Source organism: Anas acuta, chromosome 7, assembly GCF_963932015.1.
Source record: "Anas acuta chromosome 7, bAnaAcu1.1, whole genome shotgun sequence".
Classification (NCBI taxonomy): domain Eukaryota; kingdom Metazoa; phylum Chordata; class Aves; order Anseriformes; family Anatidae; genus Anas; species Anas acuta.
This window is the reverse complement of record NC_088985.1, coordinates 21,422,100-21,556,530: the sequence shown is the minus strand read 5'-3', so window position 1 is coordinate 21,556,530 and position 134,431 is coordinate 21,422,100. Positions and strand designations below refer to the sequence as shown.

General features: G+C 40.2%; 3 protein-coding genes and 2 long non-coding RNA genes across 5 annotated transcripts; 2 read left to right on the top strand and 3 right to left on the bottom strand.

Moving 5' to 3' along the window:
* Positions 1 to 4,564: 4,564 nt before the first annotated feature.
* Positions 4,565 to 18,956, bottom strand: LOC137859570 (uncharacterized). The gene is made up of 3 exons (XR_011098387.1): positions 18,778 to 18,956; positions 7,450 to 7,536; positions 4,565 to 7,119 (listed from the first exon to the last, which is right to left on the bottom strand). It is a non-coding gene; the product is annotated as an uncharacterized lncRNA (long non-coding RNA).
* FGFBP3 (fibroblast growth factor binding protein 3) lies at positions 14,857 to 15,973 on the top strand. Its single transcript, XM_068688266.1, has 2 exons — positions 14,857 to 15,211; positions 15,326 to 15,973. The coding sequence occupies exon 2, from the start codon at positions 15,358 to 15,360 to the stop codon at positions 15,883 to 15,885; it is 528 nt and encodes a 175-aa protein (XP_068544367.1). The 5' UTR covers positions 14,857 to 15,211; positions 15,326 to 15,357; the 3' UTR covers positions 15,886 to 15,973.
* Positions 18,957 to 33,185: 14,229 nt separating the features above from the next.
* TNKS2 (tankyrase 2) lies at positions 33,186 to 61,834 on the bottom strand. The gene is made up of 27 exons (XM_068687992.1): positions 61,408 to 61,834; positions 55,948 to 56,172; positions 54,892 to 54,987; positions 54,535 to 54,571; positions 54,140 to 54,215; positions 52,858 to 52,952; positions 51,617 to 51,683; positions 49,944 to 50,130; positions 48,681 to 48,802; positions 48,089 to 48,180; positions 47,926 to 48,004; positions 46,721 to 46,892; positions 45,933 to 46,012; positions 45,372 to 45,517; positions 44,765 to 44,930; positions 44,263 to 44,482; positions 43,772 to 43,881; positions 42,874 to 43,062; positions 41,841 to 42,093; positions 41,144 to 41,226; positions 40,439 to 40,559; positions 39,388 to 39,485; positions 38,847 to 38,921; positions 37,722 to 37,827; positions 36,684 to 36,870; positions 35,700 to 35,856; positions 33,186 to 35,413 (listed from the first exon to the last, which is right to left on the bottom strand). Exons 1-27 carry the CDS (start codon positions 61,610 to 61,612, stop codon positions 35,351 to 35,353), a joined length of 3,507 nt encoding a protein of 1,168 aa, XP_068544093.1. The 5' UTR covers positions 61,613 to 61,834; the 3' UTR covers positions 33,186 to 35,350.
* A 1,622-nt stretch (positions 61,835 to 63,456) lies between these two features.
* Positions 63,457 to 101,701, bottom strand: LOC137859750 (uncharacterized). The gene is made up of 2 exons (XR_011098511.1): positions 99,224 to 101,701; positions 63,457 to 64,200 (listed from the first exon to the last, which is right to left on the bottom strand). It is a non-coding gene; the product is annotated as an uncharacterized lncRNA (long non-coding RNA).
* On the top strand, positions 89,699 to 94,078 carry PPP1R3C (protein phosphatase 1 regulatory subunit 3C). Its single transcript, XM_068688459.1, has 2 exons — positions 89,699 to 89,855; positions 91,522 to 94,078. The coding sequence occupies exons 1-2, from the start codon at positions 89,842 to 89,844 to the stop codon at positions 92,465 to 92,467; spliced, it is 960 nt and encodes a 319-aa protein (XP_068544560.1). The 5' UTR covers positions 89,699 to 89,841; the 3' UTR covers positions 92,468 to 94,078.
* Positions 101,702 to 134,431: the final 32,730 nt, after the last annotated feature.

Genomic DNA, 134,431 nt, shown 5'->3' with positions numbered 1-134,431 from the left:
TTTTTTGCACCTACTCCCTAAGTTTACCTACTCACAAGGTTTGCCCTGGATATGGGGCCTGTCTGGCTTAGGAAGTACTCTTGCACTTAATACGTATACTGATGAAAATTTAACATTTAAATATTTAAAATTAAAATATATTAATGAAGTTTAACCAAATGGGCTGCAGAAAATGAGCAGTGAATATATTTGAGTAACTTTCTCTTAAGATTAATCAGAAATGCACCGTTAGCTTTGAATCATGAAACTATATTTGTGTTTAGAATGGAAAAAAATTGTATCAGTTCTTGTGGCTATATTTTAAAGTTTACCAGGAGGTCAGATTGTACTTGAAAATGAATGGATATTGACTTAGGAAAAATCTGGCCTTAGAGAAGCTTTTTAAAAGGAAAACTTAAAATCACTCTTTGTAAGTGATGCTGGAAAGATTTCATAGAATCACAGAATTGTCTAGGTTGGAAGAGACCTCAAGATCATCGAGTCCAACCTCTGACCTAACACTAACAAGTCCTCCACTAAACCATATCACTAAAGTTCAACATCTAAACATCTTTTAAAGACTTCCAGGGATGGTGACTCCACCACTTCCCTGGGCAGCCTGTTCCAGTGTCTAACAACCCTCTCGGTAAAGAAGTTCTTCCTAACATCTAACCTAAAACTCCCCTGGCGCAACTTTAGCCCGTTCTCCCTCGTCCTGTCACCAGGCACGTGAGAGAACAGACGAACCCCCACTTCACTACAGCCTCCTTTAATGTACTTATAAGGAGTGATAAGGTCGCCCCTGAGCCTTCTTTTCTCCAGGCTGAACAAGCCCAGCTCCCTCAGCTGCTCCTCGTAGGACTTGTTCTCCAGACCCCCCACCAGCTTCGTCATCCTTCTCTGGACGCTTTCAAGCACCTCAATGCCCTTCTTGTAGCGACAGGCGCAAAACTGAACACAGTACTCGAGGTGCGGCCTCACCAGAGCCGAGTACAGGGGGACAATCACTTCCCTAGCCCTGCTGGCCACACTGCTTCTTATACAAGCCAGGATGCTATTGGCCTTCTTGGCCACCTGAGCATACTTCTGGCTCATATTCAGCCAACTATCCACCAATACTCCCAGGTCCTTCTCCACCTGGCAGCTTTCCAACCACTCATCTCCCAGCCTGGAGCTCTGCTTGGGGTTATTGCACCCCAGGTGCAGGACCCGGCACTTGGCCTTGTTGAACTTCATACAGTTGGCCTCAGCCCATCGGTGCAGCCTATCCAGATCCTCCTGCAGAGCCTTCCTACCCTCCAGCAGATCAACACACACACCTAACTTGGTGTCATCTGTGAACTTACTAAGGGTGCCCTCAATCCCCTGATCCAGACCATCGATAAAGATATTAAAGAGGACCGGCCCCAGTACCGAGCCCTGGGGAACGCCAGCAGTGACCGGCCTCCAACTGCATTTGACTCAATTCACCACAACTCTTTGGGCCCAGCTATCCAGCCAGTTTTTAACCCAATGAAGCGTACACCAGTCCAAGCCATGAGCAGACAGTTTCTTGAGGAGAATGCTGTGGGAAACAGTGTCAAAAGCCTTGCTGAAGTCAAGGTAGACCACATCCACAGCCTTTCCCTCATCCACCAAGCACATCACTTTGTCATAGAAGGAGATCAGGTTCGTCAAGCAGGACCCGCCTTTCATAAATTCATGCTGACTGGGCCTGACTGAGATTTCCCTTAGTCCTCCGTTTTGCATTGATGTATTTGTAAAAACAATTTTTGTTGTCTTTGACAGCAGTACCCAGATTGAGCTCCAGATGAGCTTTGGCCCTTCTAATTTTGTCCCTGCACTGCCTCACAACATCCTTATAGTCCTCCCGAGTGGCCTTCCCTCTTTTCCAAAGATTGTAAACCCTCTTTTTTCTCCTAAGCTCAAGCCACAATTCTCTGTTCAGCCAGGACATTCCTCTTCCCCTTGCTTGTCTTTGGGCATGTGGGAACAGACCACTCCCACGCCATTAAGATTTCCTTCTTGAAGAGCTCCCAGCCTTCCTGGACTCCTCTGCCCTTCAGAACCGCCTCCCAAGGGACTCTGCCAACCAGTGTCCTGAACAGTTCAAAGTCAGCCCTCCAGAAATCCAATACAGCGGTTTTACTGGTCCCCTTCCTGGCTTCTCCAAGAATGGAGAACTCTACCGTTTCATGGTCACTCTGCCCAAGACAGTTTCCAACCACTACATCTCCCACCAGTCCTTCTCTGTTTGTGAAGAGAAGGTCTAGTGGGGCACCTGCCCTGGTAGGCTCACTAACCAGCTGCATCAGGAAGCTATCTTCCACGCTCTCCAGAAACCTCCTAGACTGCTTTCTCTGGGCTGTGTTGTTCTCGTGGGGGACTTCAACTTCCCAGATATATCCTGGAAGCACAAGTCCTGACGATTTCACAACTTTTGTCAGCTGCCTGTAGAATTCCTCATCAGTCTCCTCATCCTGGTTTGGTGATCTATGACAGACCCCCACCAGGATGCTTCCCTTGTTGGCCTTCCCGCTGATCCTAATCCATAGGGACTCCACCTTATCATTCCCAGCCTCAAGTTCCACGACATCAAAACTCCCTCTGATACAGAGAGCCACACCACCACCCCTTCCATGCTGCCTGTCCCTTCTGAAGAGCCCCCCATCTGGGGGGGTCTCACCCCGGTACCTGTCCTTCAGGCCGCTCAGGGAGTTGCTCCACAAGTCTATCTCCTGCTCACACTCCCTGATGTGGGCAGTCGGTCTGGGTGTGTACAGACTTCCTGGAGAGCGCACTGTGCCTGGTGTACACCGCTGCAGCTGAGCTAGCGGCAGACCGCCGTTAGAGGAGGTGTTCGTATGGGCGGGGGGAATGTTCTGCCCTCCCTGCTCGCCCTGCCTGCCCTAACTGCCGCGCCACGCCCTGACTGCCCTCCTGGTCACTCCTATTCCCTCGGGGCAGCTTTTCAACGGCGAGGGTGGGGGCGCTGCTGGCTCCGCCTACGCCTCGTTCTCTCCTCGTTCTCCTCCCTCGCGAAGGCTGCCGGTCCTGGCGGCTCCCTCGAGTGGGCTCGGTGCTGGAAAAATTAGCTGTGCCTGTCCGATCCCCCACTCCGCTGCAGAACGCATCTGCCCCGGAGCCGATCGCCTCGGCAACTACATTTGTTTGTACTCAATTTGTAATGGTCAGTATTGATGTACAGATATACATTACAACATCATACTACTGGAAGAACTGTTGTAGTAAACGCAGTGTAACTCTCAAGGCTGTAATAAATTTCAGATATTGCATATTATCAACTGTTCATAGTCATTTTAAGTAGCATATTACTGCAGGTACTTCTTAAGAAAGCTACACCACGTAGCCCTTCAGGCTGCATCTTCTGTTATTGAATTAATAGCATGTGAATATTGATATTGTGTGCATTTTTTCCTAAACTGGGAAGGCTCCTGAATGTTAACATTACTACAGACCAAGTAGCTCTATGAACAGTAAGTTAGCTAGACTTGCGTTCCTAGGATTTTGTTTTAGTGATGGATTGCGAGTTCTAATTGACGGTTTTTCTCATGACAAAACAAGCTGCTAAGTTAGGTTGGGCAAGATTCAATTAATATTGTTAGGCTCAAGTCTGATGAAGTGTATTAAAATTATTATAAAATGCCAAAGGTTTACTTCAGCAGAAATAAAGAAACAGAATTACTTCCTACTTACATCACTGCAGTCCCTCCAAAGAAACACTTTCTGAAGCAAAACTTCGGCAGGACTTTGCTGTCTATTGCCAGGCCACAACTTCCTTGGTTTAGCAGGACAAAGTGAATCACAAATAGCAAAAGTGATATTGTAGGGGCATCTGCACAGAGCTATTCCTCAAGCACATCTTTTTGTAACTCAGATCGATACATCCTCCTTTATGTGCTTACTGTAATACGAGTGATTTTCCTGACTGAAAGCAGTTCAGTTCCCTGCCTTGCAGTTCCACATTTACAATACCATTAATATCTCAATGACCTAAAAAATAGCTTTTAAATATCCTTGGTGTTAAAACAGTCCAACCTGACAAATACCCTATCTAAACACTCTTATTAGCCAATGTCTAAACATAGTTATCAAAACATGTTCCAGTTCAGCAAAGTATACATTGCGGGGCTTTAACCCACACCACCTCCTGGGAGCTCCTACTTCTTTGTCACCCAGCTGAGATGAATACTAACTCCTTAGGGTCAATTAAACACCTACCCTGCAGCCCTCCATCACTGCCACATTGCACATATGAGATAATATCTGCGTACCCCACTTTGGTGGCTGTAGATATGTGTATTCAGCTGAGATCTTCTCTCTGCCGTCAAATTTCTCTGAACTGCTTATTGAGTTTAAGAGGTAAAGACAGGGGTAAACAGAGGCAGAGTCTTTGAAACCAGGCTAAAAAGGAAACCATGATCTTCAAGGAACAGGAAACTTAAGCCCCAAGGCTCAAGATAAGAGCAGGGAGATAAGCGCAGAGAGATGAAGAGGACTCTTCTGAGGGAAGACCAAGGCTGGTTCCCACACCATGGGAACCAGCATGGCAGAGGCTCCAGGTGATGGGCTTCAGTAAGCAGCCATCAGGTTGCTGCTCCTAAAACCAAGCCAGTGCCTCCACAGTTACACCCAGCACCTCTGCAGTGTTACCAGGAGGTCACAGGAAAGATGCACTTGAACACCATGTTGAGACAAAGTTTATTCCTGTTTTCAAAGCAATGCTTTGAAATGATTAACTACAACACATGCACACACTTGACATTATGCTTACATTTGTGTTGTTTTTATAGCTTATCTTTTGTCTGTCATCTCATTTTTGTAGCACTATTTTGCTTTATGCATGAACTTTGAGATTATCATTGACTAAGAAGCACATTCCAGCTGCAGCACTGCCTCTATGCACACCAGCTCCAGGAGCTAGAAGGGACTAAAACCCACGCCCATCACCTTTTTCCTTCCCAAATACACACAGAAGCACAGATATTGTAGGTGTCCAGCTCTAACTCTTCCCACAGCACATTGCTACATTGTTGTATAACAAGCAAAGCAGGACAACAGAAAATCAAAAGGAAACCACCACCAAAATAAGACATGATTTCACAATCTAAAGTCTAAGCAGCTACTTCATACAGCAAAAAACTGTAGAGTCACATATTCAGATTGACATTTACATGAGCTTTTCAATTTTTCCACTTGGATGTTTTCATGAAGGGTGCTCCACAGAAGGCTGTGACAGTTATATTAGCCTTAACATATTGCAAGAAGTATTTCCAAGCTATTGGAGGAGCTGTTTTTCCAAAATTAGTCTTCCCTCCCCCTCCTCCTTTTATTTCTTCCTTAATTGCAGTTGTTTTGCTGAGTTGAATACAGAATAAATATTGCACCTGTCTTTAGAATGTTCCCCTAAATATATGTACAATTAAAAAAAATTAAATAGCTCTGATTTAGTAGCTATTATATACAGTTGGTGTAAGTAAAACAATTATTGTCCACAAGGTTATAATTAGCTGTAACTTTAACAAATGCTGAATTCAGTGAAAATATCAATGTAAAGGAAGCCAAGATCATACCTCAACTGCATATGAATATATATTTTATCTAATACTAACCATTTCAGTTAAACTCAATCTTGGTGAAAAACAGCTGACCTAGGTTGCAAGAGAAATCTGTTATACAACCTGCTTGTCACAAGCATCTGTTGTTTTGCTTTTGCCAAAATCATGCCTCCTGTGTTGGATTTCAGATGCTGCACCTACACACACCATATTAAGTACAATTCAATCAGTTGAGTATTTCTCAGTTAAAAGAAAAGTGAAAAAAAAAATCTGTATTTTTCATAAACTGCTGTTTCCTCAATTGGGGGGGGGGGGGGGGGGGGGGGGGCATTCTGAAGTAGCTTTTCAGGTCTTAAGCACCATCTGCCCGGACTCTGATGTGTACTGGATGACTCCGGTTTCATCGCCACAGTTACATGAGTCCCTCCACAAAGCTCCCAACTCCATCAACCCCACTGTTATAATTTGACTCAATTTTCTGAATCCTCTCACTTTTCGTTTTGCTAACAGACATGCAGCAGGACATAGCCCCTGGGTAGTGGCTACCCCTCAAGATTGTATTTCTTTTAAATTTACACCAAAGAAATAGCAGGTTACAAAGACATTAAAAGACATTAAAAGGTGTTTTTCCTAACTACTATCATTCAAGACATTACAGAAAACCCAGTGAATCTGGCCTATACCCAGATTTCACATCTTCTCCGCTAATTATCTATATAAAATATTAAATGAAATGTGGACAGGTCTGCAGGATCTTTATAAGTGCATAGTGTAAAGTGAATAAAGAGACTGGAGAAAACGTGTTATTGTAAAAAATCACATTTCTCCACATGAATAGCTCCACTGAAGCCAGCAGGTTTATCTTCAACTAGAAAAAAAAAGATCCATCTTGGGCCAGTTTTATTTTAATTTAGGTAGTGAGAAGGCATTTCATTTTTAAAATCTGCAGAAGCTGTTGCTAGGTTCCCCTTTCCCTTTAAAGATAATTTTCAGAGATTTCTATTGCAGTTCGAATTTTCATATATTTTTAAATCAGTTCAGTTTATCTTTGTGCCTGCCCTCAGCGAGAACACAAAATGATCTTACTCCTTTTATATTTAGATCTGAACTAACTGAACATAGTTTTATGTGCATTGTTTTATGGCTCAAATCTTGTGATGACTTTCCCATGAACAGTAACTAAACTCATTTGAATTTGCTCAGATGTCAAACTACCACAATGTAAAGGAAGCTATATTCCTAATGACTTCTGTGATTAACAAAAGGTATATCTAGCTTTCTGGGGTAAAATTACTGCTAGATGGTGAAAAAACAATAGACATTCTGATCCATAGCCCAAGAAGAATTCAAAGAAGGGCTTGCATCGCCTTTCATGAGTGATAGCTCCTAGTAATGTTTTGGTGGATTTGTTTTCTTGCTTTTCTCACAGCTTCTCCCCAAAAGGTATGCTGTAACAGTTTTGTGCCAGTTCTTGAATGAAAGTTACCCTGACATCTTTTTTTACAGATATTCCACTAAAATTTGAATCCTCTGGCTGCAACACAACTCCTCCATCCAAAACCTGTGAATAAGAATTGTATTTAAGCAGGTGCTGAAAGAAAAAAAGCATCACACTGTTTAAATGCTGTCAACAAAGATATGCTAATGTACTACATACAAGCAAATGGATCCCTAGCAATTTCCCCATGAAGATGCTCCCTAATGCTCATCACGATGGTTTCAGCAACCAATCACACAACTGAAGAACAAACTGAAGAACACTGGTAACATCCTGGTGGCCAGTCTCCTTGACACACAAGTCACATGCCACATGTATGTCAGAGCTGAGAAGAAAAGCTGTGGAAGAGTTCACACGCAGGACATGAGCACCCTCCTGCAGAACAAGACTGACCTTGCTGCAGCATGGGGCACATCACTCGCAGCCATACTTGCTGATTCGCTTCCGCAGCCAGCAGTGATCCTGGCTCTCCAGCAAAGCCTGTGCAAGAAAAGGTCTGCTATCAGTCCCAAGACAGGAACTGTATTTGGGGTATGTGAGAGCTGCACACCTGGAAGCTCAGGGCTGACACCCAAGAAGTGGCATTTCATACGTATCACCAGTCTTCATGCTAAAACAGCCTTTAATCATAAGTGACTTTTAATGCTCCATAACAAAAAGACTGCACAAAGAATAAAGCCACAACCAGAAGAAAATAACATTCACCAAATAAATATTTAGGACATTGCAAGTTTGCGGAGCTACAGCTGGAAGCTTTATATTGCTGCAGCAAAAAGTCCCTTCCTACTCTATTACCTCCCTAGAAAGAGATCCAATTCTAAAGTGTCTCATTTCTCACTGCTATCTATTCTTCCAGATGATCAGCAAAGGCGAGACGATTTGGGTGGGACTGGAGGTGTCACAGTATGTGCACTATTTTCCAATGGCATTGAAATATCCTGACAGTGTGAGTTCTAAAGACCAGGCTCAAGATTAGGTAAGCACTTTCAGATTAGCAAGTTTCAAATCAACAAAGGTCACTGGTGGACGATGTGTTTGTGCTCTGGCACTGTTTCAAAATTATTTGAGGAAGAACAATGACAGATTTCATCCCCACAGACAGCATTTTATCCTTCTGTACAGCTTTGTTTGTGACATATCTTTAGAAGATATGTCACATTATTGCACAAGGCAATAAAATCTATTTGTGTGCCTATAATACACCAGACCCCATTGTTACAAAGATATTGCAATATACAGAGGTAGAGCTTTCACAACAGGGAAGCTTAAATTATATATATGATTAAATCATTTTGCTTTGGTATAAGCGAAGGCAATTAAGTGAAAACATTGTAATAAAAGATAAAAATCTGAAGAGTACAGAAAATTTGCTTCAGCTCTGTCTATTCCACATTAATAGCTTTTGATGAGTCTTCTGGATAGGGAAATTGCAGAAACGCTCACAGTGCAGGCAAAGAATATTAACTGGTTCTTCATCCTTCACCCTTTTCTTGTTCCATTCTGCTGTTTGCCATTTCTCAAAAATAATTTTCCAAAATATTTTTAAATTAATGTTTTTAAATGCATCTGCCTTGGTGCTGCAGCCAGACTACCTCAGACCAGTAACTGCTCGTACTCCTGAGCTGGTAGATGGGACTGGTACAGCAGCTGGGGCTGGGATGTGCCCATGGATCTGACAAGCACTTCTGTGTCCTGACTGGTGTCTGCAGGCAGGGAAAGAATGGCTTCCGCAGTTTCAAGCAGCTTATTTCTGCCATTTGGCACAGATGGAAAGACTTCCAGAGCTTTCCTAATAGACATTAAATTTTCTTCTAAACATATGTTTTATAGAAAGATCCAGATTTACTTTTATATCTTCTCTTCCACAAAAAAAAAATAACTTTCATAATGATTCAAGCAAGGGATAACGAATGAAAGTACACCATCTGAATGATTAATGAGGTGATTATCTAGCATTCAAGCAAGATGCCTTTGACTACCATTATCTAATTTTAAATCATACAGGTGCCATGGTGGATCACTTGACTTCATTTTTACCAGAACATAGGCACTCCTAGGCTCGGCTCTGGCATTTTCTTCAACTTTGTTTTCACTGGATGTTAATCATATTTAATATCATCTCTTCACTCTAAGAAAGGTGACAGCTGCACTTTGATTTTGTTTCTGTCTTTAGCTTGGAAAATATGGTGAGAATTGAAAAGTCAGTCTGGCTTAAGAAACACTAAAGGGTTTGCAACATTTCTGTTCCCAAAGGGCCTTTCCACAGCAGGGATAAAAAATGTCAGTACTATTTAGTAAAGTTTTTCTTTAAAGGAAAAGAAGCTTGATTTTACCACTGAAATATTTGACTTGCCCATTGGCAGTTGCAGTACCACATTACTTGTGAGAGAATGACATGCTACCTGTGAATAAGTTTGCTTCTTGAACAGTTTTTCCCTTTTTGTATTCTTTTTCCCAGGACATCCAAGCTTTACTTACACAAACACTTGGAGAAGGCATTTCATACTCACCTTCTGTTTGAAAACCAACTATAAAAGTGTTATTTTTTATGCTGGGACTTGCATGTCATCCAGTCAGCAGACAAGTTATACTTGAAAATCTTTAAAAAGAATAACAAATCACCTAGCCTTTTCAAATGGCACTTTAAGGACTCGCCATTTTCTTCCAGCATGAACCATATTCTCAGCTGCTACCAGCTGAGTAGCTGAGTTGGCTGACAGTCTCAGCCAACATCACTGAAGCACTACTAGTTTAAATGCAGTACTCAGAGATGAAGCTCTCACACACCTGAGAAATTGCTCTCGTGGTATCCTAGGCTTCTGGCAAAGTAGGTAACTCCCAGGATTTTACTTCATTCCAAGTGTGACCAGTCTGAGGACTAACTAGGGGGTGCATACATTGATTCCTAGTGGTGCATCAGGAATTTTATAGTTCTCACTAGAAGCCACATCAGATTAAAGGCATAGTTATTTGCAGAAATGGGAAACCCAGAAGTGACACTATCCATTAGCCAGGTAGCATCTTGACACAGATTGAGTCATGCCAAACTGAATTCACCTTTACGAGATCTAAGCAACACACATACGACACTGAAGGGTTTGATACAAAGACTTTGGAGATCACTAAGAGAAGGATTCATCTTGATTTGTGTTCTACATCTATAATAAAGAGGTATTTACTTGTAGGTCAGTTGTCAGGAGAGATCTAGGACAAGCAATCAAATGGTGTCTAGAGCAATTTATTGAATGAAGCGAAGATACCTACTTCAGGATGAGAAACTCCCAAGACTGACTACCTGAAGGGAAAAACAGTGATGCAGGTTAGAAACATGGGACAATGTAATCCAGTTTTGCACACCTATTGACATTTTTGCTGTTGATAAAGCTGAATTAATCAGTTAGAAATCATACTGAAAAAATATGACAAGGTAATTACTACCTATGCACAGCTGGATTTATCCTTTATTTGATGATCAATCTTAAAAGTCTCTCTAATATTACATGTAGATTTTGGGAAATAAAAATCAAAGTGCAAAGAACTATCAGTTTTACAAAGTAATTTGAATAAATGCATAAAATAAGAAAGCACAGGGAGTTTACTAATGACTGAATCAGTAATATAGTCACCAGAGGCGTTATCATGGAAAATGTTCTTGGTATGCATTTGTTAACGGAGGGAGGCAGATAGCTAACAGAGCTGGGGTTCAAGACAGCAAACCAGTAATTAGATATTTGTCTCTTATATTTCAGATTAATAGTAGAATATTAGTGCTGTCAAGCTCAATTGTGCTAATAAATTGATAATGGTAATTAATAACCATATTTTCACTCTAAGCAAGCACATCATGTAGTCCATTACCCTGTGCTTCCAAGCTACAAATTACAGTAGTATCAGACTGATAATGTCTCCTTGGTGTGCTGCCAGCCTTCAGTCTAAAGCTTTTTACGAGCTTAAAAGAGAGAACAGCTGTGCTATCATAACCCAGAAAGTCCTCCATTACAACAGTTCCCACTATTAAGCCTTTTACACCCACAGCAATAGTTCAAAAAAAAATATTCTGCATAGCTAGGTGGACCTCCAAAAAAATATAGGCATTTCAGGAAATGCTCATTGTAGCAGGGCTTCAGCAAAACAGTTTTTCCTCACCAGCATTGCATTCTGGCTTAGGCTACAAGATTTCAGAGCCAGAAGGCACACTCTGGGCAAGGGATACCAGGTGTCATAATGAAGAAAAAGACTTTGTGGCATATTACTCCAGAATCAAGGAAAAATATTTTATAAACTATTCTTAAAGCAAACACTTAGTAAACAGGACGCACATTTGTATCAAACTGGAATATACCTTTTCAGAAACAGTGGCCAATATAGCATCAAGGCAAATACACCAGCAAGAACATATAAAAACAGCTGAGCAGTGTGCAGTGGGTTCTTCTCCTTTTAAGCACGTCTTTCCTTGATGTTTCCTTGTTAGTGTCTTTTTTTTTTTAATTCTTATTCATATTATAGTTCTATTAAACTCTATAGAACTGTTTTAATTTTGTAATACAAGAGCAGTTGACATGGACTTCTATAGCCTGTGTATTCCTGCTCCATAAAAATCACTAATTTATAGTACAGGGCCAACTCCATTTTTTGCTAGTGCATAATATACCAGCATTCTCCCACTGCTTCAGTTCTTTGGGTAAAACCACACTATAAACACACCATTCTACAGTCGAGGTGGTTGGGTGTTTGTTTTTTGTTTGTTTGTTTTTTTGAGGTGAGAAAGGCAGAAGTCATGTATCTAGAAGATGTTTTTTTTTTTCATAATTATCTCTTAATGTTTACTCTTCCTTGTAATAGCCTTCAAATCAGCTCACATCATGGAAAACCAGTCTCCAGCCTTCAGGTTGTTGGCAGTTCAGTAAAAGGATTAAGCTCTGAATAAACCAAAAGTCTTACTCCAGTTTCAGCTGTTGTACTCTACTGTGATGACAGAGAACGTTGTCCATGATGTCCTGCATCATTTTAGCTCTTCGCCCCCCCCTTTTATTCTTGAATTCTTCTAATTTAAATGATGAAAATAATTATTTTTTTTCATAGCACATCTCCGACATACTGTGAAAGATGCCAAAGAAACGGTCTCCAGATGTATTTAAGATAGAAAAGCCACTTGATATTTCTAGAAACATTCAGATTTTTTTTTTCCCCAAAATAAACTGCTAAATTTAAGAAGGCAACTAATTTTTATTCTATAGCACTTGTATGGGTTCTTGACTTACAGTGTCTATCTGTATGTTGCTACAACGAGTGCATTTTCTGCTTCTTTAAATGAATACAAGAATGACCAGATATAAATTCTTTGAAAAAAATGCATTTTTGGCATTCTAATGAAGCCCTCTGTTAAGCAGTACTAGAAATCAATTATTTCTGTGACTTCCTTCACTATTAGAGGGCAGAATGATTTACTTTGAACCAACTTAAATAATGGAGAAGGCAAAGCTGAAGCTCACCCTTTCACGACTTCAATTTTTGATCAGCTGAAAGCCTGGAGCAGTAGAGGTATTTTAGCAGATCTCATATTGAGCTCAACAAGGGGCGTTGCCAATGCATGTGTCAGTCCGCTAACTGTGGAATGAAGAATGAAGGTAGGACACATACATTTAAAAAACAAGCAAAAAGACTTCACTTTTTTTGGAGAGGAAGGCTTACAGTAAGCATGATAACCTTCACTTTCATATAACCGAAAAAGAAGCATCCTCAAAGGCAGATTAAAAAAATGAAATGGGTAAGGCTATAATGAGAAAAATCACATGCTTTGAAAAACTGCAATGTAGTTATCTCTCTTATCAAAAGTACAACAAAGTCTGAGGAGAATGTCAAAGCAAGGAGGGAACATATAGGATGCAGAGAACAAACCAACTGCTCTGCAGCAATGGAAGCACTACGAAGAACAAGAAACCACAAATATTTCCTGAACTGTTTGAAAAAACAAAGCATTGGAAAACTCCAGATGAATGACTCAGATGAGATTATGAGAAGACCTGCAGGGAGTGAGAGACAAAAGATGATAAAAACATGGAACACCTTTGTTCAGGCAAATGAACTGGGGGCAACACCACATTCCTCAGTTTCTTCATGAAGAATTCCCAGAATCTGTCTCTTTGTGGCTGTTCAGCTACCATTTCTTATCTTTTATACTATGCAGAGCTGGGCTTGCCCTGAACAGAACCGGGTATTTGAGAAGACCAGTCTACCTCATTGTAGCCAATGTTTATTACCACATTAAATATTATTTTATTCTCTTGAGCCAGTAGTAAAAAAAAAAATATTAAAAACTGATAGTTCAGACAAGTAGGTTAAATACAGCTCTGTTAATATTGTATATTTAGGTTGATGAATCATCACTATTCTTTATACTACCCACTTTTCTGAAAAAAATGCACCAGTAAAACATTCATTAAAATACAGTAACATCTCCCTCCAAATGTGATAAGCCTAAGAGAACCTGCCTTAAGTGACCTTAAACAGGCAACTCCATTTCACATTGCACAAATGTACAAGATGTACATTGCGTACAAGAACGCAGGAAGTGGACAAGATGCTCGGTGAAATAGTATATAGTGATTACAGGTGGCCAGACCTTAATCTGAATGCAACACCAGGGTTTGGTGGACTAATAAGCTAAGGCACATGATGTCTCTTATGCTCACTGGAGCCACAGAGGGTCTTACAAGTCACAATGCACTTCATTATGGTGCTTCCACATCCCTAGGTTAGATGCCAACATCCCTCCTGCAGCCATAGGAAGTCCACAGTACCCATGACAGGGATTTACACGATCCAGCATTCCAGCTGGAGAGCCACACACAGCTAACAGTCAGCTCAGCCTTGTCCGTGAGAAGTAGTTAAGTACTTAACTCCAGGACAGAAGGAGGTACCTGTTTCTACATCAGATTTTGGTCACAAAACCTCTCGTATGGCTTGTTGCCCAGGCTCTATTTCCTTCTCATGACACTCTGCCTCTCCAACTAAGCACCCACTCCATTGTGGCTGCAGTCACAGACGTCTCTCCAAAAGATACCTACTATAACCGTGGGGGATGTTTAAAAAAGTCACCGTAAAGGAGAGGTGACAGGAATAAAGCCGAAAGCAGGCGTCCCACACCCAGGCAGCCTTCATTACCGCAACACGTTTCAGCTTTCTGCTCTGCCAACAACGGGTGCCGAGCGGAGCCGAGCCGCTGGGTGTCCCCCTCGGGCCTCGGGAGCCGTCGGGGGCGGCGGGCACAGCAGGGACGGGGCCGGGCTCCGCGTAAACCCGCCTGCTCCGGGACAGCCGCGGTGCTGTCGCGGCGCGACATATCGCCACGCCGACATACGCAGGGATGCGTGGGTCTGTGCGCAGCCAGTAGTGATCCTTTCACGAGCTGGCAGCCCGGAGCTCTCTTGTTGCCTTAGACAAGGAGCATCCCCAACGCGCGGTGCCGAGCAGGGCCGAGCTCTTTGCCGACAGCGGGATGCGGGCTCGTCCTGATCCTAGGGAGAGGGTCGGAATGGGAAATCGGAGTTTGGAGCAGATGCGAAGGGTACATCACTCAGAAACCTAAGCACGTGGGGACGTTAAGAGCTTAACTCCAACCAGAGGTTTCTAAAAGCGGTGGCTGATCTTGCATCCCTAAGCATGCGCTAACACCAAGCTCTAGGCTCATGCCCCCATTAGAATCCTGCCTCCACCTTAAAGAAAAAGCAACCACCCCAAAATTATCCACACCGGTATCTACCTTCTGAAGTGAGAACCCTTCTCTCTTTACCCCGATTCTAACCCCATGAACTCCAAAGGAGAAAACACAAGTCCCTTTCCGGAGCGAGGCTGCCGACAGAGCCACTGGTATCGGGCCGGTTCCCCCACTCCCCCCGGGGCCAGCCCCGTGTGCGGCTTCCCCGAACAAGGCGGGGGGATGCCAAGGACCCCCCCCCCCTTCCTCCCTCCCTCCGGTGCCGTCAGGGCACGGAGCGCCCCGCGGGGTGCGGCCGGGGTGAGGAACACCCAGCGCTGTGCCCCACACCGGGGAGGGGCGTCGGTGGGGGCAGCCCCCGGCCGTTGATAAGTCCCGGGCCGGCCCCGCCGCCGCACACGCCGGGGCCGGGCACCTGCAGGCAGCCGGCCGCACACCGTGAGTCGCGGCGGGGGACTAAGGGGAGGGGGGGAGCAGCGGGGAAACCCGGGGAAGGAGGGAGGGAATGGGGCAGCGGCGGCTTCGTGCGGAGCTGGCTTTGCCTTCCCACAGGCACCGGAGGCGGCTCCCGCGGCGCCGAGGAGATGCGGCGGCCCCTGGCGCTGCTGGCCCCGTTGGCCCTGCTGGCCGCGCTGGGGGCGGCGGGCAGCGGCCCGGGCGAGGCGGCGCAGACGGGGCGCTTCTCCACGCCGGAGCGGCACCGCTGCCAGTGGGAGCTGCGCTGGGCGGCGGGGGCCAGCGAGCTGCGCCTTAGCTGCCGGCCGCCGGCGGGCGGCGGGGCGGCGCGGAGCTGCGTGTACCGGGGGGAGCCCCGCCGCTGCCCCGCCTACGGCGCCCGCAGCCGCCGCTACTGGCGGCAGGTCATAGCCCACCTGCGCCGCCGCCGCCGGCCCTGCGCCGAGGGCGCCCCGCTCGGCCCTCGCCAATGCGGCCCCGGCCGGGCTCCCCCCGAGGCTCAGCTGCGGCTGCTGCCGCCCAGCCCCGGCCACGACCCCGGCCCCACGCCGCCGCCCCCGGCCTCCGCCGAGCCCCCCGAGCGCCTGGTGGAGACCTACTGCGCCCAGCGGTGGCACTCGCTCTGCAGCTTCTTCGTCGGCTTCTGGCAGGGCTGAGCTGCCGCCCGCACTTGTCTGAGGCCACCTCTCCCCCTTTGGCCTTTTTTTCCCCCCCTCCCCTAATAAAATGCTTACTTTTTCGTACCACTCTCGAAACTTGCCTCTTTTCTCCCTGGAGCCCTGCAGAGCCTGCTGATGCTGAGGGGCACCCGCCAGCCAAGCGCCTGAGGAGGTGAGGGCAGCCAGAGACCATCCTTGTAGCTTAGGACATCAATGTTTCCCGAATTAAACTGCCACCAGAACAGCTGTTCCCTCCCCACAAAACAATTTCTGTAACAGGGTAAAGTTGCACTGAAATTGACCAACTAGAAAACTAGATATTTAAACCAAAATAAAGACAGTAAGTAGTCCTAGGAAAGCTTCCTCTCTTACACAAATTTCACAAGTTAAGTTAGCCCGATCCTGTTTCCACAGAGTAGATGAAGGCAAAGAGCAAATGTTAACATGAATGGTGAGGGTTAGGTGAGGAAACAGCTGTGAAGAGACTGAGAAGCAGATGAGTTTCACAGAAACTGTCTTGAAAATGAATACTTTACCTAGCTAATGAGCTATGGCCAAAGCAACATTCCCACTTAGAGGGAAATGCTGTTCTCACATTGCTTCTGCATTGCACAATGTTTTGAAATAGGGATTGCTTTGAAATAGGTTTTGGACAGTGTATCAGCAGGCCGAGCATAGAGGAGCAATATCCCAGCAGCAGGTGAGCACTCATGGTCTGCTCACCCATGATCAAACATCAAGTCCCTAGCAGGCACACAAACAAGCTGTGGATGAAGCACACTGTGCAGTACCAAAAATAAAACCCAGTCCCCTTCAAACAATGCTCAAAGGAGCAGTCACCTCAAGAAGCACCTTACAACCTAAAATATCTCCTAGGACAGTGCCTGGGTTGGAAGTAGCAGCCAGCATTTTTATTTTTCTTTTTTCCAAGGCTAGCAGTCACTGTGACCAGCTCTTTGCCTCAGGAAAACACACTTCTGTCAAAACTCTAGCATTACAGATGAGTGTTTAGGCGCATATATATATATATATGTATATTTGTATGGCAGCATTATTTACCATGCTGGATTATAGAGTTTGACTTTTTCATACAGGGGAAATGACAATGTGTTGTAAAAATTTGATGTTCACTGACAAGTTTTCTGAGGACAAAGTTATTCTACCTCCAAGGTGAGCATAGGAATCTACAGACACGATATGAGCTAAGACAGAATTTTAACAATTTTAAATGGAACTTAACCCTGACAAGAGAAGCAGTTTCTGACTTACAGCCTTCACAACTCAGGTGCTCAAAAACTGGGAAGATAACACGTAACACTTACCTTGATGTAAATTCACAACACAAGCATTCAATTAAACTCGAGATTGATGAAATACTACCTAAAGATATTTAATATTGGTTTTGAAATTATATTTTACAGTCTACTACAGAATATTCAAAAAAGGTTATTCAAGGACAGCTACTTTTTACTTGTCCTAAACATGGCCACTTCATGTAACATCTAATCCAATCTACAACTTACCTTACTTGAAGAAAGCCACATGGAAAGGGTAGGATGCTAAGAAAAGGACCAAAACAGAACTGCTTAAGTAGTGGCTCTGTAAGCACATGTGTCTCAGCAGTCTGTCCTTTAGCCCTCTTACACCATTAACCTCCATGTTTAACATAGCAGCAGTATTAGTGATGAATCCCAAATTTGCAGCCCCCAGATCTGCTTCAAAATACCAAGAGCCACAGATCTACTTGATTGTGGTCACAACATGGGTGAACACTTCAGGAGAGCAGCAACCAGCACACCCTGCTCTGCAAACCAGCCCTCAGACTATCCCCCCATGCATTTAGGCATCTGTGGTCCTACACAGCCCAAAGTGCCTGCCCATAACTGGGATCACTTGCAGGCTACGTGGTTTCAGGGATGGCTGTGAGAAGGACATAGAGAGGCAAAAAGGATCTGCCCCATTGCTTTCACAATAGGACCAGGCAGTTGTACACAGCTCATGGTGCCGAGGCATTCTCCTTTACAGCAAGTAGCTTGAATGCTCAGCAGGACTATGCAAAAGGTTGACTGTCAATGCATGACATGCACAAAGTTTTTTTTTTTTTGGTTACAACTCACTTTTCCTTCATGTGCATAACACACAAACAGCCATATAACAGGCTGCTTGCCATAGCAGCACATGGTATCTTCCATTAACACACAGCTTTGTTTTACCTCCATGGCATTGGCACAACAGTTTTGTGCAGTGCTTTTAGAGCTTGGGTTTCACACTGTCAGATGCAAAGGTGGAACACCATGGCAACTGATCTGCTTATCCACATCACACTACTTTTACAAAAACCCAGCTAGGAATTCTGAACAAGTAACACTAGAGGGAGGAGAAAGAAGAGGATCCCTGGCTCAGAGTTTCACAACATTATTCCCGCTACTCTGTAGAAGTGGAGCACAAAGTCTTTCCTGCAGCCTCATCAAATAATGAAATTATAACAACTCAGGAGACTGCATTCATTGCATCTACTGTGGTTAATAACATCAATGCCCAGAGTTGAATGGCAACAGTTACTGAGCTTTTGTACTTTAAGTATTAGAGACAGTAAAGGCTAGAAAACCAGTCTGAGCCTCAGATTTGTTTTAAGGGGGAAACTGTGGCTCTTTACTTCCTAACACAGTGTTTTCATCCTCTCCCATTGTAAGGTGACAGTTGACACCATCACTTAAGCCAAGGAAACACAGGAAGAAACTATAGCCAAGATCTTAATCTCTAAGTGATTCTGTTCCTTTCTAGCCCTGTAACAGCTTCATCACATGCTTGTCACACACAAACACACATCCCCCAATCTAATTCAGACACCCAAACCTACCCAGGCTTCCACTCTGCAGCCAGCCTTACCTCTGCTTTCCCATTGCAACTGTAGGAGTCCATCACCAATCATCCAATTCCCTGCTTGGATGGCTCCTCCTGTCATCTCATCCTTCCCTCTTCAGCACTCCATAGCCATCCAGTACCTGCAGCAAGAAGGACCAGCCTAATCAGGCTGCAAAGAGCAAACCCTGACCACCTCCCCTACAGGCTTGATAAACTCTCCACCCCCAGGGGCAGGTGGTTCCAGGCATCATTAACAAGAGGGCATCTTCCCCACATGCAGCTGCAGGTTGTGTTATCATTACAAGGGTGTTGCCAGCTGAACCTGTCAGGATAATAGATCTGTCTGTCAATGAACATAGTGAGCTATCTTTAAAAATAATGGATCAGTTGAGTTTTTAGCTTCTGGATTTTGAATTTTGGGGGCTCAAACTCTTCACAAGCTTTCATGGAAAAAAAAAAATCAGTGGTGTCCCATATTGTACACAAGCAAAAATGTTTTCTTTCCTTTGGCTTCTCAGTAGAGGTGGCAAACAGTTTGAATTCACTGTTCATCGTCCATTCATGAGACCATAAAAACAAATACCTCAGTGTCTAGAATTTCCAAAAGGATTTAAAGAGCTGGCAATACTACTGCTTGATTTTCCTTTGGAGAAAAATTATGATGCTGAATCTGGGCATATTTTTAGTGCAGCTGGCTTTACTTACGCTTTTTACACATACCAAACCCTTGAGCTTATTAAATAGCAAACTAACAATCTTTCTTTCACCACTTTCTGATTTTGAAGGGACATTTACATTATGTTACTCTAGGAGACAGTAAGCTGTCTTGCTGTTTACAACAATCACTCCTATAAAGTGACATCACAAAATCAGGAAATGAAATAAATCTTTCTGCAATAATTGAATAGATCTGAACTAAGAACAGGAATCTGTGAATGTTCTGCATAGTGGTGATATTCACAGCGACAGATGCCTTAGGGCTCATCATGGTTGTCGATTGCTTTAAAACATTTCGCTTTCTGTAAGTTAGTTTGATACCTGTGAGTTAAGCCTAGATTGAGGTGGGAGAACAATCCAATATTCACAAAAGGAAAGGTGGAAAATGTGCTCTGCCCTATCTGGACAACGCTAGCTCTTGTTTTGCAGTACCATCCATCCATCCATCTGTCCTTGGTTTATAAAGGAAAACTAAAATAAGCCAATGCATGACAATACACTGCAATATATAGTGTACATATTGCAAATTTAAGATGCTACACTGTCCTTAATGTTATTGAGTTGTCAGATGCATATTTCAAATACTTACTGTTTTGACTTGACAGGCACTGGCCTCTGTGCATCCCCAGCATACCAGTTACTGCAGTCTGGCACTTGGGCCCGCTTGTCCACATCTGCCTTGCCAACACTGACTCTGCAAGTTACTTTTCTCTGTCCCCTTCTCATTTGACACATACTTAGGACCTGTAGAAACTGTCCAGAGCTTTGTTCCTGCTCCTGCCCACTTCTTCCCAACCCATTTCCAAGACGCCGAGCCAGACAAGGAGTGCTGACAGGCCATGAGGTTGTGGTGCCTCAGTACCAGCAGGCAAACGATGATGATATGGTGGTGGCACAGGGTGGCTGCCACCACCACCAGCACAGTGCTGAGGGAAGCAGTTTATGGAGGTCGCTTGGAAAAAATCCTTTAAGTGGCTGAGCCACAGAGCTCTTCACCCAGAAGTTTTGGTGGCCATGAAAGCTCAGACAAAGCTGGGGGCTGCCAGAAGCCATAGCCTAGAGACATGGTGCCTGGCTCCAGACAGCAGCCAGGGCTGTAGTGGCTGCTCCCGTGAGGGCCCTGGGTTGTAGGCCCCAAACTTTGGTCAGCTTGCTCCTTTGTCCTGGTACACAGCTACCACAGCTGGAATTACCCTTTCCATGTTTCTGTGTTGGGCACTTTGGTGTGGGAAATGCCTGATTTTCAGAAAAGAGGAGGAGGATGGAGCAGAGAGGTGTACCCGAGGAGCAAGATGACATTATTTACAGGTGTGACCATGCGAAAGTGTACCTAGCAGCTAGTGCCTCAGGAGCACAGCATTTACTGTGGCAGCTGAGATGTCTGCAGTCAAGAGGATACCTGAAAAAAAGCCACATTAATTCATACTGTGGCCCTCACCAGTCAGTGGTGTTGGAGGCCACTTCCACACCGCTCGTCACCCACAACATTTTAACTTAAAATATGCTCATGGAAACTCAGTAAGGCCACAGAGGTCATTGCCACAAGGTAGCTTAATGCTGTATGCTGCCGTGTCCACGAGTCTGGTGGGCCTGGCACCACCAGCATGGCAGGCAGGCACAGCAAGGCCCAGCCCGGCCTTCGGCACCCCCTCAGCACTGCCTGTGGCCTCCAGCACTAGAGGCCATGATTGCTCTGTGTGGAGACGTGTCTGCCTTCCTCATCCAGATCCTGGTTAAACTGAGGCCTCAGCTAGGCTGGAGAAGTCTCAGTTATTGCAGTCATTTGTGAGAAACTGGGTTTTGGAAAAGGAGATGAGGCCAGTGTTTTGGGCTATGGTGATGCATCTGGTGACTTGGCATTGAAGGTTTCTACCTGGGGTTAAGACCAACCTGTTCTGGGGGGATCCTACAGAAGGAGGCTGTGTTTTTGGAGATTTGTGGTGCAATTTAAAAGTAATCATTAACAAAGAAGAATAAGGCAGAGTACCAAACAAAACAAAACAAAACATCAACAAAAAACAACCATTCAAGTGCAAGCAAATTTGATAGGGGAATCTTAAATCTTTGGGAATTTTCTTTAAGTGATTCCAGCATATTCTAGGCACTCCCTTGTGCTGTGAGCCCTTTTTTGAAACCAACTGTAAAACAAGGCAGTCAAGAGAATGGCAGGCTTTGTGGTTTTGCCAAACACCAGACCCTCTCCTTTGTAATAATTTGGATTTTTAAGAATTCTGAGCTCAGTTCATAAACACAGTTACATGAAAGAGGCTTTTAGCCATACAGTATTTCAGAGCTTAGATTAACTCACCCAGCCCTCACACTCTTTCCTCAAGTGGGAGAGCTCTTTATAAATACAATCATGTATAAGATATCGACAGCTTTAGAAACAATTCTGAGTTTTAGGGCTTAACCTCACTTGGTATGTGCCTTGCTTTGTGCAATGCGTACAGTCTGCATTGGCCGCTGTGAAGGCAAATATTTTGCCCAGTGTTTTTCAAGCATTCAGAAGGTTAATGATGCATGTTTCCCCAAGGGGGACGAGGGCGTGAGAGGGGCGGCAAGCGGCAGCCCCAACTCAGCCCACATTCCCGCTGTGAATAGCAGCACAGCCTGACTGCCGTGGTGTGATTTCACCCGTCAGCTCCAGCCTTCCCACGGGAGAGCCCCCCGCGCCTCCCCCCGGCTCCTGCACAGCCCAGCCGCGGGGACAAGTGCCGAAGTACAGCCCATGTGGTCTCAGAGTACCAGGGAAAAGCACAGATCTTTCTTCGACAGCAAGAATATGAGATATGATATATGTATGTGTTTCAGAGCTCTGTCCTTGCTGCTGGCCCTTGCATTCTGGATGGGTGCATGTGTTTCATGACTCCTCACTGCCAGTGTGTGTGGCGTGCTGGATAGAGAGCTGTGCTGCTTGCTGTGTTGGTACCAGAGGTGCACAGGACCATCGCCACACGAGTGGCTGTCTTATAATTTGCTCTAGGAAAACATATAAAAATAAGCATGTAAAATTATTGAATACTGAATATAGAGCTAGCCTGCTCAGTTTTGCTTTGTGTCATGCAAAAGTGTTTTGTTATAAGTGAATCGCAGTCAATAGCTCTAACTTTATTTCCATTTTGCACCACTGCAGAGCTATTGTATCAGCCAGAGAAGAGTTATGTTCGTCTCTCAGAGAAAATATTCCTTGTAAAGTAAATCTTCTTAGTATTAATTCAGACTCTAACATAACATTATTTTCTATTTAAACTGTCATAAAATGAGAAAATGTTTGATGAGAATCATTGTGAACATAGAATTTCATCATTTCTCCTTACACGTTCACAAAGTACTGAAGATAAAGTAACTATTTATCAAAGGGGAATACAGTATCTCTTTAACAAAGAAAATACAAAGAACGGATTTTTTTCAATTAAAGAGATCCAAGCCCTAGATTGTAAAATTGATCTACTTCAGCACACACAATGAATTTAAAAAACACCAAAAAAGTTGTATAGGATCTTTTCTGCAAATTGTATCTAGAGACACAATTTAGTCTGAGTGGACCTACTGGATTGAGCAGACTTTTTTGCATGAGCAAGTTAAGGTCATAGGTCCCAAAATGTCTATAGGGTTAGAATTGTTGGTTGAGAAAGAGCAAAAAAATACTTTTTTTTTTTTTTTTTTTTTTTTAAGATTGCATGTGGAAATAGAAAATAAATGAGACATCATCCACATCATCCTCTGAATTAATTTAATGAAAAGCAGGGGAAGAAAATTTAGTGGCTGACTTTTTTAAAGCTGTGCTTCTTTTCAACTGAAAAAGTACTGTATGCTTCCTGAAGTCACCACCCTTAGCAGCTGCATGATTGTCACAGGAATAAGAACAGAAACAGAAATTAATACAGCCTCAACTTCTTGTATTTTCTCCTTTAAAATTAAAAATAAAAAAATAAGAACAAAACCTTCCAAAAGCATGAATAATTTTATCACTAGTATTCTCTTGATGGGAAAAAGGTAACAAGACAGCCACACAAGAGCGTATTATTTCATGTTAGTAGAGACAAGATGTTGAGGATTTTGAGCTGATCTTTTGTCTCTGCTCAAAGACAAATGGTATAAAATTTATATGCATGCTTCTGTCCTGACAGCAAAGGGCTTCGACACGACTCTCACTGAGAGCTAATGGCTCTTAGGGATTCTGCTCTGTAAAGTACCCCGGCATGAAATGGTCTCTTGCGATTCATCTCCTGTTAATAGCAGCTCCAAGACTACAGTCTCTCTCTCCTTTTTTTTAAAGTTCTTTTATCCCCAGTTGAAGCTGTCTGTGTTTTCATTGGATCTGAGACCATGTAGTGCGGACGCTTTCTCCCCTCAGCTCTATTCTCTCACAGCCCTCAGCAGACATTTAGGCAAACTGAAGGCCCTATTGAGAGTGAGGCCTGATGTCATCCCACCCAGTGAGGGGCCAATGAGCGTGCTCCCGCGGCCCAGAGATGTACATATCAACGGCATTTTAATAGCTTCTGGGAGCTTTGGAAATTGTTTATGGTCCATGGTAAATAGCTGAGGTAACATCGACAGTTTGTTGCAATGAACTCAGACAAGAGCTTGACAGCGCCATAGTCATGTAGCAGAACAGTAGCAGAAAACAAAACAAAACAAAAAATACTTTGGTTTAAGCAGTTATTGTAGATCTAAGGAAGATAAAGGTTCCCATTTTCTTTCCTGGGAGACGAGGCAGCTCCAGGGCCAGGGCCAGCAGGATGTACCTGAGGGGACAACACATCACTGGGTCACCAAGAGGCCTTGGGCCGACCCTGTCTGTCAGCACTGGGCTGGCAGGGATAGCCTAAATCACCTGGTGCTGGCAGCTTTCCTGGCCTGCTTCCAGCAAGATACGAGCCCCTCAGCCAAGCCACGCTACCACTCCTCCTTTTAACATGCCTGTGCAGTGAATGTAGATTAGTAACAAAATAATGTCATAAAACTAGGAGTACACAACCACTAGAATATCATCCAGGTTGCTCTGCCGTTTTTGTGTCTTCACCTGCCATTCTTGTGCAGACATTTTGTGGCCTTCTTCATGCGCCTTGCTGCCCAAGGCAATGAGACTGATGGCCGTGTACATTTCTGCCTTTCTCTAGTTGCTCTGCCCACAACTGAATAGCATGGTGGGAGTTGCAGAGATGCCAAAGCCCTTCAAGTTACTTAAACCAAGATGCTAGAGCAGAGCAGACTTCCTGTTAGAAATTCAGAGCTAACTAAGGTTAATGAAAATACTTTTGTCTTGCATCACTCCCAGCAAAAGTAATTGGCTCTAGAGAGAAGACATCATCTAACTTTATATCAGAATGGAAGTGAGTGTAAAAAATGGAGCAGGGAGATCAGAAGATGTTGCTTGTAAAAGTCACTATTTCCTGAAGATGAATAGATGATTTATTTCTATTATTATATATTCCAGGTAAGAAGTACATAAAAGTACTATTTGCAAATTTTAAGTAGTGATTTGTTGGATAACATATCTTTTCTATGCACCTTAGAAATCCCCTTCACCATGTACCCGTGCAGTTAACCCGGTCATCTCACACCAGCAAACCAAGGCCGGGGAACATTGCTTACGCCATGCAGAAGCTGCCCTTGTGGCTGAAAGAGGCAGCCTTGTCCTTCTCCTGTCATTGTTTCTATTCCCCATTTTTTTATGCCAGTCCAAGTGTTTATGCAGCCTCATTACGGACAAGATCAGGGATGCAATCCAGGTTAAAGCATGCCAGGGCAGGGCATTTTCAGCTGGCTCTGTTTCCCCAGCGGTCCTAGCAGCAGGGAGGTGATCGCACAGGAATGAAGTGAGTGTCCAAAGCCAGGCAAATGTGGCTTTCAGCAACAGGCCTGGTGAAGCCTCACTGAAAATGGCTATGAGTCTACAGCATAAGTTGTTCATTTCTTGCAACTGAATGCAATTAGGAGTCCACAAAGATCCGTTCATTCATCTTTCCCTAAATCTGGTCTTAAGAAAGAGCAATTTGAAACTAGATAATGGCAGTGTATCCCGGAGCATCATGTACAGCAAATTATACAGCAGAGTTAAGGTGACCCACCATATCTTTCAAATTCCACATGCACATTCTCTAGTGGATGAAGAGGATGCCACACTGTCCCCAGCAGCAGCACAGAAATGGTGATGCCACAGTTGCCAGAGAAATGGGATTTGGATTGTGTCTTTCAGGGGTGAACTGACACAGTGCCTGGAAAATAAAAAGATAGTAGCAGTAGGCCTGAAACTGCAGAGGCTTACTGCAGCTAAGTTGTGCTTGGGGTCTACATGGTGAAAGACTTGTGATTATTGCTTATCATTTGTAGTATAGCAGCACCTGAAGGACTCGCCTAGGATTAATTATATACATTTGCGTAGAGACAGTCCTTAATCCATAAAAAATTTTGCAAGCCAAGAAGAAAATGTGTGAAGGAAGGAAGTACAAAATATTTATTTTTGAGTCAATTTTAATGTGTCCCAGAGGATTCTCTCTGACCTAGATTGATCACTCAGACAAGATGTTCAACTAGTTAGACTATTGAAGCATTTTATTTTATTTTATTTTATTTTATTTTATTTTATTTTATTTTATTTTATTTTATTTTATTTTATTTTATTTTATTTTATTTTATTTTATTATTTTTTATTATTTTTTTTTCCTGTGATGACAGAAATCATGGCCTCACTGACATGAGTTTGTAGCTTCTTTGCCAGTATCTTGATCAGAAGCTGAGTTGAAAACATTTCTTGGCCATATATTTGATGGGCCTATAGGGTGCGTCTAAGCTGCAAAGCCTCCTTTTTACATCCACCATCACTTCTACCCACCTCTGATGGCTGCTAAAAGTGCATTAGTCATTCAAGTATGTGTGTGCAAGCTCATCCCAGGTGAAGCACAGCCTTCCTCAGGTGAAGGTAAGAGTTTACTGCAATTGTTGCTGCCCCTGATTTACATTAAGATTTTGACAGGAAGAGGTCAGACTGAGATGTATGATTCCTGCTAGGTCTATTAAACCAACACATCTGTGTCACTGCCAACAGTGAGTGAAAAATGGTAAGGTGTAAAGGGAGAAAGCCCCCTACAAAAATCTATTAAAATGGGCTGTGAACACAATACCAGTGTGGTAAGTCAGGGCAATATGCAAATGGCTGCATGTCCCAGAAACCCTAATCCTATCAAGAATGCAGAAGATGTTAATTTGACCATCTTTCACAGCTCATAAATCTATCTGTAGCAAAGCCAGGCTGCCAGATGTCATCAAGTAACACTGCTTTGAAGCTGGCACTTTCAGCATAGATGCTGATCATGCCTCAGTAAAGACCAATAAAGACCATTGTATGTGTGGCCTTGAGAGCAGCTTCTCACATTTTGCTACAATAGAGGAAAACAGTGGGAAATGTGAATGACTGATTGTCAGAACTGGTGGTCTCCCTTGTGCTGCTTTCCACATGTAGAACTATACATTTCACATTCATTTTACAGTGCTACTATGCTGATTACCTTGTTTTTAACAATTAGTTAAAAAAAAAGTGTTCCTCAACTTAATTTCTTGAATTGTAAACTAAAAATAGAAGGTGATCATAGCTTCTGTCTCTGAGGCAGATACTCCGTATTTTCTGGAAACTATGTGAAATGCCAGCTTTTATTATGGTGTGATCTTACTCTCATACTTTTTACATCGAGAATGGAAATATCCTACTTCAAAGCAAGCACAGTTCTCAAAATAAAAGGCCTCTAGAAATATATACACACTTTTATTCTTCTCAAATACAAGGTTGAAAATGGCCCATTGCAATTTAGGTTCTTTAGTATTGACCCAAATTAATTAATTCATTTTGCTTTTACAGGTGTACATTAAAGAACAACGTCAGGTATTTTTGTGTGAAGTTCTTACCTAGGGGTAAGCTGGATCAATCTTTCTGCCATCTAAGCTGAAATGCCCTTCAGCTTCTCTGTGGATATTGAGACTATCACAGAACTCTGGAGTATTATACAGTTTGGCCTTAAAAAGAAACCAGTCAAAATTATAGGGAATGCTGTAGAGAAACAGAAGAACTTTCAGCACTAAAAGTGATCTTGGGTTGTCTGATACCTATAGGTACAGAGGTCCTCATGGAAATTAGCATTTTTTTAGGACATCTACGTTCCTGTCACGAGCCATCCAAAACATCACTAAAATATTTTTAGATCAGGAACCTCCAGTCACATAGAGCAGAGTTCTCGCTCTTATTCAGATCGGGTGTGGTGTCCATAGCAGGACAGACCTGAAAATGAGACGTTTTGGCTCTTAGGCCAGCAAGTCCCCAGGGTCTGTCACGAGGGAGAGGGTGCAGAAGGCTGCCAACAACACCACGAGTCTGCCAGACACACACAGGCTGCGACGCGCTTCGGTGATGTCTTTGACAGGAGCTACCCAGAGAAGTTTGATGATGGAAAATGTGATCAGGATCCCTCATTGTTGCTTGGGGAAAGGCACAGGTGGATCGTCCGGCCTCCTGAGCCTTCCTGAATGACTCGCACCCCTCTCCTGGTGGCAGAAGCTTGGTTGATGAAGTAAAAATATAGACAAGATAGATGTGTGGCTTTTTCCCTGTAGTACCAAAAGCTAAATCCTATTCTGAACTCAATTTAGGGAAAAGTTAGTGACAACACAACAATGCTTATTTCTTCCTTTAGATAGCCACAGTTAAACTGGAGCTAGAGCAGTGCAGTTAGAAGGGGCCTGCAAAGATCACCGAGTCCAAATAAATAAAGTAATTCCACTGGTCAAAAGAGAAAAAATGTTACAAAAAAGAAGAAATCTGAATGAAATTTTAAAACTAAAGGACATATATCATGAATTTCCTTGGGAAATCCTGGTTACATTTTACCTCCAGAATTAGATACAGAAGGAACAAGTGAATTGTGTCTGAGTTTGAGGAGGAAACTTTTCCAGTTAGTAGCCTTAAAATAGCTGTACTGCTAAATCAGGATAGGTATAAATAAAGTTCTGATTTTTTTTTTTCCTGAAAATGCTGAAATTCTGAGGCAAATACATGGGATTTCATTATCCTTACTGATATGAGATCATTTATTATACTAAAACTAGTAAGTAGGTCAGCAAGCCCAAACCCACTATTTTTAAGAATATTTCAGGAGGTTAAAGATGCTGAACCACAAACTCTCCAAAATCTGTACTTTAAAATCAGTCCAGTGAAGGAGACATATAAAGCATTATTTTTTTTTTAAAGGAAAATATGTTATTTATTGATATTACAATAAAACACCTGTAATACATAGTAATGCACCCTATTACACAATTAACCATATTTAAGCTATTAATTGTACAACATTGTATCATTACTCCGTTCTTTTCACAGAAGTAAACTCAACAAAAGCATGATATACGAAATATTTAACTCACACATTGTGTTAAACTCCTTTACTGAAAAGTTGGCATTGTCTCAGAATGGGGACAGCTCAGAAGACAGAAAGCAGGCATATGTAAATGCTGAACTATTTGCTTACAGACCATTTTGATGGGTCCTTGACTACTAACAGTTGTAGTTGTTACAAGATTCTCGTATTTCTTGCCAATTATTTTCATGATTTCAGTATTTCTACTGGACTACTTCTGTACAGTAACACACCTCGCACTTTTATATACACAATTATCCAGACTGGTTTTAAAGCCTGTCCCTGAATAAATCTATTTATACTAAACGTGAAATATTCTTTTTAATTGGTCCAAGTGTGAAATTACTATTTTCTTTCTTGCATTTTACAAACATCTTGTTTCCTATGTTATCACTGATTAAGCATGCTTTTAAGAGCAGATGGTATTTCAGAAGAGAGGGAGTGCTTTGGAATATGGTCAAATCCACAATAAACATAAAGACAGCGTGTTTCCTTTATTTTATTTATTTATTTTTTCAGTCCTATCCACAATGTAATACTCCCATTAGAACTCCACACTGGGATTGGTCTGCCCTGCACGTGCTAGAACCAGGCTCATGCCTCTGCCATCAACCTGTCACTTCAAGTCTGATTATACAAATGTTCAGACATTTTTAAAGATATTTTTTACATTTACGAGGCATATATGAGTAGGGCTTTGGATAGAAGGTTCACATTTTTTTTTATTATTATTATTTATATATTTTTTATTTTAGAAATTCAGCAACCGGACTACTTCTTCTCCACCATTAATAGCAGCAGTTTTCTCTTATTTTTGCCTTGTTAACAAGACACTGCTTTTCATCCTAATTTTGTGTAGCCAGTTTCAGATCTTCCGGTAGGTACACCAGGCCTCCTGTGTTAATGGATCTGCCACCACTCTCAGAGATGCTCAGTGCACTTTCTTTTTCTGCGTGCCTGTCCTCCCCCTGAGTTGTTTTTAACCCTGCTTTTTCTTCAAGGTCTGCCTGTTCTGCATCTTTAGCGATCCATTTCGCTAGCTATGCACTAACCTGCTCTCTTCACAGAGCTCTGGCAGAGATAGGTGTACTTCTCTTTTCAGCAGCTTCTAATGTGTTTTCACATTCCTTATCTTTTGAAGTAAGCCTTATCATTCATTAGTCCCTTTATTATGAAGTCAGATTTATTTCCCTGATTACTAGGTTTTGAATCTTTGCTGTAAATAAAACCTTTACACAATGTGCTTCAGAGGCCTTATGCTATTACTGGGACTATACTAATTGTGAAACTACCCTTACTTATTTTTCCCTTTCTCTATTAATCTCTACTGCTTTTCAGTGACATTCTGTAAGTTCTCCCAGCTCTTACCCCTAAGTCCTGAATTAGACTTTCCTTTATGAAAACAGGTGCACTATCATGATTATTTATTAATGAAAGTCTTTCAGGAAGCCCTTTGATCCAAAACCAAATCTAATTTCTTCTATTGCATGATTGCAATGAATCAGTAAAAATACTTCCAAACACTATTCATCAGGCATTGCTCATCATATACAGATTTATTTAATTAAAGATGACACTTTTAGACTGCTTGGTAGTTCATTCAATCATTAAATAAAACAATAATTGCTGTAACTTATGTCAGCTTCCACTTTGACTACAATAATTAGTAGCTATTAGATGCAATATTCTCCTCAGTTGGCTCATAAATATTACACACATTGATTTTCCGCTTCATTTTTTCCAACAAAATCCATTTTTTTCATCTGTTCACATTATTCCAGTTCTACTTACGTGTCAGCCTCATTTCCTGCTTAATGGGTATTTACCTGCTTCTTTACCGGGCTAGTAAGAGCTTACATCTGTCTATGGATCTACCATGCCCAATGCCTCACAAAACTGAGTAACTGCCTTGCCATGAAACTCTTCCAAATCTAGAAAGCAGCTAGAAAACCTAAAGCCATACAATGCTAACCCTGAAATAACAGACTGCTTTTCCCTGTTTGTTTTGTCAGGCTTGGTGTTAGCTTCACGGTTCCATACTAATCCTTTGCGGCATGCACTGCCCCAGCCCTGTAAGCAGCATTATCAGCTGACACCAAACTGCTTCAACTATAGAAACTCTCAATTACACATTTCTAGGCATTAGGGCATTTTCATTTGCTACATCTACGTTAAGCATTAAGGTTTGTAAATGCTATCACTTTCCGAAAACTCCTAATAGTCCAAACTCAAAAACCTAGTGTGTGCCAAGCTGTCAGTGCACACTTGCTGTGCAGTATCAGCACGTACCATGTAAGGAAGTGCCCCCATCTCCTCTGCTTCCCCCCATCGAGACATGGGCTGAAACATTTTGATTATACTACCTCCTCCTCTTAGGGTGGCTAAACAGATTCATCAATTTTATCAAGATCACAGAGAGATGGAAGGGGGCACCTGACCTCCCACCTCCTTCTTCCTCTTTTCTGGCTGTGTGACCCCCCACCTCAACCTGTGTGCTCCCCACCCGAGGCAGATGATTTAATGTGGCACTTTTATTTACTGGTATGATCCATGGTGGTTTTTTGATTGACATTTGGCTTCTCTCTGATAATGCTCAAAAGCAATGTTTTTAAGAACAAGTGCATAGGACACATGACTTCAGCTTTCAAACTCTCTTTCTTGCTTTTGCACATGTTATTTCCCAGGTCTATCATTAGTGTTTTGAATTGGCTACAACTTTCTCCTTCAAAGTATTTGTGTTGTCAAGAATAGCTAGCTAGCTGTCTTGAAATCCCCGTAACATCTACATGTTCATAACAAACATTTGTTTGCTGCTTTAACTGAAAATGGGACATGCAACCCTAACTTTGCAGTACTCCTACAATTTGTTTTTTAAAGGTTATTAGCATTTTCGTCTCCTGTCTTCTCTGTTACCAAGCTTGCCTCTTTTTAGAGCAGAACACTAACTCCAAACCAGTCTTCCACATGCTTTTGCTTTACATCTTCTACTCTGTTCTGGCTGCGTGCAGCTTTTTTTGATCTAGCAGCGAGGCATAGGCAGAGTGAAGAAGCCCTTGATCCTCTCAGAAGCATACCACTGCTTACACCTGCTGGAGGGGGCCTCCCTCCACACCCTCAGCTCTAGCACTTCCCTCACTGACACCGTCATCACCTACTGCAGCTTCAGGGGTGCAGGAAACGCACAGCTCCAAGAGCCAGAGGGGGAGATGTGGCCACCTGATTTGCCAATTAACTGAGGGAGAGAAAGCACTCTGTGCTGTACTACTGCACCAGAGGAGTACAAATCAAGCCTTTATACTACAAGCAGAAGGCAAGCTACCACTAGGATTCTGCTATTTTTTTCCAGCAAAAGAGAGAAACTGATTTATTATCATTAAGTTGAGGAGACAAGCAGAAGAAGGGCAAATGGACACCCACTGACACCAGTGACCTGCTGAGTACATCACCTTTTTTTCCACATTTTTAGTGAAGGAAAGGAGAGAACAGCCGTGTGTGTACTCATATATCCATACGCATATGTATGTACATGCATACACACACAGAGCATGATTTTTAATGAGGAAGTGCAGGGTAGAAAAAACAGGAGCAACTCATTTTATACAGTTATTCCCTTATTGGAAGAAGTTGTTTTTATACTAATTACTTTAAAAATGCAAATAAAAAGCTAATTTTACTTTTTTTTTTTTTTTTTTTTTTTTTTTCCCCTCCTTTAAATAACAGCCTACATAGGTAGATTTGAAATTGTACTAAGGCATCTTAAAGAACTTCATCACTTCGGTCTTACTATCTTCGGATTGACTTTCCTGCCCTCTAGTGCTCATATCTGCTTAAATCTTCTATTCATATGATAGGTTTCCAAAACCAGTGTAAGTGGTCTTAATGAAATAAAGCTATTTACTTATTACCGCAAGTGATCTAAACAGTTTTTTTTTTTTTTTGTCATTGTTCATTTACATCTCAGACTGCTACCTATACAGGCATCTGAAAGGTCAGAATTTTCAGGCTATTCATTTTATAGAACCAACTTCAGGCAGTTTTCTTTCAGGTTTGGACCAGATAATGGAGTTTTAAAAGCATAGCAAACCTATTAGTAAGCTTAGACTGGTAGCTAAAGCTGTTAGCTAGCAATATACCAAACAACAAGTTTCCACGTTATTTACGTTTTTTCTATCCACATTAAAAAATTCTCTATTTAATGCAATTAATTTCCCCTCTAATGATGTAGTTTAATTTTTTTTTGCATGCTTACATTTAAAACAATGGGTTGACATTTTACATCTGTAATTACTCCCACGCTACCAGAAAACCAGTGAATTAAATTTATTTAGTGTTAAATGAATATGGAATGTTATACAGTACATGTAAAGACACTTCAGGATGAGTAAAGCAGAACTAATTGCACAAGAGATTAAAGATTCACCTCAACAGTCAATATTATCAAATCATTACAGCTTCCATCTTCAGAGTGCAAGGTATGTCATGCAAAAAAGAAAAGAAAGCTCAAAAATCCCCAAACAGACAAAACCAGCATTGTGGTACCACTTAAATCTATCATACCACATTATTTTACAAGACATTAAGTGATCATTCATAGAGAATGAAGCATTTTAGCAATAATAAAATGTTTTAAACATACTTAACAGATTTTGCATGAACACCAATTCCAGCATTACTATACCAAAGGAACAGGCAACATGCTGGGAGAAAGTACCTAAAAATCAAAGCCTTTTTTATTCATAGCCAATATTACTTTCTGCAAGAGTTAAGTGATGCAATCTTATTATTCAGATTCCCCACACAACTGGGTAAGGTTCAGTACATTTTTACATAGAGCATAATCACATAACCACCACATCAGCAAGACGTTTTCATTATCTTGACCAGTTACTACATTTAAAACCATGGTATGATAATGTGGCCAGCAAACAACTTGTCTTCTGGGACAGCGTCCTGTATGTAGAAATATAAGACAACTGAAACAGACAAATAGACTCCTAACCACTTTAAACCCAAATGAGCTCTAATTTGTATTTACATATTTTTGAAATATGTAGGTAAAAATTGCATATGGAACAGAAGTAGAATACACGAGAGCTGTGACAGGGCTGACTGCACTGATCAGTGCATTCAATAACTCCGAATGTGTCTTGAACAGGGGGTGATACCTTTTGCACTCTTCTTCCATACAAGTGGTCTCAACAGAGATACCGTAGGCAGCTGTCACCACAGAATAGCTGCTCAACCCACTTACATGCTCCTCATCCAGCTGGCCAAGCACAAGGGACCAGAATCTTGCACCCTGAACAGTTTCACTCGGCCAAAAGCACTGCAGGTAAATGCCTCTATGCAAGCGCTTCAGCTGCAGCTTGAACATTAACATTGAAGAAACACAGGGGATGACAGGGTGGTTTTTAACATTTCCACCTCATAATACTCATCCTGAGGGCACCAACAAATAGATTAATTTACCAAAATAATCATACAAAAAAGGCCAAGCTGCCAGCCCTCGCATTAGAAATGAACTATTTAACTTCCTGGCTTAAATGTAAGCAAGGGGAACTCAAGACAGACCTCCTTGAGGTTAATATTCCAACTACATTCAAAGAAAATAATTTACTAAAACTAACTTGCAAGGTCTACTAGCCTTGAAATGAGGATACAGATGAACTAAATCTACAGTTAAATAAAAACTTTTGAAGACATTTTATAGAAATAAAATATGAAATTCTAGTAAGTAGGTGGAAAAGACACTTTAGTATTCAGCTGGAATATTTTCATAGCCCATCATTCTCAGGAATGTATATTCCATAAATAAAAATACAGAAAAAAAGAGTATTCAATCTAGTTGGCTATTTCTATACTTCTTCAGATAAAACTTACTTTTTCCCTCCCAAATAAGTGTTAAACCCTGAAAACTGGCTTTTTAAATCTATTGTGCATGAGGAAACAGATGAACAAACCAACATTTGGAATTTTTTTTTTTTTTTTTTACAAGGTTGCAGTTCTAAAACACTTATATTACAAAGCAATGTAAATAAATACCAAGCTAGTACAAAAGCTCTTATTTACAGTTTTACAAATGAAAACATTTTCAGTGTAAATGCAGTGTTTTAAAGAACACAGTATTAGTAAAATGAGTTCCTGTATAGAGCATTACAATTTCTGTTAAATGTCAATGTAGTATTGTATAAAACCATTGGTTTAAGTTAATTTTTGTTTATAATTTAGTACAGGCAAATTTCAGTTTATGCCTGGAATGGTATCTGTTAAAGTGCTGAAAAAGAGGACATTTTTGAAATTTTAGAAAAATGTACTATACATTATTAAAGCTTTATCAAGTCAAAAATGATAGATTTTGTTCACATTTGCTACCACACCACCTGTTTTTCAACAACTCATTGTAGTTAACAGGATGGCAGCCACTGGTATCTTCACATCCAAGTCTGATGTTTTCCCACAAGTAATTTGTCTTAAGCTTCAGTGGTGACTTCAGGTTTCATTATCTGGTAAGTAATCAAGTATTCTGGATAAGCCTGAAAGAGCAACATATACATTCTTTATTATATTTTCTGACAAACATTCCAAATTTATCCAGAGGTGAGGAAAAAGGTTAAAAAAAAAGAAAAAGAAAAAAGGCGAAATGTCAAGAGGTAAAATGCCTGAAGTATTCAGGCAAAGACCCTTTCACCTTCAACCACAGCTGGAGTTTGTTCCAAGAAAAAAAAAAAGTCCTAGTACATCAAAAATAAGCGGAAAAAACACTCGTAACTCATGCCTTTTAAAAAGAGGTCTGAAAAAACAACCCCAAAACCAACATACCTGCTCCCCTCTGTAAATGACGTATTCTGCTAATGCCAGTCCATTTACACTGGGTCGCCCAGTAACTGAGTGATGTCCAGGGGGAGAATGAGCCATTTTCATAGCACTGAACTGCAGGAAAGACTTGCCCAGTGTTACACGACAGAACAGCAATTGCCTGTGTTAAAGTAAAAAAACATCAAAACAGAATACCTTACATAACCTACAGACAAGTTTGAATGTTTTTATTAAAAAAAAAGAAATACAGATCAAGAGTACTTATTTCTTTAGATATGTTCTAATACAGTGGCAATTTAATCTCAGTTTTTGTAGACCAATGTTACAAACCATTTTGTTATGCTCAGGCAAAACTCTTGGCTTTCAAACCCTTCACACAAGGCAAATTCGTAAAACTTCTTATTCAAAACTTTATAAAGCTTGACTAGACTGACATCCTCTGTAAATCTAGATCATCTCTTTATTTCAGAGTACCAGAAAATGCTAAGTAATATAAAGTGAAAAGGGGCAAGGACTCTTAAATCTAAAGGATTTATGAACTTAGCTAGTGGTAGAGATTCTGTAAATCCATGCCTGTATTTTAGTGTCTGAAGCAGCAGTGACATGGAGGGATGACTGTTACAGTGTGCATTCTCTTCAAAGAAATACAGTACCTGAGTATCACTGGCAGGCAATCAAGTGGACTGAACACTGATATTGCCACATCTTCCATGCAAGCAGCTAACAGATCTCCTCACTCTCAGGCTACCAACCTCTCATTTTTACGCTGAGTTAAGGGCAAAGACTTGGTTAAATGCAACAAAGATAGTTAAAGGTTCTCTAAGACAATTATCAAAGTTTTCTAATACTCTTACGCTCAGCATATACTGAGCGCTGAGGTTTCGTTACCTAAGAAATATTTCTTCACAGAATCTGCTGACTTGCCTGTCTGTAACATAACATGCAAATGCAAATTTGGATTCTTTTGTGTAAAAGATCGTAACTTACCTATGGCAAACATAACAAGATCTATCTTTGTGAATTGGACATCCAGTGCCACCTCCAATTCCATAGACATACTGATTACTTTTGGAAGAATTTTCAGCAAAATAAATCCCAGCTCCAAACATGCCACCTATATAGGCATGTCTCTCATCAAAGCCTTTGTGAATGATCGCATTCACAAATGGGGACCCTAAGAGAAGGAAGCAAAATGTTTAAAGTACTATACACGGAGATATGTACAACAATTCTACTATCTGTTCCCCAGCTTTTTTTGGATGCAGCATTTCCACACACAAGGAAATCAATCTGCAGAAATTCTGAGCTCCAATTTACACTACCTGTCTGCTAGAGATGTTATACAAAGAACAGGAGTTGCTGGGTGTACATTTTTAACAGATATTTATAAAGGATAATGTTTAAGGCAATTCTTCCTGTAAAAGAATGCTCAGTGAATATTCCCTTCAGCATAGCTTCATCCTAACCAAGATTCTGGGATTATATTGCTACACAAATCACATCATCTTCTACTAAGTAAACTGCATTTAAAAAGCAATGAAACACATTGAATGTACTCCAGCCAAAACTCTGCAGTAACTATCTAAAGGAGAAGAGATTGTTCTTCTGTTTGTCTCTTTGGTGTTTTTCACTTTTTTTTTTTTTTTTTTTTTTTACTCACAATTCCCAGTTATGTTGGGAACTATGCAGTTTTCATTGCATGGAACCTATTTTCATTGAACCTATTTAATTTGCACGTCAAGACAAACTACAAAGGCACACCCCTTGATCCCCATTCATAGTTGCTAGTATGTTTTTACTTAGAACTTCAGAAGTCCCCTTCATGGAGAGACAAGGAAGTGAAAGTTTCAGAAGTAGGATCCAGTACATTACATGTCACTGTTGACAAACATGTTTGCATAAAACTTGTGCAAAATCTAGTACCTATATTCAGTGAGAAAAATTACTGTTTGGACCAAAATAAACCCTCCACCAAACAGTGCTGATGGTTAAACAAGTACATAAAGGTGCATTTCAGTATCTCACCATGAAACAGCATCCTTTCATTAGCATGGTTATGATTCTCTTCGGAGACCTCTTTCCTCCTGTGAGTATATCTTTCCCATAGCTTTTTGTTGCACACTTTCTGAATCTGAAAAAGTTAAAATATAAGTTCCACCCAAAAGTGAAGATTTGCGTTTACTTAACAGATGTTATACCACAGTACTTACTCTAAAATGACACCTAGAGAATACTTCTTTCCTTAGAACTCAGTGAAAGGCTGGGATTCTCTAATATACTATGTTGATTGATCTAACATAACACCAAGTTAATTGTAAATGAATGCTTAACTGAATCAATTAATTTTAAACATCTTAGGCAATACTTCTTAATTTATATTTAGCAGGTTTAGTCACAATTCTACTTCAGTATCCCTCCAAAAACATCTTGATAAAAAGCACCAGTAAGAAGATCATCTAGAAAATAAACAAGAATCTTTCATGAAGACTTCTGGAATACTTTTCAGAGGAAGTAAATAATGCACTCTAAGCACAGGTATGCTAGGCACTGGCAAAGCCTTATGTGTGTAGATACAGCCCATCTCTTTTACTGTGCAAAGTGTAGTATCAGTTTAGCATAGAACTTGCACTTACAAATTAAAAAGATATTTTAATGAAAATGACCATTTCTTCTGGGGGAAAATGCAATAAATTGCTTAAAGCAAGGTTGTTTATGTTCTGTTGTTCTAAGCTCCTTCAGTTTTAAATCAAGTTATACTAGGTCCCCTTACTTCCATGCTTCAGAAGCTTTGCTTTCACTTTTTGCTTCTTCCTGTTTCTCCCTGTCATTTCCTCAACAGAATGAATCCTTTGTTTCCTATGAAACCTTCTGTCATCTTCTTCAAATATCATATGGTTTTCTGTGATATCCTACATCAATTTATCATAAAACTTTTAAATGTTTACTGATCCATAAGATTATACAGAAAAACTGCTTATTCTTTGAATTTCCCTGAAAGATTATCTTTTCCCTGTGCATGTCTCAGAATGGCACATTTCTTATGAAACTCAGTAAATAAACAAATTTAGAACGTTTTATGGACAAGTTAAGGATATTTGCAGCCAAAACACTGAGGGTGTAACTGTTAGTTATAAAAAATATGTAAGTTACCTTTAAAATGTTGTATCTATTGAAGACTCCACCAGCATGTCCTCCATCTCTATGCTCTCGGACAGTACTCTGCATCTGAAGATTGAGAATTTTTAGGATGGTCACTGCTGCAGAACACACATCTTTCACACTTTCAAATAATCAAAAGAACAAACTCTTAAAATTTTTAGACAGTGACTGTGTGCTAAGCAATACCAGATTGCGAGGATGCACACAAACATGTTTTGTGACTTTTTTTTTTTGGTAATGTAACTTGAGTACGAACGAAATTTCAAATTGAGAGACTTCCAGTATCCTGTTTAGAGTATTGTTTCTTCAAAATTCTGTCCTGTGTGATTATTACATTTCAAAAGGAAGTGACTTAAACCTGTGTCTTGACAGACAAGCAGTTGATAGATGGAAATTTGAAGTATCCTTATGTAAGTTTTTCTTGTTATGCTTAGAAATGTCTATCTCATTGCTAAATTGTCTAGCAGTACTCCTATGTCCATATCTTTAGTAGAAAAAACAAAAATATTATGAGGGTATAAAGAAAGCATACCTCCTCTTCTACTGATTGAAACTCCTTATCTTCGGAGGAAAGATCTATGAGAATAGTTCCGCTACTGGAAGTATTTAGGGTCAGGTATGGGTTAAGTCCTGTGAATGTAACAAAACATAACACTTTCAGGAACTGCTTCAAGACTCATTTAGAATGATAAACAGTAAGAATTTTCTTCTTAAAGAAACTATCTTCTCAAAACTCAGCTTAAAGGATGAATAGTTTTGCTAGGAAGAAAGGCAAAATGTTATCAATGATTTTAATTGCCTTTTACTTACCACCAAGCACATAGGCTTTTGTGGATGTCTAAGTGCCATCCCTCCAATCATTTCATTAGTTTTAAACTTTTTCAAAATCTGTTTATAATCTCTACCCATACATACACTATAAATATACATACACTATACATACTACATACACTATAAATGCCATAAAAAGTGTAGCAGCTGGGTCTGAATGCAGAACAACAATTACACCCATTTATCTGTGGATACTGATCGATCATTGCCTACACAAGAATAACCACTTCAGTGCTGCATAAATAAAGAGGCTTCAGCACAAAATTCACTACAAGCTGAAGCTGTTGAACACAGCAGGTTATGCTAATTTTGGTTCACTGGAAACACATCAATGCATCAACTGTGTCTTAAAAAAGCATATAGAAAAAATCATCTGGCTTTCTGAGAAAGCAAACACAATCACAGAATCTAACAGAACAGCACAATATAGTCCCTACCACAAACCATACTACCATACTCCCTCAAAAAGTTTACAATCACTTTGCTCTAGGATGAACACATTACCTATGAAAGTAAACACAAAATGGTGATCGCAAAGATTACTTTTTAAAAAGAAGCAAGATCTAAGCCTGATTCACAGTTCATATAAAAGCCCCCACATTTCAAGTCAGAAGACATTCCTATCATTTAAAGTGTCATTTTAGGACAAGTTTCACTATTATTTTTAACAAGATATGATTTACTATTAAAGTATTTATGAAAAAGGATTCTATAAAAGCAGTGTTACGTAATAATTTGAAACAAGTATATACCTTGCTGTCCAGAAATCAGCCTTTCAACTCCTTTAATGATTTTGTGCCTATGGCCATAAGCATTAATTCCAATTTCCTTCAATTCTTTGTGTCCCATTTCAACCAACACATCCAGTGTTATCTAGAATGAACGCAACATCTTTATTTGCACAATAGCATAAACAGAACAGCACAGCTGCCAATGACAGTAAAAAAAAAAATATACCTCAAAAGTTGAGGCAAAGGTGTAAAAGAAGAATACGCACACTGGAGACTTCAGTGTATTATTCTTGTCCTTGGCTTTGACTCAACTATTTTCTCCGAACTTTTATCTTCAAATAAATACGCTACAAACTACAACTGAGCAACTGGTATTGCTAGCAAGGATCATGTTTCTGATCGAAAAATAAACATAAAAATTACCCATAAACACAACTATTTATTTAACTTCACTATTTATACCACTGAAAGGAAACACACCTACACTCTCAAACTGATACAGGCACTTGTCCCCTCTTTTTTAATAAGGATAGGTATTCTATATGTTAATATACATACATGTTATATATATAAATAAAAAATCCAGAGTTACAAACTTTTCCTTCCTTCTATTTCAAGTTGAAACATTAACTCATTTTAAATTTGTCTTATTACACTATTCTAACCAGTCAGTATTTATTCCCTTGCTTTCTAGGCAAGCATCTGGACATAAATGTGTCTACTTACCTGTTCTCTCTCAAATATGTCAATAAGATGTTCGAGGCCAAGGTTCCGCACAAACTGATTTATGCTAAAATCTACACCTGAAACTGGATATGAAGAAAAACTCAGAACATACATTTGTGTATGCATTATGTAAGTATACACAATCTTGCACTGTCTGTGGCAATAATGGGAGATGCAAAAATTTCTGGTCTTGTGAAGATAGGAAATAAATATTTGCATCACTAACCAATGGTACTAACACTAAACATCTGTGCACATACCGACAGTGTGTATGCAAACCTCTATGAGATACGCAAACAACTAGCTACCAGAAACACATGCTTCAACAACAAATATTTTCAGAACAAACATGTTATAGAAGTAACCATTTCAGGTTATTGATTTGACAGTAACCTTTTGGAAACTGGATCAAGTTTGTAGTAAAACACAGCTTGGTATGGAGCCAAGCTTCATCTGACTTCTCTTTTAAAACACAATTTACCATTTTGAGTCTGTTCAGAGGAAAAGGAGCCTTTTTTAAGGTCTTCTGGAAGGGGAAAGTACTAAAAATCTTGTACAAGATTTCAGACATCTGCTCTTTGTTAATGACATCTTAACGAATAGGGATATTGTATACTTTAAGTCACAGTAACTGTATGTAGCTATGGAAACTTCGCACATGTATTCTTTCTATCATATGGTAGAAACTAAGCCTCACCTTCTTTTTTCTCCAGAACAGTAGCTCCCTCTGAGCTGTTTGTACCAACAACAGATGGAAGTTCAGAAAAACTACCAGACAAATTGTCAAGACTACTTGCAGCAGAGAGACTGGAGGGACTGGATGGAACAGAAGACAGGGAATCTGCTGTAGAGCCCGTAGTCTGAGATACACTTATAACCTGAGGTTTGTAGCAAGATGGTAAGGCAGAAGGAGGCATTGCTGCTGTCAGTAATGCGCTGACATCATCTGCCTAAATATAAGAAGACAATTTATTAAAATATAGGCAATTTATTAAAATACAGGAAATTTTTTACACAGTTGTTTTTCCTAGAATGCATTATAATTATTCCAGACTTATTCCTAAGTATACTGAAATATAGATAACTGCATACTGGAACATATATCCATTTTACAATGCAGTTTGCAAACAGCCTTTTGTGCTAATAACACAGATGAAATTGTAAAACATTTATAAATACAAACTGTAATAAGATCAACAGTTACGATTTCAGTATTTCTTAAAACAAAAACTTTAGGGGCAGCTAAACAAAATTCATTTTCTAGGAAAATCTAGCAAAAGTTTCTACTGCTAACCAGAACTTACGCAATAGAGTTACTCTGAGTATAGCTTTGGATTGTATTGTAGTATTTTTGGGGAAAAAGCACACCAAGAACTTAACCACCAGATAATTTCCTAAATTTATCTTGCTACAAAGTTTGCTCACCTTTGATTGCTACAATTTTTTTATTTGTCAAAATTTAAGTACTGGATTAAGAACATCAACTTGTAAGCACAAACTTCTTTTGTATTCTTTCTCTCCACTCCATTTTGAAGTAAGTCTTGAACAAGATATCTAAAGGATTATAAAGGTTCTACTGACTTTCTCTACCAGGCACATATAAAACCAGAAAACCCACAGCATTTTAAACTCCGCAGAAATTCCCCTATTAGTATCTTTTAGAATGTTAATAAGAGCTGCCACAAGCAGAAGGCAAATGCAGATTCCCCCAAAAGAGCTCCATCACTTACGGTAACCAGGTCTAAAGGTGTTTGTCCTTCCTGGTTTTTCAGCGTTGGATCAGCCCCATGTGCCAGTAACAGGGCACAAAGCTGCGTCCTTCCTTTCTGGGCTGCTTCATGCAGAGGTGTGAAAGCCCATTTGTCCGTAGCATTCACACATGCATTATACTTTATAAGTAAAGCTGCTACATCTACATGCTGAAAAATAAAGCCACCTGTTAAATTCCGAAGTACTACAGTGTATTAAGCTAACTCAGAACTTTTACTGATACTTCTCTGTAATCCTCATTCTGAATTTTTATTAGAATACATTTACTTTGTAATTCCTATAAAAAGTTTTAATACAAGGTGTTTTCTTCCTGACTTATTTTATTATATTCCAATAAGAAGAGTTAAGATTTCGTCTTTTTTTTTTTTTTCTTTAAACAAGACTACAACAGAATTCCAAGCCCAAGGGAACCTAATGGAAAAGTACCTGAATTCGAACTTCTGGTTTGGAAAGTACTCCAGCTGCTTTGCTTAAAGACTTGATACAAACACAAAGATCTCGATACACAACTGTTGTCTCAACACCAGCCAGAGAAGAAGAAATAAGATCTTGTTGATAAGATCTGATCGGCATGGGTGGGGAAATACATTTTGTGGAACACCCTTCAGGCTGCTGGCCTTGCAAGCGTTTATGTTCAGAAAACTAAGTTCTGGCAATTCAGACCATTACTTTACAAATTCAAAGAAGTCCTCAATTATAACAATGAGCTTATTATGACTGACTGACTTTTTTGCAAAGAAGACTACATTACAACTTGATAGCAAAAGCTTTCTAGAGAGTATTGGCTCATTATGCTGTCAAATAAATGCATTTTATTTTTTTAGGAAAATAACTCATATGAAAGTCCAAGATATTTACCCCATAAGATGCAGCATTATGCAGAGGAATCAAACCTCCTTTATCCTGCGCGTTCACATCTGCTCCATGCTGTAACAGGTACTCTGCAACCTCCAAATTGTTGTAACCAGCTGGAAGGCCGTAAAGGATACAATAAATACAGTAAATCTTTAAAAACTTCTTCAACAAGCTACAGAGAAATTAGAATTCATTTACATTACTTGAAGGTTAGTATGCCGTTCCCACTGAAAATAGTTCATAATCTATCAATGAAGACAGCTTCACCCTATTTAAGAGTATCTGATTTTAAAACCTCTGTCAATAAAAGACACTCTTGGGCTACAGAGAATTGGAAATATATGCATAAAATACTAAATTATGGACTTTTTTCTAAATAAAAAGAGAAATACATACTCCTCTAACCTGAGGCTAAACTTTTAAACTTGTTTAGACATAGTAAGCTTAGACAGTAACTACTAACTCCAATCCAATAAGTTAAATGAAACACTGACCTGCTAAATGTAGTGGTGTTGAATGCCGTCCTTGCGTGTCCCGACAATTGACGTTGTCAGGTGAACACAGCTTTTTAACCCTGGCCAAACAACCTTTCTTAGCAGCATCTAGTAGAGCTGCATCTCCTCTAAGTAGGTCCTGAATATCAGTATCACCATCTTTAACAAGGTCTAATGGAGTATTTCCATCTCTGTTTTTCTTTGTGGGGTCAGCTCCATGCTGTGCACATCAAAACCAGATGGTAAGCACATAAGCAGAATAAACATTTTGCATCTTAGGTATTTTATGCCTTATTGAACGATTATTCTGACATACACTTGACTCCTTCAGAGACCATTACACACATTGTGAGAAAGAACAACATACTTGCAAATCATATTCCTTCTATTGAAAATGTTTACCTACACTCATTTAGAAACCACCAACCAACTTCTTAATGAAGTACAATCATACTTCAGGCTCAACAGAAAAAAAGAAAGTAATCTCCAACATGCGTAATACCTGCAATAGGAGTTTGCATATCTCGTATTTTCCTTTTGCTGCAGCTTCATGCAAGGGAGTGAATTTCCACAAGTCAGCTACATTGACAACTGCACCATGTTTAACGAGGAGTTCCGCAACTTCATAGTGACCATATGAACAAGCATTATGTAAAGGGACGAGTCCGCTGGAAAAAAAAATGTTAAAAAGTTTCCGTAAAAAAATAATCTCTTTTCACAAAGAGATATAAACCTAAAACAGAATGTACCTTAACCTAACCATAACCCTTCCCCCTACCCCCCCCCTTTTTAATTTAGATTTTTCACTGTAGTCTAATGCAGTAGGAATATCTGCTGCCACAGTATAAATGCAATCAGAATTGAAGTAGCAGTAAAGAAAACTAAAAACAGGGTATAAAATTTTTAACACTCTACTCCTAAGTACTGCAAAAATGTTTTTCTGGATATTCTGAACAGTTTCACAGACCTTCACTGTAACTGACCTGTCCCTGAGAATAAATAAGCATCTGAAGAAACACAGGATGCATATCAGCTAGTGATACTCAAAAGCTGACAGATACCATCAGTTACAATTGCCATGAAAATATACAATAAATTTGAGTATTTACCCCTTATCTTTTGCATGCACATCAGCTCCATGCTGGAGAAGATATTCAACAACAGATACCCTATTATATCCAGCTGCAAAATGAAGTGGTGTAGACTGACGGCCTTCAATATCCCTGCAGTTCACACTTTGAACTGTACATAGTTTCTGTGAAACCCAACAGACAAAACATATATCACTATATATAATGTAGGAACACTTTTAGTCATTGATGTTGTTATACATCTGATTTTGAAAAATACTTTCATTAAAATTTATTTTTTATATAACTTTACTTTTCATAGGTTGTATCCCATGAAAAAAACAATTACCCCCTCCTCCCAAATCCACACCTGTGACTTATTTCCAACTTTTATGTAAGAACAGATTGCAACTTTCAGAATGCACCACCTCCTGGTGGTGAACATTACATTTTGACCTACAACCTTTGTATTGCACAAACTACAGATGACAAGAATCATAACTCTAAAACAGCCAGAAAAGGGCTGTTGATTTGCTTATTTTTAGAAATTATACTTTGGCATATAATTCCCAATTATTTTTAGGACAGGTTTAAGCTTACTTTTACAGTATCCACATCTCCAGCTTTCGCAGCCTCCAGCAATTGTCGATCTGCATCTGAATTACCTAGTGGGATACCTTCTGCAATATAAATGAGGTTCTATGACCTAACAGTAACTTGAAAGAATTTAAGACAAGAAATCATTTCTGCATTTCATGCATTTAAGGGAAATCAAGGATTTAATGAAAAAAGTTAGAGAATTTTTGAATTATTACAATATTTTTCTTTTTTAAACACGTACAACCACAGCTATTACCTATCTTTAAAAAGTTGCCTTTAGCAACATGCTTCCTACCCACATAGGAAAATTGTGGAACCAATTAAGCATTCAGTTTCAGAATCAGACTACCACAAGAAGCTTACCTGTGTGTACAATAACTAAACCTTATTCATGAAAATCTATATACACCGTTGCCTCTGCTCACAAATGCACAACTACTTCTTTGAACTCACTTTTTACGTAGAAGATTCTACCCTCCCTGCATCAGGACTTCTACAAAAGTGATTCTAGGTGGCTATACAATTTAACATTCTGAGCACCTGTGACAATCTGCACCTGAACACTAGAGATTAAATGGTATAATTAACCCTACTTATATAAGCAGAGCCTTTCCATGTGCATGTGGTTACAGAATATGAACTGTACAAACCAAACCAGATTTTATCTTTTGTATAAAGTTCTTTTTTTTTTTTTTGCACTCACTATTATTCCTTACAGCACTTGAAGCGGCAAGTTAAATGAAACTTCACATTACTTCTTAAGTACATCTTGAATAAATCAATTGTACCTTGTAGTAGCTGCTGCACACTTTCAGTCCCCATCTGTAAGGCTGTAAAGCCCTGCAGAGACACAATGGAAGGATCACATCCAGAACTCAACAGCAACCTGCATGTCTGAAGGTGACCGCAATGTGCTGCTCTGTGAAGAGAGGTCTGCCCGAGATTATCCAATGCATTAACCTAAAAATAAAACAGAACCTTGAGAACATGTTATTGAAAAGTTTTTTCTAACATTGTTTTGATCATATTTTTTTCATTATAGACTGGGAGAACTTCATGCATTGCTTCTAGATTTGATTAGAACAACATATTCAGCATATTTTCAAACGCCATGACATTTCAGAAGATTTAAATATAAGCTGTTCATAAAGTTATAAATGCATTTATTGAGGAAAAATAGCCTCCTTTTAAGAATCATGTGAATGATCCACAGTGTGAACAGTTACAACAGCTTTACCACATACAGACATAATCCATGATTTTGCTCATGGCAACAGACAACCTTTGTGCCAGTATGTAAAATGGCTTCTACCTGTATTGGCTAAACAGTAGTCTTTCAGATTAAAGACTCCATATGTGTTTCAGTCAAGGTAACCAAGATGCATTTAAAAATTTAAAATTATGTACCCAAAGGTTACTTGTATTCCCTACTGTTCCATGAATTTTGATCATCACTCTATAAACTTCACAGCAGTCAGGCTGTATCCAAATTTCCATAAGGAAGAGCCTCAACTCCTAATTTAGGCAATTCAAGCCCAAAATTACAGAGCATCCGCAGATGCTCTGTATGACAGAGAATGAGAGTATCTGCTTTCTACATTCTCTTTTTTTAATGCACACAACATCACAAAGTCTACCTGTTTTACAGTTCAGACTAACCTCTTGTTGTTCATGCTTTTTTATTTTTTTATTTTTAAACAGCAGTGTTATTGCTACTGGACAACAAGGCACGTAACACGTTCTGTGAGCTTTCAGTTAACAGTGAAAAGAACTATATCCACACAACTTAGAAAATATGAACAAAGATAATGCCTCAATGTGCAGGGCTGTACTGATGGACTGATTGATGGTCTGTGTCTTAAGTGCATAAATATATAACCTTTCAAAACAAATTGGAGAGCAGAGTAGACACTTTGCCAAATTATTCTCATGCTATTAAAACCTATACAAAAGATAAATGTAAGCAAAAGGTATGAAGAACAGTAACTTGTACCTTAGCTTCATGTTTCACAACTACTTCGACAACATCATTATGAGCTTTTTCTGATGCCACGTGCAGAGGAGTCAAGAAGCTTTAAAAAAATAAAAAGAGTAATTTAAAATACATTTTTCAAAATCTTCTAAACAAACAGGAGCATTCATTTGTAACCACTCACTCTTTTGTTTTTTCATTAATGTTGGCTCCTTTCCTCAGTAGCAATTCGCACACTTGTTTTCGTTTTGGATATGGAGATGCAGCAGCACAGTGCTGAAAAAGACATCAAAAAATTTAGCATTAATAACTAGCTAGCAACATAAGGTTTTACTCCTAGTTAGTCAGCTGGCAGTAGAGTTGATCGTGTGCAAAGGCAACAGAAAAAGAAATGATAATTCTCTTTATGATTCAAGAGATTCCACATGGACTCTGGTATTTTCCAAAACTCCCTCTCCAATAATTGCTAGAAAGCAAAGCTTTACAAACAAAGCTAATGTGTAACTTGGTGTTGCTTAAAATTAGATTACAGAAAAGAAAGAAAAACAATGATTTAGATAACCTACAAAAAACGGGCAATTTATTAGTCTTAACTTTAACCTTAAAAACCTTAAACAACTTTTTCCTTTTTTTTTTTTTTAAACTGGACACTTCATGTTCCAGATTAGTCATAATGACAATGTTTGACAACGAAACCAAGAGTTCTAAACTATTGCCTACTATATTTAGACCAGCCACAATACATACAAAATAATTAATAAATCCCAAAGCATTACCAATGCTGTCTCGTGTGTTTGAGGGTGCTTGAAGTTTACTGTCTCCAAAGAAAGATGCTTCTTTATACGAGCTACATCTGATTCTCTTGCAGCCTGTAGCAGCGAGTGACCTTTGAATTCATCTTTAAAAAGAAATAAATACATAACAGAATGCTACATTCCTTAACTCTAGAAGGATCAAGAATATTGATTCTTTCATATAAAAACATTCATTTCATTCCTTGGTAGGACACTTAAAGGGCTTCGCCCCATGTAGCAGACCACGCTGCAAAAATTTCAACTCAGACTTAAAGCTTCTATACCACTTGACAGAATTTGCTAGTTAAGTCAAAACATAACAAGAATGCACTTTGCTTCCAGTCCAAAGCTAGAGAGATCCAAGCTGGCTGAACAAGATGTATTTCGTTGTTCTAGGTTCCATTCTTTGCATATGTACCAGTCCCAGGATAACTTTACTTGTTACCTCTCTTCAGAAAACCATTTCTAGTTGCCAGTGTGAAGTCAAATGTAGTATTTCTCAATTATTGTTGATGTACCCCAGAAAGTTACCATTTGTCTACTCTAAGACAGAATGAGGGCATTCTTCTCAACCCATTTAGTATGCTGAACAAAATCAATGCCTTTCATTAATTTCTTTGAACTTTTGGTGATCGTGGCATACTGAAAATACATTCCATGTTTTAAACAATTCTGTTTTTTCTTTCTTCCAACAAACTACGGTGGAGTAAAAAATGAGTATTTCAACAGCCTTGATGCAATGACAGGATTATGTGTGGAAAATAAAAGCACACTGGCGAGGTTGCAAGGGAAAGTGCTTACAGTGAAGCTACAAAAACCACCACAACCACCTGACTGTAAAACTGACCATACACTTTGTATTGTTGGGTTGGAAAGGACTTTAAAGCCCACGTAGTTCCAAGCCCTCTGCCATGGGAAGAGACACCTTCCACTAGATCATGCTCCCAAAGCCCCATCCGAACTGGCCTTGAATACCTCCAGGGATGGGGCATCCAGTTTCTCTGGACAACCTGTTCCTGTGCCTCACCACCCTCTAAGTAAAGAATTTCCACCTAACATCTAATCTATATCTCCTCTAGTTTAGAAGATCAAATTATAAACAAGGAAATGTACTACCAAATATTGCCCAATTAACTTGTAAACTGTAAGCATTTTCGAGATCTCATTTCTGGCAGCTCACTGTGCAGGAAACCTCAGCACATATTACAATCTAAAACTGCAGAACTGATCTTATTTCATACTCACATGCTAATCGTTCTTTTAATTGGGGCGTTGGAGCCAAATCAATGGTGCTTTTGTTGTGACAGTTCAACAGTGTTGGGTCAGCACCATAACTTAACAAAAGAGAACAAACTTCCACCCTGTTCTTAGAAGCTGCTTCATGCAGAGGAGTGAATTGCCACAGATCCATTGCATTCACACATGCTCCATGCTTGAAAAAGAAAGGGGTAAAAAAAAGATGCAACATAAAAAAAACAGATTATTAGAAAAAGGCTTCTGTCATTCATTTCAATGCAGTAGACTGTTAAAATAAAAATCAAAGCTTGTATGCAAACTGTATCCAAGACATTCTCCAGACATTCATTTTCAATATAACAGAATATTCCAGCACATTGCAGTTTTTAATCCTCTAGTGTCTCAAAGGCATTCACAGAAGCCAAAGGCAGGCTGGTCTCTAGACTTCTCTAAAAATCAGAGGAGCTGTGCTACAGACCACATCTGACAACGACTCTCATTTACCTGCTCCAAGTCACCTCTGGAAAAGCTCCTTTTTCTTGCTGCTCTAGAGTAAGTCTACAGTGAACACCTGTACTAAGTTAAATACACTTTCTGTAAATACCCCTGAGTAATGACAGCCAAGATGTCTAATCAACAGACACTCAAAGTCAATCTTGAATCAATACATTAAGTACAAGGTTCTGCAAGTAATACCCTTGGTTATTTAACATCTACATAATTCTTCTCCAGGCACTGTAAGTTCTTTTTGTAAGCAAGTCTGACCAGACATGCTCATTCCCATTGCTCCTGTTAACACTGCAGTGCTAACAAAAAATAATTAAAGATTCACTGGAGCACAAATCCAGTATGAATTATAACTGTAGCCTAACAGTTAAGACATGCAGTAGTGGACAGAATTTTTTTTTTAATGTCTAGTACCACAGCTGTAAAGATTCACTTTACAGTTGGCCTATGGAGCAAAAACAAAACACAAAAAAAAGGCCCACATAAAAAGTTGTTTTCCATGTTTTTTATAAGCCCCCTTTAAGTACTAAAAATCCCTTTGTGGCACAGATTTTTGCAGGAACACCTTGAAGCCCCTGGTTTAAAGTGCATCATACTTTATCTTTGAGTTTAACATAATCCAGATAAGCCAATTCAATTCCTAGAGTTCACTTACTTTATAAAAGCTGATTTTTCTTTGGGGTGAGGGTTATAATTGTGAGCAAGAATTTAGGTTCTGATTTTCATTCCCTCAAGAAACTGATTACTCTTTAATGTTAAACTGTTTACAATCTTTATCAGTATTCTTTTTGAAAATCCCTTAATACTGTCTTCTGAAGTATTTTTTCTATTGTTTGATTCACAGTATTGCTCAGGTTTTTGTTTTTTTTTTCCTCCCCCTTTTCCCCCTTTTTTTAATGAGTGAGAGTGGAAGGGTTTAGAGCAGTAGTACTTACTCCATGGTAAACATTCAACTTTGAAGACAAGAGAGTTAAAAACTAAAAGCACATTTAAGGGGAAAGCTTCCTCGCAAACAGAAGATTCTGCAGCTATAGCTTGATAACAACTAATATGTAGAACAAAAGGAATCTATTCTTCAGGTTTTGAAAATGAATGAAAAATATGCAACTTCTGTCTATTGTAAACTGTTCTTATTTAATATTATCCAACCTAATTGAATTTTTTCAAAGACCAACCTTTACTAGAAGCTCTGTTACTTCATAATGACCATAGGAACATGCATTGTGAAGCGGCACCAAATCTCTATACAGGAAAGAAAAGGGAAATAATCTTAGTACTCCTATTTCAATTCCAAACAATGCAAAAAATCTAGAACAATGCAAATAACACTACACTGCATCTTGAACATTTTACAAAAACCTGCATCTGAGGTGCTCAAATGAAGTTGAAGGGAAATAAACTGGGGAAGAACCCATAAAAACCCATCAGTATTTTTCAGGACAGTGAACACTGAAAATGACCAGAAGATGAGAAACAAATTGCACTGACTGCAAATGAAAGTGCTCTTCTGAGACTTGGAGGGACTAACTGTAGTAATGTTTCAGGAGTGACAGTCGTTAATTCCTTTGTCAGTGAGGACATTGGTGCAAGATTACCCTTTCCCTTGGAAACTAAAGGAGCCTTACAGGCTACCATTTAGGTAACTATACAAATTTCTGTAGTAATAGCAGAGCTACCATGGTTTTCAAGCCAGCTTCATACTCTCACAAACCAAATGGTCTTTGAAGCAAGTGAGATTTTGCCCAAAACGATTTTTTTTCACTGCAGGCTAGTAAGGGAGAAAGGACAAAAGTGAATTCAAACACCAAATGGACACTTAAAGATGCCTGATAAGACAGCTATTTATGTAGTTATGATCTTCTAAAACGGCGAGTTAAGTTTGCTTTCCATAATCTTTTATGTACACAGGTATACATTTTAAAATTAAGTTTTTCATTATATTTTATGCAACTGTCAATAAATTCAGCACATCCATATGATATGATTGCTACATTTCCTGAGATAATAACCAAATACTTAAAAACTTAGTCCAAACATAGTCTCTGGAAAACGGATCTTCAATTTTTAATTATTCCTTCCAAAAAAGCGTAGAAACTTAAATGTAGGAAGAAAATTAAGACTGAGTCAACATTTAAAATATTTGCTGACTCCTCAGTGATTTATTGAAGTATTTTATTTATAAAGTAGACAAACTAAGTGATGCCTGAAAGCTAGCATATTCTGTGGTCAGCTCAATTTAGATTTTACCGCTTTGTAAGTCTTAAGACTCAACTTAATATTTTTGTCATGACAGAAAGATTAAAGAAATGACTTAGACTTGACTTAGAAATTCTTCATGGTTAAAACGGTATTACTATTCCTCACGTCAATTCTGGGAATTTTCTGTTCATTCTGAATAAAGGAAAAACGAACCTACCCCTTATCTTTAGCATGTACATCAGCTCCATGTTGCAGTAACAGCTGTACTATTTTTACACGGTTATATCCAGCTGCTAAATGTAAAGGGGTAGACTGAAACAACAGAACGTAGAAGTAATCAGTAACACAAAATCAAACAACTTTTTTTTTTTTTTTTTCAAAACTTGTTAACAAGACTGATTACTGAAGTCCCTAAAATACTTGTAACACTAAAAAAAACACCAGAGGGCTTGAATCAGACATTTAGTAGTTATTTTTATTCTTTACTGACTACTCTTACAGTCCTAATAAACACAAATCCTGAATTTATTTCATTATTAGTATGTTCCGGGATTAAGGTCTTCTTAACAAATTTGAGTCCCACAATCCATTTTTTTGTTTTGCCTATAAACTTTGCTGGGAAAAACTATGTCCCTTGCTAAAGGGGAACTAACATGACCTTTACACGGTATGTCTGATAAATGACAGGGTTTTTTTTTTTAATTTTTATTTTTTAAAGTTCTCCAACTCCACAGACTAGCTTCTACTTGTTTCTAGCTGATGCATTCAAGAATATCAGTCAAGGTAGAGCTACAAATTAGCTAAGAAAAATCTTATCCTCTTCATTTACAAAACCATCAACTCAATGCGTTTGTGCAGTTCCAGAAGGATGTCTCACAATTAGCAGCTGAGAAAATAATAGTATATATCTATTCCGGAAATCCCAGTATCTTACCACAAGCCTTGCACAGGAAAAGTTGTTTCAACAAAACTTAAGGGAAAGTGTACGCGTACATAACAAGAAGAATAAGGATGCCAAAATTAGGTATTTAATAACCTGAAACTTTGGTAGTCCATGGTATGATTTGAAAAAAAATAAATAATGAGATTTTGAACATTTTTAAGTAGTTCTTTAACAATACCACTACCAAAGCGATGAATAACCTCTTTCTGAAACAGCAACAATAACTTGCTTTGGGTGTATGACAAGCAAGGGGCCTGCATGTATTTTTTCATGATAACATGTAAGAGTCTATGAAAAGACCTCCCTTCTTTATCACTGCAGATATCAAGGTCAAGCTGAAGTTCCAACTGAAAAGCTGTGTGTTTATTGCTCCCCCATGGAAAATACCTACATAGTCCTTTAAAGGTTTAAAAACAAACACCAGACAGGTACTAGAGATTTACAATCTTTTTTCCCTACCTATATTAAACAAAACAGAATCTATGTTAAAACATTCTTGAAATCTGGTCAAAAAGTGTGAAACTAAGTTTTTAAATCAAATTTTAAACAAAAATACCTTTCTGCCATCACTTGCATGACAGTTAACATTTAATGGTGTAAGAAGAGACATCATCTTTTCTTCATTTCCACTCCTGAAAAACAAGATATGAAACAGGCATTCTTTTTGTTATAATTATTAGGAGCTTATGCTTTTGTTTTTCCTTGTTATAATGTGTTCAGCAGATCAGTTCTAAAGCTATATATTACTTATGGATTGCCAGTATTATTAAGGACAAAGCAAAAAAAAAAAGTGTTTATGTAATTATTTTTGTTGTTTTATTCACAGAAACAGATAAAGCTGTGTATCTAGATGGAATGCCAGCTCATGAATAAATATATTCATAACATACAAAGCCCCCATACAATTCTGAAAATAACTAAACCTCAGATGTCTTCCATTAAAATGCATACCTGGCACTTTCTAAGAGTTCATCTTTCTTGTATTCACCTGGAAGACAAAAGGGAGTTTCTTTAGTTGTTAAATATATATCCATATATGTTAAGTTTCCAAGTTGAAGTTTACTATTTATCATTCACTTCCAAAATTTGACAGTCCAGTTTTGAATCAGCACAATGAAGTATTTATCTAGAATGAATCACATGAATGAGATAATAAGGCCATACAGGGATTTTCTAATTAGAATTATAAAACAGAAGAAGTAATACAGTATATTTGTAGGTTTTTTGTTTTGTTTTGTTGTTCCCCCCCGCCGATATTAAATTAATTGGAGCATTATTAGTCAAAGTAATCTAAAAATTATCACTTACCAGTCAACACTGCTTTTGCGGATGGGTCTGCTAAATCCAAAGCTGTTCTTCCATCTGTGTTCCGGATGGTCGGTTCAGCACCATGCTGCAGCAATACTTCAAAATGCAAAAGGTTTTCATGAGAAAACAGCTCTACAAGACAAGGCTTACAAGATATATTGTAAGCAGCAAACACAAAAGAAAAATCTAGTTATCATTCCAAACTTCCCCTCAACTTCTTTATGTCAGAATTCCATAATGCTACCTGTGAACAGTTTACCTAGTGAACCACATTTTATTAGAAAATAGCAGAGAAGAATTGGAACAATCAGAAACTGGCAGGAGGCAACTTCAGCTGGAAAACAGACTGTCCCCCTTTCCTCCCCAAAAAAACAGTAGGTACTTCTCATTAGGTACCTACTAGAAGGATGTGCATATTCATCGACCTTGCACTGATACCGGGGACAAACCAACCAGGTTATATACACACCACTCTCCAAATGTGCTCCTGAATAAATTATATTCAAGGAAATGACACAATCAAAGAACTAGTTTCTCAAACACTCTCTCTCTTCCCACCTCTTAAGAATTACATAGTCAAGACACCTCATCAATATAATGTACTCAACTTGTTTAAATTTAGTTCATATCCTTAGCTAATTTAACATGACTGCAATGTAGAGAAACAGAATAAATCCATTATTAAAAATAGTTTTGTTCTTTCCACTGCACTGTAAGTAACAGCAGAAGACAATGTAAGAGTCTAGGCTGAAGCAGAAGAGAATCTAGTTCCATTGCATCACTAAGGCTTTCTCCCTATGATGTCAACCTGAATTGATATACTTAGGCAATTATCAAAAACAGATCTAAAATATGTAGTTACTTTGTTCCTCATAAAGCTAACATATGAATTTAAGCTTATACAAGATTTTTATTTTTAATCCTTGTAAATTGACAGTTTCATAGAATTAAAATGGTCTTTTATTTCCTAGAACAAAAATGATTCTTTAGTTTGTGGTTAAAGAAAAAACAAAACACAAACGCAAGTCAGTCACAGGAGAAGTGCAAGAAAATTACCAATGCAGACATCTGTCTTGCCCTTAATGGCAGCTTCGTGAAGAGGAGTGTAATTCCAATTGTCCCGAGCATTAGGATCTGCACCGTGCCGTAAGAGAAGATTGACAACTTCGGCATGTCCAAATGAGCAAGCGTTGTGAAGAGGAATAAGACCTCCATCATCTCGTGCATGGACATTGGCACCACTTTGAAGTAAATATTCAACTACATCCTTCCGACCAAAACCTGGAAGAGAAAGAGAGCTTTGTCTCATCTGCCAAGGATGAAAGATGTTGGAGAAGGAAACTCCTTGTCCCACATACCCGTATTAGAACAAGATTAAATGACTATTTTCTCTCTGAATAAAAATCCAAACTGGCAATTCTTACAAAAGGAGCATTTATATGGTAAAGCCATTTTTGAAACCCCCCAAATTATATTAAAATCAGTAGAAAAACAATATTCAAGATTTGAACAATTAGTATTCTGGTAGAACTCCCACAAGTCGACAGCTTCTTGAAAAACAACAGAAACCAGAACACCACCAACAAAACCTTTTTCAGTCATTTTACGTGGTAATTAAAGCTAACAATATTTTGTACAACACTGCCAACCTGCAGCCAGTTTGCAGAAGGACCAATAGATGAGTTTAACGAATAGGAGTGGTGAGTGGTTACAAGCCAATGTGTATACAATTGATATTTTAAATTATTTAAATTAAAGAAATAAAATCACATAGCATGAAAATTATTTTACTTAACTTTTTTTTAATATAAAAAACAAGTAAGCACAGCACTGCTTACAAGCTAAAACCATCAGCACGGCTACCTGCTTTCTAAAGATTAATTAACAGAATGCACACATTTCATCTTTGAAATGATCACTTAAGAAAATCCTTAGGAAGGTAAAAACGTTTATCTGAGACCGATCATTCTCCATAGATGAAATATATTATGAGCATGCACAACCAGAACTGAAAGATGGCCATAAAGCCTATTTTAATTGATCCCTAATCTGACTATGAATGTTCATAGAATCATAGAATATCCTGAGTTGGAAGGGACCCTTAAGGATCATCAAGTCCAACTCTTGACACCGCACAGGTCTACCCAAAAGTTCAGACCATGTGACTAAGTGCACAGTCCAATCTCTTCTTAAATTCAGACAGGCTCGGTGCAGTGACCACTTCCCTGGGGAGCCTGTTCCAGTGTTCAATCGTGACCGAAACACAAAAATGCTCTCACACATTCTGAGGCAATTTTACAATCCTGTCATTCAAGTTACTGGACAGCAAAAAAAACATGCTCATTTTGGGTGAGAAATGTATTCTAAATAAGGTAAGCGCTGTTCCAAGCCAATTCTATGGCTACTATTATTTAACTTCAGCTGTATCTCACACATTTATATAACAGCAAATAACGCAGTATCTCATGCCATTACCAACCGTATCCATGCTTTCTTCAGTATCTTTACAAGAAGCCAGCATGACTTAAGAATTCTGCTTATAGCTATTGTGCCTATACATGTGTTCTAAAGGACGCTGCCTGAAACATTCCCTCAAAGGCTTCATGAAGCCCTGCTTGGGTCTCAGGGATTGTGAGCACAGACAAGAGCCATATTTTGGTACATACCAGACCTGTGCTGGGTACCTGCTGGGAAATGTCACATGCATGCTGGACTTGGCCTCCTGTGCTTTAAATACCTGAGCTACAAACCATTTTCCTGAAAAGGTCAAGAACTGGTGGGGGCTGTCTCTTCACCTGAGCTTCTCCTCAGACCAAATCATCCTCCAGCTAAAAACGCCAGTGTGCTCCACGCCAGTGAATTTGAACTTTGGCCATCATCCACCCACCCTCAGCAGGTAGTCAGAAGACAAGGCAAGGAGAACCTAGAAATTATGTTTATTTCTGACAACTATACCACATTTCAGTAACAAAACCACTGAAGCATGTTTTAGCTACAACTGAACTTTTTGGCTTTAGCTTTCTTGCAACAGAACACTCTCACAGCCTGTTCTTCAATAAACCTGAACTCTTCAGTTGACCTTTCTCCCAGACTTACAGCAGCTGAAATCCCGGACCATGAAGCACTTTCACTTCCCCTGCTAACAGCTGAAAAAACAAATATTGCAATTAAAGCAATTTCTGGAATCTGCAATCCTATTGTTTTCATTGTTCCAAGTCTATAAATGTGATCAGCTAGCCATGCTGAGAGAAGTTCTGTAAAGAAGCTGTACGTGCCAAAGACAGGCCACAAAATGCATCTTTCCTCCTCCTCCCTCAAACGTTCTTAAATCTAGCTTTCATAACTAGATATCATAAGTACTCTTATCTTTCTTACATAGGTTCTCTTAGATTTTTCTTGCATCTTCAAAAATTCCAGAAATTCTGTTTCTAGGCTGAATGCATAATGAAAATTTGCTAAATTCTTACAATATCTATTCAGAGTAGACTTTTCACAAGTGCCACAGTCCTGCAAACACATCATCAAAGCTGCTATTTGATGACAGACTGCTTGGTATCTTCTTTTGGTTCCAAAGAACGTTTTCCAGAAACTGCTTTAGCTATGTTAGAAAAGTCTCTGATCCAACTTTCTGTCTCCAAGTTACACATCTGGGGGATAAACATCACTCATTCTTATGCAGAAGGCATTCCTCTCCTTCACAGCTGTGGTGTACGGTCACCATTTTGAATACAGCCACCAGCCTGAGCAGGAATCAGTATCAATATGGACAACAAGCTGCGGTCAGCCTCCCTACAGGTGAGGAGAACTCACCTGGGAGCCCTCTAGTTAGCACATTGGTTCAATCAGACACAATTCATCAGCTACCCATAGCTTCTCTCAGTGCAAAGCCAGCATCCAATTGAAATATACCCCCCAAACGGACAACAACACCTCTAAGCCGCCTGCTGATATTTTAATGTTGAGACTGGATCATCACCTGCATCAGAACAATTTCTGTAACTGCACTCCAGCAAGAAGCACACAGCAGGGACTCCTCACTGCTCCGGGAAAACACGTGTACAAGAGAGCACCACAAATGGAAACAGAAGTATTTTCCACAGGATGTATGTGTACAGAGGAGGCGGCCAAACTCTGTACAATGGCCTCTCCTGCTTTCACTGTGAGCGGAGAGAGAGGACAGCCTGTGCTGACACAGGCAGGAGCCACTGCCGACACAAACAGTTCCTCTTTGCTGTTAGTCCACTGCTGCAAGAACAGCTTTAATACTTTTTTTTTTTTAAATGTCATTTCTAATTTTTTTGTGTCTCAGAGGACAAACTAAATGGTATCACAGCTTGCTCCTATGCAAGACAACTGGTCTCATCATCACAAACACTATTTCTTACTGCAAAGTATCAGAGCTACCAGGGCTGCCTCCCTTCTCCCACCTACGGCAGCCAAGCAGCTCGCTGCACTTGTTCCCCTGAAAAGTTGCAAACTTCTAGTTGACAAACGCTCAATATTAATCACCACAGAAACTTGCCTGTGCATCTGTATAGATAATGTCATAATTGACATTCACTTAATTCTGACAGAATAAGCTACACAAATGACTGAGCTCTCATTCTTCTCCACTGACACTGCCCCAGCTGTTTGTTGTTTTTTTTTTGGATGAATTTTAACTTGCAGGAAGGGCATTTTGGTACTGCCAAGTCCCCAAAACATTATGATACTGTCAGTTCAATAATACACTGCTGCTGATGAAAAGGATTGACTGCCCTTGAGTAAGCACAAGCAGCTAATGGTGAGAGAAGATTGAGCCCACCACATCGCAAAGGCTGCTGTGTGCTACAAAAACCTAGATGGCAATCAAGACCCCAGTACGTATTACTTCTAATAAAGACAAACTCTCCAAGGGAAAACTTTTTTATTTCTTTTTTTTTTTTTTTAAATAAGAAAGGTATTTTAAAAGTCACCTATACAAAATGACACATGTAAAATGAAACACTTTTTTTCGTTAAGTTGCTAGGTAAGGGAAAAAAAGGTCTGAGCAAAATCGTTAAAAACAAAACCCAAGTTCAGGTCCCAGATTGCCCCAAGAAGAAGAAAAAAGGCACTAAGAAAACTATCTTCACAGTTCTCCACCTCTTCCATAAAACAAAGTCTTGTAACTGAACGAAACTAGTCAGAGAAGTTTCATAACATTTTCTAATAACACATACCTAGGCTAAACAAAGCAAAAATACAACAGACTTTTGCTTTTACTTCCTGGAACGTAATTCCTTTAGACACAAGAGACAAAAGAATTACTCTAACTGTGAATAACATGGAAAAAACAAATCAAAACAAAAACAACCCAAAAATCCAGGAACTGCTTATGCCCAACTACCAAAACTGAGTCTACTGCAGGTAGGCTGACAACAAAGAGTGATCTGAAGTAGTGGCAGAATCAAGAAATTACGCATTTATTCTACATCACGTTTTAACCAGAAACTTTCAGCATACCCTTCAGTCTCTTGAGAAAGGCTATTCACTTCTCTCTATCAAGTCTGAAGTAGACATAAGCAGGGCCACAGCCTCTCCCACTTACACACACCATCCTGCTTAGTGTCAGAAGTCCAACAAATATGTGAACTGACTTTTATTTATTTTTTTAAATAATAAGTTTTCCATAGATCTGAAACTCTGTTTTTTTTTAAAGCCAAACCAGATCACTCTTGTCCAGAAAAGTAAAGTAGATCATTACGTTGTATGAGAAACACCTCAGGCACAAAAAGCAAACTAACAAAACAAAAACAACAACCTCCTGCTTCTCCAAAAGGCTGTGAAGCGAACTCATTTAGAAATTCACAACTTATGAGTGAACAGGCAGGACCAACTTATAAAAAGATATAAATTGTTTTTACAAAATTGTTTTCCTCTGAGGATATTTTAAGTTGTCCCCTGGGCTCTGCTGCTGCTCAAGTATCTTAAACCTGTGAAATGCAGCTGTCCTACAAAGAAGGCTCTCAGGAACTTAGCTCCATTAAATCTGCTGAATGAGAAAAAGCGACATCTTAATTAGAAACCTTTTCCAAAATAACTCAATGAAGAAACAAGCATCTTTATCACTTATCCATATTGCTTAGCTAAAACGCAGCTGCTCCCTCCCTCACCCTTAGGGTCCTGCATCTCACACTGCAGTGCAACCAGGAGAAACAACACGACAACAACCGCCACAATCCAGCCTTTGTCTGAAAAGGTGGTAGACAATCTCCTGGCCAGCGCCCAGCAGAAGCAGTTGCTCTGTGATGTCAGTTATTTGCCTTTTAAGTGCTGAATTAACAAAGCCTGTCTGTTACCGATAAGGACGCGAGAACTTCGAAACCCAGCTCTCCGACCGTGGGCGAAACGCTAAAAATAAACGCGGCTGCCGAGGCGGACGGAGGCGGTCCGGGGGCCGCGACCCGCCGCCCAGGCTGACAGCCCACACACCACGGCCACCCAGCACCGAGCCCCGGCGCTGCCCGGGCAGGCGGGGCGGCCCCCGGCCGGTACCTGCGGCGAAGTGCAGCGGGCTGGACTTCCTGCCCGCCGTGTCCCGGCTGTTGACGTTCTCGGGCCGCACCAGCCGCTTCACCCGCTCCACGTCCCCGTTCCTGCAAGCCTCGAACAGCTCCCGGGCCGGCTCCGCCGCCGCCGCTCCGCAGCCCGGAGCTTCAGCCAAGGCGGCCGCGCCGCCCGCGCACCGCCGCCCCGCCATGCCGGGCCGGGCCGGGCCCAGCAGCCCGCGGCGCCCCGCTCACAGCCCGCGGCCCTCGGCGGCGGCGGCCCTCGGCGCAGGGCGCGGGGCGGGGCGCGGGGCCCGGCGCATGGCGGTGGAGGGGTGCGGACGCAGCAGCGGCAGCGGTAACAGCGGCAGTAACAGCAGCAGCGGCGGCAGCAGCAGCACCGCCGCCCTCGGCCTCGCTGCAGCAGGAAGGGGCGGGCACCTGGCGCAGAGCGCACGCGCCTAGCGAAGGGGCAGGCATGCGCACAGGGCGGCGCCATGGTGGCGCGGGGGCCTCGTGTGAGGGCAATGAGAGGTTGCAGAGCGGGCCAGGGCTGAACAAATGTTTGTTGTTGTTTTTTTAGTATTCATTGTTTTTTGTTTTTCAAGGCAGGGTGAATGAAGTTAACATTTATACTAATGATTTCAACCATTAACTTCGGTGTTCCAGTGCTCAGCAAAACATCAACATACCAAATAATCTGCACACAGTATTGCAAAATATTTTCTTAACCATATTTCTAGGGCAGATGTTATTGTTATAAATGAAGTCTCAACTCAATCTGAATTTAGGAATATTTATAAAAGGAATATTTATAAAAGGTATAAAAGGCAAGTAAACAGTGCTGGGTGTGCGGGGAGTCTACGCTCCACCAACACACACACACGAACATCAAACATTCTAAATATACAGAACATTGCTTTTACATACTAAACTCGAGTATGCCTATACAATCAGAAAAGGTAACAAACAATCCCTTAAGTTCCATGACTTAACAGTTTCCATTTCCATTCCTTTATTACAAACAAGTCTCCGTTTTTCATTTCTTTGAACAATACGTCTTGCTTTAAGTTGTCAAGCAACTCAGTTTTTGGGCCTTATGTATCCCGTTCTTCCCAGATCAAAGAAAAGCATATCCATCTCCATTTCAAGGCCAAGAGGGCCTGGGTCAAAAGGCACGTCCAGGTCACCAGGGGGCGTAACAGCAAAAGCCTTCGATGGCTGTAGCAGCGGAGGGGCCGATGGCACAGCAGTCGGATCAGTAGAGGAGCCCGCAGCTCCCTCACTGCCTGGCAAAGCACACGTTTGTGATTGTGGTCCCACACGGCTCTTTAAGGCCTCAGAGACTGCTCGCCAGGTGCCAAGCAATTCCACAACAACCTTGTCGTTTTTAGTTGCAGAGTCCCACACCTTGACCTCAATTTGGTCCCATGTTTCAGGATCATAAACTGTCTGACTGTTAATAAGGAGAATAAGCTGTAAGGTTACCGGGACAGTCTTTGTTCCTAAGGATGTATGATTCCCCATAATGTGCAGCTGCTTACCAGCAAGGGGCAGTTGTATGCTCAGGTCTGCTTCTCTCAGCTTGAGCTTCTTCCCAGCTCCAGTGTGCCTATTTCCAGCGACTTTCTCTATGAGCTTCTTTGAGCGGTTTGCTCAGTATGGCCGAACCTATCTTCATGAGGTGATCAATGTGCCTGTTCCCGTCCTGGTCTCTGTCATGCTTGCCTGTTCCTTTTCATTCCTTCTTTCTGCTTCTTTATTGATGACATAACTTCATCATCTTCATCGTGTTGCCTTTTTTTTTTTTTTTTTTTTTTTTTAAATCTTGAGGGCAGGCTCCCCTGTCCCCAGAGTAGTTCTTTTCAAAACAACTCTTCACTGGTCAAACAACTTTGCAAATAACAGCAACGGCAAACACCCAGAAACTTCCATGCCTTGACGCCTGGAGAACAAGCAACCCGAGACTGCATGGAGTCTCCTTCTTTGTTACCTCTCAACTCTTTTACGTTCCTGATGGCCTCATTGTTAAGAGTCTTATGTTATCATCAACCATGGGGCTTGCTGACCCCCATGGCCACACTCCCACATCTCCCCCTTTCTTTATTAATACCAACCATTTTCTCGACACGAGTTACCACTCCATATATAACAGAAGTAAATGGCGCAATCAAAGAAAAGCCTTATATATTTATGTAGTGAAATATGCTTATCAGAAGGAAGTGCTTGAATAATTACAAAATGGATATAATACAATATAAGTTAAAAGAGAGATTGGGATATACTTTACCAGTTCATGGTTTTGGAGAACAGAACATCTTTCTCTGTCCCATAAGGCTCACAAGCTAACTAGAAAGGGATTAACTTGGTAATATTTTAATTGTATTTTTCTACTGATGCTATAATATGTAAATAAAAGCACTTTGGAAAAGGTAGTTGATGAAGGTCACGAGTGCCCTGTTGCAGAGACAGAAAAGCACCACATCATCTTTCCTCTTCAAAATGTGGGCTTTCGAAGAGGTGGTGTCAGTGGGGATGCCAGTTGACCACAGGCACCTCCTGGTGTGGTGCAGGTGGGGAATGGGAGGTACTGTGTCTTCCCTGTGAGCCCTAGTCTTCTGGTGAGTGCATGTGCCAAAGCAACTCAGAGAAGCCTGGTGTATTTATTTATTACATCTGGCAAAATACAGGCAGTCTGTAAGTGGAAAAGAAATCACAAGAGACTCCTAAGAAATGCTTCTCACTTCACCCATGTAAAGTGTGTCATCTCCGTGATGTTAGAAGTGTGGAAAAACAGGACCTGTGGAGAGAAAAAATATTTTATTAGTCGTATTAGCATAGCTGGGAAAAAAAAAAAAAAAAAACAAGTTTTTGATGGCAGAAATAGCAAATGCATTGTCTTGAAATTGTCTGTTTCAAAGCAGAAGAAGGGGTTGTGTGTCTGTGGAAGCATAAATGTCTGTGTCCATACAAACACTTTGTGATGCCCAGGCCCTCTGAAGAAGTTTAGAACTATAACTTATTTTTACTAGTTCAATATAAACTCTAGCTATGTTTCTTTCTTTGGCAAAAGCTATTATGAAATGCTAATGGAGATAGATGAGAGTTTGAAGAAAACCTTGACTATAAAATGTATGCTATTTTGGATCTAAAATAGAGAACGTGTTTCTTTCTACATCACTATGCTAGAAATATGCTATTTTTTCTAAATCACCTATAGCCTAACTTTCTTTTCCAGTATGGTTTCCTGACAGGTGGAGTGTAAAACTATGGCAGGTCTCTGTGAATAGAAAAATATTTTAAAACATACTCCAAGAGCAGGATTCAAATAGCCTTGAGTTCAGTGAGTCAAAGACTTACCAACTTTCAGGATTGGCATACCAATCCTGAATCTGTCACCCTGACTTTTCAGATTCACATAACGTAAAATATTTTATTTTTATTTCTTTTAGGAGATAATAATCTGTAAAATTCAACGGTGTCTTTTGGTCTTCTGTTGGGCTTTTTCTAGAGAAAGCCGGGGCTGTGGCTCCACTGTTACCAGCATCATCCAAGAGGCTCACCATTAGCACCTCACAGGACCGTGACTGCCATTTTGGCGCTGTCATTTGTGATGTACCAGTAGCTCTACCTCTGCCTCACATTTATTTCAATGGCACGACCTGCTCTAATAGATACATTAGAGTATTTTTGTGGGTCCTGGAGCAATTATGTAGAAGCATGCTTGGTTGGTCGCTAGAGGGCAGGAAAGAAAAGGGGAGGTTGGGTACACTCGGCCTGGTGAGGCCTCCTCTTAGGCCCAGGGCTGGCCCGGCCCTCACCTCCTAGCCCTTGGCTCCGCGAGGACTTCGCAGCGCTTCCTAACTGTTTCCTTAGCAGTTTGCCTTGCTCTAGGATGAAAAGTAAAATTAGTAGGACACTTCGAGTGGTCAGACATTTAACTTATTGCCGAAGAATTTCAAAACCTACTTCTTTTGAAGTATTTCTGTGTGAGACTTGGCAAAACAACCAAACCAAAACTGAAATTCAACAATCATTAATGCTGTAGATCAGGAAATTATAAAATGTGTGTATAAAGAAATGAAGAAAATAATTTTGAAGAGAAGTAGCCTGTTTAGTTACTAAATTTTAAAAACTGAACAGAGACTTTATCAAGGCAAACTAGTTTTTAAAAATAGAGTGATCAACTTAATAATAAGAGCATACTACAAAATGAAAGCAGTACAGCTGTACAACAGTGGATGTAGGCACAACAATTGCTTTAAAGGAACTTAACTTTCTCCTTCCCCTTTGCATCCTATCTATCACGTATTTTGGCTGCTCATCTTAAACAAGCAGGAGCTAGTTCCTTTCCCCTGTCAGTCCACCTATGTAGTTACTGGTTTTGTATGAGCCAGCTTTGGTTTACCAGCAGGTGGAGGTAAAGTGGAAAATATAAAACATTGTTCTGGAAAAAAAAAAAAAAAAAAAAAAAAAAAACAAAACAAAACAAAAAAAAAAAACAAAGGGAAAACAAACAAACAAACAAAAAAATAAAATGAAAAGAAACTTGGAGATGCTGAGCGTGAGCATCGCAAATGATCAAATACATAGCTAAGTGGTCCCTCCAGGAGATGGGGCTACAGCTGCAGTGCTGACAAGCTGTAATGGTAGGCGACATAGTCATTTAAATGCTGTATCTGTGTATGCAGCAACCGCCAGAACAGTCCAACAACGTGGTGACCAGCTGTGAAGATGACAGTTCACATGATACATTTAGGGAAGATTCTTGTTAGCAGTAGGGAGAAGCTTGTGTTCCTGACAGCAAAAGCACAGAAAAGCATGTTGGAATTCATGGAAACTGAATTACTTTAAAAAAAAAAAAAAATCTTTTAATCCCGAATTGGATTCTTGTGATTTTAATCTCGAATTGGATTCTTTTGATGTCTTTAAAATTATTCCAATTCTCCCATCAGAGGCTACTAGGCAGACACATACATGGAGGGCTTAGTGGGAGCTTTTGTTTGTTTTTCTGTAGTGCCTCAAACATGTCTGAGAAGACAGAGAGCTTTTATAAAAGCACAAACTCTGCACGTACAAAACCTAAGTACGTGGACTGCCAGCTTGGGAACATGGCAGAGGCCTGGAGAATTGTTATTTGTTGTTAGGAAGAAAGCCACAAACAGCAGTAGAGGAGTAGAGCCAAAGATAGGCATTGACTAGGGATGCTAGCAAAACATATCCATTTATATCTCTGAGGTATGATAATAGGAAAAAGCTAAAAGGAAATACAGGCAAACTAGAATGCCTATTCAACCATGCCATATTCAGCTTTTCTGAAGATAACCAAAAGCAAAAATAAAGTTGGATACCTAAGTATCTTTGCTTAGAGTCTATCTAGAAATGACTGAGATGGGAAACAGTAATTCTCTTGGAAAATTCATTTTAACAGGAGAAAAAAATCAGAGGAGCTAGAAGTAATGAGAGAATTTCCATGCATTTAAATTGCAGGTCAAGTGACATTATTTGAACAGAATTTCATATTTATTTCCTGTCCCAACTGAAAGAAAAAAAAAAAAGGCTTTGGGCATGTTCAAACATTTTCACAATTTATCCTGGCATTTAACAGAAGTGCCCAGGTTGAAGTACTTTACCTCTTTCCACTGATCGTATAAGAAGCTTATACCTTTACATTGGATACCTAAATTTCTTGCTCATAGTATGTAATGTAAATACCATGCAGAGCATGCAGTGTGAAGAAAAGGAAAGAAGCAACTAAGCCTAATCATTTTTTTAAAAAGTGGTAGTGTGCTGCTCCAACTACTTGCATGTAGATTGGCAAAATGTTACTTCAGGACAAATCTATGAGAAGCAATTTCTCAAGAATTCAAATGATGGCTTCTTGGAACAGCTAGTTCCGTAATCTTAAAAAAAAAAAAAAAAAAAAAAAAAAAAGCTATTCTATTCTTGACTTAAGCTGAAGCAACACAGTTACTTGGTTCAAGAATTAACTGTAGTTTCATCATGAAGTGAAAATGATCAAGTCCAATGAATTTCAACATTTTCAATGGAAGGTTTCTACTGAAAACTTGGCATAGCACTGATTCAGAAGAGGAATTGTGATGAAAAGAGGGAATATGGTTAGTCATATTAAAATCAGATATGAAAAAAGACTGTGAAGTATATATTATGCAGATTATAACTGAGTGACAGTAACTAGGAAGTAAGTTCAAAAGGTTATGGGATTCAAACTCCAATGACCATAAATTGTCAGTAAAAAAACAAAACAAAACAAAAAAACCCACAACATTTTTTTAAAAAACAGGAAGACTATGAGAAGTGAATACAGTTAGTGTGCTAAGCATCATTTATCATGGAGCTAAACTAGCACGTGACAACTAGAAGCTTCTCCTTTGGGATTATTTTTTCAATATCTTACTTCTTACTGTAGCCAGTAATAATTTCTCAAGAAGGGCAAACAGATATCCTTGGAGGAAAAAGTTTTCTGATCCATTAAAACAATTCTTACATTCCTATATGGAAGGTTTAAAACCTGCATCACGACAGCTTGTGGTTGGGTTCTACTGCAGGCCACCAGATCAAGGAGAGCCTGTGTATGAGGAATTCTTGCTTCAACTACAATAAGTCTTGTGCTTGCACGCTCCTATCCTGATGGGGGACTTCAACTACCTGTATGTCTGCTGGGAAAGCTACACAACAAGCTGTAAGCAATCTGGAAGATTCCTAGAGTGCGCTGAGGATAACTTTGGTCCAGGTACTAGACAAACCAACCAGAAGAGAAGCATTACTTGACCTGGTGCTCACCAACATGGAAGAGCTCATTAAAGAGGTCAAGAGTGGAGGCAGTCAGGGCTGCAGTGACTATGCCTTAGTTGAGTTTGTGATCTCAAGGAATACAGGCCTGGCAAAGAGCAAAGTCAGGACCCTGAACTTCCGAAAACCAAACTTCAAGCTATTTAAAGACATAGTAACTGAGATCCCCCAGAACACTGTCCCTAGGGACAAAGGAGCTGAGCAGAGCTGGAGACTCTTTAAGAATGTTTTCCTTAGAGCCCAAGAACTTGCCATCCCCCTGCGTAAAAAGACAGGAAGGGAGGGCAGACAACTGGGATGGCTGAGCAAGGACCTGCTGGTCAAGCTAAGGCACAAGAAGGAAATGCACAGGCAGTGGAAACAGGGACATATGGCCTGGGAAGAGTACAGGAATGTGGTCTGTATGTGCAGGGATGGAATAAGGAAAGCCAAGACATGGATGGAACCGAGCTTGGCAAGGAATGCAAAGAACAACAGGAAGGGATTCTGTTCTTCCATTGCTCAGAAAAGAATGGCCAAGGAGATTGTACCCCCTCTGATGGATGAGAAGGGTGAACTGGTAACAACAGACATAGAGAAGGCTGAGGTACTCAACAACTTCTTTGCCTCAATCTTCACTACTAGTTAGGCTTCCCAAGGCTTTCATTTCCTTGAATCTGTAGATGGACACTGGGGGAGCAAAATCCCACCCACCACAAGTGAAGAGCAGGATCAAGATCACCTGATGAAACTAGACAAGTCTATGGGGCCTGACGTCATGCATCCCAGGGTTGCCAAACCTCTCTCCATCATATTTGAAAAGTCCTGTCAGTCAGGTGAAGTCCCTGGTGACTGGAAAAAGGGAAACATCACTCCCCTTTTTAAAAAAGGGTAGAAAGGAGGACCCAGGGAACTACAGACCACTGAGCCTCACCTCTGTGCCTGGCAAGATTATGGAAAAGATCCTCCTGGAAGCAATGTCAAAGCACATGCAAGACAAAGAGGTGATCCAAGACAGCCAGCATGGCTTCACCAAGGCTAAATCATGCCTGACCAATGTGGTGGCCTTTTATGATGGAGTGACTGCATCAGTTGACTTCTGCAAGGCTTTTGACATGGTCCCACATGACATCATGGTCTCCAAATTGGAGAGAGATGGATTTGATGTGTGGGCTATTCAGTGGATAAGGAATTGGCTTGAAGGTTGCACCCAGAAAGTGGTGATCAGTGGATCTATGTCCAAATGGAGGCTGGTGATAAGTGGTGTACCTCAGGGGTCTGTCCTTGGACCATTACTGTTTAATATCTTTGTTGTGAAGCACAGATGAAAGCACGACAGACACCAGCAGAGTCAGATCATGCTTCACCATTTTATTTCCCGAATAGCCTAACTTTTATAGTGAACTTTACAGGGGTGGACAGTGTTTCACACAAGATTATTGGTCAAAAGCACTCAGACAAACCGTTAAGAAAATAACACCACCTGCAAGAAAAGAACCCCCCTTTTGATTAGAAGTTAGGAAAACAACCCCCTTTGTGCTTAACAGTCACGTAGGCCTAGTCCTTGAGGCCAGCTGCTGATAACAATATTTTCTGAGTTCCTTAATTGGGTGATGTGGGAGTCATTGCTGTGGGAGCTTCTCACAGTTACTCTGGCAGCTTGGTTTGCTCGGCTACAGCAGGCCCTGAGATTTCTAAGGCCTACCCCTGGTTGCTTATGTCCACGTCCTGTATGCCAATTCCCAACATATCTTCATCACCAACATAGACATGGGATCAAGTGCACTCAGCAAATTTGCAGATGACACCAAGCTTAGTGGTGTGCTTGATATGACAGAAGGAAGTGATGCCATCCAAAGGGACCTGGGCAGTCTTGAGAAGTGGGCCCACATGAACCTAATAAGGTTCAAAAAGTCTAAATGCAGGGTGCTGCACCTGGGCCAGGACAATCTCAGACATGAATACAGAGAAGGAGAAGAACTCATTGAGGCCAGCCCTGCAGAGAAGGCCAACTGCATCCTGGGCTGCATTAAAAGAAGAGTGGCCAACAGGTCGAGGGAGGTGATTGTCCCCCTCTACTCATCCCTTGTGAGGCCCCACTTGGAGTGTTGTGTCCAGGTCTGGGGCCCCCAGCACAAGAAGGATGTGGAACTGTTAGGGTGGGTCCAGAGGAGGGCCACAAAGATGATCAGAAGGCTGGAGCACCTATGTAGACAGGCTGAGCGAGCTGGGGCTGTTCAGCCTACAGAAGAGAAGGCTCCAGGGTGACTTCATCACAGCCTTTCACTGCTTAAAGGGGGCTTATAAAAAGGATGGAGAAAGACTCTTTACTCGAATAAAGAGTTATCTTATCAGTATCCTATCTTATACTGATAGAACAAGGGGGAATGGTTTTAAACTAAAAGAAGGGAGATTTAGGTTAGAGTTTAGAAGGTTTTTTTTTCACTCAGAGGGTGATGAAGCACTGGAACAGGTTGCCTAAAGAGGTTGTGGTTGCCCCATCCTGGAGGTGTTCAAGACTACATTAGATGAGGCTCTGAGTAACCTGATCTAGTGGGTGGCATCCCTGCCTATGACAGGGAGTTAGAACTAGATGATCCTTGAGGTCCCTTCCAACCCAGACCATATGATTCTATAACCCACTAAAGGCATTTGTGTTCCTACATGAATGCCGAGTGGGCAGTAACGCTGTATTTAAGGGACTAATCCTCACTGCCATTTAATGTGTTTGTCACATGAGTAAATTGGGGACAGAATCTATTTATCAGACCTCTCAGATCAAAGCAAAGTAATGCAACACAACAGCTGGTTATAACTTCGATGTAGTTTGCAACTGGTCCTAATGAAACCTAGGAACTTTTTGACCTGGACGGGTCAAATTAATTCTATGCTTGAACTTTCTTAAAAGCAAACTAATTTACAGAGTGAAATACAAGTTATGAATTTAGCTTCATTCTGAGACTCTGAAGCTTAGGTCTCTTATTTTTGTATGCCTAACCTGGTTAAGCATGTACAAGAGAAAAATCTTCCAACAGTTTCAATGATGCAATGCAAAGGGTTTGGTGGGTTTTACACTAGAGTATATTCCTACAAAGATTCAGTGAGTATTTAGCACAAGGAAGTTCACTGAAACATGATAGCAAACTAACTCCTTATCTATAGTAGGTTTCTTTGCTATTTTGTCTATATAGGCTGCAAGAAAATAATTGCATTCATTCATTGACAGAATATTAATGCTATGCTGTAAAAGTCTTCTATCAGCTACAAATGATGATACCTTATGAAAGTTCTAACTGTTCAAAAAAAAATATTTTTTTTTCATTTGGATTACATTTTACATGCAGGTTCATGGAATTGTCATGTAGACAAGTGGAATACTCCCCTTTCAGCTGCCCACCAAAACCTAGCTATGAAACACCTTAAAAGTAAAATGTCTTGGGCAACTTGGGCCACACACACACACAAATGCTTAAATCAACTTTAAATTTGTTTTCCTCATTGAAAGAAGAGTTAATAAATACCGGTAGTCTTTGTTTATAGCCAATATTATACATTTGAAGGATGGGATAACATTAGCAAATCATTTATTATTACTATCTGTCACAGTTGAGTAATGTAAACAAATGGCAATGTACTATTCATTTAGGTAGAGAGACAAACTTTTTCTGGATTTTTTGATTTTCTTGATTCTAGCAAGAGAGGGAAAATTTTGACACTTTTATTCAAACAGTTTGTTCTAGGATTATATTTCTGATTCATTTATTTCTGTAATTCCTTATAGCAACTGCAAAGTTTCTTTTGGATAGATTATCTCAAAACCTTATATATTGCCTAATCACAGTAATTTATATCTTTATTGATGCATGGAAAAATCATTTTTCCATTCACTGTGGAAAACCACTGACTTTTTCTTGTACTGAACTTGATTGTTGAAATGTTACATTATGGTCACTCTCAACATCATGGTCACACAGTGAAATAACCCAGCCTAAAAATAGCAAATAGTAGTGCTTGTATTTCACCTGAGACTATGATTATTTTGTATGGTATGTACCCTCTGTGCACTTGGCCAGTACACCCAGTGCTTAACACCTGATAATTCCTCTTTAAATGACAACGCTTTTCAGTGTAATCCTAAATGTAATCCTTTGCAATGTAATTCTAAATCCTAAATTGTTTTAGATAGTCAGGAAATACATTTCAAAGTTATCAATTTTGGATTTTAGAGGTGACTGAATATATTTCTACAAAATTCCAAAATAGGCCCTTTTTATTTTACAGAGCTACTTAAATGTCAACCATTGCTGTTAAGATTAAGTTACATAGAATGTCAGTTCGACAGGAAGGTAACTTGGGGATAAAACTAAATATATCTCAGGTTCCATCACTCTGGAGCCCCTCCAGGAGAGCGAATAGTCTTTCTTCTCCCTTTCCTTCTCAGTTCTTTGCTTCATCTGGCCAGGATCTTTACTCTTCAAGACGAGGTCTCAAGGTACTGGCTGAAGGAGTCTTCTACCTCATTCTTCCATACTTTACCCAGTACTTTACCTTCTAGGTCTACCTCATCACCCAAACAATTTCAAAACAGGAAAAGGAACAGCTGAGTGGGAAAATATATTGGTTGTGGAGGACATGACTAATAAGATCTTAAAACCTTAAAGACATCTGAAATGCTATCAGTGCACACAAAATAAATGTTCTATAGGCACTTAATAGTGAAATATCTTTCTCATGGTAGGTTTTCCTTCAAAAACAATCTCAGCAATGATCTGTTTGTTGTTGCCTGGCTAGACGATGCAGCAAAGCTTTCTTGATACTGTCCACGTATGGAAACTTCAGTGTGGGTCAGAATAGTCCCTTCAGGACATCAGTCCTAGCCATTTTTGTGGCCCTCTTAGCTTGTAAACAACAATCCTATGCAGCAGATAAGCACATGACAGAAGTTGGCATTGTTTGCTTTTGTTACCAGACACTTCACATTACAGTCATTGAAAAAAATCTATGGAAACATGCTGGTTTCTAAGAATCTTTAACTGCAGAGAAACTAAACATTTTTTATAGTTGTAATCTGACACAACTAGCAAAGCCTCTAGTGGCAACTGTGTACTCAAAGTGGTGCAAAACTGGAAATTATGGCAGCGTACATAGAAGGGTACACAAATGCTCTGTGACTTTCTTTACTGTTCAGGCATTTGTGACTGTAAATAATACCTAATAATTCTATTAGGATTATGTGTTTACCATTCTAGAGCTAGATTAAGTGATCTGAAAGATGACTGCTTGCTTTATTAAGTGTTTGAGTGATCATTGTGCAGACTTTTCTTATCAGGACAACTGATACATGCTGGCCCTCACACTATCATTTTCTTCAAGACAGAACGATCACAGTGAGAAATCATCAGAACGTTTCAGGAATCGTCCAATATAGCTAAAATAGTTTATATAAAAATAAACTTGGAACTGAATAAAATCATTCTTTTCTAAGCTATTCTTATTTGATAGTTACTCAGGTAACACAGAAGGAGCAACTGGTCTCAGAAAAAAAGTTAAGTTCACCTTACAGAGGGTAGGAAGTAATTATAAAAGTATTCATGCCACTTGCATTGCTGAGGAAAGCTATGGGAAACCATAGTAGCTAAACCTAAATTAAGCATGAAGGGCTGTCCTGGGGCCACGCTATTGTCAGTACGATGCAAACTTGCAAGCCCAGGCTAAGGGGTGGCACGAGCTGGTCCCGCACAGCACTGAGGCCCCAGCACCTGAGGCCACCAGGACTGCGGCCTGCAAGCAGCTTGTGAGGGAGTCTGGCACTGCTGCGCTGGCTCTTTCAAAACAGTACATGGACAGCTGTTTTGTCTTTTTTGTTACGTAGAGGTAATTCACCTCTAGAGGTATCAATACAGTATTATACGGTAGAAGAGTTAACTCATGAATGAAAGAGGAGTTCAGTAAAAGCAGGACTGCTACAGGCCTGAATGCTACAGCCACCCAACAGTTACGGCCTAGTGTGACCTTGCTCGCTATTATTGTTTGTTTGAGCATAAGAAATGCTCGCACTCCAAACTATGCTCCAACACAGGCCAAGCTCATCGTGTTATTCAAGCTAGAGATCTGTTTGTATGCATAGAAGTCAGCTTGGGACACCACTGAAACTCAACCTGTAGGACAGAGAAGCCTAAAGAACCAGATATATCCTTTAGTTACTGAACCACTTCAAAAATATATTTCTTCTTTACAGAAAACCAAAGAATCCAAGATTGTGTTTGTATTTTGAAATTGCCTGGTTACTGACTTTTTTAATGTCTAAGTTAAACCTTGTCCAAGTACTTTAGAGGGAGGATTTATTGCCAGTTATTATTATTTATTTATTTTTTGGCTAGGTGCCAGTGTCCTCTTTTAAACTCATGCTTCTGCTCCAGCTGATCCCAACACAAATGTGAAGGCTTACGTGACTTCATACTCCCCAGACAGAGCTCCCAAACTTGCATTGTGTAAAAGCTTGATATAGCACCTCTGTGCCTATATTGGGAGGAGTTATGTAAGGCATCTAGACATGTGGTGTGGTTATTGTAAGTACTGGGAAATTCAGCTGCTTTCTTTACTACTGATGCCAGGCACTCTGATACATCTTGGAACACGGCCTGTGCCATTTGGAAACCCTGCATCCTGCCCACTGTTCAGAGAAAAAGTTGTGTGAAGAGAAACTATCACAGACACGATGTGTGTCGTGTCAACACATTTCAAAACAGAAATTTAAAATCAGTGAAGGACCTTGATTTTTCAGGCTAAAATGGTGCTCATTTTGATAATGTTATATATGGAGTGGTAATTCGTGTTGAGAAAATGGTTGGTATTAATAAAGAAAGGGGGAGATGTGGGAGTGTGGCCATGGGGGTCAGCAAGCCCCGTGGTTGATGATAACATAAGACTCTTAACAACGAGGCCATCAGGAACGTAAAAGAGTTGAGAGGTAACAAAGAAGGAGACTCCATGCAGTCTCGGGTTGCTTGTTCTCCAGGCGTCAAGGCATGGAAGTTTCTGGGTGTTTGCCGTTGCTGTTATTTCCAAAGTTGTTTGACCAGTGAAAAGTTGTTTTGAAAAGAACTGCTCTGGGGAGAAGGGTATAAGGGGTATAAGAGGCGAGACTGTCCTCAAGATTTTAAAAAAAAAAAAAAAAAAAAAGGCAACACGATGAAGTTATGTCATCAATAAAGAAGCAGAAAGAAGGAATGAAAAGGAACAGGCAAGCACGATGGAGACCAGGACGGGAACAGGCACATGAAGACATGAAGATAGGTTCATGCCTCATGAAGATAGGTTCAGCCATACTGAGCAAACAGCTCAAAGAAGCTCATAAAGTTGCTGGAAATAGGCGCACTGGAGCTGGGAAGAATCTCAAGCTGAGAGGAGCGGAGCCGTACACACAACTGCCCCTTGCTGGTAAGCAGTTGCGCATTATGGGGAATCATACGTCCTTAGGAATAAAGACTGTCCTGGTAACCTTACAGCTTATTCTCCTTATTAACAATCAGACAGTTTATGATCCTGAAATATGGGACCAAATTGAGGTCAAGGTGCGGGACTCTGCAACTAAAAACGACCACGGTCAGAAACGTGTGGTTTGCCAGACAGTGAGGGAGCTGCGGGCTCCTCTACTGATCCGACTGCTGTGCCATCGGCCCCTCCGCTGCTACAGCCATCGAAGGCTTTTGCTGTTACGCCCCCTGGTGACCTGCATGTGCCTTTTGACCCAGGCCTTTTATACCTTTTATAAATATTCCTTTTATAACTAAATTCAGATTGAGTTGAGACTTCATTTATAACAAAAACATCTGCCCTAGAAATATGGTTAAGAAAATATTTTGTAATACTGTGTGCAGATTATTTTGTATGTTGATGTTTTGCTAAGCACTGGAACACTGAAGTTAATGGTTGAAATCATTAGTATAAATGTTAACTTCATTCACCCTGCCTTGAAAAACAAAAAACAATGAATATTTAAAAAAAAAAAAACAACCAACCAACCAACAACAACAAAAAAATATTTCAAGAGGTGGGAGGGAAGGGGGGGAATGTTTTCACAGGTATGTGACAATTATCTGCACTTTGTGGCTGCTTAATAAGAAAATTTGCATTGATTCTCTTGTAGGAAAAACTATGTTTGTAAGAAGACAAAACAAAACAAAACCTATGTGGGCTTGATCACAGAGAAGGGAAAGACCTTCTAAAATTTCTTAACTGGTATCTTAACTGGTGTTCATTTCACATCTTGCCTTTCAATTCAGGGATCTCCAAACAGTTTGTTAACTAGAAATTTTTCCATCATCTATTGGAATTTTTCCACCACCTATTTAAACTGCCAAGTGATTACAAATTAAAAAGAGAAATAGGGGAACTGTTTTTTATTTTGCAGCTTAGATTAGGCAGGTTGTGCTGTGTGGGGGGCCCCGCAGTTTAAACAGACTTGAAATTGGTATTGACACTGTAGGCTAAATTCACAATGAACTCAAAGCATGACTACAGTGACCTGCAGGGACTCATACCTGGCATTATTTGTATGTTCTTTTCCTTCATTATTTGTGTTTTACCAAATTTCACTCATTTATCTATAAGAAAATAATGCCCTCCCATTTTAAAATTGTTTCTGAATTTGATTTAGACCCTTCACTTTAAAAGCTGTGTTCACAATTGTGCATTTGAGCTGCTGAATTAGAGCTTGTTCACAGCAGACCCATTGACATGCAAACCTTGTTTTTGCATGTGACATGTTAGCATACAGTGAGTCTAATAGCACAGTTACAGTCGGGCACTGCTTAGAAGCTGGCAGGCTGATAACTTTTTAAGCTGCTTCTCATCTGCAACTGAGAACATAACCGCTTTAAGTTTTTTTCAGGGCAGAGAAGTTCATCTGAACTCCTGCTGTGGTGTAGCAAACCTCTTCGACGTGACCTAAAATAATTTAGGAAGAATCACTGATCAGTTCTTGGATCTCCTCTGTTAGCTACAGGTGACAAGAAGTAAGGATGAATCTAAACCCTTTCCCTCACATCAGCAGGTCAGTACAACAACTGTTGTACTGAGTTGCTCCTCCACTGAGGAGTGTTTGTTGTGCTGGCACACACAGCAGCTAGATGTGCTGGGAGACTGGCAGAGCTCCTCTAAGTGCAGGGACAAAAAAAGAGCAGCCAGAGAAGGAATGGGATGGCAGGAAAATGTTCCTCTTAAAATATCATGCACCATTTTAACTCTCACCTTTTCCCAACATTTGTGTTACATCGTTTCAGGCACAAGGTGAAGCCAATGGAGGGCAGGAAGGGGAGTAGCTAATATCACCTCTGAATCCTTGTGCTTAGCATTGCTCAAGGACAATTACATTTTTTAAAAACAACTCAAGAGGGAATTTACGCCAGAGTAGTGATGTTTGGGTAAAACCAAGTGAGTCAACAAAACACTGAGCTGTAGTGAAAGCAGCTTCTGAAGATGTAAATTTTTCCTCCATATTTAGACAATGTATCTAAATAAAAAAGATTTTTGTGTAGTTCTTTTTTGGCACGTTACATTCAAATTACGAAATTTGTGATGGGAGAAAATGACCAATGTGAACTGGCGGTGCTCTCTTCCAGTTCCCTTCTGAGGAAAGTGGAGGACATCATAGTGAGGTGCCACATCAGCAGCCATTCTGGGACACTGCTCAGAGACAGAATGCAGACTCAATGTATCTCTCACTCTGGGATGCCTTTTTTCATCACCATTTCCTCCGGCTCTCTGCCTCTACTCCAAGTTAGAACCAATTAATAGATAATTCCAGACATTGCTATTCAAAAGTGCCCCAGTTTTCAGATTAAAAAGCAAAGCAAAGTAAGAATTTTCTCAGAATGTACACTTACATCTCTCTTACCCACTCTAAATCCTTACATACAATTTCGGCATCATTCATTCTATCACCTGCCATCATAGCCAGGCTACCAAAGACAAATTTAAAGTGGATGAGTAGTCAATTACCTGCAAGAATGAAGTTTCAACGCGTAATTGAGCTCATCTGCTCATAAAACTTAAAAAGGAAGAAAACGAGTTTTAGGTATGACGCTATGTATCAGCAATGGAGTTACAATACGTTTCGGTAGTCTCACCATGCTAAAGGTATGCTGACTCAACAGTTAAAATATTGTTCAACATAGCAGTGGCTCAAAAAATTCTACAGTATTTTGGCTGTACATTGTTGGTGTGTATGCAGTAGTGTATCTGTAAGTCTCTTTTCCTTCTTCCTTTTAGAAAACCTTCCTATAGTTCCATGTTTCAGAACTGTGACTGCCATGGTGCTTTTGATAAGGCATGAAAACATTGTAATTCAGCTGTGAAACTTATTACCAACATTGATCCATAGGCAATGTGGATGCTAAGTTAGTCTAAGGAACCACTTTTTCTTCCACAAACAATACAGACAAGATGAAATAAATACTAGGTGACAGTTCTTCAAACTTTCGTAGGCTTTTTTTTTTTTTTTAAAAAAAAAAAAAAGGTGTTTCTTTTCAGCATTGCAACAGACTGGTGTTGTTTATCACAATTCAAGTCAATTGAGTTACACTGGCACAGAACTGTAATGCACTGGGGAACAGAAACCCATGTATTCAAAGGAACCTCGTGCTTCATTAAATTTGTGCAAACTACTAGGGCTTTGGGGATGATGCACAGTGAGAGAAGATTTGTCTCAAAATTCAGAGTACTTCCCACTGAATGGATTTCTAAGTATCTTCTTGCTTCATTCAAAAACAAAAACAAACAAAAAAAACAAACAAAAACAAACAAACAAACAAAAAAACAACAAATAAAACACAAAACAGTAGTAGGAGTTCGCAGGGGAATTTTTCACCCTTCGTAATACTTGTGTTGTAAGGGTTACACACTAACTATGGTAATGTTGGTTGTTCAGTGAAAAAGATGTTAAGAATTATTATAATTACTCTGTCTTTCAAATTCAGATGGATAAAGAAAGGAAATGATCCTAAGAGCTGAGGACACTGAGGACCCAAGAAAGCAATAGGAGCATTTCTGTTGACTTAGCTGAGAACCTATCATAGAAATGTCAGAGAATCCTGGCAGAGACTTTCAATATTAATAAGTAACAAGTTAATCATCACTTCACTGTGGTTTGATGTGCTTACACTGGCGTATGTCTCACGTTTTTTAGAAAATTTGTAATTTTATTAGGCTTAGCTGTTTTTATTCAGCATTGTATCCAACTCTAATAGCTTTATACCTTTTAAATGCTGTAGAGATTAATACCATATTTTGATAAAAATGGTAGGAAGAAGGTTGTTCTGTGAAACGAACTAATGAAAATGTTTGAGTTCAGGAGGTTCCCCGCGTTAGACAGAAAAATATATTTATCTACAAAAGGAATTGGTCTGTCTTCAGTTTTGTATATGGCCATAATAATTACAACATCAACAATAGTAATATAATAAGTGGCACAAGCAAGAGTCTGGAATGTGGTTTACAAAACTATAATATGCTATAGACTATATTATGTATTTTTAAAGTTGTACATGCCATTTGAAAAGAAAAAGGTGCAAAACTAATCTATATTGCCTGTAAAACATGTAACAAAGGAAACTAGAAGTAAGGCAGACTAGAAAAGACACTATGTACCAATAAGTCTAAAGATGATGTAGACCTTTTGATTTAGAACGAGATCACAGAAGGCACAGGCACACCCCTGTGCACAACACTTTTTAAAAGAGATTTTTCAATAGTCAATAATATGTTTAGACTTGAGAAATTTTTGGATGTAGCATATGAATCAGCATCTTGGTTTCTGGATGAACAGATAATGAATCATCACTTCTCTTCCTCTATCTGTACCTATGATGTGTTGCATAAAAAGGGCCAGGCATACTATTCTACTTTCTGGTATATCTGCAGGGCATTCATAACCTGATTTTGGAGCTAACAGCCCTGATAACGTGTCTTTTCTAAAACAAAGACATTCCATTGACCAACACCCCATCCTGCTTTCACCATTGCTGCGTTATGACTAGCAGAGAAGTTTCTCCTTAAACACCTTCTTCATGGGATAGTCAAATACAGACAGTATGAATTACGAATATGGCTATGGAGAAACCAAATGTGTAGTCCACGCTGGTAGTAATAAAATGGATACATCAATGCTACCCTTCTTATAGAGAGCTATAATTTATTTTCTCTCATGCTCACTGTCTTTATGACTACCATGAGAAAGAAGATACAAATGGAGCGACTTTCCCTTTCCCTTGAGGGACAGAGTTTAAAAAAGTTTCTGGAGTGGATGGAAACAGATTTATTGAGCTTTATTTTTTAATATTTTACTTCCCTCCACTCCTTGCTCCCAAAGGACAGATTCACAACTTCCTCTCCCATAGCAGCCAATTTATGTGGCTAGACACTTGCTGGCTGAGGGGTAGCCTGTTCTTTCTCTACCCATAGAATGCAAAATGCCTCTTCTGGAATTGGTCTCTCTCAGCCTCTCTGTCAGAGCTATGCCACTTTGCATACACAACTATACTGCAGAGAAATACATCTATGTAGGAATATGTAAAAAGGATCAGAAACTTTAGGATGGGTTTTCTATAACCCAGGAGAATGACAGGAGTGCCATGCCATGCCCATACCAAGTATTATTCTGTGTCCTCCCTCACTCTCAGGGAAGGATTCCCTGGTAGAAGCAGTCTGATGAATACTTCTTCATCTGAACTGTCTGATTTTGTAACAAAGAAAAATTTCTAACTACCTCGGGTTGAGTTTTTTTTTTCTTTTCCTGTTTACTAGCCTGTGGTGAAAACAGAATTCATTTTCACCTTCAAATACCCAGTGCTTTCTCCTTCAGAGTAAAGTGCCCAAATATCTCCTTATACCCTTAAATAGAACTAGCAAATGTATGTCAGCATCACTGAGGTGATCTCTCTGCTTTTGCAGTAGAGTGCAAGCTGGATGAACTTAATGCATGGCATTTTGCTTAATGAGCAAAATCCATCCAGTTGCCTGGCTAACACAGAGCAGCTAAAAGAAATAACTAGGAAGGAGGTGTGTGGGTTAGATTAGCATTTGAGCAACCTTAAGTGGTCTGAAGCAAATTTTTGTTGGTGTGGTATAGGAGCAGTGTGGTTCAGAAAGGGCTTCAGATAGAAAAACTCAAAGGTTGCCAGAATGCTTAAATGAGGTGAGTTAAAGTAGTAATGAAAATCTTAGTGGCTTTTGCTAAGCTAACAGGCTTCGGGTAAAAGTTTATGGGAAAAGAAGTGGAAATGTGGTGAACCAGTTCAATAAAGACTTGGAGCCAGAAGGGAGGAGAAGGTGAAATGTAAATTGAAAGTATGAGAGGGCACAAAACCAAAGTGAATTAGGAGAAGGGATATGAAGATGGAAGCAGCAAGGAGATATAGATGAAGAGGATCTTAAAATGTCGTGTCAGAGCAAAAACCTCCAAAGAAGTTTGGCATTGGCCTGTCCATGACTGCTGCAGCAAGCAAAGTAAATGGCTTGTATATCAGCATTTGGAAGGACTGGACAAAAGTTTTGTAGATATGTGTGAAAAGGTGTCATTTGGAAATGGTGGCAGATGTTAAATCAACAGTCTGGGAGAATTTTAGAAAAAGGTCTACGTTAAAGGCCTGAGAGAACAATTACAAGTCTGTTTCCATTCCATCTTCCATTCTTTCCATAAAAGACTGAAATCATATATGAGAGAATGATTACCAAAAAAGTCCCCCAAACCACAAATAAAATGTAACTTATTATATGCCAAAATACAAACAGATAACTGCTATTTTCTAAACAAACTGAAGAGCACTAGAGAAATTGCACAAATATCTGTGTACCAACCTGTACAGAGTCTTTGCCACAGCAAACAAAAAAGTTCTGCTTGTGTTCTCCTGAGAGAACACCACGAATCTTGTTTGAAATCCTGAAGTGAAGGCTAAGAGAAATGATTATTCCCCTCCATTGGGCATCTCTGAGGTTGCATCTGGAGTACTGTGTCTAGTTTTGAGTGCCTCGGTAAATTAGTCCCTCATGGGGGTGAAACCAGTGGAGGGTCACCGAGAGGGTTAGGGGACTGGAACATGCTGCACCAGGGGAGGCTGAGGGAGCCAAGTTTCCTTAGCTTGCAGAAGAAAAGGCTGAGTAACAGCAGATCAGAGTGCAGCCTTCCACTACTGAAAGAGGGATGGTAAAGAAGATGGAGCCAGACCTTTCCCCAAGGTATGCAGCGAAAGGAAAAGAGGCAACAGTCAGGTGTTGCAGCAAAGGAATTCCAGTTATAAATGTAAATATATTACAAGAGTGGTTAAGCACTTGCAGAGGTTGTCTAGAAAAGCTGTGGACTCTGTACTTGCAGGACAGCTGGACGAGCAACTTAAGCTCAGCTAGACAAGCAACCTGAGCAGCCAGATCTCACTTTGAAGCTAGTCCTGTTTTGAGGAGGAGAGCGGAACAGATGACCTCTGGAGAATTACAGTCATAGGATAACCAGGGCTGGAAGGAATCTCTAGAGAAATATGCAAGATCTTTCTCACTGATTAAAGACATATTAAAGATTGCAAAACTTTCTGTAAGCATTATTGCATATGTGGAGCAAGCACATTTTGACAGTAAGCTCTCTGTGTTCCGAGAAGCAGCATCCAAGAATAACCCAAGGAAACCAATTTATTGCAAATATGTTATTTAGGCCGCAGATCTTTCTACACTCAGAGGTCCTGACTACTTCCCCTCCTGTTGCAGGATGAAACAAGACTGATGCTGTTACAGCCCTTGGATTTGAGAGGCTTCATTCTTTCCATCAAATCTAAAAATGAAATTAATCTCTGCATGAAATCTGACCCTTGTGAAACTGAGGAAATATGTATATATAAATACACACACATATGTATGTTATACATCCTAAAAAAATGATAGAATAACTAGGTCAGATCCTAGGAAACTCCTATTTTAAGGCTGGAGTGATTAGATCTCTCACTAAAACTGAGAGAAAGGGTTCATTTATCCCTTAGACCTATGCTATAGGGGAGCTTTTTCCCCCAATAGAGCAAATCCAAGAAAAACTCAACACAGAATGTCACTGTATTAATTTTCAAGCACTGTTCCTTCCTTGTGATACACCAGACAAAAAGTACCTTGTGAGAGAACCTAAAATACAGAAATGGATCGTGTCTCTCTGGTGGCTGAATAAAAAAGGAGCATTATTCAAAGTTTTCTAAACACTCTTCATGAACATGTTGCAGATGTCAGCTGGGCTGCCATCAGATACAGCAATGCTTATTCAGGATGAAGGTTTTCATGAGCGTGCAACATAAGGCTTATGAGAATGGTAATCATATCGAAAAAACATATGGTTCATGCAGGGCTGCAAGGAATTTTTCATACCTGGGTAAAAGAGATCACCTTTTGTGCTTGAAAGACTGCAAAGAATAAAATTTGTCCCACATAACTGACAGAGGTCAACATTTGTTTGGTCACACAGAATCAAAAAAAAAAACCACTAAATTATACAAAGCAGAACTTCACTTACTGTTATTTTTGAAAAGACTAAAGATCAACAGAGGTATTTCATCCACTTGGCCCAGTAGGAAAAGAATAAACACTGATTACTTATACTCAGAAAAATGATTTATATTTATGAAATGTTTGGCCACAGAATCTCAAGGTTCAACCTTTTTGCATGTGTGGTTACAAATAAAAAGAAAAGAAAAGTTGTTTCCAAAAATACTGAAATACTGCATTTCTTTTAAACATCAAGGACAGACTTTACATTCTCAAAAGCTGGTCTGTATTCATAAGGCAGATTTTTTTTTTTTTAATTTATTTATGAACATCCATAAAATATATGCATTTTATTTTCTGTAATCTTGTCAATCCTTCACTGGAAGTTTAGATTATTCCAAGAATAAATATGTACAGTCATGTTCTTCCTTCTTTCAATTTTCCTTTCCCTTTTTACTCTAAGTACCAGCAATTTATAAGTAACATGGTATTGCCTTTATTTAATCTCTTGCTATATACATACCAAAGCAATTATACTTTCAACATAGCATTTTGTATAAAAGCTTTTTAAGGGAATCTTCCTTGAAATATGTTGAATTTCATACAATCACGTTACACAAAACTTAATTAAGCAGCCTACAATATATTGTCTTGCTTTTCTATGTCAGTTGTTTCAGAAAACAATGCAGTTACCTTGAACTACAAATTTCCAAATAAATGGCACATCTACCATCGACTAATCTGTCATTAATCAGTCTTAAACAGATTAAACATTCTAAATCAATGTCTAGCTTCCAGTTCAGTTCAAAGCCTCCAGTTTCTAGGAATTTAAATACAACTTTCCAAGGTTCTGAGACCCTATACTGGCAAGAACTGTTGCTATTGACCTAAAAAGAACCAATCCCAGAGCCCCTGCAAATGCTTGAAGATTTAGGCCTACATCATACCCCAGTGAGAATGATTATTCATATAGTTGCTGTAGGAAAATGTAAAATTCATCCATCTTTGCATAATTTCTCAGTGAGTTCAGCTGCAGGCAACTTGACCCTTTTTCTAGGGGTTGGATATGTTCTGCCAGGCAAGTCTGCAAGGCAGCCTGGTTTCTACAAACAAGTTGCAAATGATTAAGAAACTGATTTATTGTCCTGTCAAAGTCTGAGTTTTCAAATGTCTAATAATGAAATATCTGGAAAAATAAAACAGTTTTGGAAACTTTCCCATCCCCAACAGTTTATGTTCATTTTTTTTTACTTTTTTTTTTTTTTTTTTTTCAAACTAAAAGCTTATTCCAAAATCAGTATATTAAAATATTAAAAAAACTGCAGCAATTTCATCCTAACTGATATCGACAACAGATGCTTTTGAATTCTTCCAAAGTCTAGCAGTATCATCAGGATACTGCTTTTTGGTCAAAGGAATATTTTTTTCTAGTCTTTCTGTGATTTGAGCTATAAGGAATTGAGTAATAAAAATCCTAAGAAGATGAAAAACTTATTATTCTTCATACAGACTGTGCCAGTGCTAAAGAAATCCCTGAAATGATAATGGAGTTTCTGAGGAGAGTTTTCTTGGTCCACATTTGTAGCCATAAGGAATAAACAAAGTACACTGAAGTGCTCTGAGAAGCAAGTAAAGAAAATAAGTTTTTGTTAATACTAAATAAGGTTTCTGTTGACTGTATTTCATCCAAGAAATCACTAATTTTATGTTTTTAAAGGTCTACAGGTTCAACTCAGTTTGGACTTCCATAGCTGTCATGCATACCTGAATAATTATTTGTGTCATAATGATGGTCATAGAAACCTGCTGCCCAACCTTATAAATACTACACACTTAAAAAGATTAGTCTTAGCAGCATAGAGGTAATATTGAACATAAGAGCTCAATCCAAGAAAAGAAATGGCTGGCGTTAAGCCTTACGTGACAGCACTGTCAGCTGAGCTGATGGGCCATAGCTGTACTATCAGATATACTTTTATTAAAGCCCTGCTTCATTAACATGTGTTGAGTGATGCTGTGGGAACCAAATATGTGCTAGCCAAAAAAAGATGGATATTTCCTGTTTTCTAGCAACCGCAGTATTTTGCCTTGGACTAGTAATTGACTTTAGTCTCAAATTCAAAATGAAATCAAAAACTTCCCTGTTAAATTGTATACTATTATTGCACTGAGCTAGCATTACTCCCCCACCCTGCAAACAGCAGCAATTTTCCAATGGATACATTACTATGCAAGTGAAACGGAGATTTATATATACATTTTTTTTTTCTCTCTGGGCCTTATTCTATAAGTGTGGTTGTGAGTTAACTTTGCTGTCAGGAAATAGTTGCTTATCTTTGCTTAAAAATGCTTCAATTAAATGCCACAGGCCATTCAACTCTTCCCATACTCGTAACATATCTCATTTTTTCCCCTCCTGAAGCTGTGGGGGAGGACAACAGAGAAGCACAGCAACAGCAACCTAGAAGTAATAAAGCCAAAGAGTAAAACAACGGAAACTTGTTTAATTACTCAGCTTTGGGACACAGATTGAGAAAAGCAGCGCTTTTATTCTCCTCAGCCATAAAATGACCAGAACCAACAAACAAATGACCAAGCACACCCTTGGCTGTCTGACAGCCGACAAACCCACAGTCACTTATTATCTGCTCTGAAAGCTGCTGATTGAAAAAAGTTGGCTGGTTCAGCCAGGTGAAGAACAGCGAGACCTGCAGGGCTGTCCACATGTACAAGCACTCACAGAGAAGCTAATACTGTAGATTGCTCCTTGAGTAGAACAGCTTGAACCCACTTGTGGGCTCGTCATAGAGCAATCTGTGAAGGAAGAAACTCACTGAAGAGCCAGCCTGTGCGCTACCTTGCTTAGGCATAATGTAGACTGGAAACTATTTGTAAGAAGGAACATTGAAAGTCTTCTGAAACTATAGAGACAATTTACTACAGTTAATTCGTTGCAATTAGGTTTTTACATTTCAAATGCAGCACTTTCAGAAAAAGGGAAAGAACTAGTATATGTGGTCAATTTTGTTTTCCTTGTCACTCAGCCAGCTGAGGTGCAGCCCCTCCTGATGGGGCTGGCTATAATCACCCTTGCCTCTCCCGGCACTATATTTCTCCCTTTGCTTCCATGTGCACCTACAAATGTCAGGAGAGTTGATAAGACATGAAGTTCTGTTCAATGCACAGTAAGACAAAGATTATTTTTCCCCCTCTCTGGTGCTCTTGTTTTAGCAGCCCTATTTGAAAGGCAAGACAGACAGTCAAATCTACATTTTTAAGCCACTGATGACAGGAGAGCCACTGAACCAAAATAACTGGAAACCCGAGTCCTCTATAAAAAGCGCAGATAGAGGACCATCACTGACAGTGCAAACTGTTCTGCTACCTCAGCTAACCCCATCAGTTTGCCTCACTGCAGACATATCTCTCCTCGGGTGAGGAAAGAGCAGCCCTGGCTCTGCACAACCCTCTCTGCTTGTCTTGGCAACCGGAAACTGGGGCACCGCGCTGTGGCCATGAACGGGACTCGGGTTACCAAGCAGCCACTGAGCTTTTGGTTTCAGCCCGTATTTACTAACTTGAGCAATGATCTGTCCATGAAAAGCTCTGTATCTCACTACTGTTTTTTTTTTTTTTTTTTTTTTTTTTTTAAAGCATATAACCTTAAATAATCTTCCATAATATTTTCTGAGCAAGACAAAAGAGATGTTTCAGCCCAACAGGAACAAACTGTTTTATGGCAGCAAACAATGCAGCCAGCTACTCCAGAGTAGTAGAAATGAGTGCAGCAAAGCCTCAGGGCACCTCCTTGTGTGCAGGTGTCAAGCATGGATCAGTGTGGAATAAAAGTATTGTCTAAGTCTCATTTAATGGCTGCACATGGAGAACACGTATCCCAGCTGTTGGGTGCGCTGCAGGTATGGCAGCCGTGGGGCTCAGCAGCACTACAGTGGGAGTACCAAGGACAAAGACTTCAGTAGCACAGGCCCATGAAATTTCTCCAGAGTTGCTCACCCATGTTTTAAAATGGGTGAGTACAGCATGTTTGGTAAGCACCAGACATGTGCCCCTTTGGGATCCTGGGCCTTGCTTACTGTTGCTAGAGGCTGAAATTATTTGTAGCTCAAAGGAAAAAATACCTTGCAACGAGCAGGGCTTGAAGAACTCAGTTTTCTAGCACTTTCTGTAAGCAAATGATGAGAAAGTATCATCTGCCTTTGAGAGAGAGCTGACAGTCACTACAAGATATAGAAGGTGGAGAGGAAGGAGTGTGGCTGGAGAAGCAGAGGACCAGGGAAGGTCATCCTGAATAGCTGGCAGGACCTTTCCAAACCCTTGTCTGCATTGCCAGTTAATGCTTCAGGCTTCATCTGTGTGATGCTTAGTGTCACGTACTGGCATGAAAGGCAGGAATTTCAGTCACCAAGGGTCCAAGCAAAGAAACTGAAGTCCTACTGTCCTATGAATGCTCTCATTATACATACAGAGACAGCGTATGGGCCTGTGTGCCACACTTCAGTCAACAGAAGTCTTCCCCCTCCAGTACTTTCAAGGATGTCTTTTAGACTGCTTCTGTGCAGCTTGAATCCAAAATGGAGGTGTCATTGTCACCTCCCACCATGCCTTGGCCTGTGCTTACACAGCCTCCTAATAAACTCTTAGCAGAGCAGCAAAGCCCTTCATTCACAAACCAAGAAAATAAAATTAAAAAAAAAAAAAAGAAAAACAAAAACTGGATGAGCCAGAAAAACCCTGAATCATCTGTGCATCACTGTAAGCCCCCGTTGCTTCACATAGGACATAGTACTTCCTGCTATTCATTTGTGCATGGTCTCGCCTACCAGTAAAAACTACGAGCTCTAAAAATTACAGCTCACAGACTCAGTATCACATTGTACTGTGCGACTGCACGTCATCAGTTGACCTGGGGAAAGAGCAGGCCAGCAGGAAGGTGATAGGGAAACAGTAAAGCCACAGAAGACTCGCTGAACCAGTCAGCGTCCGGGGCAGTCTCTGGAGAACAGTGACTCGAAGGCCAGCCTCCTCTGAGAAGAGGAAGCCTCTAGGAGGAAACGTGCAGAAGGCAACGTGCCGCTGCTGATGGGCTGTCTGCACGTCCAGGGGCTTGTCGGCCTGCTGGGTGCTGTGTGGGGCCTTCTAGGAATGCATGGGGCGAGCAGTGGTGGCTCTGCTATGGGCAGCGCTGAGGAGGCTGGCTTCTGCCATTTTTTTGTCCATTTGCTCCAGAAATAGATAATAACTACATCGTGGGACGTACAGCAGAGCCTCTAGCACCTTCAGACTGCGCAGACCACCGTGTGTGGGAGGTGAACAGCCAGCAGCACCATTCAAATGAAATGTCCTACAGTACTTTTTCCACTGAGGACGAGGGCAGTTATAGCCCAGGATGACAGATTTCAGGCCCTGGCAACATATCGTTTGATGGCGATGGAAAGAAGCTCCACATTGATGAAACAATACCCACTTTGCCCACACAGCAAAAAGGAAAAAGCCTGGTGGAAAAGGCCAGCGTTTCAGCAAGCCTAATCTAAAACTGCTGCCTGCCTCCCAGTCGCAGCTGCTCCATGGAAGCCCTGTCTCCTGCCTCTCCTTTCTGGAGGATGAGGACAGGGCCAGGCAGCCTCGGGGCAGCCCGGGTCAGGCTGGCAGATTTGGGGCGCGGAGGGCTCTGCTCAGCTGCCCGTTGGAAACACTGCAGCATGACACTAGAACCTCGAATACAATCGGTGCCCTCGGCCATAAATAGCCGATGCAGCAGGGCACCGAGCCCTTTGGGGAGGGGGGGTAGGGGGGGGGGGCAGAATATCCAAGTTATTTCAAGCGCTGTAGTTTTGGAAACGACTTCGGGGCTCTAGATTTAGCAGGAGGTGCTTCAGCCGGCACGTTAATACCCCGGCCTGCACGAACGGCACACCACTACCAGAGGACGCCGGCGGGGGCGGCTCTCCGGGGCGCTGCCCGCCCGCACGGCGCGGCCACGTGTAGCGGCGGCAGCCGCCCCCCCGCCGGCACGCACAGCCCCGCCGCGGGCCGCCCCCGGGCCGCCCCAGCGCCCCATAAAGGCGGCGGCGCGGGGCGTAGCGGGCTCCAGAGCAGCCGGCGGCCGCGCTGCCCTATGCACTGCAGCAGGTAAGCGCCGCCCGCTCCCTCCCAGCACACGCTGTGTGTGTGTGTCCGTGCTCCCCCGCGCCTGCTTGTGCTCTCGGTGTGTTCCTGCAGCCCCGCGGGAAGAAGCGAGCAAAGAGGGGGGTGGAAGGAACATCGAGCTTCGTCCTTGCGGGGAACGAAACCTCAAAACTCGCGCAGCGCTCCTCCGGGTTTAGAGGACTTGCGCTGCACGGGCACCGCTGCTTTTGCATGTCAATGCTGCTGAGCCCCCGTCAGCTCGAGCTGGGGGATCATCTTTGCCTCTTTTAGCAGCCTGGCTTTTTAGGCGTGCTTTTTTTTTTTTTTTTTTTTTTAAATGCTGAAAAGCCTTAGGAGCATTTACCCAAGGAGCTGGTGGTGAAAATTATGGGGGGGGGGGGGGTGCGGAAATAGCCCAGTTCCTCCTAAATGCAAAACAAATCTCGATAAATTTGAAGCTGGTACTCCCCTACCTATTATGGTAAATACTGCCGCAATAGTAAAAAAAAAAAAAAAAAATAGCAAGGAAAGGAATTAAGAGGTCAGTGCAGATTCTGCTTTTTTTGGCAGTGCCTTGGAACCCCAGTGAGAACACTGGGAAGGAGAAAGGCATTTATGTGACAAAGCAAATGCCTTTGCTTCCCATGACTCAACAAAAAAACATATTTCCAGCAAGGACTGCATCTTTATCAGGAGAGATCTTTATCAATACTTTATCTGTACTGCAGTTGAACTCCAATTCCATAAATATTCATGCCAACTGGCTTTGAATGGGCCATGTTTTTGCAAAGTAATTGTGATTTTTCATCCTCTGGGAGAGAGGTTTAGGAATAAATCTTTACAAATAAAACCATAATATTCTTATAGAATGCTTACAGTAGGGTTTAGGCATAGACTTTAGGGATTATAAAGGACATTTTTAAGACAGTTCTTGAAGCACACAGAGGTAGATAAAGTTCTCCCCTTCCTATATTTTTTTCTCCATTTCCTCAGCAGTCAATGTTAACAGTGCACAGTATTTTTCTTAATTAAACCAGGGTTAGCAGCTTATAGAAAATATTTCTAAAGGTGCTTTGGCATTTTTGTGCACCTGAATTAACCAAAACCACATTGCCTAAGAAATGCATTTATGATTGTTCTGAGCTGTAGGGTGATGGTTCTGCATCATGATACGTTGCATCCCAGTCAATGCTCTGATGGGATAGGTAACTTGCTTAATATAGTGCTTTCTGCACGCAGATATGAAGCAGCTGATCCAGCTTGCTGGAATTTTAAGTCCTTACTCAGAGTCTCTAAAAGGGAAACTAAATTTAATGTGGATGTGCACTTTCACTGTAGCTGGATCTGTTTGTACCTCTATACTGGAAAGTTCTTTTGTGTATTTTCAAGGAAATATGTTAATTACCTGTCACTAAAATTCACTTTTTAGAGGTTTGGAAGAAACAAATGAGATTATATTTGAATCAAAAAAGTTTAGAACTAGCAAGAAATGACTGAATATTCTCATTCTATTTCCTTAGCTTGAACTGTCAATTTTAATTTAGGCTGCATTATTTAAAGCTGCACAAAGAGCAGGCCATGAATAATTAAGACAGCAGATGAAACAAATATGCATTCATAAGCATTTCCCTGATGTAACAAATAATAATGCACTTTCTGCTTATTTCAGAATGATACAGATCTTGGATCCGAGACCCTTGCCAAGCTCCATCATGCCTGTGGATGTGGCCATGAGAATTTGCTTAGCCCATTCACCACCGCTGAAGAGTTTTCTCAGCCCCCTTGAGGACTGTCAAAGAAACAACTTTGTTAACAGATTCAAACCTCTCAGACCATGCCTGCATGTGAAACGTGACTCTGAAGCACAGAAGACCGACTGGAACCACTCGGCAGCCCGAGCCAAGAAGCGAGTTGTGTTTGCCGACTCAAAGGGACTGTCCCTGACGGCGATACACACCTTCTCTGAGTTCCAGGAGCACCCTGGCTGGGACCTTCAGTTCGACCTCATGGGCCTTGAAAACATAACATCTGGCCTAAAGCTACATGAGGAGAAAAACTTGATTCTGGGTTTCCCTCGGCCCTCAGCTGACTACCTGGACTTCAGGAACCGCCTGCAGAAGAACTTGGTCTGCCTGGAGAACTGCACCCTACAAGAGAAGGTGCTGTCAGGCACTGTGAAAGTAAAAAATGTGAGCTTTGAAAAAAAGGTTCAGGTTCGAATTACCTTTGATACATGGAAGACTTACACGGACATTGAGTGTGTATACATGAACAATGTTTATGGTGATTCTGAAAACGATACCTTCTCATTTACCATTGACTTGCCTCCTGCCATTTCCTCTCAAGAGAAGATTGAGTTTTGCATTTCTTACCAAAGTGGAGAACATACCTATTGGGACAATAACGAGGGGCAGAATTACAAGGTTCTCCACGCAGAATGGAAGTCTGATGGAGTTCAGATACCATCTGCCAAGAAAGACTGTATAGATATTCAGACTCAAAGGAGAGGTCAAGAGAGAGAGCCTGATCAACTTGGCAGCCCGAGGCTGTCCAGTGGTCTCTTTCCCCAGTGGCAGAGCTTGGGTGGGATTGAAAATTCATCACCATATTGGTGATAGACACCAGCTAGGAAGCGTTCTTCCATTTGGCAACAGAACAGTGTTAGCTTTCTGGTTCACATACTACATGACAAAACCACTTGGCAGGCTTTGTTGGCTGTCTGTACAAATCCAAATTCAGTTGTTTGTGGGATTTGTTATACCATATTATGTTACTGAAGTTCTTAGCCAAAACTTATCCTTGGAAAGAAAGGCAAACAAGATGAAACCCATGTGTATGCTACCTACTCTAGAAATAGCATGCTTAAGTATATACTGCTTGCTTTCTGCTGCTGTCTCTCCTGAGTCACTAGGCAAGAGACTCTTGTGAGGAAGTATGGAAGGTGACAGTATCTTAGCAAGCTGTAGCAACTGTGTGTATGTGCATGAGTGTGTGGGTACACAGGGATGTTACATGAACAGAACACTACAAACCATTTTGCACATGTTAGGAGTGCAGTAGAGAAGAGGTGATGCTGTCAGGACAGAGGCTCGCTATGACCTTCAGTGTGCTTGTAGCAGTGGCAGGTAGGAATGCATGGCTGGGATTTGTGGCTTCAACACAGGTTAGGAAACTTGTAGAGGACAACAGAAAAGTAGGAGAAGGGGAAGAGGTAAGATGTGCTGCATAACTTTGAGATGACCAGTGCTTTGATGTTGACTTTTCAAAACTGGTCTTCTAAATACCAGGGAGAGTTCTACAGGATAAAAAGGAGAACACAAAGTGACACAAAGCAAGAAGCAACTGCTGCTTTGGGAAGACATCTCTGTCCTCATTGGCCTTGTGAATAATAAATATCCTGCATTTGAGATGAAATCTAACCTTGACTTCTACCTTCATCATCCTACTCAGCTATCAAGCAGGGGGTTTACCTTCTAATGTTACAAGAAAAATGTGCCTTTTTAAAAAAGCCACTGTACATGCCAAAAATCAAGGCTGAAACCAGGGTTAGTTTACAGAACAGACCAAGTGATTTGCAAACTTCCTAGTCTGTAGCAGCATCAGATGATGTGACTCGTTGCCTGATCTGATCTCACAGCACCTGATGGTTGAGTATCCTGCTCCCTATTGCACAGTTAGAGATAACTTCTCAAAAGCGTGTAACATAGGCAAGGTCCTTCATATTGAAGACAGTGAATTAGCTACACTTTGTGAAAGCTTATTTCTTTAAAAGAGCAGGGTTGCTGCTAGTTTTCTAGAATGAATATAGGCTTGCACATAGAGAACTGCTCTGTTTTATTGTACCTCATTTTTGAAGCTTTTTTTAAACTACTGTATATTTTGTATCTGTATGCTTGTAATTTAGCTTTCTGAGATGTCAAACTGTAAAGATGGTTTGTGTTTCATGCAAGACTTGTGTGGGAAATCGTCCAATACATACTCAGCAGGTGTGAATAGCAGCACACCTTTTAACTGTACTGAAGTAGCATTAACATCAAAATACAAGTCACATTTTTTTCCCATTGCTAAGCAGTATAATATCCTGAGTCTGAAGCTACTTGCAATGCAATGAGAAGATATATACTAAGGTGAAATAAGCTTCTTTCACTAATTGCACTTTTTCCCTATGTAACCCATGCTGTTACATGTAAACTAGCCATTTTAAGAATAAATTGTATTTTGATATACCTGTTTCTTAATGAGTCAACTCAATCTGCCAAGTTCATTAACTTCTTTAAACAACTGCATTTGTGATCTAAGGTACGGAAGGTTTGTTCTGTGCCACCAGCTATTGCTACAGCTGGCTCTAGTATGGTATCTCAGGACAACATCTGATACTATCCTGAAGATGAAATCTGATATCTTCACTAAATAAGATACCATCGATAGTATTAACTGTATGAACTGTAACTTAAAACAACCAACTGCATCCTGCCAAATTTAATAGGTTGGTTTGGCAAATTCCATGTGGGATCCTTTTGTGCTGTGGGTGAGTCTGTCTGGCTCAATCTGATGGCCAGGCTTACTGCTGAACTATAGCATATACAATGCATGCACAGATACATCTAGACAGCAGCACTTGATGTCTTCTGGCTTGCATTTGCCTGGTACTTAGCTCACTGTGCTGTCCCTGCAGCTATGCTACTATTTGGGGGAGTGGGACATTTTGCCTTTTTTCTCTACTAGTACTTGGGAACCAGATCAATCGCTATCAGTACCAAAAAACGTGCTGGAAAATAACGTGTCTGCATGTGAGCCAGCCCACCTTTGACACTGCTGTGTGGACCTTGCCTTGCAATTATTTAGAATAGAGAAAAGTGTGTTGGGCCCCAAGTCCCCAGAGGACAGAGGGGTTTGGCACACCACTGCTGCTCCTAGCACAGAGCAAGGACAGGCTAGCCAACACTGGTCACACACCAGATGCGTTACATGGGATTGATTTCCCAACACAATAAGGAAACTCAGTGACAAAATCCAGTCTAGTTCTATCTGTTGCACACAATGCCAGCAAGAAATCTGGTTTTAATTATGGAAAGCAATTCCAGAACGACGGAAGGCAGCAAGGCTCTGACAACACTTCTGAACTGGGGAATGAACTTCAAGCTTCTACGTTGCAAAGCCTGCACTGGATGCAGAACTCTCCTTTCCCCAGCTCTGTCTACCAACCTCAAACTACTGAAAAAGCAATACAGTACTTAGTAAATAACTAAGTGTCTTTATGTGCAGGAGCACTTGGGCCATGATATATGCTGCACCACCAGCTCCCAGCTCTAGAAAAGTAAGCTCAAGAGGGATTTGTAGTGAGTGGCTTAAATGCTCCTTGGTCTCAATGTCAGACTTCACTGAAGCAAAACAGATGCAAGGTTACTGGGTGGAGCAAAAGCCTTCCAGTATGAGGAAAAGCAGCATTTTTTTTTTCTCCTTCAGCCAAGTTTCATGACCAGCCATCTCAGCAGAAAACACTTGTCCTTCTCTTGACTGAGACATAAATGACCTTATAATACCAGAAAAAAACTTCCTTTAAACAAGGTTTAGCAATAAGCCTGCTGCTTTGCAAAGTTACCTTGCAAGATCATATTTGTCCAATGGAGAGGCAATGCTTTGCTGCAAAAGAGAAGCAAAGCAGCTCCAAAGCCCTGCCTCAGGCAAGAGAGCAAAGATCTCCTTGTTTCTCCATTCCGTACTAAAGCAGTGCAGTTTCACTTCTTCCTCTTTTAAAACAGCTCATATATATATCACTAACACTTACATTGACCAGAAAGGTACTAGGCCCTACAGGAACATGTTAGCAACATTAAGGTGTATTCACTAAAATATATTAGTTTTAAAAATGTGTTTATCAGAAGCAGAGAAAAGCAAAGTCATCCTTGGAAAATTGGCTTAGCCTAGGAATTCAAAAATGCATCTTGGATGATGCCCTTTGAGAGACACTGTATGCAAAAACTAAAGATAGAAAGTAGGTGTAGTCCCTGAAAAAGAGCTTGCAACCCTATTGCATCATCTTGTTCTTGTAGGAAGTCATTTTCCCAGCTGCACCACTGATTAACATTTTCACCACTAAGGTGACAGGGTGAATGGATTCCCTCCGTTAGTTAAGGAGATCTGAGGTGCCTGACTTTCAGTTATAATATATGGGTGGCACAGTATTTAAGAGATTTTATTCTTTGAACATAAATGTTTCAAGTTAGGTTCTTCATAACAGTACTTCTTTTTGTGAATCTTGGCCTAGTCTTACCATGGAAAATTAAATTGAAATTTGCCAGTGTTTCACATTAATGAAGACCTGTCACCCTCAAAGATCAGCAACTCAGCATTTCCTGAGAACATAATTATAATTTTCACAGGCAATTAGTGAATGTCTTTTTCTTTAATTATATCTATATCTAAATAAATGACCATAATTTATATGGTAAATTTGGTAAATTAATGGTAATACGGTAAATTTTATGGTAATTACATGTATACAAAGCAACAACTCCCATCCCTCTCAGACACTTACAAGCTTTAAAATGCGATGTGGTAAAGAGTGAAAGGTTTCAGTAAGGCCAAAATAAAAACGAGGTAAGACTGCCCTAAATCCTCTCTTGAGATGTCTCTCCTCCTGTTTCAGGGATCAGCCATACTGCAACCATTCCTGACTGGCATTTGCTTCGTCTGCTCTTACAGTCCTTCAGTGATGGAGGCTTGTAGTGGTTTAACCCGGCCGGCAGCTAAACACCACACAGCCGTTCGCTCACCCTCCCCCCTCCCTCTCTGGGTTGGGGGAGAGAAACAGGAAAGTAAAGCCTGTGAGTTGAGATAAAGACAGTTTATTAAGACAGGAAAATAACAACAACAACAACGATGATAACAGTACTACTACTACTACTGTGTACAAACAAGTGATGCACAATGCAATTGCTCACCACCTGCTAACCGATGCCCAGCCTAACCCCAAGCAGTCCGGCCCCCTCCCCTGGCTAGCCACCCCTATATTTTGTTTAGCATGATGTCAGATGGTATGGAATACCCCTTTGGCCAGTTTGGGTCGGCTGTCCTGGGTCTGTCCCCTCCCAGCTCTTGCTGCACCCCCAGCCTGCCCATTGGCAGGACAGAGCAAGAAGCTGAGACGTCCTTGGCTTGGTGTAAGCACTGCTCTGCAACAATTAAAACATCGGGGTGTTATCAGCACTCTTCTCATCCTAAGCCCAAACATAGCATTCTACCAGCTACTAGGAAGAAGATTAACTCTGTCCTAACTGAAACCAGGACAAGGCTCCACATCTTTCTATTTATTCTTTCCTCTTCTTACCTTAAAAGAGGCTCCTGAGGTATTAGCCTAATTAAAATTGGTTCCTAATTACTTGTATTTTGCATAGGCAAGAAGAAGAAACTATTGCTGTCTTTTTGCAATAGTCTGTAAGTGCTTCAGAAGTACCATCTTTCCCTCTTCTAGGCTATGTAATTCTTCACTTAATGAAAAATGGGTATTTCAGCTTTTCATCCTTGTTTGGAAAGGTACCTATCTGGTGTTTGGATTGTCCTTAGGGCAAAAATAACACTTTCAACCAGCTCTGTTGAAAGCCTGGCTGCACGGTCCTCAATTTCACCAATGAAAACATAGCACAGCTCAGTACCCATCTTTTATTGCTCAAGTGACTTCATGCATCTCATACAACAAGGCCTGGGAACATATGTATCATTTCTGTAGTGCTTGACAGACTGTCCTTAGAGCGTATGACAGCTGGGCAGATTGAATCAGTGATGCAGTTCACTGAACAATTTATTCATGTAATTCCCTCCATTAAAAACATTCATATTTTTGTGCTTCTTCTCCCTATGTCACAAACTGCTTCTGACTCTGCAGCCTCTGTTTATCTCCTTTCTGGACCAGTCACGAAGATGGGTAGATTTCATATCTTCTGAACAAAGATTGGTATTTTCTGTTTCAGGGACAAAGTACATACAAAAAAGGTGGACTGACTTCTACTTGTGCAGTGTTCACTGTGGGTGGCCCACTGCTGATCTCAGTGAGTGCATCTTTTGAACGGTAAGATAGAAAATATAACACAGCTAATTCTGCATAGGCATATTCTGAACACAGTGCTGGGGTTTAACTCAGTTCCTGGTAGCTTTGTAAGACACTGGAGGCATTGCAGTATACTGAAAGTAGAGAAGACTATTTGTACCCACGTTACATCCTCAGCTTCCTTTGAGAGTAGGGGAAAACGTAATAAGGTTCCTCAACAGTTCAAGTCTGGACTTTATAACAGGAGTAACTGTCATGAAGGTTATGGTTACAAGAAGTTAGCAACCAGAACTGATTCAGCAGAATGAATGAGCACTTACTTAAACAAACATATTGAACCAGAAAGTAGAAGTCTACAAGAGCAAAGTTGGTCCACAGTTTGCTGTAAAATAAATGAATGGGGAAGAATATCAACCTCTGAAAAGCTTAACGTTTGCTTCAAATGGATTAATGGAGAAACACCCCTACTATCTCTTCATGTTTCAGGCTATCGTAGTATTTCAGATGCTGTTAGCCTTGCAGCATTTTGCACCTTGCACTGCAACAACACGACACTGGTGTCACAGTCCTTTCAACTAGGTGGCAACGTGACCCATACAACAATTACCCACCCTTGCGGAGAAAGTAGAACAAAACATAAACGTTCACACAGCATATCTCCGGACATAGGCAAGCCCTTCCCTGAATCACAGACACAGCTACAGGTAACCATGAAGTCAAGTCCAGGAAATTGTGATGTCAAGAACTCCCTGCATCCATCAGGTCAGGTCAAGGATACTATGCTACAGCACAGGACTCTTCAACTTTACTCTGAGCCCTCAAGTGAACCCACTGGCCCCAGGAAAATAGCTCAGCCCATCACCATTCCTTACAGCCACAGCCACTGACTGATCCCTACCCTCCCACCTATTAGATGCTATGACTACACACTGTAGTTTTACAGGAGCTGCAGAAGTGGATGGGTACAACTAAAGGTAGTTTTGTGTTCAGTTAACAATCATACAACAGATATTGATACCCTTCAAACACTCCATCTAGGCTCAGCAAAGGTGAGTGACAGAAGAGCTCGTCAAATATTCTGCCCAACTTCATAATCCTTTGGAAGGATCCTACCCTCCTTTTTGCCCTCAAATGTGCAGAGTCAAGACCAGAATGTGGCCCCCTGTCTGTAACTACCACCTCATCAGCTGCACCAGCAAAACCATTCACCCTTTGCTCTGCATGGGGAAGACACAGAACATTAACTTCCAAGCCATTATCCCTATTGCTATGGTTTCTTTCTTCCATCAGGCTATAAGATATACCAAGCTATAATGTTTCCTACCTGGTATTGTCTTCTGGAAGGACCTTGATGTCCAAATCGCTGGACTTTCAGAGGTCCATTGTCATCTTCTTTAGGAAGGACACCAGGGCAGTGTAAAATCCCACTACACAGGTACATTCCGCAGGTGGAAATACTCTTCTCAGAAAATGAGATAGAAAGAGTTAGGAGAATTCATACGTCTTAAGGACAAAAACCAAACAATAATCCCACCAGCAGGAGGTGAAAATGATGTTTAAGGGACAGGTGTTATCATTGAAGTCAATCTTCTGCAGGCCTTATGTTGGCCTGGGAGTGATGGGATACTGCTGAGTGCTGCATTAGCAGCAGCTGAGAAAATAGGACTAGCAAATTTTGATTGTATGGCACACAATTATTTGCTGAATAACTGAATGACATTCATTCTCCTCTAAATCAAACCTCTCCTCTGCTGAGAAAAATAAAATGGAGTTTTCACAGGCCTTATTTCAGCTTCTTAGAGGTACCGGGACTAGTTGCCCAAATTTTTACATTGGCTTATATGAAAACAAAAGTCCAAGGCATTGCTGAAGAAAACAGTAGAGAAAAAAAACTGGATATTTATGAATTTTGGATATCTCAGAGATGTCCTCAAAACATTTTCCTGTTTCTTTGTAGAAAAGAAAGAAGGTAAATAAAGGCTTACACTTCCTCTAGAAAAAATCCTCAATTTACATCTTCTCTTATATAAGTCAAGAGACTGGCAGGGCAATAGTCACTTGTGAGATTCTTTACAGGTGCTGTGAGATGTCAAGATATTAATTTAGGAGGAGTTTAATTAAATTCCCAGGAAGAGAATGGAAGCAGGAGTGTGTGGCTGATACCACTAGCTGATGGCTGGGGCCACCACAGCTGGTTAGCAATCTGCTCCACCAACAACAGACAAGGAAACATGGCCCCTGATTCCCATGCTTTCTATGACAGCTTGAACGTTAATGGACACGAGGTTTTAGGAAGCCTCTGGGACTGTGCTGAGTGCAGCATAGGTATTATTAGAAGAAGAGAGAACCAATGCAGGTGCAAGGTGTTTCTAGATAACTGCGGGGCCTAATCAGCTGGAAGAGAGTGATGGGGTGCTGCAGTCTCTGCTGACCATGAGTGGAGACTCAGCCTCTGTTTCAAAATCCATGAGCAACTTGCTTAAAGAACTTGACTTAGTCAAGCTCTAGCTAGAATTACTAGGTAGAATTTTTTGTTAGAGAAAACATAGCATTTTGATATTTTCAGAGGACCGCAAATATCAAATATTATATCCTCTTATTTTCAAGATCAGTTACATAAATAACATTGCATTTTATTCTAACCAGTGAAAAATATGCTACTTCTTAAATATAAAATGTCACACAAATGCCACAGACTCTGGGCAAGTGCACTTTCAGGTGCTGTGTAGTCATAGCCTTAAGCAGCTGACTGTGGAGGCTGTGCTGGATTTCTCCTCCCCACACTTCAGTCATGATTCAGAGAGAGAGAGGGAAATGGAGAGGCAATCACATCTTACTGGTCAAGTATTAGAGCTCACATTGTGCTCCTACTGGCTCCAAGCAGACACCCAGGGCAGGCAGCAGAGCTAGATTCAGAGCCACTGTGGCACGTTGGCAGCCCAAGCAGAAGGAGGCAATGTCCCCCCAAGAGCTTCTTGGAATGGCTGGAGGACAGGGAGGCTGTGGATACAACGCCTGCTAGATACTCATCGCCCTGCATTATCTGGCACAGAAACCTGCAGAAATGTTGTTTCAGGAGACAAGCAGTAAGTGTTTTTGTCTAGGACTGGATTATAGCTTGAATGATAACTGCAGCTCTTAGCAAAGAGGTTTGGTCAAAGAAAATCCAATAAAAGATTTTCACTAGATGGTCCAGGTGCACAAAGCTAAGAAACTTAAAAACTATGAAGAGAATGGGAAGTGCATTTCCTCCATCCTGAATGGAACATTATTAACTGCTTCAGCAGTCACTTTCTGGAGTGGCTGAGGGATGTTTTTCAGACACCATTCTACTGTTTCTCCACTTCTTGTTTACAGAGTATTCTTTTAAACCCTCAAGGCACAGTTATTAAAGCTATACTTACAAAAATACTCTTCCATCACAGGCTTAAAGATCTGCTCAGACAGAAGGGCTACCACCTTTCATGCAAGACTGAAAACCAGAATTAATTTCTAATATTTTCCCTTTGTTTTTATACTGCTCTTCTGATAAATAGATCAGTGTAATTCACAAGCATGGAAACTGTGATTTTGGTGCCACAGAGATGTTTGCCACAGGTTTAAAATAATCTTGAGACAGTAGTGGCCATATTTCCATCCAAGGTTTTAATTTTTGTCAGAGCAGCTTCTTGCCTTTCCTGCTCTGGGTCACAAGTTTGTGCATAGCAGCATAGGAACCTCTGCAGCATTGTGTGCGTTTGTTTGTACTCTTTTATAGAGACAGCTCTACAAAAGTGTTTGCAATGCATTCTTTTCAGTTTATGCAACTTGGTCTGATATTAGGCTTGGTCTGATATTGCTGCTGTAGGGTGATTCCTTCTGAACTACTGCCAGTCCTGCAGGAGTGACTCTGGCCATCATGTTCAAGCATCTCTGCTAAGCTGTTGTTCTCCAACAGGCACTCCTTTTCAACACCATAAGCCTACGGAAATATTGTTTCCCCAGACAGCGTGGATTTCTCTTCACATAATGGCTCAAATTAAGTGTCTCCATCCTTCAATAAATTGGGGACGTGTGTGACGGCCTCCCAAACTGGCAAGCAGTACAAAAGGGACAAATAAAAGAACGTGGACTGGAGTCCCTGGATGCTTTCCACCATCCGGTCCTTAATGCTTGCCATGAGTTCCTTACTTCCCACGCTGGCTGCCAAGCACCAGACACGGGTTAGGGGATGGCTGGGTCAGTGAGGGCTGTGCTGCAGCTGCAGCCCGGTCCGTTAAAAAAAACAAAAACAAAACACTTTCCTCTGCTCTAAGGAGATGCTGAAATAGTTGTGCTGCCAGCATCTGCTTCCTCTTAAGCATCTATTTTACTCCTCAGTTTGACAGATGGACCACTGATTGGGAGATGAGTGCTGAAAATCTCCGGCTAGTTTTGCTGATTTGGAAATGTAACTGAGAAATAGATGCATTTTTATCCCTCTCTATTTTCACAGGATTTTTACTCCTTTCGTTCAGCAAAGGCCAGAACTAAAAGTCAGATTTTAATTTACTGTAGGAAGAAGTGGATAGAGGTGTGAAGGTTTGGCTGATCTAAAACAAATGTTTGGCTGACCTAAAACTTTTCACTCATTTCCATGATTTTGTGGGCCAGCTGAGTATTTCAAAGATAATTAGCAAATATATTTTCAATGCACAGATTGCTTCTGGAGTAGGAGGATCTACTTTTGATTTTCATGCCTGGACAAAACAGCTGGATTTCCCACCCTATTCTAAAAACACTGCAAAAAGGTTGCATTTTTCTTAGATAGGCCCTTCATTTTATTGTCACATCAGGCAACAGAAATTCTGTCACCTTGCTTACCTCCATTCCTGAGCTTCACACAATGTCTTCTCTCACACTTCCCAAATTCCCATACTTGCAAAGGCTTCATTCTCACCTTATATCCTGCCTGAAATTCACAGGCTGTATGTGCTACTGTGAGTCAGCACTAATTACACTTCATCAGTAGGAAACTCAGTGGGGATGGAGTTGAAGGTGATTCAGCAAAACACTTCATTAGCAATTTCACACTGGAAGTCATTACACCTGAGTCATCAGCTCCAGGCTGCACAATCACAGGGCATCGTGTAATAGAGAGATCCTAAAGGTTTTCTGTGGTAGCCTGAAATATGCTGTCCCATTATACTTACAGACTGCAAATCAAAGCACTATAGAAGGGCAGGATGGTACCTAAATGCTATGAGCAATTTCACATTTGCCTACCCTTTCAAATATTCTTCTCCTGATTCTCAAAAAACACAGCACTGTAGTCAGAAATCAGTTGATTTTGATGAGTCAGTGCTCATAGTATTATCCTGGCACAACTGAAGCACTAGCAATTAAACCTTATTCTCCAGTTGTTCTGTCTTTTTAATCACTGCCAGTTCTCATGTGTTTCTGGCTTATTACTTGCTCTGAAGGAGATGGAGGCAGATGGCCAAGAAGGTATCACAGAGCTGTGCTGTGCTGATGTCAGTCTAACTGCAGAGTTAAAATCTGCTGTCTGAAAAAAACAGATTGGATGTATCACTGCAGGATTACACTGCCACATCCATTAAAACAAGAGCAAAACAGCACTGGATACCAGTATTGTAAAAGGAACCAGCATTTAATTGTGTGATTAGCTTATTTAACGTTTGTTATAAATTACAGTAATTAGCCATGTAAACTAAAGTCAAAGATATTCTTCCAAGATTTAATGACTTCTAATTACTTTTTGAAATGGTATGGATGTGTATAGCTATTTATGCAACTGAGGGTGGAACATCACTGAACTGACACACACAGGGAAGCCTCGTCTGCTGTACCTGGGAGCCTGCAGCCCTGCCAGCATGCTGACCCCGTCTGTCCATACCTTCCCCTGCTTGTCTACCTTTCACAGCAAAGCCTACTGATTGTGCAATGTCTTGGATGGGGCAAATCAGAAAAGGGCCACCATGAAACCAAGAAACTCATTTCAATTTGTGGCCTATTTAAAGAACAAAATGCTTATCATATTTTGCCTATCAAGTATTTTACAGCAATGACATGCTGTCCTCTCAGTGCTTTATAAGGCCAAGTGGATAATCTTTCCTTATCTCCTAAATATGTTTTGTGTAATACCCTGAACAGCACTTGCAGTAGCTAATAAAGACAGTATTTTTTATGAATGTTCTAATTTTACAGAATTGCAATTCATTATTTGTTTACTTAGTATAAAGATGCTACTTTCTGCAAATATTTTCTCTAATGCTGACAATATTTTGAAGGCATGTCAGAAGAAAAGCACTGAATTTTTAACATAAACTGAAGAGACAATCTGAATGCTGAACAGAGAAAGAGGAGAGAAGAATGACTGCAGTGATCATGTCACATGTGAGAACAAACAGTAGGCTTCTAAGCCTGCAGCTGAATCTCCATAATGCAATTTTTTTATTTTTTTTTCCTAAGTTCAAAATTGAGACTGCTTGTGCTCTTCCTAAAGGGAAATAAAGCATTTCAAAATTACCTCCATAAAATCTACATCGTTATGGAAACCATTCAGGTCAGCCAATGTGAAAGTGTATGTCAAGCCTTGCTCCTCTCAATAACTTATTTTGCAATTTACTTAATTGTACTTTGAAAAATTCACTCAATGCAGCGCTGCCAAATGCCTTGTTATGCTTTTGTTTTTTTTCCTTTTTGATTCCTTTGAAGTCTGAATTAGAACCTACATATCTCCTTTCACGATTCCCATTGCTGTTAAATACTGGATATTCCACTGGATTTCAAAAAGAGATCTGTCATTTAACCTCTGGTCCTCCCTTCATTTCCAAAAGAAAGGTGAATTCATAATAAGATTAGCATATGCCCCGATAATACTTGAGGTAGCAGCTAAAGAGATAAAGGGGATTCATAGATAACTTGTATGTACTGAGAGGAAATTGATTTTCATGGAGAAAATTGCAGAATCCCTCTCTGAAATGCAAACAGTATTTGCATATTCAAAAAAAAAAACCAACCAGCTAATTTCTTTAAAAGGATCTACAGAGCTCTTAAACAGATCTTAAACAGTTCTTCTATGTAAAAAGATGTTTTATTTTGTGAGTATGTATATTTTCAGTGAGCATTTAACAATGTCTAGAAATATAGTCAACACTTATCCAAACTCTATTTATAAATACCTTGTTCTAAATGTAGTCAAGATGTCACAAAAATATTTTTCCTAATTAGGAATAAAGCATAGTTGTGTTATTTTGATTTTGGTGATGCTGATGTAGCAAAATGTATATTCATAAGATCACTTCACCAGGCAGTACCGTGAAGACAACTATCAAGTTTCCAAGGAGATCCCTCAACAGCCCCACACTTCATTGTTAAGCAACGTTCCAGCTTCATTTTCAATGAAGAATGCTTCCTTTCTAATTTAAAAATAGAACATCATCCGAAAGGTACATACACTTACCCAAGCTGCAGATTATTCAGGCCCTACCCTTCTCTGATGCCTCTATTACGGAGCTCGTAATAGAAAGCATTTTATGCTCACCTCAGACACAACTCCTTTTTTTAAAAAAAGCTTTTCCTCTTTTCTTTAGAGAGCTGATGGCAAAGGTGAACACACTCAGTATGTTCTTATAGCCTGATTTACATATGTTTTATATTATGATTATTTTGTTTTATCTAGGGTATCCCACCTCATCTTGAATAATTGAACAGTAAGCTTAGAAGAACATCAGGTTAGGAGGAAGAAATTTTATCTCAGGCAGATGGCTGTACTCCACTTATCTTCCCAGAGATTTTCAGGGAGGCTGAAGGGAGATAGATGTAGACTAAGTCAGCTTTGCGCCTTCTGGATTTGGCTACAGCATAAGAACTCAGGTAGGTTAGGAGCTGCTTTGAGCAGCAGAGCGGGCTGCTCTGAAGTTATGGGGCAGCTGGTGCACAGAGCACCTCGGGGACATTTCTGACCATCTAGCTTGTCCTCCAGACCTTTCCAGAGGTCAGACTGAGTCCCAGCCTTACTCAGGCCTACACAGCAGAACACAGCAGGTGAGACCATTAGGCACCATGGCTATATGAGGCTGCCAGGGAGATCACAGAAAGGAGGAAAGCAGGGGACAGGTCTTCTGCAAAGCCCCTTTACAGTACAAAAACCATGGGTGCCCAAAATATGCAAGTTCAGGCTGTGGGTTTGAAAGCTGAGGTAGGAAGAGCATGAGGAGAAATCAAAATTTAAACTTTCTGCAGGGTCAGAAGACAGATGAATTTTTAGCCTCAAATCTTTGGAAAATGATGGGCCTGAGGCCTTGCAGTCTGCCTTTTGTACTCCGGGTGCATCTGGGATCTGACAGTCACATCGAATCTCTCACAAATGCCAGAAGAGTCTTTACAAACAACAAAGCAAAACAAAACAAAACACCACCAACAAAAAAGAGCCAAGAGAAATGACAGAAGTGTCAGTCTTAGGCATCTTTCCCTACCCCCCAGCCCAGCAGCTGTCTTAGTGGGAGGTTTTTCTTGCTGAACTGCACTAAAAGCACTGTCCTCAGCTTTATTTCTATGAGGAAAAGACTCCACATACCCATGTCACAGCTCAATCCCAAACTCACATTTCTAGAGCTAGGAAATATCTTTTGTGCTTAATACAACAATTTGATTTCAACCTGCAAACCATAAACATCTAAGGAGAGAAAAGAAAAAGAAAAAAAGCCAATTTTCTGCACACAGAATTCCAAGTTTTCCCATGTTTCTTGACACAACGCTGCTTGGAAGACCACAAACAGAGGGCAGAGCCAGCACTAATGGCCTAGCCTACATTTTTTCTTCACTGCAGCTAGCACAGCTACATCTAACTTATCCATGCTACATGATCTTCTCACCAACACAAGATATCACTGCATAGCTGACACGCAGAGGCTGTCAGTTTAGCAGACTCAGGCTGGGAATGAGTCATGGGTAGAGGTCACAGACCAAAAGCCTGCCAAAGTTTTTTTTTTATTTTTTATTTTTTGGAAGAGATGGCAAAACGTAAATGGAGATAGCAAGCATCTCTGGCAAAGCAGAATCAATTCTGAAATCAATTGTAGACACTGTGGGACCTCTAGATCTCCAATATGTTTTTTCCCCTTCTGAAAAATTGCCCTACATATCCTTAGCCTCTCCATATGGAAGTCCACCCTACTATCCTTTGAACCCCAGATGCACATTTTTGGTGTTCTGCTTTTATGCTTTTATTAATGGAGTGAATTCATGTGAAAAGCAAGTGCTATGCCGTACAAAAGATTTGTTCTCTTGAGACAAAAATCAAGAAATGGCCTGTGAGATAGCACTATTCAGTGAAGCACTTTTGTACGACCCTGTGCTAACTTCATTATTTCTTGAGAAACATCTCTCTGGGTGGTTCTCTTAAGAATTCATGATTCCACCCACGGGCTTGAACTTATCCCGTATAGACCAGATATATTTAGAAAAAGTCACAGTCAAAATGATACGATGCCATCATTGATTTATGTGCAGAGCAGTAACAAATGAGCAACGAAGTTAAAAAGTATTAAGAGCAGTCTAGCAGATGGGCAAAGCACCAAAATAAACATTCTGATAAAAACACAGATTCAGCAAACCACCAAGCCCAAAATGTTCTCAGGGGTTTGGGTTTATTTGGGTTAACAAAGTAAATTTGCTAGGAATGTTGTTAAACTATTATAATACTAAGGCACAGAACACGACCAAGGACAGTTCAATTTAATTTGGATATCAGAATATCAGGAAGAAAATGCAGATCTCATTGTAGTTCAGTCACACTGCCCTCATCACAAAAGTTTAAAAATCTTTCCAGAAGAGCTGCCCTTTCCCACAATCTGTGTAACTAAAACTAGCTACCATAATGGTATTTGTGCACTGACAGCCCTCAGCTGCTGTTCCTCTTTGTCATTCTCTATGAAATTGCTTTCATTTCAAGAAATTTGGCTCAAACTCATGAAAAAAAAAAAAAAAAGTACAGTAATGCAAGTGTATCAAATGCTCTGCTTTCCTAATGTAGTATGGCATCTTGGCAAGTAACTTCTCATTAGCATGGTTTTTGGTCAACTTGGTTCCCATTTTATGCTGCAGGATAGGAAATGTTAGATAAATAATACTGTTTTTTGGGGAACATGGCCTCATAACTGAGAAATCCTGTGCCATTACTGCTAGTGGCTTGGGTGCAGATGGTAAAACTCAGCTACTCCCTTATTCCCCATACCCTGACTTTGAAACTGCTAACGTATAGACAGGGTATAGACAGGGTGTAATTAGAGTCCATGTATGGTACACATTTCCAGGGGTGCTGACCAGAAAAAACGGGACTTGCAGGGACTTGCATGGCCAGAGATCAACATCAAATTTCAAAAAGCTTTAAAGAAATAATTCCTAGTACATTTTTTTTATTTTTATTTATTTATTTTTTTTTTTTCCCAGCAGCTCAAAGTGCCACCAAAAATTTCCTCTGCCCTCCTCCTCTGTCTATGCTTATTCCCTTTTCTTACAGATCCAGCTACAAAATGCATACATTTGTTGCTGGGTTAATTTTCATCAGTTCAGACTGAGATAATCACAGAACAGTCTTAGTGGCAAAGTGCTTTCAAACCATGAACACTTCAAATGCTGTTCACTTCTATAAATATGTAATTCAGTTTATGTTGCAGCAGCACCTCACGAGGATGGCAGCCCAATGTGCCAAGCCAAGAGCATAGCCCCTGCTGCAGACAGGGAAGCCCTGCTTCTGTGGCTGGACTCACACGTGCCTGAGGGATCCCGGTGCAGGGCTGAAAGGACCTACCTACACGCTGCCAGTAGTAGTAGTGTCTGGGCCTCAGCAAAGTTTCCAGCATTGGAGCTCAGACTAAATAGATGTGTAAAACTAAACAAAACAATGTGGCAGGTAACTCTTATAAGTAGCCTTAGGAACAAAAGCTGAAAACTGTACAGAGGGGGTGAGTTGGTATAGCAGTTTTTTCAAATGCACGTTTGTTGGTTACGGCTGTCTCGTCCATCAATATTTTCTAAGTTAAGAGGGATTTACATAAAGACAGCATATGCACTAAGGTCCTGTTTATGGTGTGTCTGGTCTAAGTATTATAATCATTCCAAATTTTTTTTTTTTTTTTTAAAGTGTGCCTTTTCTTCATATCTTCCTCTTGAGGATTTTGAAATACAGAACTCATTTTGAATCTCCCTCTACTTTAACATATTGTTGCTTTGTGTAATTCTGGATCTTTCTGAATTTTGTGGCAGGAGACCTCCCTGTGCATAGACTGGTGAAATGGCTGAAATGTTCCATACTTAATGGTTGTTCAGGGCAGAAAATTTAAGAGCACTTCAGTTTGTTTTTCTTTCTAGTCTGTTTTAAAATGCCTTACTAAAAACACAGATAGTATGACAGCAATAGCTTACATGCCCTTATGTACACATGACTATCTGTCAAAACAGAGAAATATGGAATTTGCTGCTGTATGTGTGTGGCATTTGCAAACTGTTCAATTCAACATTTGTACGGTAAAATTATGTCGAAACGTCACCTGTCTCATCTGTTCAACTCTGTCACCTATGTGTAAACACACTGTTTGCAGGCACGTTGGTTTTGCTACACAAAGAGCAGACCCTCCTTTAGTCTCAGTTTAACTACACATTCATAAAGCATCCTGTAATTATTTGAAAGTATATATAATTCCTGTCGAGTTGTGGTGGGTAGGATTATTCCAGGTAACATGAGCATTGTAATTTCTGCAGCCAAAAAGTCAACAGCCATATTGCAAATTTGCTTAGAAGCATCTGTTACCACTGACTGTATGGTAGACGTTTAGAGTTTCACAGAGCTGCAATAGAGAACATGCCCTGCTCAGCCACGTCCAGAGTGCCTGGCTCTTAATAAGTAATCCAGGATTGCTAAAATTAGCCTAGAAAATCTTTTCTGGTCTCTTTCAGCCTGGTGGATTTTTTTTTTCCCTGAAAATATATTACTTTTGGCATTTTAATTCTTACACTTATCACATTAGTAATGAAAAAGTGACTGTAGATCATAGCTTTGCTTCAGGTTTTACTGGTGAAACGTGCAGATATTTTTCCCAAGATCCTTTCTTAGTACATTGGTCATTATTTCTGAGGGTAGTTTGTTCCAGGACATTTGGAAAAATTGAAAACTGTTTGCCCAATTTCCTCACAACTAATTTCATAGTTGTTTTGTTAGAGATTTTCTGGAGTCATGAAAAAAGTGCATCTTTAATTACAATTCAAGCACTGTAAATAGAATTATTTGACTATAAATAAAACACCTCGTGATCAGCATGATTCCCAGTCTGGTATCGGTTACTGACCATTTCTTAAAGCCAGATGCCTCGTGTGTGCTTCAGATTACTGAGATTCGCTTTGTGCCATTTTCTGCAGTCAGTAGTTACTGGATCCTACAGAGAAAGTTGCTGAGCTTATCAAGTCTCAGCAATAAAATAAATTACAGCTCATCACCTTGTATTCTCTTTGCAGCCACTGAATCTAGTCCAAATTTATTTATCTGTGCGTGCTGCTGCAATACCATTCTAGACTGAATCTGACCAGAAAGAACATTGCATTCTGCTCTTTTCCTCCTCTGGCAGAGGCTTTGTGTACAGAGCTAATTCAGTCCACCCTTTGCTAACTCACTGTTTTTTGTGTGCTGCCTTTTCCTTTTCTTGTGTTCCTTTTAAAAGATTTTTCTCCTGTTGATAACATCCACACAATTTTCAACTGTTTCTGATGATATTAATTTCATCTTCATCCTGTTTCCATTTGATCTCTTGCAGCTTCTTTTGCCACAAGCTGCATTTCCCATGTTTCTCTCGTTTTGCTTATTAGTAAACCCTGCCAAGACTTGCTGGTGCCACTGTGCTACTGCACAGCTCTCTGCAAGACTACTCGCTATTACGTGGATATTAGTCAGCCCTGGAGAGAAGGGCTCCATTGTGCTGTGGGAAGAGCTGAACCATGACCAAATAAATAAAGCTTCATTTTGCTTTCTTTCAAAGTTCATTCTCTTTTGCTGTTGCCTCTAGAAGAACTAAATGAGTTGAGTCTCAAGGCCATCAGAAAACATGGAGATTCCTGGATTTTTTACATGTAGACTTGTTCAGATTCTTTTCTTAAAATGGGATTAATATCAGCAAATCTCTTACGAACAGCAGGGAAAAAAAGTGCAAGTACAGAGGAAGCACATCTAAGAACCAGCTTTTACTGAGTTGACTGTATGAGGACTGACTACTGCACGGCACCTAGAGAAACAGCTAGCACTGACAATAGAATTGAAATCTCCTCTCAGGGACATCACAAAAGAAGCTGTGAAGGAAAAAGCTAGCAGCTTCTAAGGGAGATAAGAGACACAGAAACACTTCAGACCTGAACAAAACCCTTTTGTGTTTTGGAGATCAACTGTTGCTTTTTTAGAAGCGGCTCTTGCACCCGCTCTTGTTCGATTACTATTACTCAAGTGATTCTGGGTGCTCTACGTTTCCCCTCTGCTCTTCTTTCATTTTATCCCTGTTACTGAATGTCATTAGAGAGGTTACCTAGGAGAATTATGTGTAAGTGGTTCTGCAAGCTTTGAGGAAGGAAATCAGGAAGATGCAATGCAGAATGCAATACTGAGCATCTCCCAAGTGCATCTAGGACTTCACTCAGTGGCAGTGATAAGACCATGCATCTGCTGTCCCTGTTCCAGGTCAGATCCTTACGTTTCAGATTCTGAACTGTACTTTTCTGTTATCACAATACTTTTCTTATCTTCTGAGTTGCCTTCTTTCCAGTAATAGCATATAAAGCAATAATTTATGTTACTCCTTGCATGCCTAGTCAAAACCTAGCAACAAGAGATATCCTTGTAAATTGTGGGAACCAGCCCTGCACTCTAAAGAGCACGTCTCTTCCTAAGCAGAGTTTCTAATTGAAGCACGTCACAGCTGACGACAAGGACTTCCCTGACAGCTGACGAAATGAGTAGCATTGCAGTGCTTTGCATTAGGCCTTTACACTGACTTCCAGGAAGGTTTTAGTTTCCTGATTTCCAAAGATACAGTTGCCAACGCAGAGACAAATCACATGCTGCTGCTTTCAGGACAGAGGAAAGAGTTTCCCCTTCCCATCAACTTCTGCTATGGAATTAAATCACAAGACAGTGCACTAGCTACAGAACTTCAATACCAAACAGCCAGCCCCAACTCCCAGTGAGCAGGCTTCCTAGTTGGCAATGGATCCTCCTTGGCATGCAGGAAACACTGAGAAAGCAAAGCCCCTGACCGTGAGGAACTGTGATCAGAAACTCATTCAAGTGCAGAGAATGGCTGGAAACAGTTATCAACCCACTATGTGTGCCTGAACAAGACTCTTATCTGTAAAATCTACCTTTTTTTATGTCTGAATCAAAATATTGGGCATTTTTGGGACCCCATAAACTTTTTGTTGTTACTGCAAGTAGCATAAAAGTCCATATGGAAACCATGGATTTTTTTCAGGACTTGCAAGCTTTGCTCAGCTGTGAATTCCTGCGGGGTCTCCGCTCTCTGCTTGAGAGTAATTCACTCCTAAGCACTTATTCTCAAGTGACATGATCCTGTTCCCGCATGACCGTAATGGCCTTTGAAATCACATCTATGCCATGCAGCTATATATATAGGAACAGACACATACATACTGAGAGGAAGCACTGAAGTCTATCTACAGCTGCCTCCTGCAAAAGAAGTAATGTGATCACACAGAGTGCATCTACTTACTCAGATATGGTGTCAGAAAGATAATTCATGTCCTCTCTGCAGAAGTAAAAATAAGTAAGGTTCAGGCAGAGTTCAACAACCTTAGGTTGCCTATTAGCAGTTCACAGTTTGGATGACATACCCAAAGTTTTCCTGGGATATAAGGCCCTTCAAGCTAACAGGAAAGCATCCAGGTGAAGGCCCAGTGCACAGATGAAGGGCACAGTGCTCACACTTCAGTGAGTCATACTTCTTTGGTCGTGACTTCAGTGGGCTTTTGAGAACCACGACTACAGCATCTTTTAGCAGTATTGCCTTGAGTCACTGGCCTGACTATTCAAGATCTATAGATCTATGGAGCCCGAGCAGGTTTATAGAATAGGCTGTTCCTGTTCATGCACTACATTATGAATTATAAAGTGCAACTGTGGGTAGACTGTCAATTAATTTCTATCTTAATCTCTCCTTTGAATAACAAGGCTCTATTAATAAGTAGTAACCATCCCTTTGCCAGATCTTGCAAGTAAAATTTACTCTTATCTCAGTCTTAGAGAGAGAAGTAACAAATGAAAACAATAAACAACTGCAAATTGCTATGAACTTCCAAATCTGACCAAATTGGGTCATTCAACTGGTGTCACCTCCTGTCTGTCTCTTTTCCATGCCTATTTTTCTCCCATGTTACACTGTGTAGCAATGCTGACTTCAGAGCAAAAGCAAAAGTGAATTCATTGTGGACCTCCGTGGGAAGTACTTGAGCAAATCTCAAATACACAACCCATTTACAGTCACACATCACAGAATCACAGAACTGTAGGGGTTGGAAGGGACCTCGAAAGATCATAGGGTCCAACCCCCATATGAAAATTTACAATCAAGACTGGCAAAATATAAATTGGCCAACCTACCACTACAAATTAATCTGTATGAGCTGACAAGCTGAATAATTAATATTAATGTACATTTGAAAATGGGAATAAATCTGTCCAAAATGGAAGCAGCCAGACTGGAGCCCTTAATAGGGAAGAAATGGATTCCAAAAAGGATTTGGGACCATAGGAGGGTAAGTAACTAAATATTGTATCAGTGCTTATAAATACCTGATGGTGGTCAGGAGAAGTAGAGAAGAACAAGCCATACTCTTTTCTGTGGTGACAGGACACTAATGGATAAGAACTAAGGGGCAAAACCTGAAACACATAAAATTCCTTTTAAACGTAGAAAACAAACAAAAACCCACCCTACACACCACAGAAGTTTTCCACCATAGGGTAATGAAATGCTGGAACAGGCAGCCCAGAGAAATTTTGGAGTTTCCATCCTCTGAGATGTTCAAAACTGGACTGGACACAGTCCTAGGCAACCTGCTCTTGGTGGCCCTGCTTTGAGCAAGGGCTTGGATGAGACTAGAGGTCCCCAACACCTCCACCTGCCTGTGATCCTGTAGTGACTGTGGTCTGCCAGTATGTACATGGAGATCATAAATATGAGAATAGAAGGACCATAAATTTACCTATGTGACAATATCTAGCAGCTGGTACTAAAAATATTTAAATAAACTGCAAAGTTTTGACAGTCTGAATTGCTGGAACAGTTTGCTAGGGTGGATTCTCCATCAGTGCCAATTTTGAAATGAAATTAGATGCCATTCTAAACAAGACCATGTTACTTAACTAGGAACAAATTCAGGAAAGCCTCTGGTCTAAGCTGTAATTTGTTTAGATTTCTTTCTTAATAATGATCTCTTCTGGTCTACCTTTTATAAAAGCACATTGCTGAAAGAGGCCTGTGTTCTGGTGAACTTCAGTATCTTGGTGCATCTTTTAGTTATGCTTTTCATTACATTCTTTCAACCTCTGAAAATTGGGAAAAAATACAAGTATATAAATATTTGCATAATATTGTCAACACATAGGAAAATCTACAGTGAGAAGACCAGCTGATGTATTTTAACTCCACAAATTTGTCTTTGAAGATATAAAAATACTTTTGAAAATGAAACTTTGTCACAGGAGAGCCCTGTAAAACCCATATTTCTCCCTGGGGTGCTGGCTCTTCACAGGAAAAAAAAAAAAAAAAAAAAAAAAAAAAAGTCTTATAAGTCTTATACAACCTTTAGGTTGTGGTTTTAAAAAGTTTTAAGGAAGTAGAAATTTTTTCATCTCATAAAGTACAACTGTAACCATTAACTGTAACCATTATGTCAAACTGCAGTAAGAATTGTAAGTTCACAAAAATATGCATTCTTCTCCACCCATTCTGACTACAGAGGATGATTAGTTATCATGGTCACAGGACTGAAGTTTATCAAGATCTTTTGAATTTTAAGCTAGCCCAAAACACGATGATGTGCATCTGAACAGCACACTTTCTAGTTTACTATGTCACTGGGACAGCAGTCGGTGCATGTAGCAGGTTGCACATGGACAGAGTCCCTTGAAAGGCCTGCTTTGGGTCAAATATTTATTTTGTAGATTGCACATCGACAGGCTTTTTTAGGTCTGTGCGGTCTCTCTTTTTTCCAGCTATAGTGTGCTGCTGCCATGCAGGTGGCAGTGCACAGTCTGCTGCATGTCCTACTTTTTTGTAAAGACAAATATTCTCGTCATTCCTCCCTTTGACTCTAGCAGCTCTAGCAGTGAGGGCACTGCAGTTTGTCAGTGTCTTCTGTGACATACCTGGGTGGTGATGGTGTGGGCTCAATGCTGGCATGCAGCAGACTGAGGGCAGGGGACTGGTTTTCATAGTCAGGCAGACAGGCCAAATCCCTTTAGACACAAAGAGGACATTTTTAGAATAACTTATACTCAATCAGCAACAGATCAGACAAAGTGCCGTGTTTCAGAAAATTACTGCTTAGGAGGGAAGACTAGAGATATCAGAGAAATAGGATTCTCAGTTTTACAGAGCCACATCAAATATGTGCTAAATTATTCCAAAAAGAATAGAAGGAAAATTATGTTTGCTAAACCTACTGGGTACATTTGAATTCCCCCCCATCAGGAGAATTTTAGATTTGAGCTGAGATGTCTCTCCTGAAAAGAATAAAACATGATTTGTTCCCTCCAGCATATTATTCCCTGTTAGAAACACGGGAGGTGATGTTTGTACCATACCCAATGCCACCCTTCCACCTGAACGACATGGCCAGAAGCCTGTACCCAGGTGGACCCTGGGGCTCCAGGGTAGATCCATATCCCCCCAGGGATGGATATCCACAGAAACCAACCTCTGCGTCACTAACTCTTTGGGGCAGCCTGGAACAGACCTTTCAATTTGCCAGAATCACAGCCCAGAAATGGCCAGTGTGTCTCTCCAGCCTCCCCTGAACCTTTCACTCAACTTTCTTTAACAGCAAACCAAAAACAACAACAACAACATCAAAAGGAAATGAGTATAAAGAACATTTCTCACTGTTACAACTGTAATGAAAGTCTCAGATCTCCTCTCCTCCACCCCAAACTCCCAGCCAACCCTGAAAGAAATGTTGCTGGGGAGGCTGCAGAAAACCTAGCATGAGAGTGCAAACAAGGCACAGACCCCTCACTCACGTAAGTGAACTTTTAAGTAACCACTAAAGATAAATTAAATACCAGTATGATTTGTCGGGACTGATGCTTTGTTTATGTAATTCACTTGCAAAGTTTATTCTGTAAAAGTGCAAACATCCAGTGCCATTTCTTTTTTTAAATCTGAGCTGGACGACTGGCAGAAGTCTGCACCAGCCACACGATGGAGATCACACAGGCTGCCTGCCTGACACAGTGCTGAATGAGTAACTCACAGCTTGTGAAAAAGGACATTTCTCTTCATTTTTCATTCCTTGCATTTGTGTGCAACTAGAAAATGACAAGAAAGTATTTAAAAAAATTGCTAATTTCAAAAGTTTGCTGATTCCCTAAAATACACCAGCATAATGCTTAGCTAGCAATGGAGGAAAAATTCTTATAATCCAAAGATGAAATAATTCATATTTCTTTTTAAACAAACAATCACTAAAAAACCTGCACACAAAGCATCCATCTGTTTACTAAAATGCAGATGTCTAAAAGTATGTATTTACCAATCACCGGTTATCTGAGTTTAATATAGCAGAAAGAAACTTGAATGTTAGTTAAAATTTAACAGTTGTCTTTTAACTTGAGTGATTACAAACTTTGAAGCCACATCCAGAATAAAGTAGGAGTTTGCTGTGGAAGTAACCTGATTTGAGCACCAGTAGCAGGCTACTTTTGAAGGAGAGCCAATACAAATGGTCCTTTTGATAACGGCTGCCTTGAGCATGATGAAATATGGTTCTTGGATCTGATTCACTACATGTTTCTGTCCTCTTTGAGTGCCTTTTAAGTTTAAAAAAAAATTCACAGAATTTTAGCCAAAAGTTTACCCTGATGATAAGTCTAGATTGTTGACCTAGAATGGGATTGCCTAATCCTTTTTTTCTAATCCCTTTTTTTTTTTTTTTTTTGTTTTACTAAATAAAGATATTTACTCTAGTGTAATATTAGTTAATAACTGTGTGATGGACCAAGCTGGAGACCTCAGGATGGGATTGAACAATCAAAAGCCAAATACTTTCTCATTTAGTCTGCATTTGTTACTAAAATCAGTCTTTGATTACCATTGTTCCAACTCTCTTATGATGAGTTTAAAGCTATAAAGGTTGCAAAAATGGTTAGATTTGCTTACTGGAGCTGGAATGGAAAAACAATGGTATTTTCATCTCCCCTATTTCTCATTCCTTCCCCATACAACAACAGTGAAATTGCTTAGGTATGCAGCTTATACTGAAAGTAATACATGCGCCAAATATAGACAGGTATTGCTCTGCAACAGAGAATTTTAGTTCGTACTGAACTTCAAATGTGTGCTTAAGTCATCCTTTGTCAAAGGGGAGCCTGAATATGTACCTTACATACCTTTGTTTATGGCCAGCAGGGTGAACACAAACACTAGCTAAATCTTTTCTTTTCTGTCCGTTTTTCTCAGTTTAGCTAGTTCCAGGACACAGATTTGAGAAGGATTTGTTTGGAAGCCCAGGACAACCATTTCCTTCAGCTATAGGAGGGTTTCCTAAACTTGTGAAGGCTGCTTCTTCTGCTTCAGGAAAATGAGCAACTTTACTGCATGTTGCAGAAGTCCTGCACATTTCCTCCCCACTCAGCCCACCTTGGATAACTCTGAGGTATGTTGCTTCTGGTTTGTGTTTCATTTTTGGAAAATACTGCCTCAGGTAGGCCTTTCAAAAATGAAAGCCCCTGTCAGTTTCTCTTCAATGCCAAAATTTTAAGGGGTTACTTGCTGCCAGTGCTAATATCAGTCGTCTGCTCATCTACATACTGTACATATGACACACATTTCTTCTGCTATCCTATTAGCAGTCTTACCACATTTAAATCCAATTATCATTAACTTCAGAGGACAGCCAACAGTGCATAGCTCTTCTCTGTTTCTTATGCAGTATAAAGATTGGAGGTTTAACTGTTTCTGTTCACGATAAATAAGTGCTCACTTCATTTCCAGGGTTGACAGGACTAACCCTCCCCTCTAGCTTGGGGACTTGTACAGGGCCCCTGTGCATCAACAAAATATTCCTGGGCTCTTTGAAGCCCTGCGGCAGATTTCAGCCTCTGCACCTGGTCTGGCGATGCCACAACGCAAACTTCCAGTGTGCTGAGGAGCCTCTGCTTTCAGCAAAATGGTCCAAACTGCCGAAGCATGTCAGCAAGTACACAGTTTTAATTCCATCTGCCCTGCTCAGTAGTATGTGTGAACTGTGATTTTGTAATGTGACACTTACACAACTAATGTAGGCATCTGAGGAAACAGTAGTAAAACCACAAGCCTTTGTTGTGGCCTCTGCAGCATCAACACTATGGCAGCAGGAAAGCAGAGATCACTTTCCTGGTTATATTAAAAATACTACTTTTGCCAAAATTGCATGCCACATATGAGCAACATGAAAGCTCTTATGCAATTATATATATATATATATATATATATATATATATTTTTTTTTTAATTTTAAAACACATTCTGCCATTAATGTCTTTCAGAAATATACAGGACATCCCCACTACACTATAAGAAGCCATTTTTTTTGTGTGTATTTCAACACATTTTCCCAGATGTTGCTATCAGCTGACAGAGACGTGCTATTTCTACATGTAACAAACAACAATGTAAACACTCTGCAGTTTAATGAACTAGAACTGTGTCACAAACCAGATATCTTCCCTTCCTCTCCTGCCTCTCCAAGCAAGCATTTTATTTTGCCTCTAAGCAAGTACTTAAACTTCTTTAAAAGCAATATTGCCAAAAATGAAGTCACATTGTGGCTTTCATTTTGTCTTTATAATTACTAGCTATTAACTATGGAAAGATCCTAGGACTCATTAACTAACAGAAAGCTGTCTAATCCTTCCAGTTCCATGAGAACTTGTTTAGTTTTTCCTATTTCAAAGAATAATGAAACAAAAAAGACAGATTTTGGGTAGCAAAAATACATGTGTGTTGTTTAAAACATTCAGAAAAATTGTAAAGGAATGCATAATCCTCATAGCTGATGTATTAAAATCATTTTGCTAAGAGCCATGAGGTCAGGAGGCCAAAGTTTTCCAGAAGGCTGGTACGTGAGTAAATACACACTTTCTGGGTACAGAAAACACAGGCTCACCTGCAAACAGGCACAGTGCTGCCCCAAGTTGTGTACATCCACTCCATGTGCTGCACTCGCACAGGTCTCACCCACCAGCACTGGACCTGATGCCAGCCCTGAGCAGGTATACTACACAGTAAATTTTCACTTATGCTTTGCCAGTGAGTATTTATATTGCAGAGGCACACAGAAGCTCTAGACCACGCTGTAGGTAGACAGCTGTGAGGCAAACTCATACACAGAGAGGATCTGCAGCACTCCAAATACAAAAAACAGAAGCTGAGAATGCTGCGGCTGTTCCAAACGCAGGCACCTCTGTATGGCTCCATTCTGAAGGATGCCAGCCAGAATCCCCACGCTGACTGAGTTTGATCAGAGCTTTTGGTCCTCCTGGTTCAATGAACAGAAGCAGCTCTTTGCCACCCAAGTGCCAATGCCCACCCAATTCTGCCTGAAGTGTTAGGAATGAGAAAACTGTATGAGGTGTTTTTGTTTCAGAGGCCAAAATCCTCATCCTGCATAGTGCTGCTTTGACTGGGTTTAATTTACCATGTTGAGAAGATGACATGTTGATGAGGCTTATGTTATCTGCACTAGGTATTTTGTATGCTTTAATGTGAAGTAAATGGATGTTGCTGAAGGAAAGGGAAAGACACACCTGTGGCAAATATTCTGCCTTTTTAGGCACAGGAAAATATTGGTGTCAAAACGTCCTTCCTGTGGCTGGTTTCTGCTCCCTGGACTCTTTCACTGGCTCCTTTCCACACTTTCTCTGTCCCTCAGGAAGCCTGTTGTTGTTATGGGTATAACTGACAGAGAAGATCCAATGGCTCTGGGCAGTTTGAGCAGCTGCCGAAACAACCATAGGGAAAATACTCAAATTGTGATGGAAATTGTCTCCTCCTGGCTGGATGACCCGTATGCTGAGCAGCCTGGTCATTACCCCAGCTCCTCCTCGCCTGTTCTCAGAGCATGGTGTCCAGCTGCCTCAGGAGCTGGAGGATTTCATCAGGTGGAGAAACCCAAGGCAACCTGCTAACACATCACTCCTCAAAGCCATGGTGCCTCTCTTTCCTTCCCCTAGCCAACCAGGCTATGGGAAGCACAGAAAGCTGGTGCAAATAGCCAGTAGAGAAAGTCCACATGAGCTCCTGCGGAGCAGGAGCAGGGCTGCGGAGCAGGGGCTGCTCCCAGGAGCCAGACCTTTTCCTGGCCTCAGCCTTCCCCTGTTGAAGCAGCTTCATGATTTTCTTCCACAAACATCCCCAACCTCACCTGCCCTCTGCTGCCTCAGCCAGCATTGTTTTCTAGTTCTGCTAAATGCTCTTTGGGGAATTTTGCCTTTGTAACTACAAGCAGGGAATTTTGGCATTGCTAATGATCCTCACAGAAGTGCCAGAGCTGCAGCAAGTGGGATCCCAGACCATGCAAACTTGGCCACACCTTACCAGCTGTAAGGTTGGTTGTTGTTAAGGTTGTTGAAGAGAAAGAAAGGCTGTTGCAAGAAGAAAGCAGTGGCAGACAACAGGCAACTTGGTAAAAAGGAAAGACAACCCAGTACCCTGCTTTGACACAAAACTAATGAAGGCTGATGTTGGCTAGAAATTTTTCAGCATTGTTATGCTGACTATTGCAGATTCAGGACATTATCCTATTTACTCTCCACAAAAGCTTCCCATAAAGAAACAAAATGGTCTCCTGAGATAAAACTGGCTTACAGCAGAAAACCTTCATCAAATATAGAGACTTTGGCACTTTTCTACTGTTCAAACAAAGTGCTTGCTTGTACCACCCTCTATAATAAAACAGGGCAAGGCAGCGCTTATCATGGAAGGAAGTGTTTTCAATGCAGAGGATTTTAATTCTTTTCTTTGGCCAGTATATTAATTCACTCTCACTTCCGGACTAATTTGTCTTGAATTTAAAAGAAGATTGTAAGCTACAAGAATGCATCCTGATTTTCACGGGAATACAGCTCAGCTAATATTATTTAAATACAAACAAAGATTTCTGGAATAGTTAAGAAAGATTAATGAGATTTAGAAATTAAAGCACACTATGCTAAATTGTATTCTAATTTTGGAAATCTCTGCAGTCTTTATAACTGATAAAAAGAGAAATCTAACAAATGCCAGGAAAATACACACAGCAGGTAATGATATACATCTTCCTTGTTACCACGTTACCATGGTTTGTATTCATTTTAAGTACACTAAAGTTAGTAAGAGTTTTTTTCATAGGTAATGGGCAAGGACTGGGCACTGATATTATCTGGATGGAAAAAGTGACTGGGTTGATTACTGCAAGCAGAATATGCTGGTGTGGTGGTTTCATCCTGCTGGGTAGCTAACCTCCACCACAACCTCTCCCTCACTTTCCCTCCCCAAAGGAAAAGGGGGAGAAAATACGAGGTAAGTGCCACACTATTTTAAGAAACCACAAAGCATGCCCAGAGACACAAAGCTTGTTTCTTAGCCTCTGAAGATATAACTGGGAGGAGGTTGAACTGGATGCAGAGAGAAATGAAATTACCATATAAACAGAAAGAAAGTCTATTGTAATCACGGACTCAGATAAATCTGTACTTGTAAGAAACATGTTAACTTAGCCAACAGAAGTTGGCAGGTATGTGTGTGTAGCCAATTTTTCAAAAGGACAAAGAAATACTAGAGTATGCTTATTCTGGCGTCAAGGCACTTTCACCCTGGCTGAAAACTCAGCTATATTTGCTCTCAGTCCAGAATCATCTTCATCCTACTCAGCATATTATTATTGCTTTCAGATACATACAAATTCTTGAAAAGAATTGTAATTTACATCTAGAGGTAAAGGATTTAAGGAAGGTTAATTCCAGTGAGGTTACCTGCTTACTCTGCAAGCAGCACAGCGCCTTCTCTGGCTCTCCCATAGCTGGGGTCCTCAAGTATTCAGAGCTTTTATTAAAACCCTGCACTGCTCCCACTTTTTCGTATGGAGAAACCAAGCCTACAGAGATTATTTGATTTACTGTAGGATCAGTAATTTCCAATCCTGTTGCCACCAGGCCACATTTGAGAAAAATGATGACATAGCATAATTCCCAGGTAAAGGCTATTAGCTTTCACATCAGAGCTGCAATGAAGCATAGTGATGTTCACAGAAGCAATGTCACATACAAGCTATGTAGCTTGGTGAATGAGCTGGTCATGCTAAAACCAAAAGCAGCAGCAAGGAGCCATAGGGCCCTGCCCAAAGCCACATTTCACAACACATGCTGCTGCCCATGCCCACGGGGCTGTGCCTGCGGGCCTGCTGCTACAACCCAGAATTGCACAAAAGGCCTGGTGCAGAGCCAGAGGCTGAATACAGATCTGAGCTTCACACAACTGCTGTCATCATAAAAAAACAAAACAAAACAAAACAAAACAAAACAAAATAACAAACCAACCAACAAACAAACAAAAACCAACTTTATTTCCTGTCAAATTGCTAACAACTAGTCTCTAATGTGTTTGTCTGTGAACAGAACCCCCTCCCCCCCAAAAAACATAAATGGAAAAATCAAAGAAATGTGAAAACAAATTATGTGTTAATGGAAAAATCTCACAAAATCCAGACAAGCCAGAACTTAACAGAAATTAGAACACCAAAGAAATTATAACAAAAAGTCTATAGACTGTTTTCAAGAATTAATATTTGTTCTTTTAATCCAGACTTATATTCCTTCTATAGAATTCTGCAGCAAGCCTAAGTAGTTCATTCATAAAACATGACCTTATAATTTGGACATTAAATAAAGACTGCAAGGGAAATGATTTCTTTGTGCAAATCAGGAATTTCAGTTTGAATGAGAGAGCTCACCTCCAACAAAATTCACTCTTTTCATTAAAATTGAAAAGTTCTTAAAAAGATATTAGTTAGTGAAGTATTGCAAGATGGCAAAGGATACTACCTTTATATCTTTAGATGTTTACCCTCTAAATACACCTTAAACTTGGAGTTGTGAATGCACAGAGAAAGAAGAATCTATTTCACATAGCCATTTTATTCTTTCGCTTGTACTTGCTCAGGAAGCCCAGTGCTTCCAAGTACCAGAGTGCAAACTGCTTGTGACTGCTTTCAGAGAAAAGCATGAGCTTTTCATGAGCTTTGCTCATAGGAGGCTCAGGGTTGTCACTGTCAGCAAAGCCTAATGCAAGTCTAAACTCACTGATTAAGACATTTTAGGTAAAAACTGGCTTGTTTCACTTCATTCTCCACCAATTTTTAAACTGCCATACAACCCTTTAAGAGAAACTTCTGCAGTAAACTGTGACAGGGAGAATATTACCCCTGGACAGTTGTTCAAGCAAAGCCTAAAATAACATTTCCATTTGCCTGAAGCACACCCTGCTACTGCCAAGTCACCCTGGCACGCTGCTCTGGGGTCATCCTTACCCTGAGGACAGGCTGATATGCCCAGCACAGGAGGTTCTTCCTTCAGCCATGGATCAGACCCAATTTTGGCTCCACCCCAGACCACTGAAGCGTTGGGCAAGCCCCCAGGTCCACCCTGCACAGAGCATCACGGGAAGGTGCTGAGGATGCAGCAGCACTGCCAAAGGAGCCAACCATGGGGTGGTGACTGAAGGCACGGACCTCTGCCAGGAGAAGGTTCCTGCTGATGGACCTAGCCACCTGCACGGCGGGCAGAGGGCATAAATCCATCTTTATATACAGGTGTCAGGGATGTGAACATGCTCTGCAGTGACCTTCTTGGACATTTTGTCAGCAATCTGGTGTCTGCAATGAACAAATCCCAGAGTTAAGTGGAATTTCTACAGTGTTTTGAAAATACATTAATTATAGTTCAGAGGTGAGGTAATTAGTCAGTGATCTGGTCTTCGATAATGGAAGAGAAAATATTTATATTTCTCATGCATTATAAATGCCTCAGTGGGTAAATTGCTGCAGCTGCAGGTTAAATTCTTTCAGGACCTTTTAAGCACAGACTCACCCCCCCCCCCGAGAAACCACACCTTTACTTCAGAGTGAGGAGCTAAAGTGGAGGTAAAAGACTGAGACAGATTCTTACCTAGTATGAACTGGCACCTTTAGGATGGAGGATGGCTCTGCTTGTTTAGTAGCTGGCTTTCAGCTAGTGCCGTGACTCACATTTATTGATGCTGACAATATACATGACCTGAGCAAACTTCCCAAATGAACTCCATGTCAACCTAAGAACACCATTTCTTGGCTTGGTCAAAGTTATTGAATAGTCTAGAGGATGACTGGCAAACACCTGATCTCCTATAAAGAAAGGAAAAAAATAAAACTAGAGGGGCAGACTAAGTGGTTAGAGATAATTACTTTGTGCATTTCTGGCCTGCTAATATACACTGGGTATAACACTCACAAAATATTCAAGCTTGACAGAGGGAAAAGCACTAGATATTAAAGCATTGAAAACACCTTGTCATCATGCAGATTACAATTCTATACAGAAAATTATGACTTTCATAAATAAGGAAAGAATGGACAATCAAGTTTTGAGTTTGGGGAACATATTTTGTAAATTAGCAAGTGCATAAATAGTTGTATTAAAGCCTTTGCCAATTGGGTTGTCAAATTGAAATTTCTTCAGTCAAAACTTAAATTCTATATTGACAGCATTTTTACAAGTTGGCAAATATGGGACTCATCCAACGGCTGCTGAAATCAGTGGGAGTTTCTCATTGAATAAGAACTTTCTACTTCATAATGCAAATGGCACGGCGTTCTCAACACCTATCTCTGCAAAACTGCTTTATAACCAGAATGGACTATTTTCAGCTAAGAAAGCCTGTTAAAAATGCAAAGTTTCACAGACTCGATTTTTTTTTCTCCCTCCAACACAGCATTCTTCAAAGCTGCCTGTCTATATTTCATTTATATGCATGAAAAAAAAAGCAGCTAATAATCAGAACAGAGAATTAGGAATCTGGAAACTCAGCTTGGGTTCCATCTTGTATATGATTTTGTGCAAAATTCTTAGTTGTTCTGTGATGAAAATGACTCCAGAATTCCATAGGAACACTTGAGCACTTGAAGGACAAAGGTTTTTCTACTAATAAAATATGCAATAAATATACCAAACAGAACAATTAAGACTATTTCTGTAATTAGCTGCAATCCAGAATAGAGTTTTGTCAAAGGGCCCAGAAAACATGCATAAACATCCACTGGTTGGTGTGGCTCCTGCAAACACCCACTAAAAATTACATTTACAAATCTCTCCATATGCTATAGAAGCAGCAGAAATTCTAGGATGTCTTAAATTGCACTTGGTCATACAAAATTGGTATACAATGGATGGGAGGCTGACTGAAATATTGAAAAGTAGCAGTAAAGTATTGTTTATAAAGTCTCCTGTTCTCACACAGGAAAATGTTTGCAAGTAAACTGTCATCATGAAATAAATCCCATACCTAATGGGAAAGACAACCATGTCAAAGATGCTGAAGGTTCCCTGCTTGCTCCACTTACGGGGTGTCCAGATTGCGGGGTCAGCTCCTGACTCTGCAACAGTCCTCCCTAGAGAAAAGGCAGTATCCTTGGAGAAAATCATCTCTTGAATGGGTTAGAGGCCAGACAAGGTCTTGTTGCATGAGGCTTATGGTGCTATATAAGCAGCTAATAACAGACTGGAGAATATTGTGTTGATATTACAATAAAACGTATGTCATTTTCTGAGTCCAATAATAAAAAAAGAAGTTGGAGCTATGTAATTATGGGAACAATTTACCATGATGGCTTTTGCAATATTTTCTTTATCATCAGCGACCAAGGCCTTTCAGGCTTGTTGTTTTTGTTATTTTTGCACATTGCCCAGGAGAATTTCACACAGAGAAATGAATAACGATGGTACTTTAGTTATTACAGTTATCACACAGTGCAGAATGCTTTTCCATTTCCAGCCCTCTCCTGTCCTCTGCTTAGGTCATTCCTCTCTTTACAAGCAAGAAGGACAGTTTCGAGCAGGAACCTTGAGCATGGTTAATACTTTAGTTTAGCCATCAAACCAAAACATCTTTATAAAACAAAGATTGAGATCAAATCCAGTTAAAGTGCAGTGGGGATTGTTCTGTTTCTCCAAGACGAGGTGACACTGCCCTGTTTCACTCTGAATGAGGAAGGAAGCCTGTATTCCATTTGGACCTGCTTAACAAGAGCAACCATTGGAGTGCTAGACCTCTTGCACCATTCACAGTGGTGAGAGAACAGACCTGCCTTTCGCTGCTTCAATGCCCTCACCTCGAAAAATGAGAGTCCCAGGCTCACTCTGCCTGATGCAAACCACGGATTTAGGAGCGGCTGGGCTACAGCTGACCCAAATTCAAGTTCTACCCTCGGGAGACTTGACTGCCAAGTTCCCCCATCACCAGCAAATGTCATGACAACCTGAGAGCTGAATAAAAAGGATGGCAAGGCACAACACCACCCTTGCTTTTTAAATCAAGCTGTGGAGAGAACATATTTATGAGCTGAAGTTACCCATTCAATTTTATCAGTAGTTTTGGATCACGCAAAACCTCAGGTAGATTCTGGATATTAAAATTTATGGATACTCTATCAAATGTAATTTCTAACGTACTTTATCTTGCTGAACAAATTTGGACATTTGCTATAAAACTAAGTCGTTAGTGAAATAAGCATTACACTCTTGGCTAGATCTAATACTGAAGGTAAGAAGTGGTTACAAACTAGAACACTGCCCTGGAGTTACCTCTTGTTTTTTAAATCCCTTCAGCCAAAGCAATCCCGTGCTCAGTTTGTGGTCAGTCTGGGAACAGCACCACTACCAAAAAAAAAAAAAGAACAAACAAAAAACCAATACACGCACACATGCAGAAAGCACATCCACACGCAAAACCACCAACCCCTTCCTCCCCCCAAAAAAACAACCTTCAGTGCACAAAAATACACTAACTGTTCTTCATTATATATGAGTGACCAAGGTGTGTTTCTGTTTTCTGTGGTTCTTTCTTCACAAGCCACCTATAAGCTAGACAGTCGAGGGAAGTGATTGTCCTGCTCTATTCTATGCTGGTGCTGCCTCACCTCGAGTACTGTGTGCAGTTCTGGGCACCACAGTACAAGAAGGACATTAAACTGTTGGAGAGTGTCCAGTGGAGGGCTACAAAGATGGTGAAGGGCTTAAAGGGGAAGATGTATGAGGAGAGGCTGAGGGCACTGGGCCTGTTCAGCCTGGAGAAGAGGCTGAGGGGAGACCTCACTGTGGCCTACAGCTTCCTCACGAGGGGGAGTGGAGGGGCAGGTGCTGATCTGTTCTCTTTAGTGACCAGTGATAGGACCCGTGGGGATGGAGTCAAGCTGAGGCAGGGGAGGCTCAGGCTGGATATCAGGAAGAGGTTCTTCACTGAGAGGGTTGTTGTGCACTGGAACAGGCTCCCCAAGGACGTAGTTTCTGCACCAGGCCTGTCGGAGTTTAAGTGTTTGGACTGTGCACTTAGTCACATGGTCTGAACTTTTGGGTAGACCTGTGTGATGCCTGGAGTTTGACTCGGTGATTGTTATGGGTCCCTTCCAACTTGGGATATTCTATGATTCTATGATAAGCAACTGAGGGAGACTGGAGAGTCTGTTACTCGGTTGTAGTAGATATAATGCCCAACATATATCAGCATATGATAATACAAGACATCTTTATTTAGATGCTTTGCACTAGTAATACTCAATAACTGTAAAGAAGCTATGATATAAGCTATACTTTTTATTCTTTTTATATTCTTTTTATGCCACTGCTTTTAGGTTTGATAAACTATGGGAAAAAATCTCTGCTGTCTGTTACTGATTAACAAAAACCTCTAAGAAATTGCTGCAGATGTTGTTTTCTTATCACCTTCTATAATTAAGACAAATGAAATCATGATAACAACACTGCACATTTCCAAACCAGCCTTGATTTATAAAGCTTAAAAAGTTATCAGCAACTTGTCAGTAGCATCTGATTCGTCCAAAACTCAAGAATCTCCTGCTTCACATTTTTCTCCTTTGATTCCTGAGTTGAAAAGACACTGGGATGCAAATTGAGCAGGGTCATCACAGAGATACCTACATGCACCTAATTAAAGAGTGCTAATTGCTGAAATTTAGCACATCAGGGCTTTGCATTTATGACATTTTTAGGACAGCTACATGTCAACACACTAAAGAGCATGAACAAGCAAAACCTAAAAAAGGCAGATAATAGGTGGGAAAAAATATCTTTCTTCAAAAGAAATGACTTGCATTTGACCTACTAATCCTGTCAATTTGGTAACAGACTACATTTTAAACTTCTTTGCTCACCTCCACTTACCAATTTCTACCAAAACTTAGTTGAACAAGGACAGGAAATCAAACAGAATACAGGCAACATATTCAGAAGGCTACACACTAGCTGAAGCACTCACTGAGTGGCTGACATTAACAAGTGCTAATGATCCCACAACGAAAAACTGAGAAGCATGAAAATTATCTCAAGCAAAGGGCTGCAGCCAGCTCTCTGCACCACTGGCACTGTGCTGCCAAGCGAAGCACACTGCCAGCTCTCACACGGCAGCCTCAGCGGGGGCTCTGTTACAGCAACAGGCTGTGACACTGGCTGAGCAAACACTGAGGTCTCCCAGAGCATTGGAATCAGGCTTGGTTAAAGATTGGTCCATTTAGATCAGCTTGAGAAATATTGTTAACTCTTCAGCCTTTGAAATGTTGTCCAATTGGGTGGGTTTTCATATGGCCCAAGACAAGGCTAGCTTTCTTTCTCATCTCATAAATAAGGCTTGACCATTCCATTTATATCTGAATCCTGAAAATCTAAAAGTATGTGAAACCCATCACCACCAGAAAATAGGTAAACATGGGCTACAACAAGATTAATAGGAAAAAACAAAAACAAAAACAGGCAAACACCTCCAAGATAACTCAGATAAACTAGTAATAAGAAAAAGGAAGAAGAGATCAAATTATAGTTTGATTTTATTTGGCTTAATGACTGATCTGGAACTTGTAGAGTTATCCCATGTGACTTTTTCTCTTAGGTCTCAGAAACAGTGACTTTCTATTCTTCCCTCTGCCACTACCCTGAACCGTTCTTTTTAAACAAACAAACAAGGTGCAAAGACATTTACAAGACTGAGCAGCAACCTTGGCACAGAACTCTCATGTCCTTTTCCAGCAGCTTTATCTATGTGTTCTTCATTAATATGAGAATTAACGAGAATCACTCTTATTTATGTAGATGCACTGCAAATAGAGGATTGACATTGCATGTAGCTAGGATAAGGACTGATGAGAGCTAGTCGCATAACACATGTTTAATTTCTAAAACGGCTCTTAAATTACTCTATGTCTTAAGAAAGTACAAAGCTAAACCAGAGCTCTAAACCAAAAAAAGGAGAGAAAATTTAAGTATGTCACAAATAGTCTACAGGGAAGATTCTGTAATCTAGGGTAGTTCAAAGTGAAAGCTTCTATTTCTTTATCTTGCTACAATTACATCTCAGTTGTATTATGAATGACAGTAGATCTCAAAGACGGTGAAAGGCAGCATTACTGTGAAAAGAACACAGATTGTTGCTATAAGTAATGACAGAAGAAATTAGCCAGGGATTGGTTATGCTGCATGAAAGTAGTAATTTCTTCCTCATGGTACACCTACAACTATGAAAATTTCAAATGAATGCATGATTAAGCATAGCATCTGTGCTTATGTCATATAATTATTAAGCTCTGCTAATAAAGTTAGCAACAAATAAATTAAGAAAAGGGCAAAAGAAACTGAGAGTACCTTTTCACCATAAGAAACAACAAAAAAAAGATTTATCAGTTGGTGCCCAAATGAGGAAGTGAAAATCACATTATTTTTTTCTTTTTAAGAAGATATGAAAAATGACACAAGCAATGACACTGTCAGATTCATAACTGCAGTGTATGAAATGTGTCCATTGCAGTTACAAATGAAATAAACACATACATACAGCTAGCACACAGGGAGGAAAAAATCAGACAAAGCTAAAATATATATATATATATATATTAGTTTAATATAAAAACTTGCTCTTATTGCATCTTTATTTGGCTACATACCAATGCCAGCAGCAGCTTACACAAAAAACAAACAAACAAAAAACAATCAAAATTCTTTTTTTTGAACAACAACACGAACAAACAGGGAATGAGGAACTGAAAACACAGCTTTCAGCATAGATGAGTTGATACTGTCTGAAGAGCTTTGGTTAGGATGATGTTTAGTTTTAAAAGCAGGCACAAGAAAATAAAACTATCTTCTAAACTCATTTCACTGAGATTTTAGTCCTATGTGTGAGTCTTTGGTCAAGAAAATAGACTATTGAAGAAAATGAATTCACTGTTTGAAAGGAAGAATTAATGGGTATTAAATATTTTAGTACAAGAAATAAATTTTAAAAATTGGCATGTGGAATCCATTACCAGTACGAACTTGGTGAGCATGGGTTATGAGATGACCAAGAGAACAAAAGCAAACATCCCCTCAGAAATTCAAGTACAGCTTTGCCATAATACCACAGGGGATTGCAGCCCCTATCTGGCAACTAACAGAGCAAAGTAATTATTAACTTGGAATCATTTTCACAGACTTACAGTAATCTCCAGTAGCACTACTGGAAAGAGTTTTCACCTTCCAGAATATGCAATCTCAGCTAATAGCTTCATGCTTTTAAGTCAATATACAAAAATATGATATTGAATAAATTCTAAACCCTAGAATACCACCACCCAAACCAAAATGCAATTAGGTTCTTTATAAGCAGCAGACACAAATTAATGTTATTACTTTACAAGCCTCAGACTGCATGAATATCAAGTGCTTTTGGTGCTTGGGAAAGCTTTTCTTTCAATGTAAAAATGTATAACAACAATCAGAATTTTGAAAGAACTGATGCAGAGCATATTATTCATTTTAGTATAACCAGACAATTCTGTAAAGCATGATACAGTTGTGCACATAGAAAAATACTGGTTTACTTAAATTTTAGATTTCTTACCTGATATGGTAATTGAATTAAAATAATTTCAGTTCTTAATACTCTCTAGGGGAGCAATCAAACAGGTAAATCATTATAAAAATTAAATCTCATGAATTATAAAGGGAATAAAAATAGATTTGTGTGACTAACGAGCATTTCTACAGAGCCATTATATGAGAAGGTCAGTTTTCTCTTCCACTAGTGTCCACATTTTTCCTCTGCTCCCAAGATTTTTTTTCTTGTTTCTGCATTGCTCTGATCCACCCCTTTTTTCTCTTTGTCTTTACATGTAGTCTTTTTACTTTCTAGAAAAATACCATAATAGTATTTTTTGCTTCCATTTTGTACTTTTACCTTTACCATCCCCCATCCAATGGGGGATGGAAGTCATCAATTGGTACATGAAAGCAAACCGGGGAATAAAAAAAAAAAAAGATTAAAAAAGCAAGAAATCACTCAACACCCTCCCTCCCCTTCTTGCTTTTACTTTGTTATTTATTTCAAAACAACACTTTTTTCTTGCCAGCTACCTTTCTCTCTGTTCTTAATAGAGAAATCAAAAAAGTCCTCCACAGTTCCCTAAAAGTCAGTAGGTGGCTACAAAGAAGTGATGTGTCTTAAAAGGTGTAAAATGACTTTTCTAGGAAAAACACAGAGCTGCAAAAGTTAACCTGACCAAAAATCTAATAGGCTAAACAGAACACTGAAAACTGATAAAGCAAAATGGTGAATGTACTCTTATTTTTATGATGGCTTGATATAAATCATACAGAAAGAGGAGAAATAGCAATTACTTAATTAAAATGGAAAGCTATCTGGGTTGTCCCAACTATTCCTCTTTCCTCTTGCGAAAATCAGAGATGAATTTGAGATTCTGTGCTTTCTTTCTCATGTATTAAAGTCATCTCTATTATACACCAGTAACATTCATCTTCCATAATTATTTTTCCTGTTAAAGAAGTGAAATGCTTGAAAATGAGTATGGTGCATTTGTTATCACCAAATATGTCCTGTAAGCTAATTTCAAAATCTGAGCAGGATACTCCCCCATCTTGGTATCCAGAAAGACTTGGGAAAAGATCTCTTATAAAGTAGGTAAATGAAATGACAATATTGTGTTTTCTGCTTACACTGGCATAAGTGACTACCCTATCAATCCATCCTTCCTGCTAATAATTAAGGCCAGCTATTTAAACTTCCAAACAGTTTACATGCTGCCACCACAGTCCTTATAAATAAGTCCTTATAAATAAGGTTTGAGGTGACCTAAAATCACTGGAAGACTACCAAAACCAAGACCCGTGTGTCTAATCCACAGTCTTCTTAATGACTGTACTTTGACTGCTTTCTATCCAGCTGCATTAATTGTCCAGAAGACAGAACACTTTCAGTGCCTTCTCTCCACTCTATCACTACTGAATTAATATTCTGGACTATTTAACTAGATCAGACTCTAAACAAACATTAGGTAAGCTTGTTAATTGACAAGATGTTTTGAATAACTTGCACACAGTTATAAATATTTATGTTCCATTAATACCTACAGATACCAACTGAGACTGGACTGTTATTATTATGGTGTGATAGCAGTCAAAGATGCTAGTGCAAAGCTACAAAGGATTCAGTGAGAACAGGTGCCTTTCTCCTGGTTAGTAAGAAACTGTGCTCTGGAGTCAAAGCACCATATAAGCAAGAAGCCCTTAAATTAAACCTGACTAAAGTCTTATATCTATATGATCTAGGACAACTTTCATTGGAAGAAAATAGTGCATCAGAAAATTTGTTCAGCACTCGCTAAAAATATCAAATCATAAATAATGATGCAAACAAGAAAAATGGTAAGCGAAGTATTGCTGTGGTAGAACTTCGGTCCTAACAGATCCAACAAAACCATTAAGGCATATAACCTAACACCTACAGGTATTATTTTGCGTTAGTATTATAGAAGATTCTAATACCTAACCTATGTTAGGAGCTGTTCAATTTACATGAACTCCCACCCTTCCAGATTTAAGGAGCAACATCTCTTCAGAGACGCAATCTCTCCCTCTTCCTTGACCTCAGAGTTCTTTCCTACATGTAGATTTGTAGAACAAATTACTTTTGAACCAAATACCTATTCTACAGTTAGGAATGCACCTACTCCAGGAAATATCTAACTACAATAACCCTTGCCATACCCGTTCCCCTGTTATATTTTACATAACACCATGGGGGTTTAAAGGCCTTAGCAAAATTTTAATTAACCATTTGAAATGTGCGTATTTCCAGGTGCCCAATTTTACTCATGAATTTAACAACAAAATCCAGGTGACTATGAATTAGAACATTTCTAACACATGCAAGTGACGCATCTGTGGCAGGATGCCACGGAACTTCACCAACACATATTACAGCACAGATTTTGAAAAAAAAAATTGTAATTGAATGGAAAATTACTTGACCTAAACATAAAAGAGAAACTATCTTGGAAGAGATCTAAGTGCTCTAACAGGAAAAACTAATACTCTTACAGTCTGCTACTTATGACATACAAATTGGCATTAAGGAAGCTGTCAGATCTTTCAGATTTATTTATTTATTTAGGGAAAGATTCTGAAAGAATATTATTTGTCACATCTGTGAAAAATAAGAAAAAGGATTTGTTTTTGGAGCAAGTTAGCCAGTCCCACCACCAACTGCAACCACAGAGAAATACATTTATAACTGTTTCCTTAATATTTATTTTTAAAAATTGTATTCTAAAGAATTTTTGTATTTCTAATCTCTACAATTAAGAGGAAAGTCTGACTTCTAATTAAGTAGTTTTGATCCTCATCTTTGCTGCCATCTGTAGGTAGCTCGAGTGGTACAAAGGAGACCAAGAATCAGGTCAGATATTAGTCCTGTGATCAGGACTAATAGTAGCTATGGGAAAGCATGATGTTCTTGCTCCCTGTCCCTCTTGATTTAAATGTTAAAAGTAGCTGGTAAAAGACAAAACATGCAATAATTTGGCTCTGTCTCTCATTGTACCTCAGAAAAATCTTACAACTGAGGGAAACAAAACAAAACAAAAAGATATAAAACAGAGTTCGGGATCCACTATTATACAACATTGTTACACCATGGTATACACTAGAAGACTTGTAATTTTG

Excerpts from the sequence above, each read along its gene's own strand:
- FGFBP3 (XM_068688266.1), top strand. The coding sequence starts at position 15,358 with ATGCGGCGGCCCCTGGCGCTGCTGGCCCCGTTGGCCCTGCTGGCCGCG.
- TNKS2 (XM_068687992.1), bottom strand. The coding sequence starts at position 61,612 with ATGGCGGGGCGGCGGTGCGCGGGCGGCGCGGCCGCCTTGGCTGAAGCT. Across the intron at positions 37,828-38,846 it reads ATAGATACAACATTTTAAAG|ATTCAGAAAGTGTGCAACAA; the intron begins GTAACTTACATA and ends TAACTTTTTCAG. Across the intron at positions 35,414-35,699 it reads TCATTTACAGAGGGGAGCAG|GCTTATCCAGAATACTTGAT; the intron begins GTATGTTGGTTT and ends TTGCTCTTTCAG.